Source organism: Fringilla coelebs (assembly GCF_963513975.1).
Source record: "Fringilla coelebs genome assembly, chromosome: 4".
Classification (NCBI taxonomy): domain Eukaryota; kingdom Metazoa; phylum Chordata; class Aves; order Passeriformes; family Fringillidae; genus Fringilla; species Fringilla coelebs.
This window is the reverse complement of record NC_140032.1, coordinates 32,471,744-32,615,922: the sequence shown is the minus strand read 5'-3', so window position 1 is coordinate 32,615,922 and position 144,179 is coordinate 32,471,744. Positions and strand designations below refer to the sequence as shown.

Genomic DNA, 144,179 nt, shown 5'->3' with positions numbered 1-144,179 from the left:
AGGCTCTTGGGCTGAGCACAAGGAATGAGCTAAAAAAGCCTTGGTGTTAGGGAGGACAGGTGGATACTGCTCCCGAGATCCAGGCTGGAATACCTTTTGGCATGAATCAAGCTTCCCCTAGGGGGAGAAACGTGGCCTCCCTCGCTGCACAGCCGTGTGCCAGCTGTGTTGGTACGTGGGCATGAGTCAGATGGAAGGGAGCCAGACTGATGGGCATTGTGAGGTCCTGAAGCTCTTGGGATGTCTTTGCAGCACGAATAGATTGCAACTGCCTTGCAATTGCCCCTAACCATGCTCCTGCCTGGGAGAAGCTGTCATGCCCCTCTGCACTGCCGAGCAGAGGGGATGTGAGCCTGGGTCTCAGCCAAGCTCCTGAGCCCTGTCTGAGGCAGGAACTGGGGGAGGGTGGTGAGGTGCAGCTGACAGACCCATCCTGCCAGCAGCTGGGGTCCACTCCATGGATCAGGCACACCTGTGATTCAAGATCTCCCTGCAAACTTAAAACAGTGTTTTCTTTTATTACAGCTTTTTTTAAATGTCAGAATTGTTTTCCTACTTAGATCACTGTAATTGCAATTTCAAGTGAAGAGCCTGTGAAAAGAGGTGTCAGGGTGTTCCTTCTCAGCATTGTTTCATTGTTGCCATGTGTAAAATTCACTCCCAATTCCAGTACATATTTTAATGTGACAACAAATTTTCAGTTATTCTAAATATTAAAAAGTGGTATTTTTTATTCTTGATAGTTCCATATATATTTTTCCATCAGTGCAAAAACAAAAAGGACAGAAAAATAAACTCTACAGTAAAAGCTTACAGACAAAGTGGTAGAAGTAAAAGCTTATGGAAAGATCTAGAAAATCCTTCTTTGTAACTTAGACATTGTTTATTTCTACACTTTTTGACTCCCAACCCTGAATGCGTTAGAAGCTCTTCACTGCGAGCTATTAGTCGTTAGGAGAACCCTAGTCTGGAGACCTTCCTGGCTGGAGGAGGGTACCTTGCTGTGCTTTTGTAGTCAATTTGCTCCAAAATCCTTGTGAGGGTGCTGAGTTTTTGAGGACTTTCTGGCTGGAGAGTCAGTGGTCAGCAATGCATTTGTTTGAGTGCAATCAAACAGAAGAGGATTCCAGAAGCTCTTTCAGAGCAGCGCCAGCTGAGATCAGACAAGGTTGTTCAAGGCTTGATCCAGTCAGGTGAGACTGGAAAGTCTCCTCCAGAGATGTGGATAGCACATCCCTGCTGGGCAGCCTGTTCCAGAGAACTCTTGATATTTTGATGTTTGTTACCACATGGCACTTAGAGTGGTCAGAGATAAATACGTGGCACTATTCTCTCTGTGGGTGATATTCCTGAGACTTTTTGTTTAGGAGGCAGTGTAAGTAATGACCCTACAAGTCTAGGACACTTCTACATGGTGCTCCCTGCCATGAAGGGGTGGGTGCAAGGGATGAGAACCTGCTTTGTCCTTTTTCGGGGGGAGGTATGGGGCAAGCAAAGCCAACCTGCCAATCCAGGCGGCGAAAAACAGTCCAACCCCTTCTATCCCTGGTTTTCCTCGACAGCCACATATAAGTGATGTAGTAAGAATGGGGATGCTCCTGGGCTGTCCTCCTTTCTCCCAGGAAGTGATACATCTGTCCTGGCTGAAATAGTCTGCCCTGGATTGGCAACCTGATAGCTGTCACTGCAGTTAATAGCAGGGCTGAACTTCGGTGTCCACTGCTGGCAGAAATATTTCTCTCTATTTATGTTCAGACACAGGGCTGGGACATGGGGCTATTGTAGCACCTCACTCAGGGCCTGAGATCCCCAGTGTAAGCCTTAAGAGAGATGGGCACCTCCTGCAGCTTCGGCTGGGGGTAGAAAACCAGGCCTCACTGGCAGGACGCAACCCAGGAGGTGCCTATAGGACTCACTGCGCTTTTGCATTTTCTATTCTGCTGCCTAAAACATTATCTTGCTTGCTCAGACAAGTCATCCACCACATCAGGAACGTGTGGGAAAATAACTCAGTCAGGGTAACCAGAGGAAAATAAATGGTTGGCCATTTGGAGCTGAGCTAGCTTGGGAATTTTTTCTTTCAGCAGCACCCTGAAAAAAAAGTAGCGCAAATGGGTGTGAAATATAAAGAGAGTTTGCTTCCTTCTTGCATAGGCGTATATCCAAAAAAAGACAACAGTAAATATAGAGACATCTACTGCTGAGTGCTTTGGTAGGGCTTTAAAGGATCTGAAGGCTCAGTGTGCTGGTAGGAGATCGGATCATCCCCACTGAAATGAGCTTTGAATACAAGGGAAAACTCTGACACAGCAGAGAGAAGCCACAGTGATCACCTGGGGTGTTTTAGTGTGCTGCTCAGTCACCCAGACTCTACTTCACCCCTTGATTCTCCATTTGTGCTTGAAGAGAGGATTCCAGACATGATGTAAGTACAGAGGGGGAACCATGTCCTATGTTACAGGCAGCAAAATCAGACTGCAGTGGGTCAGATCCCAAAAGGCACTGATGTTTGTTACTGGGGTGCAGGGAAAAAATATGTTCAGGCTATGGCACTTCTGAAAAATGCAGAATTACTTTGCTTCTGTGAGATGTAAAGTGGATTTCACAGCTGCTGTTTCTGTTGCTATTTAGGAGACATCAGTGAAAAAGAATAAGATAATGTCTTCTGCTACCGTAGAAATGCCAGTGTAAATTATTTATTTCCTAATTAGTAGACATTGCTCTAATGATAGAGATGTTTAACAACAAGTTATTTGTATCATATCAAACCTTGTATTCTAGAGATGGCTTTTTCCCTCTGTTGTTAAAGCAGTTGCATGGATTAATCACACTATAATGCAGCCAAACAGCTCATCCCTGCTTGACTCAGGGAGAAGAGGCTTTTTGGCTTGATACACACATGAGGAAAATCACATCCTAGTTCTACAAAGTATATTTTGAGAATAAAAGCTGAAGTTTAATTTAAAAAAAACTAAACAAAACACCTTGTGTTTCCCAGTAAATGAGGTCATGCAGCCTGATTGCCTGGCCCATCTGTTGCTGTTCATAAGTATGTTATGTTTTTAAAGGCCAATATTAAATGGTATTATGTAGTTATCTACTTCTTTTTTTTTAATTCCTCTTGGCTTGTCAAGCACTGTCATTATACCAACCGCTGTTCTTAAAACAGGATTTTGGTTAAAATAGCATATACCTGCCATCTGGTTGAAAAATGTAAGCTTCCTACACAACTAAGTGGAGTTGAACTACGGTATTAGGAATAGCTCATGTTCTCTTGAAAATAGCAGCTGATGGCAGATTGCAGAAATCAGCCAGTTATCAGTTGTCATTAAGCTATTTGATATCTGACACACATGGAAAGTATGCTATTTATAAGTATGCAATTATGTTATAGAAGTATTCTTTTCTTTTTCTTCCTTCTCTTTACTCATTTAAATATGTTGGTTTGGCTGGACTGGAAAGCAAAGAAGCAAAGTCTCTCTTAATATTCACAGAATAGATGTGCCGTAGACTGAAGGTGTGCCAGACTGTTTGTAACATTTCTGTCATCAAAAAGTGATCTGAGAGGGGTATAGAAATAAATTTGGTGTTCCTGTGCTATATAGCTGTAGGTGTCTAAAGAGAAATATCAGCTACAAAGAGCCCAAGAAACAGAAATATGTGGAACTAACTGGTAGAAGATTGCAAAACTAGAAATCGTAATTGAAAAGAAACATTTTACTTTAATATATACTTGCTTTTCTGCTAGCAGGAGAAAAGAACTCAAGTCTTAGCATCGACTAAAGCAGAAACACTAAAAGCATAATTATTTGCTAAACCTGGGCAAGGCCCCACAGACTCTCAGAAGCGTAGGTTAGTCACTAACATGAAAGCCTAACGCTAACCACTAAGCAAGGACTCGTACAACGCCAGGCAGAGAGCGCCGCTGGAGAGGGCAGCGGGGCACGGTGATGCTGTGACCTGTTCCCTTGTCATACCTTGGGAGGGTGATTGCAGAAGAGAACAAAGCAGAAGCAGCCTGCTCAAAAAGAGGGATTAGGAATTATTTTGTGAGTTGAAATGGGAACAAAAAAGCAGTCAAAATAGAATGGGGTGCTTTAAGACTAATTTATTTAGAGGGGGTGTGAGGAGGTGTTATTTTCATGTGGGCTGAGGGTTAGACCCTGATTAATCTGCAGCAATGACATTGAAATCTTGTGAGCACATCCTGCAAGATTTTGTAAAAAATAAATATATATCACCCATAAATAAAATAAAATACAAAGTACAATAAATTAAAATATAATAATATATAAATAATATCTGATTATTCTCACAAATTTTTGGTTATATTAGACCAGAAATGTTTTGAGTACAATGAGGAGTTTGTTGACCCCACTGAAAAACCCCCAATCTCTTCTCCTATATAAGTATAATCAGGAAAATTAAGGTCTGTGGTGTTTTGGCTTCAGCACAGTCTTGATCAGGTTCGAAACTGTTGGGTTTGAATCTGAATCCTCTTGCTTTTCAAATGACGTCTGAGATTCTGGTTGTGAAAGGTCTCTAGTCATTTTGCTTTTAAAAGTTACTTCACCCATAACCATCCAACCATATTAAAAATGTCTTCAGCTTCGTAATTATAAGTTTTAGGTTTTACAGTCAGCAGAGGTATGCTCTAACAGAAAATTAGGTAGCAAAGGTGTAGGTCAGAGATTGCGGTTTGCTTTTTATTCATTGACTTTTCCTCACCAGAGTATTTGAAAACTTTATTGTGGAGACTAATCACGTCTCCCTTGCTTCAGGCTTTTGCAGACCTTCTTAGGCCATCAAAGCAGCTTCAGCAATCTCAGCATTTTGGCAACATTGCAACTATCTTGACCATAAAAAGACTTGTAACTGGTGCAGAGAGCACCTCCCACAATGGAAGGTTTGCAGGAATGAGGGACGCCCAGGAGCGGTTGCGGCTCTCCAGCGCTGCTTCCCAGGTGTGTGTACCACATGCCAGTTCTCCGTGCTTTCCTGCACACCGAGCTGGTGTTCCAAATGAAAATCAAGGTCTGCAGCTGCTGGGGAGAAGCCTCCTGCTGGCACACAGGGAAGGCTGGCAGAGGAGGCAGGGGCAGACTCCCTACAGAGTGAAAAATGCAGATGTTTGTCAGTCCAGGGCAGTTTGACAGAAAGTGTCTCTTCCTCCCCACTTGCCAGACTGCATACAGTTATTTGCAATTCCAAGCTGCTTATTCTCTAATTTAGTAGCTAATGACTCATCTGCCCTGGTGTGCTCCTCCTTCCCTCCCGAGCCACCAGCTCTCCCTGCTTTTTCACTTGCTCACCAGCCGACTGGAGCAAACCTGCTGCCTGCTTTAGTTCCCTTTGGCTCGGCCTTCACAGGTCCTTTCAGCCTCCCCACCCTGGCAAAAGGTTAGTGAAAGCCCATTTATCTGCCTCTCTTTCTTCGATTTGTCATTTTTTCAAGTGTTCATCTGCACAGCAGATGGCTAATAAAAAAACCCCAATCAAATAATCTGTGTGTGTCTTGTGGGGGGTGGTTGGCGGAGAAAACTGGGAGGGAGAACAAGCACTCATGGATCAAAAGTAGCTGTGTAGGCAATTTTATTTAAAGACAGAACACAGTATTTTATTTTGCTTCTCACATTTGAAGAAAAAAAAAACGTTAAAAATGCTGACTATAGTTGAAGAAAACATTTTTTAAGTGTATCAAAACTTGTAAAGGTGATCAGGAGAGGTCCTTTGTAATTAGATTTCAGGGTGAGAAGCATCCTGGAAGACAAGGACGTTTCTCAAAGGAGCTTGATGGTTTTGAAACTGCATTAAAAAAATTTCCTTTATACTGTAGGCAGATGCCAAAAGTACTAGATATGGTGGCACGTTACACCTAGAATTTTTGTAAGGAGGTTGGGAAATGATGTAGCAAAGGTTGTTGTTTTTCCACATGGGTTCTAAGAGTATTGCATGTCCAGATGAATTCGTTGTGTCAGGTGTAAATGTGAGAACTTACTCTCAGCAGTCCTGAAGTACTAAACTTTTCCCAGCAGAAACTTGTCTTGGAAATGAGCTTTCTGGGACATTGTTCTGGTGTTGTTCTCAGGTTAATTGTTCCAGGTCAAGTTTTCTCGTGGAAGCTTAAGTAATTTTCTCAGCTTCTCAAATTCTGACCTCGTTATGTCAGCGGGGAATCTGGTAACACCCATATTTAGGCCACCAGATGCACTGCATTATGAGCATGTGGGGCTTTGCCTTTTTTTAGGGGAAGCAGGAGGTGAGAGAGAGGAACTCTAAAACTGGTTTTGTTTGCAGCAGCATATAACTTGCCTTTGGCTTAAGGGAGCATCTTTTCTTTGACTTGGGAAGTTCTGCTTTTACTAAGAGAGAGCTAGAAGATGAAAATTTTCTCACCGTGGCCTACATTCCTTGAGAAACTTTAGTGGTGTTGGAATATGTGCTCTGGCTGACCACACAGCCTTTAAAGTAGCCACAGCCAGAAAGGTTTTGGGATTGCCTAAGAAATTGCAAGACTAAGGAGAACTTCCCAGCAGGCAGTGTGTACTCAGGGGCTTTGCTGAAGGGCACCAGCTGATAAAGCCATCGGTTCCAGCTGGGAGCTGCCCAGGAGCACCCTCCACCCTTCCATGCTGGGGATGCAGCTCTCTCCTGCTCCTGCTTCCTCACAAAGTAACCACAGCCTTTCCCTATCGTATTATGTTGCTCAAGATGAGAACATGTGTGCTGAAGTTCAGGATCAAGTTCCATGGGCAACATCCAATATAATCTGATTTTTTTTTTAATTTAGTCTGTTTTATGTCATGTAGTGGTTGTTGGTGCCATAGGTATTTTGCATATATGTTACTGAGTATATTGCACAGAAAATTAGTGGTTTGGGTTAAGATCAGGAAAGAAGAAAGAAAGACTTTTAAAGCCTGTAAACTTGGCACAAAGCACTCTTGGGGGCAAAATGGTAGAAGCAGCATGAGGCCCATAAGGGCAGTATGTTCTGGGATAATGGCTTTCCACAATGTAAGAAAGCAGATGTTCAGGGTTGTATGCTTGTAGTGCAGGATGTGCATGTAATTTTGTTTTTCTTAAGACATCTTGGAAATTTATGTGCTGAAACCTGAAGTTAAAATCTCTGAGGGCAGCTGCTTTCAGCTTGAGAAATAGCAGGTATTTAATTTCTGGTACAACCTAAAGTTCTGGTGCTCCCCTACCTGCGGGTTATGATGGACAAAACCTCTTTTGGAGTATGTATATGGACTTTGCCATCTCTGTACCAGCATGTATGTGACATTTTTCTGTCTCTGTGATCACCAAAGTCCTTTAGGGAAGGATATGTTACGGTTGCCATTTTACAGCTGAGAGCATAACAAAATACATGACCACATACAATGTTTTTCTCCAGGGCTTCTGTTTCATACCAGCTACACAGGTGTATGAAGGAAAACACCTGGGGATTCAAGTGAGGGATGCTTGAATATGGGCTGTTGTACTGGGAAGGGTGTCCTTGTCCACAAGGCAATGCACTTGTGGCGTTATTGCATCACCTCAGGGGCTCATACATCTTCTCACCGACTGGATATTTTCATAAGAAGGTACAGGGAGAACTGGAAACTAACGTGCTTTACCTGAAATTATGCAAGGATCCTTATTAAATACTTTCTTTTTGCTGTAGGGGAGACTTGCTTCGTGACTGTGGTTATTATGTGCAAAAATAATGGTTGTGAAGCACTCATTAAACCCTGCTGAAGAGGATGGTTTTGGTGGGGGGGGGGGGTTCCCATGGGCTCAGGAGGCATTATGTCCATGTCTTTGTCTTTGTAATTCTGTACTGTTCAGTGTGAAAGAGAAGTACTTCTGCTCTAGATAATATAAAGAATTATCAAGAGGCTTTAGAAGAACAATGTCCTTTGGACTTTTTAAAAGTGAAAGCATAATAAAAATGTTTCCTTGACTACAGGAAAGATGCAGGCATTCGTGTGTACAAGTGGAGCATTACATTGCCTTCCTAGGTAGCAAGCAGAAGCCCACACAATGTTCTACTTGAGGACTGATTTGAGTTGCCCTTGGATCAAGGTCCTGTCTAGATTAAAGGCTCAAATTGAGTCATGTGAGGTGCTGCAACTGCATGCATACTCTTTACTCATGACAAATGTAAAGTTATTTGAATTATTTGGCATCTCAAGTAAAAACCCTGGGGTTAATAGTGTAGAGAATGTTCAGCTGATGCCTGGTAGCTTCATTATGAATTGACTACTGAGAAAAAAGGAGGAGGTTTGAATGTTGCTGGGTTGGTTTCATTGTGCTGACAGCTCCCAGGTAAAGCCTCACTTAGCAATGAAATGCAGGTTAGCTCGGTTTAAACCAGAACAGACTGAATTCAACCAGCCAACACAGATCTAAAGGAGACTTGCCAAATTCTTGAGGATTGTGTGCTGTTGCTCAGCCCTGATTTAAATACATGTTCGGCATCACCATTGCTCTGCTCCTGTCACCCAGCAGGGATGCCATGCATTCAGCAGGGCTGCAGGATGAGCTGGATGGAGTGACCATGGAGCAGAGCCCCAAGCCCCAAGCATCTTGTCTCACTTTGCATCATCAGGGGGACTTGTAGGAGGCAGGAGTGATGGCAATGATCTTTCCTTTTGTCCATGTAGTGCCTGCCATGCTCTTCTTGCTTCAGACAGACCCTACTGGAGCCCCTGGATTTCTAGGAAAAAATATACCAAAAGCTTAGGACTGGACTATCTGGCACAATGCTGGCTTAGCTCCTGGACAGGAATGAGAAGAATGGGAAAGACAGCTCCCTTGCTTTCCTCCAGGGGGAAGGAAGCTGGACAAAGGAAGTCAGCTGGCTGTACTTTCCTTTTCTTGTCAGTTTATTCAAAGCAAAAAATGAAGAAGAAGCCTGAAACTTGGTCAGTTGCATAGATTCCTTGGGCAGAACCAAGCACAGCAATGATATTAACTGTCTGCCTGTACTCAGTCCGTGTAAGATAGAAAAAGGACGGATGAATTAATTCTTCCTCCTTCTATGAAATCTCCTTTAACCAGGCTAGAACAAGGATTATCAGTTTGGAAAAAGGATTTTTAGAACAACTTTACTGCCATAACATCTTCAGACCAGTTTTGGTTCAAGTACAGTGTGGAGACCGTGAATGCTTCATGTCTCATGCAAAATTAGATACCTTATGTTTTCACATCTTACATTTTCATGCCTGTGCACATGTGTGACATACCTGTTTAATGCAATTTCAATGCATGCAAATGACATTTTTTAATGTCCTCACTTCCTTGAACAGGTTTTAATCATGTTCAACTGTTGATTTGGTTTTGAGTAGAATGCTAATAAACTATTTAAAATGCACAAACTTTGCTTCTGGAAAATATTCTTAGTTCATTAAATGGATCAGAAATAATAGAAATAATAGTCTGCTGCGAAAGAATTTCCATTAATCTTCTTAAAGGCGGGAGATAAGATTTCAGAATCAGATTAAATATTTGTGTTCCACATTAGGAGACCTCCTCGGTTCTGTCTGACTTTAATCCTCTTCAGGGCTGCAGTTGCTCTGGTCTGCATTTACCTCTTTCATGTTGTGCATGAAGGACCTTTTATAGACTCTTAATGCACATTTATTTGGAAGTTGAAAATTGCATTGGAGGCTTGACCTTCCCCTATGTTTGTTTGTCTTTGTTTTGTTTCTTTTAGCTGAGAGCAGGGAGAGAGGGGCACTTCCCACTCCCTTGAGTTCCGTGGGAGTGGCAGGGGAGGTGTGTGTGGCCCACGTCCCACTGAGCTGCTCAGCTGTCGTGAGTGTCTCATGATTAAATCTCACGCTGAGGGTGCCGTACACTCCCCCCGCCCAGCGCCTCGACTCGCTCAGCGAGAATTTCCCACTATGTAAAATGTGGGAGACGAGGTGACAGCTTGCTTGCAGGCAGAGCACAGGATGCTACATGGGAAGAGAGGATGTAACAAACACCTGCTTTAAGCTGGTACCGAAGATGTTTGCATAATTTATTAGTATTTTTAGAAAACAAGGGCAATTAAGGAAATAAATATTTGTCAGAGATGCAACATATCGTGTTAATACCAGATGATGTCATTGTTCAGTGATGCTTTGCAGATTACCTCTGTATGCAGCAGAGGGCACTAAGTGGTGCTTAGCTTTTAAAGTACAGGAAAATTCTGGGGGTTTTTTTGCTTCAGTACCCATAATTCCTCCTTAAGAGTACTTCTCACAGGTCTCAGTTATCGACTACTACTTTTTTGTGTCTTTGTCACATTCATTACATTTTGTCTTCATAAAATTTAGAGAGATGGCCCATCCAAGGGCAGTCTGTCACCAGGTTTACGTTTTGGAAAAAAAAAAAGTCTAATGTTATGTCAACTCATTTTCTGAGTTGATTTGCAGTCATCACTGTCATTATAATTCCTCATAAGTTTCCAGGCACAGCCATGGTGAAACTGGGGAAGACCTAGACAGATTTTTCATCCTACAATGATGATGTAGGTGAACTCCCAGAAAAGCAGGGCTAAAGTCTGAAGAATTTGCCAGCCACCACAAGACTGGAGACAGAAGTATTTTGATGATTTCAACAGCAATGATATTTTTCACAATGACATAACCACTTCTCTCAATGTCAAAATAATCTAAACTTTTCTGGAAGCTGCGTGATATAAAAAGTGTGTGTGATGGTTCATTACAAGTTTCATAGCCCTCACTAGAACGTAGTTTATATCACTACCATCTTTTGAGTATGTTCAATTTGCCTGGTTAAAAATAAATTGAAATAAAGCAATAGGTCATTGCGTTTACATACAACATGTCAGGGATGAAAACATTCTTGATGGTAAGAGATGAAGAGGTGAACTGCTTCTTCAGTTAAAATAATTTGAGGGGAAATAAAGCTAGAGGGAGATGGATGTAAAAGCAAAAGGAGGTGATTCTTCATGCCAGAGGTAGGACCTACAGGACTGCAGATGATGCTGTGAGTGCAAAAAGTTTTCACAGACTGATGGAAAGTCTGGGCAAGCCTTTGGCAGAGAAGCCTCTCAGAGACTGCTCAATAGAGGAACCAAAGCAGGCACAGCAAATCCTTCGAGCTGAAAATGGAGCAAGACAGAGACTCTTATGAGAAGGTGTAAGTGCCACCTTATTCTTCTCTGGCTGTGTACTGCTGGCCTCTTTAGTAGACTAAATATTGGACTAGATTGTGCTGGGGATCGCTGGGGAGTTTCTTCTATTTGAATGGAGTTATGATTAAAATCTAAAAAAAAATCAGGCTGTTGAAAGCAGTCCTTGTGCAAATGAATCACAAATGTAAAGCAATTTCAGGTGCGTGGCAGACTACATTCATTGCTTTGCTATCAGACTATAAATCATATTTATAAACCCCTGCCGCTGGAAGAGTTCTGCTGTATTTATTTCAGATGACTTTCAAGCCTCGCTTAAGAATGCGTTTCTCCAAATGTTTCCAAATGCTACCTTCTTGTACTTTTTTTGTTGAATAACTTTCTAGAATGGTTTGAACCAAATAATTGTGCTATTTTTGTTTCATCCCTGATCTCCTGTGTTCAGCTGGTTCACTAATACATCTCCAGTGTGCAGAATGATCGATTAGTGAGGTGAATAGCTGCTTTCTTTAATGTCTTATCCTGACAGTCATGCTATTTGAGCTGGTTACAAATGTCACCTGCTATTCAAATGACCAAAACATAGAATTCTGGACTAAATTAATGTGCATTCATTGCACAAGCCCTGTGGCCACAGAGGTAAATCCAGTCTTGCCTTCTAGCAGAAAGGCAGCCCGTCCTGGCAGGGAGGTGCAGCTGCACTTCCCGCACTCGCTGCATCTCAGTCCAGCAGAGCAGTGCTGGTGTCACAGACACAGCCCGACACCTTTGCAAGGAGCCTCTCCTCTGTCTGCCGTGACCTCCCCTGCCCTGCACAGGCTGTCACCGAGGGGGGGAGCCCATCTTACCGCAGGGACCCAGCCTGTTCCTGGGCTGTTCCCCTGCCCCAGCAGTGCTCATCTTCCCGCCTCTGCCGGCAGAAGTGCCCCTGCAGAGCGGGGTGTGGAGATGCCAGGGTACCATAATGCTGTGGATGCTTGGAGCAAGCAGGCACTAGGGGCTGATGGGTGCTGGCTGCCATACTTTTGCCAGCCTCTGGAGGAACATCTTTTTGCTTGGCTGGGCTTTTCCGTGGCTGGCTGGCCTGCCTGGGCTTGGAGGATGCTCAGAAGTACATGTTCCAGGTTTGATCTGCATTGCTTTAATCATCCCAAACAAGCCAGTCCTGTCCACATGCAAATACTCAAACTGTGTAATCCTTTTGCATTTCATGTAACAGTTTTGTATTTTTCTTTGTTTGGCAACTTCTGTGTCTTATGAGAATCAGAAACAATCCCTTTGCTTGGAGCTGGCCCCTTTGCTTATTTGCATATACAATTTCAGATCAGCATCAGTATCTCATATTCTGCTTTCTCCTTCTTTCCAGCCCTGAGCAGAAAGTGCCTGTGGTGGGCCTGCTGGGATGGTCTAGAGACATGCAGTGTGCCCCCTGGGAAGGGGGCTGAGGTGGGGCAGAACCAGTTTTCAGATTTAAGCTGATGGCACCTTGAGACTGGGGCTGGTCAGGCTTCCTCTGACGGGTGAAAGGTTTTTGTGTGGTGATGAGCTCAGTGAGCAGTCTTCATTCTTCTTCCTGCCTTAAGTCACTCCTGTGTTAAAAGTATGTTCCTTATTTTCTTATGTCCTTCTTCCCCTTGTCAAACAGAACAGTTTTATCATGAAGCTGAGCAAAAATTTAAATCCTATAAATTATTTTTTTTAAAAGGCATTGTACAGGTACTTTTGCATGAAAGGTAAATGAAAGATTGAGATAATTTTTATCTGTGTATGTCAAAAGCTACCTTGTCCTTCTGTCTGTGCTTGTTGGTTTAGGGAAAGCTGATATGTGGCCCACGGACAACAGATGCATGAGGAACATGTTTTTAATCTCTTGTTAAGAGATTGGCACTAGAAGATGTGAGGACTTTTTATAACTCTGCTCCCAGTGTGGTGCTGGTGAGTTCCCTGGAACGCTCAGGACAGCAAGCAGTGTGCTGGGGTGTGTCCCTTTAGGGGAAACAGTTGGACCCTGCTGGGAACTGATTTTCTCCTTGGCTTTTTCCCTGGGATTCTGAAGCCTAGTAAGAGCCGTGGTCACTTTTGCAGTTGTGGGACTTTGGGCTTTTGTGAAAAATAAATTTTAAGATATGATCCTTAAGGACACTGCAAATCACTGAACAGCTTTTAAAAAGAGTGTGTGCCATGTTGTGTGCCTCTGTCTAAGTTGCTGTTATATCTCCAAGAGCACTGGGGGGCTATTTCAGTTACTTGCATTCCAAGCTACAGAAATGATGTAAGTAATAGATATCTTTTCTATAATTAATAGATGATACAGTTGTGTGTCATTAATAAACCCCTGTGACATGACAACCCAAGTACTTGGAATTTTTTTTTCTTTTTATTTTGAAGTACAGATGTGAATAGGAAAATGATAGTTAGTGATTTCACATATTTGGGAAAAAGGGTTTTTTCCTGATCTGGATGGAAGTTTTTGTTGTGTTTGCATTAATGTATGAAATTTAGTGTTCTTTCTTTGTAGTAGAATAAATAAAGGTACCATGGGGAAAAAAAATTGTTTCCTCTGTAGACTTTACATTACTGTGCAGATGTAAGTATTGTATGTGTTTATGCCTATTAATTTTTATTGGAATTAGAGTTTCATGCTCCCCCAGAGTTTTATGGGGATTTTTTTTTCTTTTAAGAAACACTGCAAGCAAATCCAATTGGAAAACTAAAAGCAGTGTTACGGGAGATGAAAAGTATATCTCGATTTTTGTTTTTTGATTCACAACATATAGACATGTAAAATGTAGGACTGTATTAGTGTGCTTAGACCATCTCAGAATATTACATGCTGGAGGAAGGGAGTCAAATGCCACAGCTGAAGCAGATGGTGTTCATGAGTCTGTCTGTGCAGCACTTCCTACACCACGGAGTGGGTGGAACGATGGGAGGAGAATTCTCTGCACTGTCACACCGTCAGATGCTGCACCAGATACAGCACCAGGCTGTCTTGCACCAGATGTTGATGGGTCAGAAGGGAGCATCCTGCTTGGAGTTCAGCTTTCTTTCACTGTACCTGATTCCTTCTCTCAGGTTTCAGTCTCTGGATGGCTGCTGTAGGATCTGCTGTACCCATGGGCCCACTCAGGTCCTCAGGACTGCCGGGGTATTGTTGCAGGAGCTGTTTGGAGCTCGGTAGTTTATTCAAAGACACTCCCCTGTCTATCCCCATGGTAATATACCTATGAAGAGCATCTGAACCTTAACCAGCTGATCAATGCAGCCATCCTACGTCAATCTTACCAGCACACACTGCTCTGTGAGGGTGCCTATAAACACATTCCTCATCACATTTACATCCTGGCAATTTGAAGAATCTGCTGAAAAATATCTTGCTCTACTTTCAGGACTCTTCCAGTATATAAAATTACACTGACTACTTTGAATCCTTTACTTACTTTAGTTGCACCACAAGAACACAGTGAAACTTGTCTAGTGGGAAAATAATGCAGAAGCTCTTTGTCCATTGCTTGCTCTTTGCAGGCTAGGAGGTGGTTATCAGTTGCCTTTACAATTGTAAGGCTGATGGTTAACCATAGCTGAGGGCAGTAGCATTCTTGTAATTGCAGCTAGCAAATACTTCCTGGTGATTTTCAGGGGGGTTAAATGGTCACACACTGATCTTTCCTGATTTTCAGCAATTTGTTAGCTAAAATATTCTAACTCTTTTCCCAACACTGTGTTTTTACATAATTGGATTTAATGTCCTTAGAAAGGCTGCATTATTTTTCTATGCCCAGAAGATAATGAGAACAATTAAAGTGAAGATAATGAGATCAGTCCTAAAGGAGGGGGTGAGATGATCTAAGAAGAATCTGTATTGTCAAGGCTGGTTCATTTGACAAGACTCAATGACACACAAATGGTGCCTGTTGCTTCAGGGCCATATGACAGTATTTTTGTCATGCATCACACAAGGTTAGCATGGGGGTTGCATCAACAGGGAGCAGTGAACAGAGAGAGGTAGCAGTTCCTGAAGAGTGTAAAGGATCTAGCCAGTAATTACAGACTGGATGGTGTAAAGGGTATAGCCAGTAATTACAGACTTACTTCCCTGCCCGTGAGGACCTGAGCACTTCTGTCCTGTCTACAAGCCAGTGAGCAGGGCAGCTGTTACACTGATCTTCTTTTAACCCTTTCTTGAGCTGTGGTGTTAGACATCAGTCATTTAACTGCCTGGCCCTGGGAAGGGTCAGGTGTGACCTTGGTGGTTGTGGGAGAGCCCAGAGTTAGAGGGTAAGTACCTGATGCCCTTGTGTTATGTGTAGGTAGAAGTATGTACTGTGTATATAATATACACAATATACATATTATTGCTGCTGCTAACATAAGGAAAGTTACTTTTCTGCAAATATGTGAGTAAATAAACAAGTTGAGCCCACATAAGTCATCAGATCAGGAGTGATAACTCACTGGCCATCTGTTTCTCTCTGTGACTGTTTTTGTTGCTTGCTCTTTGGATACAAAAATGTATCCAAATGAAGGCGCTTCAGCTTGCCATCTTCACATAATTCTTCTGTTGCAGACATCCTTGGGAATGCTGAGTGTCTATGTTTTATTTCTGACTGTGAACATCATGATATCCAGAAAAAAAAAGACTTAAAAAATGCCAAGCAAAACATGAACATATATATGAATTGTAAACTTGATTTATCCAGTTTGTCTGAATAACTATTTTGTTGCTGGAGTTACTTAATTTTCATCCAGAATGAGTAACCCCCTGTTTAGTAAATGTGAAACCCTACCTTGTGCAGGAATATCTTGAAACTTGTGTAAACATAATAGGAGCATTAAGTATCTGATAACTTGCCTCCACTATTTGGGAGGTGTTGCTGCTTGTAGCTCTTGCAGTAACTTAGATTCACATTGCTCTATACCTCTCTATAACTGACTCTATGCCTTCACTTTGCAAAGGGATTGGGCACTTCTTGCCATAAAAAGGTGCCTAGTACCATATTTTTTCTTCAAGAAGGCAGAGATAGAATGTTTTCTGAATTTGTTTTTGGTTTTGACCACTGAATTTACTCACAGTTAGTATGCTTAAGTCTCTTGTACATTATTAAATGAGTTGTAGGGTTTCAGTTTCTTACCTGATTGTTCTGGGGTGGTGGAATACTGTAATCAGAAGTTGAATATGGTGAAATTTGTTTTTCTAGCTGTCTGCTTTTGGACTGAAATCTATTGGTTCTGAAATCGCCAAGCTTTGCACTGATTTTCAAGGTTGTAGAAGACAGGGAGAATGCAGTTTTCTGAAGTGGAAAGATAAACAGGAATATGTTCAGACATCCTCTGACCCAAGATCTTGCCACTTTTGAAATGGCCTGCTCAACACCACTGTTCACTAAAAGAAATGTGTTATTGTAGTCACATGCTCAGAGATCAGTGTTCTTGTTTGGTTTAAGGCTCTTTTTTCTTTAAATAGGAACAAAATAAAATGTGTTGGGAATTTCTTTGGTAACACAGAAACAAGAATACAATTTCATACAATTATGAAAAAATCTTACTTTTATAATGTTCGTGGTATAGGTCTCATTAAAATGGACAAGTCTTATCAGAAAGATGTGATTTTAAAAAACCCCAAATACTGTTGAGTCATCAACATTCTTTTGCAAGTAATGCATGGCTGGTTACTTTAGTTGAGCACATAGAGAACCAGGAGTTTCATTTCATACTGAAATATCATCTTTTCCTCTTGGATAAACCAGGCAGACTGATGGTAGCTGATACTACGTGCAATGTGAGGCAAGGCAAGACTGAGCTGTGTCTGTTGAATCGTTGCTTCTCATTCCTAGGAAGTTCTATGGACCTGATCCCCTTCAACAATAAATTGCCTTCCTGCTAGGGTTTCTTTAGGGATGCTTTTTTAGCTGTATGCTTTGTTGAAGCCTAGGTTCAGGTTACAACTGCCTGGAGTTCGTTCTTACTTTTTTTATAGGGGTAAAGAGTCCAACAGAAAGGCAGAGATCCCCATGTATCTTGAGTTGATTCCTGCCATGAAGAGTGAGGACTGAATGCAAGGAGCATTTTTGGCTGCCAGGGCTACAGCCAGCAGTGCCTGTTCTCCAGATACTTCAAAGGCTTTGTGCCACTTCACTGGTCTAAAGCAGGGAGTCAGGGCAGAGCCTCTGTTTCAGAAGACCCTCATCTTTCAAACTGTGGAGAGCCAATACTGCCTGTACGACTGAATTACCGAGGCATGTTTCTCTGTGCTAGTTTGGCATGTTATAAAAGATGTCTGTAATCATAGTTTCTGTGCTTGTTTAATCATTGAGGAACAATATTTCTGCTCACCCTCCCTTGCCTTTCATCCTCCTCTGTCTCACCTTGCCAAAAGCATGCGATATTCTTGAGCTTGCTGTAACCTTTCAGTCTTTTTTTTGTCACTGGAACATTGCTGTCAACAGGCTAACCCTCCTGTGAAGGTACCCCAATATTATACTGATGTCAAAAGCAGAGGACAGCAGCCTGTCAGACATGCATGTAAGTCACAGAAGTAGCAGTTTCTGTGAGCTGGGCTGTACTAATTAGCAAATAACCCAAAATTAAATTAAACAGCTTAAATAATTTCAAAGTGCAGTAGCCTGATTCTTCAGGATCACCAGTGATTTAAGCACACATTTGCTGCTGGCTGGAGTACTTGCTTCCATTAACCACTTCATCTAGTTGGAGCTTTTAAACTCCTGGTACCTTCCATGACACTGAAGTCCAAAGGCTCCTCAGACTGTGAACATCACTATGACAACCAGTTACTTTTCTCCTCAAGTACACAATTTGTAAATTTGGGCAGGGATGTTTTTATGGATGTCTGGTGGAACATCTTGTCAGAAGCTAGTATGAATAGGGCTCACAAGACCTGATGAGACAAGTAAGCTAAACACAGGTTCTCCAAAATTAATGTAAAATTGATTTTGTCACTTGGTTTATGATACCCAGATGAGAAAGTAGAGACACTGAGTGTTCAGGGTTAGACAGGGGACAGAAATAAGGCTCCTACCATCCTGTTTGCCTCCAGAAGAAAAGAAGCGGACAGGAAAATGTAACCACCTACCAACAGTTTTGAAGCACAAAGCTCATTGCTTACAGCTGGGCCCTATGTGAGTGGCAGGGCATCATTGCGTTTGCCTGCTCCCCCACACTGCAAGCAAGTCTCTCAGAGTTTGAGGTGACAGTACTTGGCGAAGCTGGTATGCTGAACTGACTGCTTTTTTTCCTTTTACCTACCTTGAAAATCCCATCCTGCATAATTACCTGGTTTTGTTGAGAAAAGCTGCAGTGGAAAAAAGGCTTGTTAGTTTATGGGATAAGAGGGGATAAAACAGGTTTCTCAATCCCTGTTCCTTTTGTGCATGCTAGAGGGCTCTTGGCAGAAAGATATCTGGATTTCCAGGGCAGCAGGGAACCACACTGGCTTCTATTGCAGTAATTGGGCAGATGCTACAGAAGATGATGCAATAAAACATATATGTTACTTCTACATAGCTAAGCTTTTAGTAATTGCAGTAGGACCATTTATTAGGTAAATAATTTGTTTTTCCAGAGAAGAATTAGGATACTATATATATATATGTAGGAGAGATTTATGAGAGCTAAAAGGTAACAAATTGATATATTGGCAGCTGTTTATAACACTAATTTGTGTGCTTTGTTTAATTCCTGAATTTTATTTCAAAAGCTTCAGACAATGCAGGATTGAGAAAATGGTGGCTGGAAGCAAAGCAACTGAGAAATGTATTTGAAAAGCTTGCATATAATATCCATTCCTTTTGTAAAGAATATTTCCTTTATGACCTCCTCCTGCTTTGTATTTAACATTTCAAAGAACTTTGGGGGACTCTCTGTAGGCTGTGTCTTCACGAAGCCAGTAGCCAAGGATTTAGAGTATTGTCAGTGCTGGCCCGGAGCTGAAAACTGCAGGCGGTTTTAATCTCAGGGTGGGGGGTGGGTGTTTAAACCCAGCCTTTTGTGTTCAGATTAGGGAATGCAGGAGGATAGACTTAAGGGGTGTTAGTGAGAATTTTTTCACTGGCGGTTCAGTAATAGCATCAGGCTTTGGAAATACTTTTTTCCAATTCTTTGTTATTTCAGTAATTACTATGCGGTGGGTAGAAATCCATAGGGGTTGTGGTTTTTTTAAGTACCTCAGCAATGACATGGGGATATGGGCAATTAAAAAAAGTACTTGTTTTTATAACTTTTTACTCTTTGGATGACTGTGGGCACTTAAATGCCTTTTCAGATAGTCTATCATTATTTCAGTCCTGATGTCTGTGTTTATTTTGTCTTGGTTCCACCAGCTGGGATAATAGTAAGATCCATCTTTAGAGACGAAGGAAGACAAAAACAATTTGACACTAGCATCATGCTCTGACAAATCTGAACCCTGCCAGTTGTGAAGGCAGATTGTCTGATCTACTTTACAGTGTCTGAGAGATGGAAAGGTTACTAAACATCTCCCCCATTAAGAAAAAGATCAAAGGCAAGTCGCTGCATTGGGAGTTTGGAGTTTCTTTTACTTCATACAACAATCAGTGAAACGTTTGTCCTGAGTATTTGCTGATTCCTGGAATAGCTGGGGGTACAAAGCATTTGAAATTTTTATGTATGGGAACATGGTGACTCCTTGCTAAAGTTTCTGAGATGATCGCCATAACTAATAAGATTTACTACAGTTGGGTAGTGTAGGTATTGAGTTCAGCTCAATAGTGATCAGTTTTAATGAAGAATAAAGAGTTTCTAGCTCTTCATTTTGTACATGATTCTTTCAAATAGAATTCTAATGCTAGAAATTTTACTTTCATGTAAATGGTCTCACTTAAGATGTTTGTTTCTTTTGAGAAAGATATTTTTAGGTTTCTGAAAATTTTAAATGTCAGTGGTTCTCTGTGCCTTACAAAAGTTCATCGTAATACATAAAGCATTTTGAAAGAAATTTTATCCTATGCTACTGCCATTCATGTGCTTTAAAGGATATAAGTATGGTTTTTTGGTAGATTGTGGCAGAAGTGAGGAGTACGCTTTTCAGAATTACAAAGGAAATTTCTTATTAAATTTTCTAATTTGATATTAATTTACTTCTTCTAATTTCACAATTTTCTTTTGATTTTCCTTTGTCATAAGGGAATTTTTTTCTTCATAACATCAACATGTTTCACTTGTTCTTATCCTTGATCTGGCCAGAAAGTGATAGGTGGAGAAATTCACACCAGAGATTGTTCTTGTACCCGGTGTGACACTGCAGTGTTGTGCTAGAAACATTTTGCTAAGGTGAAACTTTGGATGCTGCTCCCTTCCGCTTAGCTCCACAGAGGAGTCAAAGATCTTGCACTGACCTACAGACATCTGGGAAGTAACAGTGCTCTCCTAGATTTAAGCCTCTTTTTCTGTTTAAAATAATATTAATTAATAATAAACTAACTGAAAGCCCCACAGTAATACAGAAGGATTTATAGAAGAAGAAGGCAGCAGAGCTCCCTGGGGTTGATACTTTAGCTTTAGCAGATTGCTACTGTTGTATAGGGTGTCACTTAGTAAGTCAAAAATTATTTTGTTGCACTAGATGCCTGAGGAAGAATTTAACTTTCTTACAAGGTGGTGGGAGAAGTTTGAGACCCAGTGCTATAAAATGTCTTTTTCTTGTTCCTCTACTAGAATACAAAGATCTCTGCATTCAGGAGAAGTGCTAAGAACAGCTTCTACAGAGAGGCAAGTGCAAGTAGTGCCTGCGTAAACCTTCATCTGAACAGGGCAATGGGAAATGTCTCTGGTTGCACATGGGTGGGTAATATCAGAGCTGCAAAAGCCAAGTGAAGGATGGCAACAAGCTGTGGTAACCAGGACTAGTCAGGGTAGGTGTCCCAGGAGTGGAATTACCCGTCTAATGGGTGCTACTGCAGAATCAGAAGAGAAGAGACAAACTTCAGGGTCCCACTGAAAACCAATGACTAAAGAGTACCACCTTCACAGGAACAAACTGACTCTGCAGTGCAGCAGTCTGGTCCAGAGAACAAGCAGACTGATGATTTTGCATTGATTTTCCAGAAGCCTTTGATTCAGGCATGTGTAATGTAATTTTTGTGTGTTCTTATGATTCCTCTGTAGAGTTTTTTCATGCCCAAATGTATGTGCCAATGAGACAGCCTCTGAATCTGAGACTATAATAAATATCCAAGAAGTGATTGAACTACTTTTCTGTGAGGTGAGAAATTGGTGCTTTTTCATTTGTAAGTTTATCTCTTGCTTTCATTTTTTCCAAACTTATTGGTAAAATAAATACATTTTTAGTACTAAACCACTATTTTGAAAGCCTGTTTAATTTAGGCAGAGCTTTGTGCACATATGGAAGTAACTGAATGACAAGAGGTTGTTTACAAAGGGTGGAGTAGCCTCTTTTTCTAAGGTTTTAAAGATCTCTGCCTCTTGTACATGCTATATATATGCAACTATAAAATATACTCACTATATTGCGCAGCTGTATAAGCAAGAATTTTGAGAGGGCCCTTAGTACTGGGTTATTCAGCAAATGTTCTGCAGTGTTATAGCAGCTGCTGGGATTTAGTTCCCTTGGTATGCTGCTTTTAGGACTGCCCATCAAATACGTTCATTGTCCTCTTTGAAGGACAATGCAAGCCATGCAAGATGCAAAACACTGCCCACTTCTTACTGCCAAGGGGCTTTTTTTCTTAGTGCATTTTTTCTTTAAAAAGTACCTGCCTGACACGCAGAATCTCCTTGCTTGTATTGATGTAGCACCCAGAAATTTCAGAAGAGCCCAAGGCCTCCACATGAATGGTGCCATCTTTGCAACACAGGCTCTGTGGAGGAATGGGAATAGATAGACACAGAGATGTGGGAATAAATCTCTAGGAAGGTAATTTGTGATGGCTTTTACTGCTGGTGGGATCTACACTGGCTGTTGACTTCTTGCTCTCCATTGTTTCAACTCCCAAAGCAGAAGGTTAGGCTGTTATTCTAACTTACAGTACAGCTGGTCCCCATATATCAATGTGTTACTTAAATACCAGGGTACTAATGATATGTGACACCAGTGGAAAACAAGAAGACTGAGGCCAACATTTTTGGCATATCTTTTGCTACTATGTCCTTTGGAAGAACAGCCGGTGAATGAATTGACTTGTGATTTGAATTGCTGTAAGTCCACATCTCTCAAGTTTTAGAATTCAGTTCTATGTGAGAGGAAACTTGTGCAGGATTCATGGCTTGTCTCCCTCTCTCGTTAGTTTTGTACACTGAGGAATTACAAGCCCAGCTTCCACTCATTTTATCTAACTCGCATTGAGTCAGCGATAATAGGAGAAGAAAAGCACGCATCAAAACAATAGCTGTATCCTACAAGTGTTCCTGCTTGTACGCTGGCTTTTAGGTAGATTTGGGTATCCAGATTGAAAAACCTTCTGCATCAATTGTTTTCTGTGCAGAGGAAGCACAAATGCAATCAGAAGGTCTGGCGTGAAAAAAAAGAACGAAAACAGGGGAGCCTTTCTTCTCATTACACAGACAGGTTTTTCTTAAAAGTCATGCAAGTTAAAATAAATACCACAGCACATAAGGCAGCACACAGAAAAATGAATCGGTGAACTACAGCACGTGTGCAGCAGCAGCGCTGCATTCCTGTCATCACACATTCCCAAAGCATAACACTGAGAGAAATATGATCTGAAACTAGTTTAAGAGGTGCTGTAAGTAAGCCAGGATTACTACCATGGTATAACACAACCTGATAGCAAGACTGAAGCCTTGCTTGTGATAGGCTTTGAAACATTTTTCTGTTTTTCTCTTTGGAAATTTTTTCACTTATACCTTTGCCCTTGGGATTTTTTTTCTTTCCCTTTTTGGTGGAGTTTCTCAAATGCTCTCTTCAAGAAGAGAATTGTCTGGGCAAGCCTGACTTTTCCCTTGCCAATAAATCCATCAAGAAAGGCTGCCTCTTTTTGTGACCTGGACCACAAGCATGGATTACAATTACTTAGCTTCTCTTGCATATTTGAATAACAACAAGTACTAGTGAGAGGTTACAAGTGTTAGTGTCAAAAGTCTAAGGACTGATGTGAAAAGGTGTGAGTGAGTTTTCTGGTTTGTTCTTGCTAGTATATCTGATTGCAAATATCTGGATGAGAAAAGTAGCACTTCCTACAGACAAAGACAACTATGGTGTATTGCTAGACTTTCTTAACCCATAAAGGATTGCTTAAAAACATGTCTTTTAGAATCTGACTTCTTAACCTTTGTTAATAGAGAGATAAAAGGATCCACACATGAAAATGGTGAGTTTATGACATGGTAAACTTTCTTCTTCATGGATTTATAATGTTAGAGATGCTGGCAATATATTTTCTCAGGAACTCTATTATGCAGAGCTGTAAATCTAATAAATCTATAGATTACCAAGGCCTGTGAGGTTATACATGAGCTTGAGGTTTTTCACAAGTTCATAATTACATTTTTCCCACCTCTTCTCACACTCCATTTTTCCTCCTCCTCCTCTGCTTTACAACTGTTTGTACTACAGGCTTTTTTCCCCACTTTATTTTTTGTTTATTCCTTTCCGCTCTCCCTCTCTTACTTTAAAAAACCTGTAATTCCTTCCCGGAATCTCACAGCATCCTATTTCCCCCTTTTAAAATGTTATAGAATGTGATGGTTTTGTTTTCATAGGCCACAGAAGGACCCTCTGCTCCCTGTTTTACCTGGTTGCCTGTGACTGTGCCCTTCCTTAGTGCAAAGTGTCCCATGTATCCCAGTATTACCAATGTTATTTGTAGTGTTTGTTTCTGAAGCTGGGCAGGGGGAAAGGACCCCTATCATAGACCTGCACTTGGCATCTTGGGAGTGTTAGCTCCTCCAGTGGTGTTGGGTGCTTGTCAGGCTCCAGCTCAGCTGACAGTAATAAAATGAAGCCCTTCCAATTTCCTCTGTGAGGCAGCCAGATCAGGCTTTGTGCAACATTGGCAAGGTAGTGACTGGCTTGAATGTATAGTTTGATAGAAAATTATTTTAGAGGTGTAGCTTGTCTTAGTGAAGAGGGGGATTGCTTTCCTCCTTGCATGTCCTATTATTTTGCCTTTTTTATTTCAGTATTTGGCTTGTGTGCTTATTTAATTTGAAAAACCTCATGCAGTCAGTCCCCAAGCCAAGGAAGTAGCTAAGGCAGTAACACCACCCTCTTACTGAAGCCTGCTGCTGTCCCTATGGAAACTTGTCATAGGGAGGAAGAAAAAAGTAGTCCCAGCTGAAACTTGAAATACCACATTTCATGAGAGCAATTACCATATATGAACAAGCATGCATACACATACACATGCAGAGAAATATATATATATATATACAGCTCACCATATTGTACTCTGCTACACAATTATTTTTCAGATAAGGAAAAGTAAACCTTGAAATAGGAGCTGAGATCCCAAAGTTTTAACAGTGCATTTGCCACTGATTATCTACAATTTTCTGGGCAAGTTATGTCCTTTTCTATGTTTTCCATCTACAAAATGGGAACAGGCCTGCTCAGCAACTAGTAAGTGTCTATGAAGATCACATGCAATAGAAATTCTTAATATTTGTTTTCTCACTTTTTAAAAGACAAAACATATTTTCAGAAGCAAAGATTTTCTATTGTTTCTCCAAAAGACTTCAGGCTCCTTATGAACTTGGACTGAAGAAGGGTTGAAATTGAACATATAAGAATCCATATAAGAATAAAAAAAATCAAAACCCAAACCAAAACCCCCTCCAAACAATTATGGATGAATAAAAAAACCCCAAAACCACAAGCTTTGCCACATCTCAATTTTTCTCATCCCTACCAAGTGTTCAGATTCTCATTAGTGTAATTCATGCCTGGAAGAAGAACTTTTCCTTACTTCTAGCAAGCTCTATTGGACAATTTCCATAGCTGAGAAGTTTTTCCTTACTCTGCTCTAACATAGCCATATGAATCCAGAAATTTATTTTCCTTCATTTAAAAAAAAAAAGTAAACTTAAATGTCTCAGAATATAATGTTATGGATTTGTTTGTTCTTTTTTGTGTTTTGGTTGGTTTTTTTGGGTTTTTTTTTTTTAAGCTCTCAAATTTTAGCTTTCAGATCACATGAAGAAAATAGTTTTATTTCAGTTTGGCCACTGAAGCAAAAAAATCTATTACACTCACAGTTCTAGCTCTTATTCCAAAGAAAACAGCCAAAACTTAAACTTGGTCTTTAATTATATATTTGATTCAACCCAGTAACAACACTTGACTTCAAACAATTCAAGAGCAGGAGGAAACTTGCTCTGAATTCCTCTCTTCAAAGAGGAGTACTCTTTCAGATACCATGTCAGAAGACTTTAAGCTGAAACCAAACAAGATAACTGTGAGAAGACTTGATAAAAGGAACTTTAGGTGACCACAGGAACAACGTCTCAATACTGAGATGTTTTTAAATTGTTTTTAAACAGATCTCCCCACATGTGGGAGGGGAAAATTGATCTTGCCAGATGGTCAAACCACTGCAGTTGCTTATTTCTCTCATTCTCTTCTCCTTTCATGGTTGTAGTTGCAAATTATTATTCATTTAAAATTACCACACAATGAAAATGGGTCATTATCTGTACCCAAAACTATGAACCAGTCTAATTCCTACAACTGATAAGCAGACAATACCATGTGTTAATTATATGTACTGTATTACTCTTGTGACAATTCATGGAAGTGTACAAATTAAGTCAATTAAAGCCACTTGAAAGACTTCTGTGCACTGTCGCCAGTTCATTAGTGCACAGCAAAATGCTTAAAAAGAATTGGGATGTGTGCTTTATCTGACACTTGCAGAGCCATCCCATCTTTTTTTATTTGATACTTGTTAGAATATTTTAGTTGGGAATAATTATACAAAAAGCCAGGGTAGAGATCACTGTGGCCTTGTTTGTTGTCGTTTGAGTGTTTGCATGTGTGTCCTGCTTTGTTCTGTCTCTCTACTTCTTGACCTCATTTTTCCTCCTCATTGCTGATTCCTATTTGTCTCTTGTCTCATGTCGTCTTTTAATGGAACAGATTGATATCTAGGGCTGTGTCTAGACTAGGAGAAAAGTTGAGTTTAGTTCAGCAATAAGTAGAAGCTAGCTGGCCAACTATATCCAACCACTTCTTGGCTGCTGGAAAGGCAAAGCCATCATTCATTCAATGTTCAGTTAGTGCAATGTGAATTTATGCTCCTAGATAGAATTTAATTTGCTTCTACATCTGGTAAAATAGGTACATTTTTGACGTTTGACTTATCTAGGTAGTGCTAACCAATCTATCCCAATCACAGCCTTCAAGGAGAAAAATGGAGTGATTCTAAAAGTTCTTATGGTTTTTCTGGTCTGAGGGTGAAAACATGCTCTATTATAAGCTTTGCGTAGGTTGATGAGTAAATTGCTAGATGAGTAAGTTTCATGATGGAAAATCTTATGTTTTTACTAGAGGAGCTCTAGGCCATCTTTTTCTCATCTTAACTTTTTCCTGTTGCTACCAGTATACAAAGCATCAGTGGAAACATGTCTTTCCTGATAGTTTTTCACAGTTGGAAAAAGATGAGGCTGAATGAGGAAGAACCCCATAGCATTTAGCTTTCAACTTTCTTGCTGAGTTTCATTAACGTATGTTCTATTCATATGAATGGCACTGCTGCCTACAAGCCCCTGAATAGTTCTATGGTGTGTGTGCTGCCCGCAGTAGCACAGCCAGATGGGCTGAGGTGGCTGCTGAAGTGACTCACCCATAGCCATGCAGCAAGGCACCTAAGGGATAATATCTCATGGTCCACTAGCTTTGGTATTAAGTTCGTTCACTGATGGTCATCTTTTTACTGGTTCACCACTATTGAAAATTGCCAGTTACAAAATTACGGTCCTCTGTTTTTCCATGCTCTTAGAAATACGACACAAACCACTGTAAGAAGGATTAATTATAAAAATGTAAATATATAAGTAATTTAACTAAACTGCAAAAGCAACATTTTCACATCCCTGCATTGAAGTGGTCCCCATTGATAACGGTGGCAGCACCTGACACCGTGTTCAGAGCTGTCTTGCAGAGTAGGAACCGCGTCCCTTTGCACAGTTCTGGTTAACTGGAGTTCATAAAATGCCCGGGTGGCCAGGCGTAGGTGTGTGAGCCACTGTTGAGAGGGTGGGCAACTCCTTTCCCGCCAGTGAGGGGGGCAGCCCGGGTGTCCTGGATACCCTTGAGGAGCGTGGTGGGTTTTCAATGTGGCGGTGCGGCTGACTGGGCCCTCCTGGGGAGAGCCGGTTCTTCAGGCGCCCATGGGGAAAGGCGGCGGAGGATGCGTGGGTGAATCCCGCAGGCTCTGCTCAGGGGTGCCCCGGGGATGCACATCTGTCCCGGCGCCCTTCCCTCGCTTGTGTCCGTCCATTCGCCCCGCGGCTGGCCCGGGGCGGCAGCGTTGCCCGAAGGGGCCCATGGCCGGGCCCGGCCCGCAAGGCCGCCCTGCCCGCCGCTCTCCCTGCCCGCTGGCCGCAGCCCGGCGGTGCGCGGTGCCCGGCGTGCGCACCCGGCCCCGGCGCTCCGCCGTCACTGCCACCGCCAGGAAGGAAGAGAGGAAGGACGGACGGACGGAAAGGAGGCGGAGCGGGAGGGGGCCGGGTCCCTGCCGCGCACGGGGTTTTGTACGCGGGCGTCTGCGAGCCGGTGCCGCGCGGGGGAGCGCGGAGCCCGGCGGGACTAGCGCGGCTCCGGCGGGAGTGGCATGAGCCCGGGCGGCGGCGTGGCGCCCGGCGCTCCGGCAGCGGCTGCTCTTAGCGCGGCGAGGCGGAGGGCAGGCGGCGGGCGGGCCGGGCAGGCGGGCGGAGCGGCCGGCGGCCTCTCCCCGCGCGCCGGCCCTCCCTAGCGCGGAGCCGGCGGCGATCCGGCCCCGGGGACAGGCGGGCGGGAGTCGGCGCCGACCATGGCGAGGCGCGGCGCTGCCGGGGGCCGTGGGCCGCTGCCGGCCGCCCGGGCGCCGAGGGCCTGAGGAGGAAGGAGGCGGCGGTGGCGGCGGGTGGGGGGGTCGCGGCTGCATCCGCTCGTCCCGCGGCCGACAGAGGCGTCTGTGGACCCTCCCTCCTCCCCTCTCCCTCCTCCTTCTCCTCCCGCCGCTCCTCCCGCCGCGCCGGGAGCTGCCGCCTCCTCCCCAGCGCCGGGCGCGCCGCGGTCGGGGTCGCAGCCGGCGGCCGCGGGATTTTCCTCGTTTGTTTGGGCCTTTTGTGTCGGAGCTCACAGTTGGCTAAGCACGGCCGGGCTGAATTGGGCCATTGTTCGGGACCCCCGAGCTCCCACGCTGCACATCTCTCGTCCCCAGCCCCCCTCCAGCTCCCCCTCCCCCCCATTCCTTTTTTTGCTTGAGAAGCCACATAACGTGCCTTTCCTCCACGCAAATCTGGGAGCTATAAGCCGGACCGATTGCAAATGAAGTGTAATGCATTGTGGGACGTGTGTAAAATTGGATCATTCGAGGGAGAAAAAAAAAAAAAAGGAAGGGACCTGCGGCTGGCGCCCTAGAAGAGGGAGCGGCGAGATGCGCGCAGGTTGCGCCCCGGCGGTGCCCGCGCTAGGCTGATGCCAGGCAGCGCGCACCCCTGACCCATGCTGCGGCGGGAGGAGTAGGCTCGGGCATCCTCAGGATGAAGAAGACGCGGAGTACGACCTTGCGGCGGGCCTGGCCTAGCTCCGACTTCTCCGACCGGGCCTCAGATCGCATGAGGTCCCGCAGCGAGAAGGACTACCGACTGCACAAGCACTTCCCCCCAGCTTTTATTTCCCAGGCATCACGGGGCTACATGACATCAGGTTTGTAACATAATTTGTGTATGCGAGAGAGCTTTATTGCGAGGCTGCTTCGGGATGTGTGTCTGGCTGGGAAGGATGTGTTGGTGGGTACGGAGGGGAGCCTGCGATCGGGAGGCTGAGTTGTTAGGAATAATGAAAAAAAAAATAGCATACATCCACCATTTTGTACCTCTGCAAGATTCACAGCGGTGTCCTCGCAATATGGTGTTTAAAATCTATTAGTCTAGTGAAATAAAATGTATGAGAAAAACGGTTGCATCTCTGTTGCGGAAGAGCAGACAAAAATGACTGGATGTGCAGAGCATGGAGCCCTTTGCGCCTTTTGTGCGTAAAAGCATGTGCTGGATATTTACTGCTCTCCCACACATTCTTAAAATGCAGTTAACTCTAGTTAACTCATCAGGTTTTCGTGTTTTTCCATTTTGGAAAGGAAAAGGGTTACTTGTGGTTGCAAATGCAGTTGTCTTGTTACAGTCTCTCAGGCTTTCAGCTGCATGTTTCTGCAATGGCAAGGCATGTGTTGGTGAAAATGACTGTAAACACATTTGCATTTGTTTTTTGAGGTGTAGAAGGAGACCAGACCTCTGTATGTGGTGGAACACACACGTGCATGTATATTCATTTGTCAGTGGCTTTCAGGGAAGGCCGTAGGGAAATAATGGACACTGCACCAACATGTTTGTGCATGGGAAAGAGAAAGCACAAACAAAACAAAAAACAGCGCAGGGAAAGGCAGGCATCAGGGAGAGGCTTGGCCTCCGATGGAGTGCTGGTCAGATTTTGGAAAGCCTCAGTACTATTTGTAGAATCTGCTCCATCCAGAAATGCATCTTAATGGCCTTGGAATTAAGGCATTTCATAAACACCCAAAAGACGACTTGGGAAAATGCGATGGGGAGGGGGCCGGGGGCAGAAAATCCTGGAAACCTCCTTTGTTGTTCTGCTGCCTGTTTATTGTGATGATAGGACATAATGTTTCATTATTATGATGGCAAATTCCAATTTATCACAAAGGCACGTTTCTCCCTCTGAGGCACAATTTAGGTTGAGTAGGCAGATTCCTTGAAAGGAGAAAACTAAGGTATTTATAATGCATACTGAAAACGTCTCCAACCCTCTACTGCTGTCCCCTCCCGCCCCATTTCTGCTGCAAAGGTTGAGCCAAAGATTGTGGTTTTCAGTTATATGCTCACTTTCCTGTGTCTGGCCCTAATAAACATATCTCTTTAGTCAGGATTGGTTTTTCATGTTTTAAAGGTGCCTCGTGACTGTTTTTTTCTTTAATGCCCAAGTAAAAGAGAAATAATATGCATTTTATTGAAAAACCTGCCTGTGTAAGAGTATTGTGCCCATTTTGGCAATTGGTGCTCTGGTTCCTGGGAAGTCACATAGCGAGTGGAAACAACAAGGAAAATTTATGCTTGAGCAGCTGAAGAGGAGACTGGTTATGTTGGTGGGGTGGTTGACTTGTTCCATTGGTGCTGCAGGACTTGAAAGTGTCTGGAAAGCTGAATCTGACAATATTGCAAAGATTTTTCTTGTTCTGGGTGAATGTCCTGGTATTCCCAGTGTAAGATACCCTGTGTCAGATCTGTTGAAGTCAGTACTTTTTAGGCCCTTCTTTCAGTGTGAAAGCCCATATTTAAAAAGAAGGAGCTCACGTGAGCATTCTGTGCCAAGTGGTGTGGTTCTTGCTTGTTTTTAATTCTTCAGCAAAGTGCTCTGGCTCTGTGAAAGCTTTATGTTGGCAAGATTGGTACAAACCAACCAGACAGTCGAAAACCAGCAATCTGCAGAATCAGATATGTCACCCATGCATTTGTTGGCAGATACCTGGGTCCTTGAGAGGCAGGAGGGGGCACAGAATTTTAATGTGCTATAGATATTTTAAAGTAATCTCCAGACCAAGAATACTTGTTTATAAATATAGAAGGTTGTGATTTCAATTGCAACAACTGAAGATAAGATCGAATGTCATGTTAAGTTTTACTATTTGTTAAAGTTTTTCTAGGGAGAACATGTTGAAAATTGAAATCAGCAAATATTTGTTAGTTTTGTTGTTTTGAGTTTTTTTTGTTGTTGTTGGTTTTTTCAACCTTAACAACAGCTTGTTAGCTTTTATCTGGAAATGTAATTGTTCTCTTATAATGGATAGTTGCCACATTTCATTTTTTTTTAAAGGATCATTGTCCACCACCCTTCCAAATATTGGTTTTGGGACAAATAGCTACTGTGTCTAAACACTTCTCACTATTTGAAGGAAACTCTCTTCCTTGCAGGAAATTTGTAGGAAGTCCACTGGTGTAAAAATTGTGAGGATCAGGAATACAAATACTTTCTTTGTCACTCAGAGTGTTGTAGGGGAGAAAGTGTCCTGAAACACATGGGCTTTTCAGAGGGCTGCATTCTGTTTATCCAACCATTTAACCTCATCACCATTAACATTGTTGTGGTTATCTTTTAATTAAATGCCTCATTGTTTGGAATGGGGGTGGAGGGTGGGAAAGAAACCTTGGGGTTTTGCCTCAATTACTCTGCTTGGGGAAATATGGAAATGCATACAATCAAACAACCTTCAGTAAGATGCTAAAAAGCTTGAAATCTTAATATTCAAGTATGCCTGAATTGAATGGAGAAGCTACATATACTTCTTTCAGCACAGAGAAATACTGAGTAATGGTGCTGCAGTCAATGCCACGGTGTTTTGTATGAGGAAAATACAGCCCCTAAGCAGAACCATGTTTATAATGGAAGTGCAAACCTCATGCTACAGTGGTGAAGCACATCTGATTTTAAGCAGCCTTTTCAGTAAAACTGAGTAAGGAGCAGTTTGATATTTGCTTGATTTGAAGCAGCATTGGTGGCTGGCCAGTCACATTTTCAATACTCGGGGAACAAACTGCCCATAATTATAGAAAATTGATGCAGATGCAATTCATATGAAATCTAAAGATTGTTTGACAGATGAATGGAGATGGAAGTAAGGAGGGAGAAAAGCAGACAATTTAGAAAATCACACATTTTTGCTTCTGAATAATCTCTTGATACGTGCTATTAAATAGGCTGTACTCCAGGGTTTCTTTAGGCCTCCTAGCAACCACTAGGTTCAAAGGCCATGCAAGGAGTTCATTGTTCATGCAGAATATTAATTTCCCAGTGGAGGACTGTCTTGGAGAAAAAACACTGAAAAAGAAAATTACAACAATGTAGAGCTTCGACCTTGTGTGAGAAGAGAGGCTGAAAGTTTGAATCCAATACAATTCATATACATGTATACAGTACCGCTTACTGAAAAGGGGGAAATGTACTTGAAGTTTGTGATGTATTGCTGCTTAATTCAAGGGAAAATAAAGAAATCATATGCAACTGCCAAGCAGAATAAAATTTAATGCAACTTTGGTGGTCTCCAAACAGTTAAATGATATTATATATATAGCTTTTCAAATATATAGCTTCTTGCCTTTTTCTTTTTTTTCCTTTTTCCCTTCTAAATACGAAAGCAAGTCCTGGATTTTGTTTCAGCAGAGAGAGGAGCTGCACCCTGTGATCGACCCAGCCATTAAATATTACTGGAACTGAGTAATGCTCTTGAAAGAAAAAACTTTTCCTGCAGCCTTCTTCATTTACTTTAATTGACAACTTTGGTGTTGGAGGTAGCATTCAGTTTGAGATGGAGGTGGTCTAGGTTAACAGTCACAGCATGAAGGAATGTCTGAAGAGCTTTCTGCAATGGTAAAAACTAATTCCAGAGCATGGTTGTTGGGGGGCTACCTTTGAAAAGTGTGCAGTTACTTCACTGCTCTTTGCTTTACATTTTCCTTGCAGAGGTTTCAGTCCTTCAAAGTTGAAGAGTAAAATTCAGTCTCGTTGTCTGCTGTTACTGGAGTTTGATTACCAAGTTCAAGTAGAAGGGAAAGGAGAGAAGTATGTAACACTGCTATCCAACTGATGGTATCTGTATGCAAATTAAAATTTGTAGTAGGAAAAGGTAACCTCATTCTCTCTTTCAGGAATGTTTGATGAAAGGTCTAGGACAAACTCTTTACGCCCCTTGGACAGTAAGAAGGATCTTGGGAGTCATCTGGGCAAATTTGAGAGTCCCGAGTTTTTGTTTTGTTTTGTTTTGTTTTTTTTTAAGCTTGAACCTGTAAGTCTAAAGATTAATATTTGGAGATAATTACACATGAGTTGAATAACTCAGTTTAATGTAATTGAGAAGGGCCAGATACACACAAAGCTCATTCAGTTCTCCTGTCCTTTAATTCAGTTATCTAAAGGAATATGTTGTAGCTTGAAAGCAGCTGTATTGTAATTAATATTTAATGGAATAATCAGTATTGCATCACCTTCTTTTTTTAAATGTGGTACTAAGAAACAGCTTCCCATATATCTTCTTAACCATAATGGGATCTTTTTGCTTCCCTGAATTCTGAGTAATTTTGTGCTGCTTTAGGCCAGACCCGTTGCTGGGACAATAAAACCTGAGAGTGTATGGGTGTCAGTGGCTAGTAGGACCAGCTTTACCTCCTGGATCCTACTCTGTCTCTTTTGCTTCATTCTGTGGTGAACTGGTGAACCCTGAGAGGGTCACTCTGTTCAGTTAGTTCAGGGGCTGTGCCTGCTTTATTGCTTGGGAGGTTACTACTGGGCTCACTGTGTCTTTCCAGTCCCTTTTGGTCTCTCTGGCATCCACTCACCGTAACAGAGAATTAGGAACTTTCACTGCATCCTGATATGGGGGAAGGATCTAAGTGTGCTGTATCTTCAGACCACAAACTTGGTTCAAGTTCATGGACCAGTCATTTTTGCACAGTTTCTACTTCATTTTGTTTACTCCCCGGTTTCTTGCCTAAAAGAATACAAAAGACAGGCTCCTCTCTCCTGTAGAGCCCTGGTTTTTGTTCCTGTGGTTGTATGTGTGGTATTAACTCACACAGAGTGCTGTGCCCATGCCTGTGTGTTATGACACGTGTATGCCTGGTCCTTGCCCACCAGGTACCAAGACATTTGCTGCACACCCATGAGCTCACTTTTAGACCAAGCTGTGGGCAGTGTCCTGAGCACTGCTTGTTTTACCAAACTGCAGTCGAGTACCTGTTGCTCTTCCTGGTTTTTGTGACCTAGGAGTGTGGGGATCCAGTGTCTCTTTTCTTCATGGCATTAGAAGTAAAATCAATGAGGAATGAATATAACAAAGAGAGGGAAGACTCTGTGTGTGCCTATCTTACCTAGACCTGTTCATGTTTCTATCTCAAAGCACTCATCTCTGCAGGGCTAAGTTCCAGGTTATTTTTCCTTCCTAGCCCCTTGCTCTTGCTTGCATTCAAAGTCTCCATGTTCTCTCAACTGGTTTGCTTGGACCTTTGGCCAGGTTGAGGGGCACAGAGATACTCCAGGATCAAGTCACCAAAGCCTGTCATTGACATTTGTATGGCAGTGTCAGTCTGCATCTGAATACATTTCTAGTTGCGTTTTCTTGTAATCCTGTGACTGAAGTAATTTTTGTATATGCACACTGGGTATCATGATAGACTACTGAAGATACAGGAAGCTCCTCTTTCAAGAGTAGACAGGGGTTCAGACCAAACACAGAACTCATTCATCACGAATAGCTCCCAGTCTTTCACAGGTGTAGAGGTTACCCTATTGGCAACACTTGATGAACCTGAAGGGTGTTGAATATCTTGCCATTTTGGAATTGAATAGCAGCCACATCTTTGCAAAATGCATTATTTGTTGGAGGGATCTGAAATGTGAGGATTCTGCAGATCACCTTGGGTTAGCTTGATAACCTGCTCAGCTGTGAGCAACAATAGGCCTTCATTTGTATGCTGGAGAGTTTATCCCAGAGTAAACTACTGTCTTTGTAACATTCTTTGCACGGTTTAAGGATATATAAGTACCATCAGAAGACCAGAAAGATTCTGTTTTGCTAAGCATGTTGTAGCAATCCTCCAAAAACTGGGGGTTTCTTTTCAGTTTTTTGGAAGCATGACTCTGCTTTATATCCCATAGCAGGTTGTAAAATATCTCTGTGAACAGCATTAAAACAGAATCAAATCCAAATTCTGGGCCATGACTCAAGTAAAGCTGTGCTGAAAAAATTTGCAGGTACAGTTACTCTTGGATCCCCCTAAGCATGCTTTTATGTAGTTGGAAGTGGCCAGACAGTATCAGTCATGACCAAAAATTGTCAGCTAAGTTAGAGCTTATATAAGAATTGCTGAATAATGCAATGATATTTAGGTTTTTTCCTTGAAAAACTTTATACCCTCCATTGGTGTAAATGACAAAACTACCATTAAATTACCAAAACTGGATATCTGATGAGTTTGGTGGTGTAGACATAAATCTTTGCTTAGAAACGTAGATTGCCCCTTGTAAGAAGTAACTAATTAATGCTTCATGCAATTCTGTCCAACCATTTGGTTTAGTTTTTATCAGAAGAGAGAAAAAGGATAGTGACCATTAAAACTGAGACCTGAATGCCTGAACTTAAACTGAACACTTTCATTTATAGGTCTGTTTTCTAGATTAATTAGATAGGACAGGAAGCAGAAGAAGGGTTAAAAGCTTTTCTACGAGTCTGAGGAAATTGTCCTTCTGTACTTGTTCTTGCAGAATTTTTGGAATCAAGGCCAGTAGCAACCAGAGTAGTTCTAGGGAAAATGCTTGAATATTGAAGTTGCAAAAATTTCCCAAACCAGAATTGTTGCTCCCAAGTGATTGCCTGTAGCTATGAAAGGGTATGAAAGTTGTTTATAGCTACTGGCTTCCTTTTTTCAGCATATTTTATTGAGTTGGCTGCTCTACTGATGCTGTTTTGTATCTCACTCTCGGATGACATATAGGTGCTGGAATTATCTTGCTCAAATTGCCTGTGGAGGGGGGTGGGGAAAAAGGAAGACCTGGCTTTACAGCAAGTGTATTTGGGTGTGCAGCATGATGGAGTGGGTAGAGCAGTCTAGTTTAGACAGAATCCTGATCTGTATTGGCAGCTTTTAAACAGGCTGCAAAAGGTAACCGAAACAAGAAAACTAGATTTTCAACAGGCTTGAATTCATTATAAAGAGGATAGCAACTTTCCCTTTTCCTTCCCTCAAAGAGAGATTAAAATCACTGGGTTCAAAAGTTAGTAGGCAAGGGAGGTATTCCCAGTTGTATCAGTCACTGACTTTGTTTTCCTGGGTACTTTTAACTGTTTCTGCAGTTCTCTGTGCTTCTGTTTTAATTGGTTCAGTAGGAGATTCTTATCCTTTGTTTTATACTGTAATATTGCCCATCACAAAAAAAAGGATCCTTTCTCAACCTGGGCTTTGATTTGGTAATGGTGGGTAAGAACAGACATCCAGTAATAGGTGTGTTCAGCGTGAACATAGCAGTCCTCATTCTGCAAGTGAAATCCTGTGTTCAGATCAACACTGTGTTCTCAGAATTTTCCATCTCACTTCCTGCAAGCCAAAAGAGAGAGCCTGTTTATAATACCATCAGTAAATGATGTGAAGTGAGAGGTATTTGGTACTATTATCACTACTGCCGTGTCCAACTCCTTACAACCCAAAAATAGTTCTGTTTTTCATCAAATGGTAAATTATGGGATTCCTATAATTTTTAAGTATATGTGCATTTTCTTGTTGCTTCAGTGGGAAATACTATCTACAGAAGATAGCTACAAATGCACGATTCACTAGAAATTTCAAGTTGTGATATTGAAAAAACTCATCTTGATGTTTTTATTGAATTTCATAAGGTGTAAAAGCACCAGAGTAAGAATGAACTAGAACTGCTTTTGTTTTGTGGACCTTATGTGCGTATTTGGGTATTGTGAAAAAGGAAAAGTTGATCACATTTATACTAGGTCTTTTTATTTAACCAAAGGAGCAAGAAGAGAGACAGCCGAGGCATCTTGCCAGTCTTTCATTTTGTATCTGTCTTGCAAAGTTACTCCTAACTTTAGTTTCTGTGTGATACATTAAAGATGTAGGCAGTACAGTGCATTCAGCTTTCAGCTTTAAACAATTAAGCAGTAACTGCTTCTGTTTAGCAGTTTTTCTTTTCAAAAGTTGTCCAGATAACCTAGATGAACTGTAACTCTCTCTATTCCTATGCCTTACTGACCATGGGTTTTATTTTGAAAAGCACGTCTAATATGAGAGTAAGAAAGGCCCACAGATACTACTTGTCATCTTCTCAAATGTGATCAAGAGTGCAGGTGCAGTTGGTTGGGATGCTGGAACTGAAGGAATATGAGAATGTCTTCTTGTGTTTGGGTGGTGTCTATCCTCACTGTGGTATTTGTGTCAATGAAGGATGTTGTACACCCATTGTTGAGGTGCTAATAGTGATAAATCTGCATTTAGTGATCTCAAAACACCTTTTCTAGTTACCATTTCCTTTCCCTATTGTTTAAAGCTATATTGTTTAAAGAAAAAAACCAGAATGGCTCTTTATAGTGAATCTGACCTCCACATTTTGAGGCTTAGAGAGTATAATAGTTCAGAAATACTTAATGTGGCCTGGAAAAGGCAAAGTTCAGTATGAAAGCCGAGTTCATCTTAACACAGGAAGCTGTGCTGGGAGAACCTAGATTGTATAAATTAGTTTCTTTGCCCATTTGTGTTCTTTTAATTTCCTCCATAATTTCCTATGAATTTCCTGTTGATGACCTGTGACCTAGTTTGTAGATGAACTTCTGACCATATGCGATAATGTTGTAAATGCTATAAATTGGACTGTTTATCCTGTAAGCCAGTAAAGATGATGTATTAAATTTCATTGTGATACTTAACTTTGCTTCTAAATTTTCACAGCATTTTAGAGTGAAGTACCATTCTTCATTTTCATAGGACATTCTAAATTCTGCTCTTGTGAGAATTTGCATTCTTGGACCATGCTGTGGCCTGTTTCACAAAATGTGAGCCTTAAACTAAATTTTTTTTTGAACAGAGTGAAGTGGAAGTCGTTTTTTACAAGGTTTTCCTCAGATTTGTGTGCTTTTAGATGTAATTACTACATTGCTGCCTGAGTGAGTAGAGTGGTCAGAAACTCTAGAAACTTGCCTGCAGCATGAAGTTTGGAACAGCTGCAACTTCCACTTGTAAATTGGGCGTGTCTGCAGTACATCTCTTTTGAGAAATGGAGGACAAATACCAGTGGCCATGGAAAGTTCACCCAAGGCCCAAGCAATCCCTCCGCGTCAGGTTTCAGGGCAGTTCCATGGATGAGGAGATGGGATTACAGGTGGGAGCAGATTGGCTGGCTGTTTGTCTGTGCACTGACCTCCTCCCCTTGCAATAGTCCAGTCAAAAATTATGAATTTAAAGGAAGTGAATCTTCAGGGAATATTTAGGGGTTTGTAATATGTTACAAATAGATCTTTAGTCTCTGCTTTCATTATGCATGGATGTAGTTACTTTTCTTTCTCTTTAGATACAAATGTTCCATAAGCAATGAATTTCAAGAGTGAAATTTAGAAATCTTATTTGCATGGGATGTCTGCATAGGAATGGTTTGACTGAAATGTTTTCACAGAACAGAGAAGCAAGAAATGGTTTTCTGCTTTTTTTTCCTTCCAGATTTAGTGAAATCTCAATTTCTGAACAACTTCTTCCAGTTTTGTCGGAAAAATATAAAACCATCCCTAAATGAAACATTATGCATTTTTGCTTGTTGCTAGAATCATGAGGCCTTTTCCTTTGAATCAATCTTAGGTTCAGTCTGTGTAATTATTTTAATTGCAGAAATATTCTTCAGTAACCATAGGTGTAAAATTCAGGCATGTTTTAGAGACCCTGCTTTAAAAATCACATTCTTAACTACCTCTTTTCACAAGAGGCTGGAGTAGCTGTGTGAGGTATTGTTTATATTAGAGCCACATACAATAACTTTTCCCCAGATGTGGTCAGCCATATTGCCTGTTGTGCGGCACAGTAAAATATGATTGATGTAAGTTTATTTAATTGGATCCGTGGCGAGCCTGTGCTCTGTGTGCGTGTGCTGATGGCTCTACATGAGAACATACCGAAAGGCCCCAAGGGTCTCACTCTGTCCTTTAGTGGGAAAAGTGCACAAAGTTTTGGTTGGCAGCAGTGCTCCTTCCACGAACATTGCATGTACCCATCTCTCTTGCACATATTCTTTGCCTCCATAGGGGAACTGGAAAGGCTGACGAGGATGTAGCTGTAACTGCTGAGTAATTCTCCCTTTTAATTGGAGTCTGCCTTTGAATTAGGGCCACGGATTGGACAGCTAGGGAAACTGGGGCAGGTTTACCAGAAACAAGGGCGGGTATGATGGCAGAGCACAAAAAGAGGAGTCATGGGCAGAGTTGCTGTTCTGCCAGAGAAGACTGATGTTGTTGTGTTCTGGTCATGAGAAGTATGCTTCACTTTTACCAGCTCACCCTTAGATTTCAATTTAAGTCCTTAAACTGGCTGTATTTAAATCAGGACCATTGGTCTTTCATTTGCATGTCTCTGAGCTAATTTCAAAATTGATACAATATTGTTTTCTGCCTACCAGATGATAATCTCATTTGGTTTTCGTTACAGTGCTGATTGTTCCAAACAGACCAACAGGCTCTACAATACAGTACACTTGGTTTTTTGTGCTTATTCTTTTTTATCCTAACAGTGATCCCTTTTTCACACCCACAGTAGTGTACTTAAGTACAGTGAAGTGTTTCACTGTAGATTGCATTTAGAGTTCAATTATGAAAAGGTAAAGTAAAAGAGTTGAGGTAAAAAGCTCAACACGTGTGTGTCATCATAATTCATTCACTAATTAATGTTGCAGTTGAATAGGATGGTGTGGATCAAGTGGTGAGAAAGCAAAAGGGTGCTGATACTGAATTTTAGTAGTGTGTTGGTGTCAAACCAAGCTTTGTTAGTACTAGGCATGTCAAAATTGTCTGGCAGCGCAGCTACCCATGGGAAGTGTCATTTTATCTCTAATAGCAAATAAGCTTCAAACCTGCTTCTCACATTAGAGCATTTGACCTCTTATGTGCTCCTGAATGGATGGATGCATGTATGTGATTGCTGTGCATAACTTTGGGAGGGCTGTTTTGCTGTGGGGGACCAGCAAGGAGAAAAAAAAACCATCTAAAATCTGCTCTGGTACACGTTGCCATTCAATAGCAGTTTTGGATTATGTTTTTCCAGCAACAAGTAAGAACCTGAGAGTGGCTGTGCCACTCGGTGCCTTAAGACCCTGGTCTGTCTTGCCCACTGTGCTGTGTCCAACTATAACCACAAACAGATATCTAAGGAAATAGAAGGAGAAAGCAAGTGCATCTGGTGCTCCCCCCAAGAGGCTTCCCATCCTTTGCCAGTTGCTTCAGGCAGTACAGTTTAGCAGTCCTCGTGATGTTTTGCTTGCAGGTGCACTCTGTGATACCAGGCAGTGTTAGGGGAGTGACGACTGCTCGCCTTGCGTGAGGGGAGCTGCACTGCAGCAGCCCCTAGTTGTGTGCATTGTCAGTACTAAACTAGCATTGGGCTTCATCCTGTTCTCTTTTGCTGCTTTTCCTAAGAATGAGAAATATATGCATGTGAGAAGAAGGTTCTGAGGTTCTTGGTATTTTTGGTGGTAGAAAAACAGCAGATCAGCTGTTAGGTCAAGAGGCAACATTAATCCCCTGTCTCCAAACAACATAGACATTGCAGATTCCTGTAACTTGGATATTAATAGGATTCATGTCATCACACATTCTCTTCTGAAGTAATGAAAAAAGCATTTGTTAATTATTTCTGTAATTCCATTTATTCCTTTCACATAGTTTTCTTCTCTTAGTTCCTTCCTTTCCTTTCCCTCTGAATTCTGGGCCTCATGAGCCCTCTCATCTTGAAGGTGACGTGCCTAGATGAAAGGCTTGCATTAAGCAGGAATTTCTTGTTGTATCAACTCTTGACATTCCAAAAATGTCAACTCCTGAATCAAATTGCAAGGAGGATCTGGTGCCAAGGCATTAGTTGTTTCCAAGTCTCCTGCTTACTGGTAAAGCGGAGCTGCTGTTTCAAGACAGCCGTTGACCTGAGAAAAGGATGCAAAAGTGGGTCCTAATGTTTCATGTCTCCAAGGCATCCCTTTTCCTTATTTTGGAGGCATTGGCTGGCTCACAAGATTAGTCTTGGTTCAGCTAATAGCTAAAGGGCATAACTTTATAGCATGGCGTCCTGAGCTTATGACACATTGGGTGTCTCTGTAAAAGTGCTGGTTTTTTGAAGAAGGCAAGTTTCAACATCTCTAAAGGCTGATGGACTGCAGGGATTTCAAATTCACATACCTGGATTTTCATATGGGCCTGAACTAACTCTATCCATGTGCTCAGTGGGTTGCCTTTAAAAACACTGGTGGGGTGTAGAGCTGAATACAGTCACCATTCTCTCTGCAGAGCTGCCTAAGCATCCATCAAAATTATGTCCCAAGCCCTGTCAATTCATAGACCAGCATAACAGAAATATGCATTCTGAAATAAATTTCAGGTGTGTTGTGTAGAAGTAGATGGAGACAGCTATCTGTGGTGATTCTTCCTGAGATTGTCTGTGTATGCACTGCACATGGTCCAGCCCTTCCAAGAGATCCACTATGCACATTCAATGATGCTCACAGAAATCATCTTTTTGCTGTGTATGTACAAAATAACTTTGTACTGAGTGCCATAATGTATTCATACATGTTTATATAATTTTATTGTCTACATATATATTTATATGTATGTTCTTTTTAAGGCTGCTCTTTTTAATCTCCACCCTTCTTGTGAAGGTTTCTATATGGTACTTGTTAATGTAACATCAGAGTACATCCATTTAATATGTTTTACTTGAGGAGGCTGTGTTTTATACCAATATGAGTGTATTTTGTTTATGCTTTGTGTACAACTGCAGGTGTTTATTTAGATGTGCATGCTGTTAGTAATTGTAATTGATGTTGGAGATGTGTTTTCTAACAAGAGTAAAATATAAACATTGAAAAAAACCAATGCAAATGGTAGAAAGTATAGGATAGAAGACAGTAAATATGATAACAAGTGATGAAATTTTCATAATAGATTTCAGTTTAAGAAAAAATTGAAGAATTTCCTCTCAGCACGCTATGAATTTGTCGTTTGTTTTATTTGCAGAACTGTTCTTAAACACCATTGTAGCACTGAGATTCTCATAGGACATTGACTTTCGTCCACTCCAGTCCATGATCCAATCTGTCTAGTGGGTGCTTAATCAGAGTACCTCTAAAGTTCATGATTTTAGAGTCTGAAGCTACTATTCCACGTTAAAAAAATAGCATTTTAAACTCTAGTGCACAGTGAAAGCAAATCAAATGTCATTTGCAAGATTTGAAACCTTTTTTTGTAAATTTTTGAAAAAAGTATGTGCTTTTAATCTCTATTAGCTAATTTAGAAACAGCAGCAAAGGTCAAATGTTAAATGTTTAATTTGGTTTCTCTAATTGTAGGATCATTAAAAATCACCTAATTGACCATGGGGTCAGATTCTTCTTCGTATACCAGTACAATTCTATTGATTTTTACCTGAGTTATTGCTGGTTTGTGGTAGCATGAGAGCAAAAGCAAGGCCATTGAGTTCATTGCTGGCAACAGTAGAATGGTTTCTGTAGACAGAGCCAGGCAACAAAATTGGACTTCACTTGATGGTGCTCAGGGAAGACCAAGAATCATTTGCAGTATGAAAGCCATCAGGCTTTAGTCCTGCATTTATTAGTGGTGTTGGTTTTTCCTAATTGTCTGATTTAAAGGAAGATCATCACACTGCTATGGAGTAATACCCTCTCTGCCTTTGCAGTAGCTGTCATTGAAATGAGTGCTGTCACCACTGAGGGCAGTGGTGCCCTCAGTGTGGTCTGCCATGTGCATTGTAGGCTGGCAATCCCCTGCTTGCACAGTGGTGAAAGGGAGGATCTGCAGCTCTTGTTGCTCAGGTAGAGGGGAGGACCCTGAGGCACTTATGTCAAAAGCATGTAGGTGGACAGAGGGGAAGACCTGGAGCCAGAAGTGATTACTGCTGAGTATTACTTGTAGACTGTTCTAAAATTCAGGGCAGGATGACTGGTTTTGTGGTGAGATGTCATTCCTTGCTGAAATGTGGACTGGTGTGACATCATGAAATTTGCCGTTCCTGGCCTGTGATTCTGACCTGTGCCTTGCTGTTACTGCAATATGGCAGTCCCTCCACTTGATTTTACAGCAGAAGAGCCGGCAGAAAACTGAACTATTCTAAGGGAGATTTCTTTGAGTGGACGCTGCAGGACTTTTCCCTGGTGGTTACAACCAGCTATTAAAGGGAAAAAAAACCCAGGAAGTCTTTGTGAGCTGTGTTTTCCATCCCTTTCTCTCATCTCTCCCTTCTAGGTAGTTTGATGACTCCTTGTATGTCTAGGCTTTGGCTTCAGTCTTACCTCAGTACACCTTGTAGTGGGTCACCAAGACTTGTGGGAACAAGACCTTCGAGGTTGCTCCCCTCTCTGTCAAATTTGCTTGAGGCTGTCCAAGAGCTATGATGTGGAAGAACAGTGCTAAGAGAGACAGCAGTGTCACACACACATTATGAACCCAAACCATCCAACAAGTTTGCAAACGTCTCCTCTGTGGGGACCCTGATTTCAGATGTTATAATTTACTTAATAGTTAGGTTATAGAAAAATTAAACACAAAGCATCTTACTAAATGCAAAAGCTATCTTTAACCCCAGTTTCATGTTCTCTTCACAAATTACCACATTCTTTTCTGATTTTCCCCTTTCCTCTTTCAGCAGTGGGGAGGAATAAGCTAAGTAACTGCTAGATACCTGTAGGCTATGCCCTCTTTGTAAAGCATAAGTGCTCCTTTCTACTTTGAAGCTAGGATAGTATATTTAATGCAGCATCAGGGGGAACATTGAATGTGTAAATATTACAGGAGCAGACCATAAATAAAGTTGGAACATTCAGCAGCACTTCACAACACTGAAATGAAATATATAAGTGCAGTGTTAGCAAATGTTTATATAAAACATGCTACAGTATTACATTGAACAATTATGCCTCTCTTATCTCAGGCATTTATCTCTAGCTAAAGCCAAGTGGCTTGCAGGTTTAAGTTGCTCAGTATTTTTGAAGTGAGTGTGGTAATGACATATGCAAAGCAGCTGCATTTTATGTGTGAGCATTTTGGGTATTTTTCTTGGCCTGACTACTTTTATCTTTGAAGACACAAATGTAGTCAGAAGGAAAAGGCCAAAGTCTGATGAGTTTAATTGCAAGAACTGATGTTGGCACTTGCATTTAAATCTTCTTTTTAGTACTTGCATCTCAACTTTGCCATTTTTGGAAATCTTTTGTATAGAAATACTAATATGAGTGTAAATCCTCTGCCAGCCCTCTTGTCACCTCTTTCACAGCCAAAAAGGGTTTGGATGGTATAGTCATGGGTGAGATGGTGGGACTCTGAGACCCCTTGCACAAAGGAGCTGATGGCCTGCCACCAAGTCTGTCTGATCAAGCGCTTGTGAAAGGATGGGTGTAGTGCAAGCTAATTTGTTGGATATATCATGGCTACTGCTGTGTTGAAAAATTGTAAAAGCTGCCTGAAACCAGTTCAGAGCAGCAGTGAGAGTATATGAAGAGTATATCTATGGCTTGTTTAAAGTAATACAGAAATCATAGTTATGTTCAGCTATTTTTGGTATAGGTGAATTTGTTGTATTGGTTTTGTTCTTTGAAAAGGAAAAGACATAATCTGCTTTTGTAGATAAGAAATTCATGTTTGCTGCATAGTTTTGTCATTTAGTGTATGAATCAGAAAAGTTGGAATCTTACGTTGCTTGTCATGCATTCATGATTAGAGAAGATGACCTCATTGTGTTTGCAGCTATAATTTACATGGAAAAATAGCATTAAAGATCAAATTAATATTGAATTGATAGCTGTTCTTAGGATAGTTCATCAAACAAGACCAGCCAGCTCTTCTTGCGATATTAGTAAATCTCTGTGCCTTGCCCGTAGTGCAGAGCTTGGAAATACTATGGTCTGGCTTTGGAGGTCAAGGGTGGGATGTGCTTGCTGGTGATTCTCAGAGCATCAGCAGTATGGAACAAGTGAAGCCAAAAGTACTGATGTGTGAAGGGATTTATAAGCTGTTTTTGGCAGGATTTATAGCCATTTTTTCTCAAATGGTCACTGACAAATCTTTCTCAGACCAAGGAAACAAGTTGTGTTTCAAAGACTGTGTCACCAAGAGAAAGATGCCATTTTTATTTGTTTCCTTTACTGTTATCTTGTGGTGTCTGCTCAAACACCTTCATACATCTTAGGACTTTTGGTGATCTGACGGTGTCTCTATTCTGAATTATTTTCAAAATAAAATAAAAGTTTTACCTCTTCATATGCACTTTACCAGCAACTTTCAGATAGTTTCCTGTTGCATTTGTAGACATTTTGACCTGTAAAATATCAGCAAATATGAGCAGAATTTCAGAAAACTTCATCAAACCACTGATTTTGAGCTACTGTTACATCTGCTTTGCTTCTGGTTCTCAGAGATGAGAGTCCCTTTGTGCAACAGCAATTCATTTTTGCTCCTGGCCTTTACCTTGAAGCCTCCTGCTTTTATCACACCCTCCCCTCTTCTGGGTGCTTGGTCCCTGCTTTCAGAAAAGCTTCCTTCCCACAACTTTGCTTTCTGCTGGTACAACGTAGGCAGAGCTAGAAGTACAAAGCAAGACCAGGTTTACTTTTACAGGGTAATCAAAATAGAACTCTGACTAATCAACATAAGCAAGGTATCAAGATCTATTGGATTTGGGAGTACAATCAATTTCTCTTCCAGGTGAAGAGAATAATACTGTGAATAATAAAACAATGTATTTGGATAGAGAATATTTATGATTTTTTTATTACTAGGTGGTGTGCATTTATGTATTGTCTTTATATATATCCATTTACTTATGCCCAAAAGCAGTAGTGCTTTCCTCATACATAGCCAGGATCTTTTTTACTGGGCTGCAATGCAGTGCAAATCAGTGTCTTCTCAGTAGAGATCAACAAGAAGTCATAGCAAGTTCAATCTATTTTGAGGTCTTCTTGCTATCTTTTTATTAAAAACCAGCTTAATTTAAAAATCAAACCCAAATATTGTGCACTGATCATCAGCATGACTCATTCTGTGATATGTGGGTAAGTTGTTTTGTTGATTTTGCTGATTTGAAGCTTTATGGTTTGGGGGAGATTTAAGGTAGTTGCATTTATTGTTTGCACAAGCAGTGTGATATTTTATCTGGAGATGACAGTGGTATGTTCAATTGAGATTTTAAAACTACTTAAGTAACAGTTTAAAACTACAAAATACCTGTTTGTTAGGGAAAAGTCACTAGCCAAAAGCTATAGCAAAATGGTCTTGAATTTTTTAACCTAACTTTATGTAGCAGGTAACAAAGAAAATTAATCCCAGAAATACAAATTCAGGTGTAGCATCTGGGATGCTATTGTTCCCCCATTTTTAGGCCATTCATTAGAAAGAAAGAAAATAAAAAAGAAACCAGGAGTGAAAGCCAAAATACTATGACTTTCAATCTAGAATTCTTCTGTGCAAAAATATTTTTTTTAGATCACGTGTCTCACTTAGGTTTCACTTAAGTTCTAGTGGCAAGAGTACTTGTTCAGGATTTAGTGCATTCAGGATTTTAAAGTATTTGACCCAGACTTTTATATTTGATCTAAAATAAATAGGCATATGGCAAGTGGAAGAACATATAACCACTCTGCTGCCTCAAAATTCTTTTGAGGTCAAGAATTTGAATACAGGAACCTATAGTGCAGTTTGTGAATACAATAGGAACAGCTGGTGCTCAGCACTTGTGAAAATGAGGTCACTTTATTCTTGGTTGAAATGTGCAAAATGGGTCATCTGGGCATAGGCTTAAGACAAAGGCTGAGCACGTGGCCATTTATAACCAAGTTGTCCATGTTTCCAGAACTAGTTGGTTAAAAGGATTCAGTGAAAGAAGGAAACACTAGGATAGGTCTGCACTTTCCCAACTTTTGGAAGCATAGCTCCTTATGGTCTACTGGGACAATAAATCACTGCCATGTTTTCTCAAAGATCTGCTAATGCTGAGGATGACATCATCCATATTTTCCACAGTCACCCCTCCCTCTGATGCCTTTCTGCTCGTCCTTCACATAACCTACTTTAGGAAACACTGCTCTATTGTACAGTCCTTGGGAACGCTGCCTCTCCACCAGTCTCAGCCCTGGGACTTCCCTGGTCCTGCCAGCAAAACAAAGGAGAAAATCCCAAACATGCACAAACTCTGTAGCATCACTAGCAAAATCTAACAATGCATTAGGAAAGATAACAAGAACACTACTTAGATCTGACTTACGATTTTTCATTATAAATATTCTGTTAAAAATATGCATAGGTTAATGGCATTAAGGCCACATTTTACACTTTTGGCATTAAGGCCACATTTTATGCTTTTGTTACTTGAACAGCTGTTGGTAACGCATCCAAGATGATAGCATGAGTCATAGGATACAGGTATATCGAATTGGCAAATTTGAGAGTGATACTGGTTGTTGTTGAGTGTTGTATGACATGCATAAGAAGTTTGGCATGATAACTTTTATTGCATTCAATAAGAGCATGCAGGCTCTTCCAGACCCTGCTTTCAGTCGTCCCAATAGCCTGTACAGACTGGCATCTGACTGAACACCTTGAGTATCAAGATCATAGGAAAAATTCAGACTGGAATGGATCCCAGGTGATTTTAGTCCACCCTCTTTCATTTGAGGCCACACCATTCCTCTCAAGAGGAGTTGAACCTTTGTGATTAAACAATGTTTTTTAAATCAAAGTAAATTCTATTAATTTACTTGAGGAGTACTACATGCAAATCACACTGGTTTCAAATGAAAGCTTGAAGCCCATGCTAAAGTAAATTTCCCATGCTAAAGTAAAGTTAATTCAAGGATTTGTCATTAATGATCTTACCTAGAAGAGTATTTTATTAAACCTAGCTTTAGTTGCAAAAAAAGTAATGATTTTATTGATTGCATAACACTTCTGTGTCTTTGTTCGCATTTTTCATGCAGTTTCGGGACTTGCTGATGTTTCTTGACCCAAGAAAGTATGTAGTTATATTGGCAAGAATAAACACAGAAGAAGGGGAAAACACCACCCTGTTCTCAAATCCTGTGCATTTTGTCTCTGAAGGTGGACTTGGGCTGGAATTATTCAGGGCTGCATCTCATAGCTAGCACCACATTTCAGATGAGCCCATGGGAATGCTTCTCATTATTTCCTTATAACTGTAAGTTTAATTTACTGAGGCAGGCTTTAAGATTGCCTTTGTATGAGTGAGGTGCTTTGCCTGTCTAAACCAGGCTTACCTTTTGGCTAGTCTTTAACAAGAGCTGTCAAAAATGAGCATGGTGGAACACAACAAAGTGGTGATAGCAGCAGTACAGGGAGTTCTGGACTGGAAAAGCAGAATGCAATTAGACATTTCCATGGTTGGCAAAGTGCAGCAAGTACTAAGCTGGGATATCAGCACACATTGCTGCAGAACAGTGTTGCTTCTTTGATGGAAACACTTTTCAAATCCAAACCTATAACACACGTGGTACGACACGTGTGTTACAGGTTTGGATTTGAAAAGTGTTTCCCTTCCCTCAAAGAAACTTTCACTGAACATTGATGCAATAAATGACAGCTAAGTACTTAATATGAAGATGCATAACAGGTTAGGGTTTTTTCTCTGTATCACAAGGCAGTCAAAAATACAGAAATACTACCTTCTGATACCATGTGGCTTTATTACTTTCAGTTTTACCAGTGGAGGAAAGTGCTTAAAAAGCAAAGCAGAAGATTCCCACAGTGTCTTTCTGTTTCAAAGGTCTGACTTGTATGAATTGCTGTAGTGAAGTGTAATTAATCACTAGCTGCGAGATGGAACAAGGGTGGCTGGCATAGCAGATAGAAGAAAAATTGTCTGCAGGATGCACAGATGTATGGGCCATGTCTGGAGGAGCACTGGTGTTGTCTGTCTTGTTGTCATGACATGAATTGTGTCTCTCTTTTGACTTCATCCCAAGTGTGAGTAGTTTTCAGGTAATGAGGGATGCTGTTCCAGCTTTTGCAATCACTTAATTGATTCTGGCTTTCCTGAAGAGGTATTTAAAGAGTAATGGTAGTATTTAGTAGTCATTTGTATTTCATTTCATCCTCAGTTGAAAGTGTTGTTGAATTTACAAATATTACACTAAGTTACTTCTCATGGATTTCAGGTGTAGTCTTTTAAATCCTTGCAGAAGTTGCATGCTAAAGAAGTCACATTTAATGTGGATCCCGCTTAGAAAAGAGCAGTGTCTGGCATCCCTGCAGTACATTTTATGTGACCATATTTTCTTTATTAATCAGAGCTGAAAGGTTTGTGCATGTGTTATGTGGATAAAACTCCGTGTCCTACAAAAATAGAGCAGTGATTTAGGAACTTGGTATTTCCCTTGAGGTGGGACATTTTCTTTTAAACTTTCTGCACAGCCAAGACTTGAAAGCAGCTCTTCAGAAAAGTGTAAATATCAATACAGGTAGGTTGCAAGCCAATTCTAGTTCTGCTGTAAATATTGTCATTGAAAACCTTTGAACTGCTTGTGTCCGCTTAATGTGGAACAAGAGGAATAGCGCTGCCTCTCAAAGCCTGTGATCTGCTTGAAAATAAACTGTCCTCAGCGCAGAGACCATAAAGCAGTTTTAGGCATGCCTTTAGAGGACAGTGCACAAGCTCTGAGTTGGGTCACTATAAGAAAAAAAAGGTGTGTTCTGGGATAACACTTCTGCATGCATCTTCAGGGAGACAGTTGTGACCAAACCTTTCTGAGGCCACAGAGCTGGGCAAGGGGAAGGGCCCAGAGATGATCCAAAGTTGCCTCCACCAATCTTGACGTTGTCTGGTAAGCAGCAACAAAAGGAGACTAGAGCATAACCTAGAGTGCAGGTGTCTGTGCTCCAACAAGAAAGACTGTAAAATCCATTGCCTTGGATTGTAAACTTAGGCATTTTAAGCTTAAACAGCTCACTGCCTACCAACTGCTTAGGTCAAACGTAGGGCGCTTTGCTTCCTTAAGGTAATGACTGCGTAACAGCTCTGATGTCTTCCCCTGTGAAATGCAGTGTTGCTGCTTGCCATACTCAGTGTTGGGTGATTTGTCAAACCCCTTGATTCAAACAATATTCAGGGTGTAAATAGCATTGTCTGCAATGTTCTAATGTCATAAGAAATATTACTGAACATCTTACCTGTGCTAAAATATTATTCACATGCTTCAGACCCCGCCCCCCAACCCTTATGTTGACTGAAGAAGAAAAGTTTGCTTAACAAGTAACGTGTGTTTGCATGTATGTGTACGTATCACAAGTACACAGACATGTTCCGTGCTGCACTTTTTAACTTTTCTGTGCATTTTTTGTACATTCTCTACTATTTAGTTTGTTTCAATGCAACTTACTGGGATACTGAACATTGCATCTCCTTTGTTGGGTTTTTATAGTGTTTTCACATTTTTATTTGAAAGCTGCAGGGGCCTATGTAGATTCTTTGTCATGCATATGAGCACATTATGCAGGCTTACTTTATTCTATCTCCATGAGTCTTGTTTTAAGTGTTTTCTGCCTTCTACTTTTTGTGCTAAATCACATGCATGATGCTTTTGTTCTCATTTTGTGGACAGATGACTCCCAAACTCTTGAGACTCTTGGTGATTCGCCTTGTCATTATGAATACTTATATCAATATGTATTTTTAGAGGCATTTACTATGCCTTGTGTATCAGCACAAAATTTGCTTGAAATACTCTTGAAGAGCATGCACAATGTTTTGTTTATGTTGCTACAGTGAATTTTCATTCTTATTTCATTTAATTAATACAGTTTTGCCCAAAAATAATATTGAGTTCTTCAAATGTTTGGTGTCAGATGCTTTTGTCTTAGTCTTTTTCAAGAGTATTTTGTCCAACAAACTTAAGTCTTTGCTGTTTTAAATTGATTTTCAGAGTAATTCTTAGGTATGTAAAAATACTTGTAAAAATATTTGTTTGATTCTGAGGGGAAACAGTGTGAAGGACCGGAGGGACAATTTCTTAGGACCTATAATGACAGTGAAATTTTGGTTTAGCCTGACCTCTGCTGGGTAAGTCTTGGACTTGGCTCTTCCTCACTATCCCAACACAGCACTGCTCTCCTTTTATATTGTCAGTGACCTGTCCATGACCAACAATTCACATCTTGACTCTACAAGTACAGAGACTTCACCTAAATTCAGGTGCCTGATGTGTAGCTGAGGAGAAAAATGCTCTTCTATTCTTATTGTACTTATTTATTTTTTATTGCACTTGGGTACCTGTTGTGCTGGGCACATAAAATAAGGGATTGTAAATGCTGCAAAGCCTTAAACTCTATGTACTGAGAGAAAAATAAGATGCAAAAGAGATGGAGTGCAAAATATATGCAGCATAAAATATTCTCCTACATTTTATACTACCATTAAATTCTGTCAGTGAAATAGTAGTGCAGCAAAGAAGAATCCAGATTATTAACTATTGTGTGCAAGAGAAACCTCACTTTGAAATTTTGGTAGTGTGGAATAAATCATCCTTTGGGAGCCTGGGAGCTTTTATTCCCTCTTTTTCAGCATAGCCATTACCTTCCCAATCCCTGTGTGGAACAGCTGAGTTAAAAACAATTTCTGTAAATGATATATACATTGAATTGATTTTTGTTTTAAAACTATCAACAAGGCAAAAAGAGATAGGAGTAATTCTCAACCTTTGATCATTCAACCATTGTCTGATAACAAGAACCTGTGTGTGTGCATGTGTGTGTGTTAGGGAGCGTGTGTATATAAATGGAGAAAACTGTTGGTAAAATAGAGCCTGTCCACTCTGAAATGAATAGTCCTGTCAGCAGCGAGGATGTAGGATGTTGTTTAGCATTTAGGTCACCTCTTTCTAGTGATTTGATGTTAATCCCTGTTTTCCCAAGACATTGGGAGAGCAATAGGCATTGCCTATCTGCCTCCCAATCATTGTGGCTACCAGCATGGCCAGAATGGTCCTACCACAGTGGCAGGTGAAGTCCCCCATGGTCTGCAAAGCGAGACTCAGTAATGTTAGCCTGAGGGTTGTTCAAGACAAAGCTGGTTTACAGACCTGATACTTGTCATCACTAAGGATGGGAAAAGGGAAAAATTGGAAATGTGGGGTACCATATTCTTGCATATCAGTTTGACTTGACTGAATAGTGCTGTAAGGGAAATGGTGTGCCTTCGCTGTTGTGGCACATGTTCAGTATAGATCACTGTGCTGGCTGGTGGGGATGTAAGTGATACTTGTTTTATGAGGTATTATGGAACTTTGAGAACTTGTTAAAAGCTATAACTATAACTTGCTAATCTTTTTTTTCCTGAGAACTGACACCTAGAGATTGTGAAACTAGCTTGATTTGTTAACAAGTTAAAATACTGGAAGGGGAAAAAACACCAAAACCTTTTGAGGTTAATTCTAGCTGCTTGTACTCAGTTGTATTTTTATTTAAATATGTAAAGTAAGGGATGTCCTCATGCATGGGGAAATAAGGTTTCTCATTTCTAACTAAGCTTATATTCCTTGTTTGGAGGTACAAGCTCTCTACTATGAAGACAATGGGGTTCATGGAAGTAAAGCGTAATACTGGTTGTGTATTCTCAGGAGAGGGAGATTATACCTGTGTAACTAAATGTATAACAAGCAATAGGGATTGGTAACCCATGGAGCCAACCACTAGAGGAAAATTAGTTTACCTCTCAGGTAGATTACACGCCTAGACTGGAAGAGATTATGGGTAGAGGATGTTGAGCTGATTGCAGATGCAGAGCTGGTTCCCTTTCTTTCTTGACTTTAAACCTTAATTACACCCTGATAGTGGACAAAGAAAGAAAAAAATATATAAAAAAACCCTCAAAACAATCCTACAGCCCCCAAACCTAACCCACCCCCTTCAAACCAACAAACAAAATCCTGAAAATGACCAAACTTCGAACCCCCAAAAAAGTTTTTGAGAAGCAGCTTTGGGTAGTAGGTTGTGGAAATGAAGTGAAGGTGCTGCTGCCTGGGAGGAATTCTGACTTCTGCTGTAAACTGAGCAGAAAATCTCCCTCTCCACACCACCAGGTTATCTTGTGATTAGCAGTGCTGAGCAGCATTTGGAGACTGTGGTTTCCTCTCCTGCTTCCAGTCCTGCCATTATCCAGGCCAGAAGCAGAGGCCTGTATCCAAAGAGATGCTTGGAAAATGTGTTCAGGATGCCTGTTTAGCAGTGGTTCACATGTGCCATCTACAAAGTGCCATCTCTTCATTCCCATAGCCAGCTTAAGAGCTTGTTAGTTCTGTCTCTTTGGTCTGGGTAGCCAAGGGTGCTGATGCTTGTTTGCTTGTAGGTCTGCCCTAGTTGTAGATTTGGTTTGCTTTGAAGGAAAATAATTTTCCAGGCACCTTCCCCTTAAAAATCCAGGGCTTCATAATGCATGGTGAGCATCTACAGGAAACCTGCTCAGGATAGATCTCTCTCTCACCTTTTTCTTTCAATCTTTTATTTGCCTTTTAGCTTAAATATTAAAAATTACATCCATTTCTGTAAAGCTGTAGATGTTTTTTCTCTCATGAGTTTAAAAACTGACTCTATTTTCTCTTCACAACTGTTTAGATCCCTTCCTGCTCCCCCTCCACCCCTGCTTCCTTCATTTTCCATCTCATTCTGGAAGAGCATTTCCCTTCATTATATTGCATGTGCTCTTGTGTGCTCTTTTGCTGTCCCCCATCAGCCCTCCCCACTCCTTTCAGGCAGGAGAGCACACTTCTAGTTACTGTACTTTTTATCTTCTTTCTGAATCTTAAGCAGAGTTTAAGATCTCTCTGTGTGTTCTGGAGCAGAACCTGCCAGGATCAGGACAGGGTGAGGCTGAAAGTAAAATCACGGAAGCAATGATTGAGAGTCATCTTGAAAGTAAAAAGTCAACTTTGTGATTCATTATCTTCTTTACAAGAGCTGGAAGGTTCTTTCCATGTTTGTACATTTAAAGTGCTTGCATTTTGAATGAGCTCAGGAGATTATTTGAAGATGCAAGGTGATGGGATGAGAGTTTCAAATGCATTGTTCGAGCACATTTATGAGCTTTGGAATCAGGCATTTGTCACATCAAAACATTTAAATTGTTCTGGTTTTTTTGGTTTTGTTGGGTTTTGCTTTGGGTTTTTTTTTCCTCTTTTGAAAGAGGTGCAAAGGGGGTTTGTCAGAGAATAGGGATAATGGCTTTAACAAACAGAAATAGTTTGTGTGAATAATTCCAGAAGCACGTCCTTATTCAAGCATTATTAGAAACACATTTTAAATCACTTTCACCCACATATTGTGTGCATCCTTTGAGTTTATAATAGAAGGTGGCACAAAATCAACTCCCAATATAAGGAATTCTCTTTCTGAAGAGGTTGCATGGCAGCATCCAGAGTATTCCTGAAAGATAATTTTTTCCCCTCTATTTTTTCCTTTTCACAGAATTTACCTGGATTATTGTGGCAGCTTTCTACAAAAGTACAAAATCCTGTTAGATAAAGCAGAGGTTCAGGATGAAGTTGCTAGCTAAAATCCTTTCCTGCTTCTGAAAGTTTACCTGTGTCTCAGTTTACTGCACTTTCAGAAAGTTGGTGCTACTTTTTAATGGACATTTTATTTTTTTCAGCTAATAGCTGGTTAATGAATAGCCCTGACTGTTGCAAGGTTACAAGAATGATGCATCCAATACAAGAGAGGCATTTGGAACATGGGGACATTTCCAGTGGTATGTCTGCCTTGTTTTGTGAGACACTATTTATCATTAAATTGACATTTAAAACAGCTGGTATTAGGTGCTTCACTTTGTGAGAGGCAGGAATTATGTCACAGGACTTGTCTCTTTTACATCTTAGTAATAGATAATGAGTATTGAATGATGCTATTAAGGATCTGGGCTCCAATAAGAGGCAGTAGAAAGACTTCTGTTGACAGCAGTTCTCAGGCATAAGATCACAGAAATTACAGAAAAATGTTTGAATGTTGTGTCCAGGTTTCAAGAACCTGTCCACCAGTCGGATCCTCTTTTCACAATGCTTGTTTATAATTACCATTTGGTGTGTTCACAAGCAGTGAGAAAATGACAGCTTTTCATGGGCTTTTAGCATTGATGAGCTTTAAGACAAAACCACAGCAGATCTTTAAAACAGTTTAGGAACTTTTGCCATGCAGCAACCAAAACTTGTTTTTCCAGGGTATTTTTGCATACTTTAGAAATGGGTGATAGAGAATGCTTTGCTCAGTAGGATTTGTTCACTTCCAGAAAGGTTACCCTCTCAGATCCCTTGAGCATCAAAGTAGGGGCAGGTTGAGAGCTGGCAGTCCCTTCCTACCTAAATGCTTGGTTAGGTACTCTGAATCTTATTCCCAGGAGCTGCTCCCGAGACTCCCACCTCATTCACTGAAGTTGCTTAATCTGCAGCGTTGTACTAGGTCCAGCCTGACCTGAAAAACCCTGCTAGCTCCACGTTCTTCCAGCAGCAAGCCTGTGCTGCTAAGCTTGTCAGTGTCCTTCTGAGCTGATAAGCAACTTGAAAGGTGGGGAGGATGAAATCATGCTCTATACAACATTGCCATTCTGGTTCCTTTGCTTGTGGCATGATGTTATCACTTCAGAATCAAGATGGAAATTATAAAAAAGCATTTTCAAAGCAGTCCTGCTGCCCTGCAGGGTTTGTCTTAATGCTTGCTCCTTTGTAGCCTGTTTTCCAGGTATTCAGATGCTTTTCCAGCTAACATCCTTCCCACAGCTGCCTTCTGGTAGCGTCCTGATTCTGAAGATAGATGCACTTGGGGTCTTTTGAGTCCCACCTCTTGCAACTGCTGCAGGTGACCATTAAACCCTTCCATAAGTGATCGGCTTCTAAAGCAGATTTTGTCCCCACTGGTCCTCTTAAAAGACTCTGCCATCACTCACTGCTGTCGTGGCTAGCAGTCTTGGTCTCAGTTCCAGCCTGGATTTTGTGTTTGCTGAAACTGCTGTTTTCTGGGCGACGTATGGTGTCTCCTCCCGTGCTGGCTGACTTGGATCCTTACCATTTGTTCTGCATAAATGCATAGCTCAGCTTAAATGGTAGCAAACTTCTGTGGTGTAAAATTAGGTATTTTTTAAGGTTTACATTTTAACTTAGAAGAAGGATTGTTGAAATGGTCACATTAGATGCTGAGTAAGTTTTTGGAGAGAATCTGTTCTGTAGTATGTCAGCTGTTTCCTTTTGGTTTCTTTTCAGTTTGTTTTCTCTGTGAGTGTGATGAAGAAGATCTCTGTCTCAGACTTAAAATATTCCTGCTTTCTTCTTGTAACATTTCTTCAAGCTTTTTTTTTTTCTTGCATGCATGAAGTACTTAATGCCCTCCATCTGCAGGAAAATGTTTTGTATATAATTCTAAAAGCTCCCTTAGGACTGTAGACTTTTTTTAAATGAAGCAATTTAAACATTTTCCACACAAATGGGCACTTGGGGCAAATGTCATTATAAAAATCCTAAGAATATTTGTTAGATATTTTCACAGTTTATTGTTGGGGTTTTGTTTATTTTTTTTCTTTCAAGACCTGCCTCTCCAGTCACAGTGGAAATTGCAAGTCAGAGAGAGTCAGCATGATTTATGTTACTGGCAGAGCAGTAAGGCATTTGTAAGGCTGGGAAGGCAGACATTAATAAGGAGGAGAAACAATAGACAGTCTTCTCTGCTTCAGTCAACATGGTGCAGGTGTTGAGGCTGATGTAATGCTGTTGCTGCTTTCCTACTCTGAATTGTACATACATATTTATAAACACATGCAAGTCAATCAAGACTTGTGTTCACAAGATAAATTAATCTCACACAGATTGAGATACAGAACAAGGCAAAAACACTTCAGTCCGGCTCAGACTAAATGAAAGTTTTCATTTTAAAGTAATGTGTTAAGATTCTCAAGTTTCGCATGAGGAAATACATGATACTGGATATTCTTGTAAGGACATATGTTGAAACTTGTTTTGTAAAATTTGAAGCTTGCATACAGTTGACTAGTAGATAGAGGCTCTATTTTGTGGAGGTTTTGGGATTCTAAGGAAATTGTTTTCTGATTTGAAACAGAGCTCCAAAGTAGACAGATTTCATGTGTAAGAAAATCCAAAACCCAGTATTTTTAGATCACATAGAACACTTAATTCCAGCAGGATCAGACTGGTTTGTTTCAAATTTGACTGTTTAAATGTTTTAAATATTGCTCTACCTAATGCAGTCTTTTAGAACAAACTAATTGGAAGGGAGAGAAAGAAACACTTCTTGCAGGAATGCCATAACAGGAAGTTCTGACATTTGTCAAAATATTTCTTCCTCTTTCTAAAATTAATGTGTAAAAAAGTATGGTTTTCTAATACAATTTAATATCAGTGGAATTGTATTCTACACAGTAGGATGTCTGCCATTCTTTGTGACTATGTCATCTGTGTTTTGGGAAGATATTGCAGCAGAGGATAGAGAAATGCAGGATCCTTCCTGTCTTCTGCATGTTATTTTCCACTAGAATGGTCAATATCAGATGTCTAATAGACCATATTCCTTGGGAAGCTCAGTTATTGCAAGTGATGGTTTTTACCAGATCTTTGGAACTACTGATGAAAATGGGTACATGCTGTCTCTGTAATAACAGCACTATTTTTAAACATATTCTTGGAATGTGTGCTTGCTACTTATTTCCTTGTTTATTTCAGCTGCATGTCCTTATTTTGTTTAAGTCTTGATGGTCTGTTGGGTATGCAAAGCTTGCTTTTGCAAAACTTGCCCTTTGTAGTTGAAACCAATGCTGATAGACCTGAACCCAGATGCCATGAAAATGAATGGAATTTAGTAAGCCTTTTTAAAGCCCTTTGAAAATTCCAGCTGTCACATGGACCTGCTGTCAGGATGGTGACTGTGTCAGTCATTTTAGTGGTGAGGGGCCATATTTCCATGCAGTTTTGTGATAACTGAGCAATTCTTACCTATAACAGCAAGCTCCCAGAGCAGGAGGTCCTGCTTCTCCACTGCCTACTTTGCCCTGAGACAGGATCTCCTCTGTCTTAACAGGGCACCCAGGCAGAGTTTGGCTTACAATATTTATTATTTTTTTTTTCCTTTTTTTTTAGCAGGAGTAGCCTTCTGCTAGGTTAGCTCCCTAAACTGACTCAGAGCAGATCAAGCATAAATGTAGGCTGTCCTGGCCTGGATGAGGACAGCAATGGATAGATAGCCTTTGGGTAGCTTTGTTCTGTAGTTAGGCCATCTATGATGAATGCTTTGACAAATGACTTGTCTGTGCAAGGACTTTCATTTTCCTGTGAACAAAGGAGAAGTACCACAGAATACCACCAGCGTGGTGATGGATTCCTCAGGCCATCTGAAGTAGCAGTTATGATATCCAACAGTATTTTCCAGATTTTCTTGTCAGGTTTTAGCACAGATGAGTACATAATTTCCATTATACATCTGATGTGAGTGTTTCAAGGTATGAGTGTTTCGAGTGTATGTTTGATCTTTTTATTTCCTGTTTAACCCTATTACTTTCTTATAAATGAAAGATTTCTGGCATGGGAGATAACATTTTGCATGAACTATTCAATAAGGTTTTCTAGACACTTAAATTTTAAAATAAATGAAGTCTAAGGGGGCCAAACATATATGTAGGGTATGGGGTGTACTAGGAGCTGTATAGGCAGGCCAGAGCTCTCTCTGAACTGGTCAGCTCTGTTAATGTGAGCTGAGTAACTGCTGAACCACAGTGTTCAACACAGACCACAAAAACTGTGAATGGTCAGTGAGCTTTCCCACATGGGCAGCATGAATCTGGTGCAGATACATTTCTGTTAGTTCCACTGCAGCACTGAACGCAGCGCAGATGTCTTGAGCAGCTTTCCAACATCCTGACCATCCCTTGTTTTTGAATCAAACCTGTTTTCCTGGCGCTGTTTAGGAACTAAACTAGCCTGCAGGAGTTAGTAGTGTAGTGTGCTAGATCTGTCCTGGAGCTTTTCCTGGTGGTTGGAAGAATCCAGGTCTGCTGTTTGAGAAACTCCTGCAGTTCTTGCTGGTAAGTGTGAGGTCTCAAATTTGGCTCTTGCTGTAACTAATTTACTTGATGGTCATTGGTTCAGTTCAGGTTGACATTTTTAAACCAGCATCTGAGAGGGGTAAGAAGTTGGAACAAATTGAGTGCCTAGTCTAGTTAATCTTTGCCATAATCTTTCCTATTTAGCAGTGAAGGAGAAAACACCTGTAAGCTTACAGCTTCAGAATTTTAATATCTGGGCAAATCCTATATATGGAGGTAGTAATTAGATAATTCCAGGGTTTCAGTTAACAGAAACTATGTGGAGAAAGCTAAGGGACTCTTTGATTTCAGATACTGCAGAAATATGTGAGCGTCAGATTCTTTTCTTATTTTCTTGAAACGAAAACAAGATATGCCAATAAAAATTATGGCTATTGATTATAGGCTTATCATCCTCAAGCTAATATTCATGGCACATCTTCTGTGGATGGTACAATTTGGTTGAGCAGTTGCTAGTTCAGCTGTAAGCTGCTGTCAGTCAGCTTGTCCTCCCTAGTTGATTGCCAGATTTTTCCTCCTGTACTTGAGGGAAAAGGAAATCATAAATGTTTAATAACTGAAGATAGATGGCTGGTCCCAAAATTAAACACCAAAACTCATACAATAATTTTGAGCCATTTTTTTCTTTTTCCAAAGGAAATTTTTAAATAGCAGTAATTGATGAGTATGTTAAGCTGAAGCTTGCAAGGAGGAAGTGATCTTACTGCTTCCATGGCCTCACAGATAACCATTGTATCTGAAATATGTTGCCTTTGTCTGAACTCGGTTGAGAAGTCCTTCAGGCAGTGCCAGTCATCCAGACCTTGTAAAATGCCAGACAGAGCTGTTACCATCCACTACAGAACCATTTCCTTATATTTCACTTGTAGAGAAAGCAATGGATGTCAGTGGCATTAGGGAAGGAAATAAAATTGCCAGCATGTAAAGGTCTTGGAGATTATTGGCAAATAGAGAAGCCAAAGCAATACTATGTGAAATTGATGTATAGGCTAGAACATGTTTCAGCACAGTATGGTCATATGGCTTTCTAAAGCAACTTTGCACTGTCTTCTCTTGTAGCTTCTACAAGAGCTGAGTCTTGGCCTGGGATTTCCTGTATGCCAGAGGTTGCATGATCATAAGAATCACCTGCTCTTGCTTTTTTTATACTGCCTGGCATGGGAAAATTTGATTTATAGAGGAGTTGGTTGGTTGGTTGGTTGTTTTTTTCCACTCAGCTTTTCATTTATTATGAAAGGGCAGTGCCAGTGGTCCTGTGGATATTGTGTGTGCATTTCCAGTGTGTAGGGTGAGGGAGATCCTAGCACTTATGCTGCCATTCAGTAGTTCTCAGTGTTGCTTGGGGGGTTGGAAATTGCCTTTCAAAATTGATATTACTCTGCTGAGTTACCTTCTTGATCTTTTCTTATCCATTGTTCAATGGAAAGTTTCTATTTAGTTCACCTCATCTCCAGTAATGGTTTGTATGTCAGAGTTTGGAATTAAAGCATTAAAGCACAAATTGTGCATATTCCTTAAGTAATTGAAACAATGGATAAGCTTATAAAGAAAGGAATATTGAAATTCAAGCTGCATGAGTGGTTAATTGGCTGCTAGTCTGATCTCAGGTCCCTCTGTGTGCTGGAGACAGATGAGGTCATGGTGCTGATTCTTGACTACAGCAAGTTGCAGACACCTCCTGTGTCTTACCAGTGTTTGCCCAGCTGTGTCCTAAACACCGAATTACTGTGACTGTAGTACAACTTTAGCTTTCTTGTAAATATCCATCAGCTAGGTGTGGTTAGGCTGTGCATGTTGCTGATGCCTGAGGACCATGAGATACGCCAGCCCTAACAACCAAGATGTACATTTAGACTTGTGAAGAAAGCCCTCAGCCCAGGTTCAGAGCAAAGTTCAAATTCATCCTCAGGATCCACAGTTACCTATTGTTACCCTGTGATTTGCCTTCATAAACTTATTCTCCTGCTTGCTTTTGATGAAACCAAGGGAGATGGACAATGTGGTTTGATTTAGCTTTTGGTTTGCTCTATAACTGTGGTTTTCAGCATGTGTGCTGATCACTGTTTTGACAAACCATATTTTGGTCATAGAACCTTCTGCATCCATTAAAAATAGAGGCAGTGGGTCTTTCTACACTTCTTGTGCAAAAATGTTTCCAATAGGGTTGCCCTTTCAGACAATAACTTCCTTCTAAATATAGGTGGCTAATCAGCTGAAGTTTTGCACAAGTTCAGATTCAGATTCCACTCAATAGCAGCCAGAGAGGAGAATTTTGCTGTTGGTCCTTTGACCCCCTTAAACTCTAAAAACAAAACAGCAAAAACCTTGGATCAATCATGAAGCCATGTTGAATTGAAAAGTTGCATAAAATACTTGATGGGTATTTCGAAGTACTTTTGAAGTGGGAGGTGGGTTCAGTCGCAGCAGCTGTTCAGATTTATTTCTGGCATCAGCAGCACACATCCCATCACATCGCTGCACTCAGGGAGGCAGAGGGGTTTTCGTGCCTGTACTGCTTTTTTGGAGTACCAACCCCAGGGTTTCTTGTGAGGACAGTGTGTTTGTAGATGAATGGGATGGAAATCTGCTTTACCGTCATGTAAAATCAACAACCTCGAACAAAACCGCAAAGCCCCACGACCTCCAGGCCAAAGAAACCAATCAACAAACCCCCCCTTCTTTTATTTTTGTTTGAGTTCTCCCTGTCTGGGATTTGGCCGTTCCTGCAGCAGCAGCACACAGGGGGTTGCGTGTCCTGTGGGAGTTGCTCACGCATCCAAAATGGCTGGGGCGTGGGTGGCCTTTGCTAGAAGAGAACGCTGTGCTGGGTTTTGGTTGAAAATGTCGTGCAAGGGTGGGAGGAACGTCCCATCTTCCGACTAGGCGCATATTGCTTTTTCTCCCTGTTTCGGGGCCCTAAAGCGTTGGCAGCTTTCCGTGATGGGTTCGGGACGGGAGGTGTGGGGACCGGGCCCCGCGTTGTCGCGGCGGAGGGCGGGCTGTCGCGCCTCGCCGCTGCCGGAGGTGCCGCTCGGTAGGTACCGCGTCCCGGTAGCGGGGGGCCACCGCGCTGGGATGGGCGGTCCTTCCCCGTTCGGCTCGGTTGCCCGCCTTGCTGCGCGGTAAAAGCTTCGTCAGCAGCGCGGGGCGCTGGGAGGCTGCGCTGCGCTCCCGTCTCGCCGGCGGGCGGGTTGTACCGGCGGGGCAGCGCTTCCCCCGGGGGCCGCGGGTGGTGCCTTGCCCTGGTGCTCGGCGTTCGCTTGGGCTGGCTGCAGCGGGCCGCTAGCAGGTGGTGGTGCTGGTAGAGGCCCAGCGTCTCTGCAGCGTTCCGGGCGCACGGAGGCGGCCGCGGCGCCCCCGGCGCTGGCAGCGCACGGCGCGGCTGAGCGCGGTGCTTCGTGTCTCACGGCACGGCTCAGCCCGGCCGCTCCCGACGGCCCGAGGACGCTGCAGAGCTCAGTGGCAAAGCGAGTAAGTCTAGTCTATCTAAGCACTTCCTTTGAGGTTCTTTATTGCTAGTGCTGGAGGGCAAAAGAAACAACGTTTTTAAATAGGTTGCAAAATTTCAAAGCCTATTTAAAACACGCTGAAACATCTTGTCAGTCCGTGTTGTTTTTTCTCAACGTTTTTAATAGTTGTCCTGCTGCAAAATAGAAATATAAATTTTCCAGACTGGTGGGTGAGACTCCAGGTGAAGCCTTGATCAGCTACTGCAAATCTGTCCAATGTTTTCTTCCAGTTCTAGAACAGAAATAGATATTAGTGCCTACACTCATGCTGCTGGAAGTATCTCCTTCCAGCTCCTGTAGGGCCTCAGTAAAGTATCTTCCTGAAGTTGCAAGATACTCTCACACTATACTGCTTGCTTGTACTGGTTGCATCACAGGTCAGATGAGCCAGTCTGTTTTAGGACTTTTAGATCTTAATCTTAAAGTCTGGGGCAGTCCCTGAGGGATAAGTTATGCATACATAGTACACCTGATGTGTTGGACCTGCTGCACATGTGAGGTAAGAGTATATGCATATAGTAGCTAGTTTCCAGACATCAGGCAGCCTGAGTTGCCAGGCATCTAGGAAAGTGAGTAATTCAAAAATATGGGAAAAGTCTGCATCTGTAAGCATGCATGGACTGTAGGATTTCTGTGAATAATGTAGGTACGTCTGTTGTCACTTGGTATCACCTCTCCTTTTATCCCTCCTTCCCCCAGCAGATATTTCCAGACTTCCTTTTGTATTTTTTTTTCTAGTCACTTTCTGAAACTTATTACTAGCTTTGAACACTTGTGAATAAACTAACCCGCAGACCCTTGAGGAGAGCGATCTGACTGATGTCTGCGCTTGCAAAATCAAATGACTAAGGAATCCAAAGGTATGAAAGTTGTTTCAGAATTCATCTCCCATGTAATAGCTCAGGAGGTAGCCTGCAGTTCATTCCATTACTTAGGAGCTGTTAATGAAAGCAGTACCTTATTTTACAGTATTATCAGAAAAAAGAGTGCATGCCGGACAAAGACAATTTACAACCCATTTATTTTCAGCATTCTCTTAATGCCCATTATTTGGAGTAAAACCCATCTTCTGACAGACCAGCTTCTTAGTTCCCTTAATCCTGCAACAAAGTGGTAATCCTTTATTTGTAACCTCATAGGCTGTTGCTACAGAGAATGCTGTGATATCAGAAAGCCAATGCTGTGACTTCACTGTTGGTGGAAGCCATAGTTGAAGATGACCCACTCTGGAGGCCTGGGGGCAGTTTATATCCTTTTAGTATTCTGCAAGTGCTTCCTAAGGAGAAGTATTGGCAAACAGAATTGCATAATGTCTGTCTACCTAGGTGATGAATGAGACAATCAGAGACCACGTGTGAGGGGAAAATATGTGGTGATTATGTTTTCAAGGTAATTTTTGCCCTTGGAAGATGTTATCAGGAAGAAAACTGTCACTTGGAAGCTACACTCAGCTTTTGCATCCTCAGTCTCAAATGATATGAAGAATACCCAAACTGTACTCTCAAGAATTTCTTACTCTGTTTATCTTAAGAATATAATTTTGTAACCCCCAAACTGTTCTTGGAAACACTAATTACATCAAAACTTCCACCGAAAAATGTTTGTCAGGAGCAAGGCAAAAGACATGTAAATCGCATACAAACCTCTATGCTCTAAAGTAGACTTTTAGGCTCTTGTTTGTAAACTGAAGTGTGAAGGAGAAGTGTCCAAGACTTTCAGGTATTTCCAGATATCTTACATGCCTGGATTATTTTTGCATTTGAGTGTGAGCTTCTGTGCCATGTTCCAGAAGTGAGTGCCTAAAATTAGGCTTCTTAGCAAGTCTTGATTTTAAGAAGTTCTGAGAGTACAGTAGCGCTCAATGGAGATAAAGGGAGATGAAAACCCACATCAGGTTTGAAACTCAGCCTGTGACTATTAGAAACAACATATGGCAATAGAAGCCACATTTGGCTCCTTTATTATCTCTGCCTTTTCCCATAACAGGAAGATTTTACAGAAATAGTACTTGCAACTCTAAATGTCAATGGTTATGTACTCTTGAAGACTGAAGCTATCAGAACCCAGAAAAAAAAATACTAGTAGAAAGTTAATTCCTTTGTTTAAACATTTAGTTTTTGAATGCATCATGATCATATGATTGAACAACAGGAAGACATATGCTTGCCTGTAAAAAAATTAGTATTTTATTTTTACTATTGTTTATTCCACTTTTAACTTTCACCTTTTTTGCATGATACAGAAGGTCACGCAGATGAATCTAGCAGGATTGTGCATGTACTACCAACCCCATTGATAAAACTTCTGGAAGTTGTACAAACTGAATCAGGTTAAGCAAAACACTCTTACTGCCGAATAAATGGCTATTTATGTAGGTATAGTTACACCAAGATAGTTCTGACAGTAAATTAGTCTTTTAGACCAGAGTCCTGAGGTCAGTTTCCATCTTATCCCTGTTACACAGATGTTCTCCAAATTATGTTCCAAGCATGTATCAAACTGGATACTGTATAACAAATCCATGTTGGAATAACTCAGTTAAATGCAGTACCAGAAATGAAATACCACAGTTTAAAGCAAAACTTCTCATGCATTATGCATTGGCTTTGCAGACCATGCAGGACACCCTTTGAGTAGCCTCACATTTTCAAGTTCTTGTGGATTACACCATCTTTGTATGAAACTACACGTGCATGTGTGTTTTTAAGAGCTGCTCATAAAGCAGCAGAATACTTCTGAAGACAGTATTGGTGATGATATGCTGAACTGCTTTCACATGTTTCTGTTCAAACTGCCCAAACCACTAACATGCTCCCTTAGTCATGTTGTATGTGTGTCCTATTAGCATGCACACTACTAATTTACTCTCAACTTTCTTTACTGTCCTGTAAGCTCCCACCCTTCCCCTTGCTTTGATCTTTCATGATAAAAAGCTTAGAAGCAGCCTTTTGTTTATGAAGCTAAATGTTTCTTTTTAGCTATGCTGCCTGTCCCAGACACTGGGAAGGGAGGAGGGCTCTTTCCAAGGCGGTCCCCTTGGAGCCTGGGGCTCTGCTGGGGATGCTGCCTTTCCTGGGCCACTGGCACCTGAGCTCAGGCTTGGGTCTGCAGCACAAGATACATTTGTTCTTCGAGCTTTTAATTGAGACTTTGAGTGGAAGCTTTCTCTGAATCCTTTGTGTGGCAGGGGGTGAAGGTCAGCCCAGAAAACAAAACAAAGGCAAGCGCCAAGTGGATGCAAAGCACATGCAGATCAGCTGTCACAAAACAACTGTCCTTTGTTCACTTCTTTCTTCACTGAAAAACGCAGCCATTCCCACTTTGCTTATTCCAGCAGTCCTGTAGACCCTTATTTTTTCCCCAGCCTTCCTACAGCTGGAGGTACTAATTTTATTTCTTACCATTTGGTTATTATTTCTGCTTCCATTTAGCCCTGCTAAGCATTTAGATTCTTTTAACAAGTCTTCTTTTGGAAGTAACATCTCAGATGCTGCATTGCCTGCTTTAAGAATCAAACAAAAATCAGCTCTTTCCTCACATTTCCTTTTAACCTTTCATGTGTTCTTTCTTTCTTATATTATTTCCTGTTTTTCTGTCCTGTCTTCTTCTGCTGCTAATACAATCTTTATAGCCTAGGTTTTTCTTTAGGTAGCCTCTGTATCAACTCCTTAAAGCTTGTAGCTAGTCAGATAGGAAGAACAGCAGGGTTTCAAAAAGTGCATTCAGAATTACTTGCATCCCCTGTAGAAGTTTCTGAGGGCTGGTCTCTGCCGCAGTTCCAGCCTCACAAAGGGGGTGGCCAGCTGAGAAAGGGGCATGTACCATCCCCTTCACCATGTGCAGTGCTATGTTTACTGATAATTAGAAATGCTTTTGCAGCAGAGAGCCTTCTCAAGCTCTGGCTCTGACCAAGATATTTTTTACCTAAGTAGGAGGTGCCCTCAAGCCAGTAAGATCTGGGTGAGTTAAAGTACTACCTGTGGAGATTGCTTGGTGAAAGAATATGATGGTAACTATAAGGACTTTTTTCTTATGGCCAAGAGTAAGGAATTACAACATGGTGACAAGATACAAGGAATGACTTATTTTGTTGTTTTAATGTGTGTTAGAAAATAACTATCTTGCTATGGTGTAAAATGTAGTAATTCAGATTTGGGTTTTTATATCCTCTATGCTTTGATCTCAACATGTTTTGATACTTTTTTTTTCTCCCTGTGTCCTGTGGTTGCTTGTGAAATTTCTCAAAGAAATTATCTTGACTGTCCTTTTGCTAGCCTTTTGGTTTAGTTCAGTTGAAGGTGAGATCATCATCAGCTCCTGAGATCATCTCGGAAATCTAGCCTTGATATCCTAGTTTAGGTCTCTCTATACTGAATAAGAGGGCAAAGAGACAACTATTTTTATGTGCTCTCATCTTTCAGAAAACTGGGTCATAGTGACACTCAGGGAGCACAAGAACTCCACGCTCTAGTGCTTTATAAATGCTTGGTGAAAGTCCAAAAGAAAAGTCTTGTCAAGCTCAGCTTAATATAGAGAGGAGCAAAAAGAAGGATGGCCACTTCTGGGCCCTGTAAATGGTTAACGGTGCTTTGTGCAGTAGGGATCAATACCAAATGTTTGGGGTTTAATAGCTATACAAAAAATCACAAGGATGGAATGGATAATGAAGTGGTAACCCTGTCTGTCAGATCGCAGTTGTTCAGGTTCATTAAGACTGCTGAGGAGGATTTCAGAAGGGACTAGCGACAGCTGAGTAAAACAGCTGAGCAATTCTGCAGAGTAGTGACATCAGCACTGTAGTATAAAGCAGTGCAGTGGGCACTGACAAAATAGTGCTTAAATTGGTTAAGTTTTGTGCTTTTTTAGGAGCATGGTCTCTGCGTGTTGATGGAGTTAGTGAATGTGTTAGATGAGTCAGGAGTGGTAATTAAAACTATAAACTTATGTCTATAAATGAGGAGGTACGTAAGAAGTCATGCATGAGAGGTTGCTCTGTGAAATTGGTAATTTTATCTTTTTGGATACTGTGTTTAGTTTTATGGCTCATGTACAGGGCAATTTTCAGATTTCTGAGATTTCGTTAAAAAATGGTAGAGCAGCAGGTAGAGAGGTATTACTGTTTAAACAGTAGTAAAAGGAGTGTTGTAGGTTTTTGTTTACTGCTTCCTGCAAATAAGTGCTCAGTAAGATCCAAAAGTAAAAGATTTGTGAAATGGACAGCAGGAAATATTTCATCCAGTGAGTTGTTTAATTGTGGGAACCCCTGGTTCCAGGTACTGTCATTTATTTGGGAGATAGATTTTGGTTGCTGCATTTGCTGATAGTTATAGTCATTGGGATAAAAAGTCAAAATATGCCGGTCCCTGAGGATCTCAAAAGAATTGTTTCTGTCTGGAATAAGGGCATTTCCCTTTAAGGTGCAGTATACACTAGTGATGATGTGTGCAGTTGGATTTCTCATGCTTCCTCTATAAAATGATTGATGAGCATGAGGGAGGCAGCAGATTTGGTGAGTTTCTGAACTGTTGTGCCATGGCATTTCCTTTGTTCCCATCCTCACAGCTAATCCCCACACAGGTGAGACCAAAGGACAGAATTTGAAAGAATTTTGAACCACTATGGGAAGCAGGGGTCGTTGCATCTACCTCATGCAGGTAGAGCATAGGGGCAGAATATACTAATACAGCTTCTTCATGTATTGACGTGTAAAATACTTCAATTTCACTTTAAAGTACATCTTCTTAAAGGTACTCCAGCCATATTGAAAACTCTGCTCTTGACCACAGGGAAAAAAATGACCCAGTAAACTCTCAACTGCTAAGTCTTTGGAGCATCTAACCTTTTCTTTTTAAAAGCACTTTGGCACTAATTTAATTGATTCCATGCCTGGCCTTTTCATCAGTTCTCTCCTAGCCAGGAAAAGCTGGGCTGTTAAAGGCTGCTGCAGTACCATGGGACTTGTGTTCAGTGTTGCAGGTTCTTATTTTAACCTGATGTTATCTGCCAGTCATCACTATTGGTTTGAAAAGCTGTAACCACTGCAGTACTGTCTTTGGGCTGAAAATCTTTTAATGGCTACAGCAGTCAATATAAATGAGAGAGAATGCACTATGTCTTCGGGTTCTGTTGCTAATTATTGCTTCACCTTTCAAGAATTTTTTCTGCTGACTAGATTCTTGCTGAATGTTTGCTGCAGCATCTCCAGCCACGCTGCATGTATTCTGGCTAAACTGAAGAGGATAGTGAAGAACATCTTGTTAAGACCTTCAACAGCTGTGTTTTGTGCTTTCAGAAGTGTTTGGAAATGAGTATTTTTATCTGTGTTTTTAAAATTTCTATAAGAAAACATCTAGGTTTATCTTTGTTGGGTTTTCTTTCTTTTGTTTCTCATTTGCTTACTCTCTCTTGCCAAACCTCCTCTAGTGTCAGATTTTTAAAATGCTTCCATCTTTCCTTGCATTTGCTGTTTGCTGCCAGAGAACAGGCAGGCTTTGTTTTTGAGGGGGTGGGGTGTTGGTGTTGTTGATTACAATATAGCATTAACATGAGTCAAATTAATTTGATAGTAGCAGATTTCTATGAAAAAGCCCCAAACCCTCCTCCCTTCTCATTTTGTGGTCCTAGCGACAAAATATGTAACAGAATTCTTCTGTGTGGTTTAAAATATCACATACTTTCCAGTGAGCTATAATTTAAAGAAGACTCATTTAGTTGTTGAATTCTAAAAAGACACAATTTTTTTACTTAGTGGGCTTTTTGAGGGAGGGAGTTATGTTGGTTGCCTTGGTTCTCCTGACAAGATTTGATGTTTTCATTCAAATGCTGTTTCCTGGGTGGTTGTGTTAGCAAGTGTCACACAGGATTATGATTCTGTCCTGCATTAGGTAACACTTAAAGCATTGTTTGGTTTTGGTCTTAGGTTTTGAGATTCTTTTTTAGAATGTGGTAAGCAGAGATGCTTAGAAATGGAGAACAGCTGAGAAAAACTGGATTAACAAAGATCCTTAATCATATCCACAGAGTGAGCTGTTGAGGATTGTGGTCTTGAGAGTCAAACCTAGGAATATTTGCTTCAAACTCACTTGCAGTCAGCATAAAAAGGTTAACTGGAAGTGCTCGCTCAGTTGTAGGTTAGCAGTGAGCCCCCAATAAAATACAGCTGTGAGGAAAAAAGCAGGGTATAAGGTAGGGGTTTCTACTAAAAGTAAGGAAATTCCAATTTCTGATGCAGGTGGGAGGTTAGCTGGAACACTAGAATATGGTGCAGAATTCTGGTTGTTGCTTTTAAAGGAAAGTTATGTAAGTTATAGAGGAGTCCTCTAACAGGATTAAAGGGACAGGAAGGGCAGACATACAAAAGAACTCTAGAAGAGTGTGATTTTTAAAAGCCAGTGGACTGAGATCTGAAGGAGAGGAGGCAAGTTCTCTGCTAATAAACTGGGGTGTAAGCATCAGGAGTAAGAAATAAAAAAAAAGGAAGGATATTTAGCTCCTAGACAACATTAGCACAGAAACAGATGGGTTTTACTTGTTGAGATTTTAGTGAACTTAATACCCTGATCATGTTTCCTCTTGTGATTTCTTAAAGAACCAGGAGATTTGTTCAGGTAAGTCAAGTGGAACTTATTAGCATATTGCAAGTAAGTTGTTGTTAGCAGAGCCCTAATATGTCAAAATTTCTTGTTTTAAGAGATTTCCTAAAGAAATGGAAGTGTAAGTTGGTATCTTTCTGATGTTCCTTAATCTGGTTTCTTCTGAGACCACAGGGTTCCTGGGCTGTGTTCCTAGTGTAGTGTCTGGGTGGTTCCTGCTTTGTGAAATTCGTTCTTGTAGAGCTCATCATGATGACCAGCACTGAAATTAGCTCAGTTGGTTGGAACACGTTTCTAAAAACACCAAGGTTGCAGGTTTGGTCTGTTTATGAGCTGTTGACTAGTGTTGGACTTGATGATCCTTGTGGCTCCCTTCCAACTCAGAATAGTCTATGATCCTGTGGTAGATGACCATGGTCTCTGCAGCTACAATTTCTCAGCACTGATGGCTGATTTTAGCCTCTGAAATTTGGGTAACTGGTACAGGCAAGATGGACTTGCACTCTTGATAACCTTCTTGGCTTCTTTTGACCATGTTCTTTTTTTAAGCTTTTTTGTTTTCTCTCATGTGTTGTCATGTGTGTGGGTCTGTGTGTGTGTATCCCCATTTTAGCATATTCCTTTTCTTCTCTTGAGTTTCCCTCTAGTGATTGGGAAAGGGCTATGGCAAAGGAGGGGAACTCCAGGCCCCAACTTGGGAGGACTGAAGGATATATGCAAGTTAATGTAGACTTTGACAAAGGAGTGTGTGCAAATGAAGAAGTTGGGATTTTTACATCATTGGCTTCCTCAGTGTGTAATGAAGATTGATGTTGGGCTATACTGTATTTTGTACTGGTCTACTTGGATGCGCATGCATGCGTGGAGTTATACAGAGAGAAGTATGTGGTGTCTTTGTACTGTATGCTATCAATAAGGCAGCTTTTGTTTTGGTACCAACATCTGTCCTGCTGTGGGGGGAGATGTGGAATGGAGGAACAGAGCATCTGCCCTGCTTTGGGAGTGCATGTGGTAGTGCTTGTGGAGTGCATTGGCTAGTGCTTCCTCCTGTGAGGCCATGTCCTGTGACATCACTGATGATGGTGGCACTGGTTTGTCCATCAACTTCAGCTCTTCTAAACATTCTCATTTATATTTTCCCCACTTCTAGTCTCTCACTTTTGCTCTCTGCTATGCTTGAGGTATCAGGTAATACTGCTTAAAGGGCTGTGTAATGGTGCTGTAAACTGATGAATTTGAGTAAAGGTGTGCCTAGGTGCATGCACACAAAATGTCTGTGCATGCTTGGTGCATTCCAGGTATTCATAGGCATCACATATACAAGAGGAATTGTCTCACTGAAAGAGCTTGCAGTTGTATTAGTCTGTTCAGAATACTTTAGTTGGTCCTGAGCATACAATTGGATTCAAGTGCTAGGGAAATTTGGTAGAGAGAAAAGCTATTTAGGCTGCAGTATTACCTTTAGCTTTCTTCTGCCAGTGTTTTAGCTTCAATGTTAGTTGCAAGACTACTGCAGCAAGAACTTGTGCTTGTCTGTGAAAACAGTGCTGCATGCATGAGCCCATTTAGCTTTGCATGGCAGTTGTCTGGTGCAAAGGGGAAGAAGATTGGAACTGTTTTTTTTACTTTCAATAAGTGCTCGTTCTAATTCACTTTTAAATTTTTCTTCATGGAGTGGGTTTTATTGCTGTAAAGTGGGTGTGTGCTTAGTAGACAACCAGAGTTTCTGAAGGACAATCCTAGGGGACCCAAAACACTGTAAATGTCAAGTTGGATTCATTAGAGGTGGTGTGGCTGATGCTGCAGCTCCAGGGAAGGCAAAAATTCTGTAAAGCTGAAGGAAGATTTGCTGGAAGGAGGCCTTTCAGGGAACACAAAAATTGTTGCCTGTGTGTATAGCAAGCCCCCAGCTTTTAACGTTGAGATTATGGCTACTGTGTAACTACCACTGTGGTACACTTGTAAATCGATCTGTATGGCTTTGCTGCGTAACAACCAGCACAGCCTGTGACCAAAAGTGGTGTTTGTTTGTACAACAAACTGTAGCTGTACAACCCAGCTATTTACTTGTCCTCTTGAAACACACAGACCCGTTTAAGGCTTGGTTGGACTCTTTTGCTGCCAGGGTTGTTGTAGGGCTAGGGAGGTCGTGACTTTTGTATTTTGTTCAGTCCTTAGCACCTGGTGTGTTCATTTGGTGAAACACATAGGAGAGCTGCCTGTTCCAGCATAGCATGGGTGAGTCCTGAAGTGCTGTGTTTCAAAGTTTTATGGATTATGTGCCTTCTATGCTTCAAACCATTTCAGAATGCACGGAATGTAGGAACCTTTAAAGAAGTGCTTTGTAGCAAAACTTCCTTTTTCCTTTTGCACCTCCATTTTGGCATATTGGTCTGATTTTGATGATTCGGTCATGACTAGAAGTAGTTCTGTTACAGTAAAGGCAATTTTAAGTGTTTCCTTCTTTTAAAATAATATCTCAGAACAACTGAAAATGTTCCTCTGAAACAGCAGCATCTCCCATCTCATACACTATTCCTATTTCTTCTGTGTCTTTACCTTAGCATATCCTCACCAAGTAAAGGAGAACCTAGCACCAGGAGTGAGATCCTGACACAGTGACCTCGTTCTGAGCATTACTTCTTTGTCAGTGGTAGCAGAAGCTGAAGCAGCTCTGCTGGCCCTCAGCACTTGGAACAGTTTGACATTTTCTATCTGGCGTGGTTTCAGGGCTCACTTTGTTTTAAGCCCAAATGGTGAATGGGATAATGAAAAATAAGCTTACAAGAACTTGTCCACTGTTTATAATTTTTTGATTAACAGTTCACAGCAGCACAACTTTGATCTAGTGTACAGCAGAGCTGCTTGTTACATTTAGATCTGCAGCATTCTTCAGGACTGACAAAAGAGAGTAAATCTTTCTTTTTAATTAATAGACCTAAAACTGGTAAGTGTCATGAAAAATAGTTAAAGAAAATATTGCTCTGTGTAAGTATCTGTATGCCCATGTATGTCTGTGCATTTATGTTTCTGTGTATAGGGGGAGTTGTGCATTACATCAAGAAGATATGTTAGGGGTGATTTTTTTTTTATCTTGACTAGAGGGTTAAAGCTTTAACTTGTCTGTGCTAATGCATGTAAATAGCTTTCTTGTCCACTTAATGAGAGGGCTGGCTTGTTATCCTGTACAATGCAGCTGGGCACTGTTCCAGAAGCATAGGCACTTCATTTCAAAGACAAAGAAGCCAGCGCAGACACAGGGAGAAACCTGGAACATTGCGCTGTGGATTTTTTCAGAGCGATGACTCATTTCAGTTCACAAAGGATTCTGGGCAGGGTAGTGAGAAGTCAGGTTGGCTGATCCATTCCTATGACTTCACTTTGCAGAGAGCCAGGGAGAAGAGGAGTGACACTGCAGAATCCTGAGGCACTGCAGTGGAGAGGTGCTTTGCAAAGACTGTGAGTGCCTTCGGAACAGGGGGTGGTATCAGAACGTGATTTCAGCCATTCCATGGAAACAGGGCAAAGAGAGAGAGATGTTTTCAAAACACTGTGTGGGAGTTATATTTGTAGTCCTTTTAGATTCTTCTCCACCTCCTCTGTAATTTCTTAACCATTTATTTCTCATGCTTATGTGAGAATTGTGTGAAATAGTGTTCCTTTCAGTCGACCTGCATAGATAACTGCATTTTTTTCTTCAGTATGCCCCTATTTCCTGCTTTAAGAGGTGGGTGTTCAGCATATTAATGCCTTAAAGCATGCTTTGTTTTTCTTCTTTCAGGTCCTGTGGCACTGACCTATGCTGCCTTCAGCCAGCTTCCACAGTGATATAAAGCCCCAATATGCACATTGTTGTTACATCACAGCTTCTCTGGATACTGTACTGGAGCATGGAACCAGACCATAGGGGTTCAGGTAAGTCCCCCTTTTTTAACATATTGTGTGCCAGGAATACAGACATGGACATTTATTTAAAAATGCATTTGAAAAATATTGTTTGGGGAAACACATTCTAAAGCACACAATATATTAAAAAAACACAGTCCCCCCACACCTCCTTCCCAGGATAAGAAACGCTACAGAAATCTCCTCGACTGAATCCTCTGGGAAAGTTCCGTGCTCCAGCAGAAACTTTTTATGATCATAGTTGTAACACGTGCTGGGATATCACTTTGGATCAGGAGGCAGCTGGCCACAGGACATGAACAAAGAGAATTAAATCACAGGAAATACACAGGATGAATGCATGTAAGACCAGTCTGCTGATTGTGGGTAATTTAGCACCTGTTTCTGAAAGTTGGTGCCACTTGGTGAAGCTGGAGATCATGATTTTAGCTGGGTCTGAATGATTAAAAAGATCAATTTACACAGTTGAAGTTAATAACTAGTAAGGAACGAGAACTCTGTTTAGGTTTGTTATATTGGTTATGGTAAGTTTGATGTGTTTTCTTCAGGCTGTGTAGATTTGGAGTGGTCACATACTTGGAAGTGTTTATTATTTATTTTGATGGGTGTGCATTTCAAAGATGCAGAGGGAACTTTCTGTTTAGTGAATGAATGTATTACTGCATTTGTTGAGCCTTTGTTTAAGCTGCTCTTAAACAGGAATAAATGGAAAAATCTTTAATGTATTTTTTATTGTTGTTATCTGTCCCCTAATATGTGTATTTATCCAGTAAACACAACCTGCAGCATTTTTCATAAAATACTCCAGGAAATGTAGCTTAAAAGGAGGATTTAGGCTATGTCTGGAAACAGCACAAGCAACATTTCTTCTGATTTTCTTTGTTTCTGATTTTGTCAGTGAAATGTGATCGTTTCTGTCTTAGCATGCTAGTGCAGATTCAAGGTAGTCTGGTTAATACCAAAGAAATCTGCATATTCTTCCTTTTCCCTCCTTTTGTTCGGTCAGATGGGAAATGTCTAACTTTAAATGGCAATTCCTTGTTGTGAATTCACATCAGAATAGGTTTCCTGCCTCTACTGACAAAGTATTCTTTAATTAGCGCAATTCAGTCAAGTTGGGGTTTGGGGCAAAAAGGGGTAATTGTGCAACCCAGGCCAGACATGTAACTTCTTCAGCATCTGTCCCTTCATTAAGTAAATCTGAAAGTGTACTTTTCCTAGAAGAGACTTTTTACTCTCAGTATTATTGGGAAAAAATGGTAATATTCTAGGCCCTCCTTTGCCCATTACAAGTAGTTTTGTTAGAAAATGACCTTTCTGTAGTTCTTCCCAGGGTGAAATCATAGGCAAGTGTTGATGACAACAGGCTGTTTGCAAGAAAAATTTTGTAGGGGATTTCTGTTGCAACCACCACTATAATCATGAGATGCCATGAAGTTACTGTTCTCTAACTTGATGTTTTCTGATTAATGATGTAGTTCTGTAAGCAGCAAAAGAAGTGAAGTCAGATTTCCCTTGTCAAGTGTTTTTTGGCTGGATTCTGTCCTATGCATTGGGAGGTTGCTATGCCTGAAGCTCTGTATAGATGTAATGTGTAGCATGTATACAAAGTAGCATCCATATACAGTATACATCTGTACAAGTGCAGCAAGCACTTGTTTTAGAATCTCTTGTCTAGTGAGGCTCAATCTCCCTGACACATACAAACACACAGATTGTGATTGTGCAAGGCTCATTTTCTGTGTAAACCGGGCTAAAAATTATATTTAAAGGTTGTCTGAGCCATAAAAAACAAAAGATTAAAAAGGTGTTGAGAGTCTGAAGAAGTGAAACTGTGCTTTGTCTTCCTGTGCTTTACAGGATGCAGAGTGTAAATGAGGGTCTTCTCCCTATTTCAGAGAAATAGGGTGTATAAATCCTAATATGGTATTATTGCACTGTAATTTCTTTAATTCATTTACAATGGTTGTACTGAATTGGTTCCATTTTTTAAATCAAGAGGTGATTTTTCAAGTAATCTTTATGCAAAGTTCATGAGACAAAGAGTTTGACTTCCAGGTCACTTCTTTCCAGCAGTAGAATCACTGATAAAAAGTCTTTCATTGTTATGTAGTTGACAGTTAATTGCTGATACATGGTACAGAATGTAGTCTGCCTCATTTTCTCTCAAAATGATGTTACCCAGACTTGCAGAGAGCAGACACACTAGATAGACTGGCACAGGAAAAATTCTTGCTGGTATGGGTTCAGGATGAGGGAATTTTTATTCCCAGCTATGTTAGACCATCAATTTCTCATCTGTATGTTAAGAATAGTTATGGGTCCCAGTTTTTCAGAGTGTTTGAAAACCACTGAAGAAAAGTGCTATGTAAGAGCTAAGTGTTTATTTTATGTGCTACATTATCTTTTGTTCTAAGTAATAAAAATAATTTTTCCTCCCAGGCTAGCGATACAAATCCCCAAGGCATAAATGAGTACAATTCCCATTCACTGTTTCACATGTGCTTAGACATTCTTTAATATTGAATGTCACTTAAAACAAGAAGTCTAGAAAACTTTTTTAAAAATTATTTAGAGAGAGGTTTGGAAAGACATTGCAGAAACAGAGCTGAAGCTATACATACATGCATATATTTCATATTTAAACAAAACATGCAGTCAGCTGGTGAAAACTGCTCTCTGAGCTCCAGTTTTCATTTAATTGGGAACACAAACATATGAAAGTTGAGGCTAGTAATTTGATTTCAAAAGAAAGCTGCTTGAGACAAGCATCAGTCAGAGCTAACAGGAGCCATATGCTAGATGTTTTATGTAAGTGATGTAGTCTTCAAAAAAATTAGGAAAAGCGTATTTGCCTTTTTTTTTTTTTTTGAGCAGATCTTTCCTAAAGAAGTTGTAGTAAACCTTCTGTTCAACAGCCTAATAGTATTTATGTGTGTAATTGATATTAATGTATTATATTATCTCATAGATGCAAGATATTTGCTGTTACTGTGCATCAAAGAAGTTCATTGACTTAACTATAACCACAGAGTGTGTGTGATTTCCCAGAGCCATGGGACAATCAAGATAAAATCTGGCAAATTAGAGCTTCCCTGAGTAAGGCGAGTTTGGCTTTCTGTCACTAGATCTGCTCAAAATATGTGCTAGCCTTTTTAAAGAAGAGCTAGTAACTATCTCCAGCAGACAGTTATGAACAACAAGCGATGGAGATCATTCTGTCACAACAGAGCTGAAACAACAGTTTCCTTGTCATAATGAAGAAGGTTGAGGAGCACTCAGTGGAAAGGATTAAGGCTTAACTTACGATATTCCCTTGCAAATCAGAAAGGCTCTCACATAAACCAATATTTTTTAAACATCTCTATTTCATTTAAAGCCATTTAAGTTATTATTTAATGGGCAATTATAGTAATCTTTGTAGTTAATTAAATGGTTGTCAAGCTCCCAAATATTTGCAAGCAGAGTGTGTGTTACCCTGGTATACTAACTATAACATGCTGCGCTAGAAATTGTGTTAACATTGAGGAACCACTGCTGAAAGTTTCATATTGAGGAGTTATGTGAAGTACAGTTAGTATTTCAGTGGAAGTTCCTGGCTTGTTCCTGGTGACAAGAGCCCTACTGGCAGGGGGTCAAATTCAGCGCAGACTGAGTGCTTTCTGCTCACTAACCTAGAAAGCAATTCCTTGCTGAAGGCCTACTTTAAAAGGAAGAATTGTGTGAAGTTAGTAAAACTGGGCAAATTTAATTATTTCTTAGCTTGTACTTAGCCAGTTTTAAGTTACCAAGTCTCAATTGGAAGTGATCTCAGAGTTGGATTTCTGCAGGCTCTTGTTAGTCCGGGGAGAGGGATGGGCTACTCCTGGGCATGAGCAGAGCAACTGGTTTCTGAGTTTTTGTCCAAGCATCCCTCTGTGGGCAACTACAAGGCTGTAGAGCAAAGCATCAGGTATAAAACTCCCTGAGACCCTTTCCCACTTCAGGAAGCTGGTTATGGTATTTTGGCCCCTTCTCTACATCCTAAGTATCATTCTGGTTAGCTGTGAATGGATCACTCCCATGCAAGGGAAAGAAAGAGGTCTTTCTCCTGCTTTCTTGTCCTGGCACCTGTGTAGGTGGCAGTGAGAGTACATGGCTGGGAACAGGCACAGGGATGCTCTTGCCAGGCTGCTTATGTTTGAGAAATTGGCAGGTCTTTGATGATACAGATAGAACAATTAAGGAGTTGCTGCCCTTTACCTGGATTCCCTTAAAGCTACTCTATCCCAGGCAAAACCAGGACACCAGAGAGCCCATTTCAGTGCCCTGTGAACTTGATAAGATTAAACTTCAGCTGTGGCCACTATATGCCAATCTGACATTTCACTGAACTTAATTTATCACAAGGATACCCATGACACATAATCTTTGTGTTAAAGACAGTAGTTTCTTAAATGACTTAGCTAAATCTGCATAATTCTTACCTTAATTCTGATGCTGCTTAAACATGAAACTAATCATTAGATAAACTGATCCCCTATACAAACTGTGTGGTGACTGGTAATCAAAGTTGGTAAACTTATGTGTCTAGCTGATTACAAAGATTTGTCTATGAACGAGTTTAAACTGACAGCAGACATAATTATTAGTAAATAGCAATATAATAACTGTGACCTTCTGTATCCATACTCAAATGGTGAGGGAACAAATGGTCTTGCTCCCAAGTCATACAGAATCATATGTCTCATGTTTCCCTGTAAGCTGTGTGTCATCTTCTTTGCTGTTCTCTGTAATGCATGTGGCAGGAACTTTTTGGTGTCTTTGAGTAAAAAATGTCCAGAGGATGTTATATTTTAAGGTCATAATTCTGTGGCAAGATAAGAATGAGTAAGATCTTGGGCTTCACTGTGTTGAAGGGGGAGGAATGCTGCTGTGCTGGCAAGGAAATACAGCATTGATCAGGTCAGGCCTGATTAAGCAAAAGCAGTCAGGAGATACCATAGCACAAATGTGTTGTTTTAAATCATTCTTGTGTGTTGGATAACTCACTTCTGTAGAGCAGATTGTAGATCTTGTGATTGAAAAATATTGCTCATAGGTCTCACTGAGACAGCTATGCAGTTTACTACTCTCACCAATTTTTTCCACCAAAGTGCTGAGTATAATGCCAGAGTAAATGCATTTTGATAATCAATTTTAGAAGCTGCTGCTCTTGTTTAGTAGACATACTAGGAATATAGAAATAATGGGACAAATATTAGATGTTGTGAATTGAGAATGAAAATTTGAATTTGAATTAATTTCTAGAAATTTGATTCATTATTTGATCACAAGGTGTTGCTCTGTGACAGCAGAAATAGGATGATTTTTTTGTGACATTTCAAAGCCATTTAGGTAGAACTTAATCCCTGGCTATTGACTTACCTGTGACCAGAATAGATTCATTCTTAAGCACCCTTTGTTCTGTCTGTTACTCTATATTACTCCTTTTCCACTGGCAAGGAAAATATTTTAGCCTGTTGCTTTCCTCTCTTTGAGATCACTGGGGAGCTGTTACCACTTCAAGAAGAGTTTCAGAGCAGAATCAAAGATTTATGTACTTGGATAAAGGATGTTAAAATGGGCTTGTATATGTGTAGTCATGCTAGTATTATCAAATTGTAATTTCTCCCATAACTTTAAGATCTTTTAATGATTTTTTTAAAACTATAGATTAATGAATATTTTGTAAGGCAACATGAGAAAAGTTACAACAAACTTAATTTTCAGGCCATCCTGGAACCTAAAAACTTCTTTTTTAAAAATATATATAGTTTGTACAAAGACATTTGGCATGTAGATCCAGGACAGGTTTATTCAGGGTATCAGTCTTAAGGTGTTTTGATGCTTTTGGGCCTCTAAAGAGTTCTGTGCTTTATCAGTTGAGTTTAAATCTTATTCATTAACTTAGCAACATTTTTTATCTTTGTTATTATTAATAAAAAATACTAGATCAAATGGAAATGGTGGGTGATCTATACTTTGAAAGGGGAGTGAAATTTCCCCTTTTATGTCCAGAGAAATACATGAGACAGTTTTGTTTGTGCAGTTACCTAGTAGGATGTTAAGAGGAGGTTTTGCAACCACGAGTGCTAATTTATTTGCATTTTTCTGAGTCTGTCAGTTGTACCTTTTGAGAAACTGTGTTTGCATAGTGTACATCTCCCATTTTCCATACTTCTCTGTGTCTTAAGTTTTGAAATAAGGTGACAGATGGTTCTCCAGTGTAAGGGTTTTATCCCCAGCTCAATACAAAAACTAGAGATCTCTGAATTTTCACCAGCTGTATCTCTACCTCTTTGTCCTATGAGCAGATTTTTGAACAGAATGCTTCATTGCACATCTTTTGTCTTTTTACAGGTGATGTATCACCCATCAGCATGTCTCCCATCACTCAGTCACAGTTTATTCCACTTGGGGAAATCCTTTGCTTGGCCATCTCAGCAATGAACTCTGCCCGAAAACAAGTCACACAAGAAGCACTAATGGAGCACCTAACCACCTGCTTCCCAGGTAACTAGTCATTAATAAATCATAGGTGAGATGAGCACATGTCTGTAAAAAGGCAGTTGAAGAATCCTCAGTACCTTCTGGATGGGAATATTGACTAATCTGACATTCTAACCAAAAGTAAAAGGAGACATTAGGGTTCTAATCTTGGAACTTGTTCTTTATCCTTAAACATGTAGAGAATTGAGTTCTCTTTGATAGACCATTCAAGTTGAATGCATTTTGCAGAGCAAATTCTTGACTTGATATAAGTAATAAAAATTACTCGGTGTACTAAACAACAAAATATTGGCTTGTTTCTTTTTTCAGACAGTATCAGAATAAACTTGTTTGTGATTTTTCTGAGAAAATAACCTTTTTTATCATCATAGCCAAAGGGATGCAGGGCTTCCTTAGTAACTATGGAAAACAAAGTATGACTTGTCATAGCCAGGAGCAAACTCATTTTACCTTGTGGCTTTCAAGCTAGCTGTAGTAAGTCATAAGGGTTCTGTTGACATCATTCAACCAGTTCAAGTGTCATTGTCCAAACTCTGAAGAGGTAACCTCCTGGAGGTCTTTGTAGAGACCTCCCTTCTAAAGACCAGGTTTCCCACACAGCTGCATGTCTTCCTGCACCTAGAACAGGCTCTCAATGTGTGGCCTCATGCAAGTAGTAGAGTCCAGTACAGCCATGTGCGGGTTTCAGGGGAAGGTTCATTTAAAGCGAAAGGAGTGTGTCAGCTTGCTTTCCAGGAGTTCTCAGATCCTTCTTGGACACAGTTCTGGCTTTTGCTTCTGTACTGCCCTTGCTTGAAAAACTACAAAAAAAAGAGACATCTCTCTCCATGGCTAAACTAAAAGTCTTGGAGAGCTACAGATACTCTTGCTGTATTCACAAATGCTGGTGTACTGTTCAGAATGTATTCTTGTCAGCATTTGATGTTTATCAAATGGTAAATGAAAATTGTCTTGGATTAGAGATACTGTAAAACCACAGAAAGAGAATCCTATAACAAGAATCTACTCTTGAACATGCTGCTCCTCTACTACTGGCTGTCTGTATCTGGAGTGGGTGAATCATGCAAAATGCATCTTGTAGAGACGTTTTGCATTGAGGCGCTAAGGTGCTGGGCAGAGGTTTACTGCTCAAGAGAGCAGAACTTCTTAATTTGTGCTTTGTATGATCTTGGGCAAGATGTTTATCTGTTCTGTGTCTGAGTTTACAGTTCTCTAAAGTAGCTGAGAAACTTCTCCATTGTACCTATTTATAGCTGCAAGAAGTAGCTAATTAAAAATGCCTCAGTAGGAGAACTACTGATGCATCGGTCTCATCTAGGCAGCCTAATCACAGCCATGTTTTGATGTCTGGAATTTTTTGCTTATGTTTTAGAGCAAGAGTTACTTAAAGCCTTGAAATTTACATGTCTTTTGCTATAACTGACGCTGAGTTCTGAGAATTTAAAATATAATTCTCAATTGAGTGCTATGTTTGGAATAAACAATTGTCTGACATTTAATTATTGCACTTCAAAAAAATACTGCCAGCATATTTTGTAAATACTGGCTTTGTCTCCCTATTTGTAGTTTTGTTTATCAGGCTGATTTTGAAAATAGTGGTAAAAATTGTAAGGGTTAGAATGTGAAGAAGGCAAAGTTCACAATTATAATTATCTTAATTTATTTTGATGATTTTTTCCCCCAACTTATCTTTTCTATGTATGCTGTGTACTAGAAGAATTTCAAAGATTGCAAGTATTTTTTTCAATTATTCTATCAATATTTATATGTAAACATCGTTGCACAGTGGAAATGAGAATTTATTGGTGACATCCCTTGAATTTCCTGGGAGCATGATTATCAGTTCACTTGGTGTGTTGTGCTATTCTTGTTAGACAGAGCCAAACATGAAGAATAATTCAACTGGCTGGATTGTTTTGTAGACGTTGCTCAGACAAAGCCTGAGGCAAGTTAGCACATAGTCTCTTGCTGCCTTTTTTTTTTTCTGCTAGCCATTAACATGTGAATTTCTCAAGTCTGAGATTTAAATAAAAAAAAAAAAAAGAGCACCTCACTTCCCAAAATGTAGAGAAAGTTATTTGAAGAAAAAAATCCACCCTTTGTTGACCAAATTTTCTCCTTCACTAGAGAAATGCCTTTCTCTCCCAGCCTCAACATATTTAATATACAAAGCATATGTGTTCTCTCAGTGTGTGAGGATTATCCAAAAATTTTCTCCTTTCCCATAAAAAGAACTTCTGTGCTGACACCTTTCACTTTTCTGCCCAAACCCCTGTAATAAATCAGCTGTAGCTTTTTGAGCCTTTGTATTCTTTGTGGCTATTGTAAAACACCTGATGTCCTCTCATATTCTCATAGTTTATTTTTGCTAACTAGGTGCTGATGCTCTGAGGGAGAGAAGAGCATTCCCACTGTAGATGTGTCTGTTATCACATAACCTCTCTGTATCTCTTCCTGTAGCAGCACTTGTCTGCCTGTGTTGTTTGTGCTGTAATGAACAGATGCTTCACTGCGTTTCATGGTGAAGATGAATTTCCTAAGACCCCAGATGCTATTTTCAAAAGTGCCTAAGAATAATAAACCTTTTTCCTCAGTGCAGGGTCTTACAGTTGCTGTCTAGCCCTCTAGTTTGCTGAGCCATTGTGCAGGCATAAATCTGGGCCATGGCTCTATCTGAAATAAGGTATGCTAATTATTTATAACATCACATAGCAACCACTCCACATCTTTAACTAGTATTTCATGAGCCAATCAGAGTATTTCTTTTATCCCTTGTTAAGCCTTAGCATCAGCTCAGGAGAAAATCATTTTAGCAGATTTAACACCATTTAAGTACTACTTCAGATGTATTTTTCATGAATTTATTTTACTCAAAAAGTTTGTATTGATAATGCACATCTTATTTGTGGTTTTTGTTATTTGTTGTGTTTTTAAAAAAGCAAGAGGGCTGCTCCTGCACGTGCTTCCATTATTCTAACTTAGAATTAAACAACGAGATGTTTGTACAGCCCTGCTTTGTAATTTATTGACCATGGTTTAAATCCCATACATTAAATGTAAATCTTTGAAATCCAGTATAAGGAGCTAAGAATGTAACCCCTGTTCTGTGTTTGGCAACCAGACCCTCTTATCTGTATGAACCTGGACGAAGACAACATCAAACCTTAGTCTGTGCTGCCTTTAATAAGGGTATTTGTCTTTTTTTTTTTTCTCACCAGTTCTGTCCACATACATGTTTAAATAATTTTAAGACTTTCAACATTTCGGTGTAGAAAATACTTGTGTATTGGCCTAGGTTACTTTTGAAGCAAGCAGTTTTCTGAAAGCTGGCAAATTCCTCTGACAATCACCTTTATAACTTCACTCTTTAAATATATGAATTATATGTGTAGCACTTAAAAGAAGTGTCTTACATTAACTGAGTTCACTCTAGGTTAGTGTTCTTTGTGAGCAGCAAACAAGACATAATCTTCTGTCTGGAAGCTCAGTGGATGGCATAGTAGACTCTCTTGAGATACAGAAAATGTACATGTCTGATGATTCAGTGTCCAGACAGTTTCTGCTTTTGAATTATTAAACCACTACATAATCTTAAATAACACCACTGCTGTCATGCAATATTTTATGGGCTAGAATCTGTAAGTCACTGAGGTTTTTTTCCCTTGTTCCTATTTAATGGAGGAAGGGAGACCATAAGGAGACCTTTGAATGCAGGGGGGTAGGTTGTGTATAGACAGTATGTGGGCAGATTGCTTTAAAGAGGAAAGTCTTGAGAAAGCTAAGAAATCTGTATTCACTCTGGATCCCATTGTTCCTTTCTTAATGTCATTGCTCCTGTCTGCCATGCAGGAAAGCCTAAGCTGAGTTTGGGTCTGTTTCTACTTTTTTAAGTACCTAAAAGAGCTTGGAATAAAACCCATAGCTACCATTAGCTGACAGTGCTGAGCTTCCAAGATCTGCATCTGCTGTCATCCCTGCTGGCTTAGTGAACCACGGCATGGACTGTAGCTGGGAGTGATAAAAGTGATAGGCTTCAACTCCAGAGAGAAGGCTGACACAATTAACTTTACAGCATCATTGACTGCCAGGCATGCTGATTTTTTTTTCCTTGGTGTTTATCTGCACATTCTCCATTCACAGGAGTTACTCAATTAATGTAACTACTGTGCATCCAGTGTTTAGAGACTCACCCAACACATTGTAGCCCTTATGGGTTACTGGGTGGAAAATGCATATTATTATTTTTACCATGTATTTGCAGTGCATTTTTGCCTTAATTGCTGTAAAACATCAGTATACCCATTTCAATCTCTTTCCCTAACTTTTCTCTAAGCTCCCAGGAGAAGTTCTTTCATCCCTTTTTTTTGTGTTGTGATGTTTTTGAAACAGTATGTTAAGAAAAGTCTTTTTAGTAAAATAAGGATGATAAACCAGGTTCTCACAAAGGTAAGTACATCTTGAAGTCTTTACTTGTAAGCTTCTGAAGAGTGCAGTGGATGGGGCAGGTTGTTTGTGTAGGGGAAGGAAGAGAGGTTGGCTGCTGCAGGGCAGGTGCACCTGAGCTGGACCATGGCTGGATCCTGCAGTGCATATTCAGCACAGGATGGAGAAACAGATGAGCTTGAGTTTTGTGGTCATCCATGTCTTCTTGTGATGCACTTCATAATGTCAAAGGGATGGCATTGCCCAAGCAGACACAGCAGTTCCACTGCAGGAATGAAGAGTTAGGTGACCACTGTTTGTTGCAGGGATTGAAATCACTCTTCATGTTCCTGTGTGCTATAAAAAGCTCATGCAGAGGACAGCCTGCTTTGCCTCATAATTCACAGGAAGCCAGCATATTGTTTACTTAGTCCAGAGAGATTCAGAATTCTAGGCTAGGGACAAAAAGTCCTTTTTTCCCCCAGCTCTCTGGATTTTAGCTTTTCCCACCTGTTGCTGTTTCTGGCATGTTAACTCATCTAGAGATTCTGGGGATCTTTATTACTCTCACTCAGATTATTACAGAAATTGTGGACACCTGCATGAAAAGGGAAGAAAATGCAAGCTCCTGATTCTCCATATTTTTTTTTCTAATTTTCATTCTCATTTATGCTCTCAAATTATATCGTATCTTGCCCTCTCACTTCCTATGTCCACAGTGGCCCAAATATTTCAGCCCTATGGATGGTGGGTGAACTGTATTAACTCTACCCCAGTCAAAACTAGTACATGTCCCTGTGTACTTCTTCCTGGTGCCTTTGTGTTGTAACTGCTTTCACTCATGTCCATGTGGTTCCTAACCTTTTGCTGTTTCCATTTTAAGATTTTAGTTATGGATATAAGTAGTATGGTCATGTCTCTAAGTTCAAGCAACGCTCAGAGTCAGACATAAGAATATGTTGCCTCCAACCCAGTTGCGAGAAACAGGATAAGTTAAGGAATTAGTCCAAATTCTCTTTTTCTTGTTGCTTTTAATGAGTGTTGCTGTCACAAGGAGATAGTGAGCTTACAGGCTCCAGCCTTTGATGTGTTGGAGAAGAGTTAGTGACTAGACGCTGTGTGCTGCTGGAGATCCTGTGTTTGGGGCAGGTACCCTGGCTGAGATTTCTCCATGAAGTGTTTTTGTAAAAAGCATATGCTTCACTGAAATGTTTTTGTATACATTGAAATTCTGTTCTTCAAGACAGAGTTTGACTTGACAAGGTCCTGACCAACCTTATCTAAATTGGCAAGGATTTGAGTAGAGGTGCTAACCAGATTAATTCCAAACTAAGGTGCTCTCTGGTTTGTTTTTTTTTCCTAAATTACTTTTGTTTAAAACTAAGACCCGGAATAAATAATGTTAACTTTTTCTGTTTAAAATAGAGCATCCAAATGTTTAAAAAAAAAAGTCTTTAGTTCTAAAAATGTATACCAGACTAGTACTCAGAATTAAAATGCATTTTAGTTAAGCAAAATGTATTGATTGAAGATAGTTTTTTCCACTTATAACATGGAAGTATTTGAATTTTTTATTCAGCATAAACAAACTTCTTGAAACTGGTTTGTGAACTAAAGTTCTTTTTTCCTTAGCTCTAGATGGAACTTACTCCTATACACAACATGCAACTTAGTGTTTTATCTAATGAAGTATTGAAGACTTGGTCAAGCACCACTGAATCCAGCAGGTGCATTGGTAATGGGAAGGATCTGGCTCACAGTGCCAAGTGTGCCATATGCCATTGACGTGGGGTAGTCATACTTGTCCCTCTCTCAGTATGCAACACATGCCTTAGATAGTGGCCCACACATCTCACCTGAAAGACAAGAAACTCTGAGAAGCAAAGTTTTGGGAGCTAAATCCGTAACTTCCAGCCTAATGGAAAAGACTTTCTGGGTAACATGAACTGGATCATTCAGGATGTCTCTGTTTTGAAGCAGCTGATGTAGTTGAAACATACTTTAATGGGAGAGCAAATCAGTTAAATCAGGTTTGTGATAAAGGGACAGTTTGAGGAACTGCTTTTTTTTTCTTTTTTTCTGTGTAGTATTCTGTGAGAAAAGTACCTTAGGCATCCACAGTATCAAATACCTACTGCTTTATATGTGACAAGGCATTATAAGAATAGTTCTGCTGAATTTGGATATAAATGCTTTGTTGGAAGAAGAATAAAAGTAGAATGTTTCCCTTGACACTCTGATTTTCAGTGATTCCATCTTGTAGCTTAAGGTCACCTGTACATTGGAAGTGACTAGAAGTTCTCTTGGGGTATTTTTTAGCACTTTATTAATGGCCTACTATTTACTTAATAATTGATATGTCTGAAGTGTAGGAGATAAGTGGAGAAATAAACAGAGAAGGGAATGCCTAACAAAACGCTTTATGTTTGTTCAGCATATTCCAGCTTACACATCGGGAAAACTAGCTTTTTTGGGGGGAGGGGGAAACCAGAGAGTCCTACACAGTTTTATGCACTTCCTGATATGTGTTTATTGTTATTTCTAGGAGTTCCAACACCCAGTCCAGAAATCCTTCGACATACTTTGAACATGCTTGTACGGGAGAGGAAAATATACCCAACTCCAGATGGTTATTTCATTGTAACCCCACAGACTTACTTTATAACGCCATCTCTCATAAGAACTAACAGTAAATGGTACCATCTGGATGAGAGGATACCTGACAGGTCTCAATGTACCTCTCCACAACAAGGAACTATAACTCCCTCCACCTCGGGATGTGTCAGGGACCGAACACTACCCAAAAACCACTGCGACTCCTGCCATTGTTGCAGAGAAGACATGCACAGCATGCATGCATCTACCCTACAGAGGAAATCAGCAAAAGACTGTAAAGACTCATACTGTCCTCCTTCATTATGTCAGGTCCCACCTACTGAGAAAAGTAAAAGTACTGTCAATTTTTCATATAAATCAGAGACGCTCACAAAGCCTAAGGATGTAGAAAAGCAGTCTAAGAAATTTGGACTCAAATTATTCCGATTAAGTTTTAAGAAGGATAAGACCAAACAGTTGGCAAATTTCTCTGCCCAGTTTCCTCCAGAGGAGTGGCCGCTAAGGGACGAGGACACCCCTACCACTATACCTAGAGAGGTAGAAATGGAAATTATTAGGCGCATTAACCCAGACTTGACTGTGGAAAACGTCATGAGACACACTGCACTAATGAAGAAACTTGAAGAAGAAAAAGCTCAACGAAGCAAAGCAGGGTCTTCAGCTCACCACAGTGGACGAAGTAAAAAGAGCAGGAATCACAGAAAGTCTCATGGGAAATCGAGGTCGCACAGCAAGACCAGGGTGTCCAAAGGAGACCCATCAGATGGCTCTCATTTGGATATACCTGCTGAAAGGGAGTATGAGTTCTATGATCCCTTGACTCGATCCCCACGGGAAGGCTGTTTTATAATAGAACACAAGGGAGATAATTATATAATGCACAGCAATCCTAACATGATTGAATCTCACTTTCCCATGACACCAGAGTGGGATGTGTCTGGTGAACTGGCCAAAAGAAGAACTGAAATGCCTTTCCCTGAACCTTCCAGGGGAAGCTCCCACTCCAAGGTCCATCGGAGCCACAGCCATACACAGGATAGAAGATCAAGGAATGAGCGGTCCAGTAAGGCTAAAGAAAGGTCTAGATCCATGGATAACTCCAAGGGACCTCTGGGCTCAGCTACTTTAGGCACACCTGAAGATATAGGTGAAGGCTGTAGCCCAGATGACCAAACAACTAGCCAAACCTACATTGATGATAGTACCTTAAGGCCGTCGCAGTCACTCAGTCATCAAAGGGCTCTGATTTCATCTGCAAGCTACAAAGAGACTTGCATCCCTGAAATAGCCGGGGGCAGTGTAGAAACCCCCAGTTCTTGTAGCCTATTGGAACAAGGCAAGCCTACAGAGAATTTGCCATCATACAGTGAGCTCAACTCCTGCACAACAAAATCTGCAGTTGATGACTATTTTCAGTGCAACACATCCAGTGAGACTGTGCTTACCGCTCCATCACCACTGGGAAAGAATAAAGAGGATCATGACACGCTAACAGGGACAGATGGGCTGAAAAAAATGACTCCCACAGAAAGACAGTCTCAACATATTGCTAGGGAGCCTGGGGTGCACAAGGAGGAGTCCCCAAAGGGCCCAAGCAGTGGTTCAGTGGTTGCTGGCCAAACTCCAGAGGTGATTGCTAATGGGCGGCTGGTTCAACACCATAGCACAGAATCAAGCAGCCTTGACAAAAGGAAAGAGATATTTAGCAAGGATACACTCTTTAAGCCTCTGCACAACACTCTTTCTGTGAATAGTTATCACAAGTCTAACACCCCTCTGCTAAAGCCCCATCAAAAGACCCCCTCTGACACATTGCCTGTCAGATGTGAGAAACTTGAACAAGCGATGGTAACCTCAGTCACACAAGTCATGCCTGTTTCTCAGAGACAGCAGGAGACAACTGGGAACCAGGAGGCCTCCTTTGACTACTACAACGTATCTGATGATGATGACTCAGAGGAAGGAAACAACAAAAATGCTGAGGAAGAAAAGAACAGGGATGATGTTGGTACGATGCAATGGCTCTTAGAAAGAGAAAAGGAAAGGGATCTACAGCGAAAGTTTGAGAAGAATCTTACTCTTCTCACCCCCAAGGAAACAGAAAATAGCAACAACCAGAGAGCCACCCACTCAGCCCGCCTGGACAGCATGGATAGCAGCAGCATTACTGTGGACAGCGGGTTCAACTCTCCACGGTAGGACTGTCACATTCGTTGCAGCTTTACAGACTAGGAAGTTCCATTTATGGTTTTATGGGTGTGTGATATTGGTGACAGAATGTAGGGCTGTATTTAAAAATTTCACACATTTTCAGACAGTGTTTTTTCTACAGCTCTGGAATCCTCTCTTCAGATGTGTGGGTTTCCCACCATACAGTAAGAAAGACTAATGGAAAGGCTAGGCATGGCCAGGTGGCATAATCTTTGGCTCAGACGAAAAGAAAAACTAATAGTATTGTTTTGTGTTTGGGCTTCCTTGTTTGTTTTCTTCAAAAATTTTGGAAGTGTATCTAGTCAACCATTTCAAACTGGTGAGACTCCCCCTACAAATTTAAAGTGCTCTGGATACTTGAACTTGATATTTGAGATGTGACTTATGAAGTGCTGGTTAGTAATTACTGTTCCAGGGATTTCAGGCATCATGGAAGTCTCAGTGTGCTAGAAGTCTTAGAAATGTAGGGGGGGAGAGAGTTGATGGTGCATTCCCTGCCCTGGAGATTTCAGAAGTTCATTTCCAGGTTAAGAATCCTTTATGCTAGCAATCTTCCTTGTCTGTCTGACCTTTGGCAGTCCTTGATGGAATAGAGCATGACCTGTTTTGTTTGGCCTGCATAGCAGCTCATCAGAGTTCAGAACAATGACTCTAAGAACACAGAAATAATGTACAGTAGCAGTTCTCTTAGAGTGGCTTACTTAAGCTTAAATTATTTATTGTCTGTGTTTAAAAATAAAACCTCCAAGACTGATTTTATATTATGGGAAAAAATAGGGGTTTTTTTTGTTTGGTTGGGGTTTTTTTTGGTGGGGTTTTTTTTTTTGTTTGTTTGTTTGGTTTGGTTTCCTTTGGTTTTTTGGTCTTTTTTTTTTTTTCCCCCTGTAAATGGTGATCTTGTTCCTCAGAAGTATATATATTCTTTGCATCAATAGCAAAGGCTCTCAGGAATGTGAAGGATGTCCTGTTTCTACACAGGACTAAATTTCAATTTCAGTTGAAGTCCTGTCACTCTGGAAGAAATTCCTTTGGATTTGATGGTTACTCACACTTATGTTAATGACAAGAGAGAAATTAGAGAGCCTGATGCAGCTTGCAGTGATGTATCAAACTGGAGTGGGATTATAACGAATGAATATTTTTTCCTGAGCAAAAAATCGGAAAAATTATTTGAGTAAATCATACCATTAACACACTGAGTCCACTCTTAAAAAGAAGCTTGAGTCCACTCTAAAAAAGAAGCTTGAGAAGGCTTTGAATTTATGTTATTGATTGTTCTGCAGATGCCCGACATCTTTCTCACATAGAACTGTTGTATGAAACTGTTTGCGCTTTTCTTTTTCAAATGACATGTCTTCCAGTAGTTGAAGTGCTACACTTGCAGTCAGTTTTTATGGAGGAGTATGTTGTGGTGTTTGCTTCTTGCTCAGCCTGTCTCACTCCAGAATATGAGAGCCACCTCCAGGACAGGGTATCAGCTGGATTAAAAATCAGCTCTTGGACTACTGTTTTCTATGCTAGCTGTATATCAAACTTGTGGTTTTGATTAATGCAATGGTAGACATTTTCTTCCCTAATTATTTACACAAAAGCTAAAATTTCTGTTTATGTTAAACTTGGCTAGCAAGAGAACAGGATGTGGTGAGCATACTGGATTTAGTGCTGCTATACCACATTGTTTAAATCATAAGGGAAACAGATGAGCAACTTTCAATTACATTTGTGTTCCACACCTTTTTTTTTTTTAATTTTATTGTTTACTTATTAACAAATAGCATTTTTTGGCAACATCGCATAAAGTAAGCTTAAAAAAAAAAAAACGAGCCAAAACATTCTGTAGGGTATTTTGTTTTGGGAGACTGGCATATAGTTAGGGTAGGATATGATATTTCAAAGCTTTTTCATAAGCTTTGCATGAAAATAATTAAATTTGGGGATTTTGCTGAGTTTGGGTCACTTCTTCGGATAAATCTCCAAAAATAATTTGAACTGAGGATGAGTTCACCCCTTTGGCTAAAAGTACCATGTTGTTATTATTATCCTACCTTGTAATAAAAAATGTACTCCCATAGTCCTTTTCCAAGAAACACAAAGTAGCCATCCAGCATCCATCTGGTAAGATTCAGCTAGGTGTGACAGTGTCCTTCAGAAGATGCCATGGAAAGAATATAAGAACAGGTTGTGCATATAGTGATGTTCCTCAAGTATATTCTTCTAGCTTCCACTGGTTATGTAACTCTGCTTCCTGAGGTGGAGTGGTATTTTTTCACTCAAACTGAAGTATGCAGCATTGTTTGGGGGATCAAAATTTCCAATTTCATACTATAAAATAAAAAATATATTTTTAAAGTCTGATAAATTGAAAAAAGGACAGTAAAAAAAAAATCAGAAAGAAATGGCTGCAGTTAAAGAGATTTGCAATGGTCATTTGACTCCCAAAGTATTTGTGTGCAAAATGTGTGAAGATATTAATCATCATTGGAAAAAAAAACTCACCGTTTTTCATGCATTGCTTTTATGCAATTATATATAGGAAATGTTAGCTGTCACAATTAATTTTATTCCTTTATTTTTAGGGCTTATATAAAACTGTTGCTTCTCTGTCACCTAAAGAAAGCTAACTGTGACATTACTCTGCATGCATAATTTTCAATGCAGTTTTTGTGTATACGTGTTGTAATTGTCACTTTGTAATATCAGAGTTGAGCATGTCTAAAGATCTGGAATTGGTGATCCCAAAAAGAATGATACAATACTAAATCATCTCTGAAAACTAAGATTTGCATCAATTTTCATTAAAAGCAGAGGGAGAGGAATAAAAAAATGAGCAAGAGAAGTGCACCATACATCATTGCAGCTCACAGTAATCATTTACTCTGTGTGTCACCCACCATAGCTCTTTGGAACTGTGGACAATAAAACAATCACTGGCAGAAGAATATCAGTAGCGTCCATTTAGACCAGTTTAAAAGATCTACGAGAGTTCTTCTAAAAGCCTCATTGATTTTCCAGACCCAGTCAGTTTAAGATTATTTAAATCTGTCCTGATGACTAGGAACAGTGTTTTTTCCTTCCCTTATGCCATGCACTCCCTAAAGCTGTGCATTCCTACTCTTTCCTTGATGCTAGGACTAATTTTTTTTTTGTCTTAGGGCTAGTATTAACTGAGAGTGGTCCCTGATCTGTCTGGCTGCCTGCAAGGCTTAGTCAGGGAAGCAGCAGAAACATGTGGCAGGGTCAGGTCCACACAAGGCAGGCAAGAGATACCCCTTTCAGTAGCAGGTAAATTTAGGTTGACTTTAAACTGACTTGAAATTTCTGTCATTAGCATCCTCATTTCTAGTGCTTATTCAATAACTGCATTCAGTCCTCTAAATGTATTCTGTAAACATCTCCATAGCAAGTGGTGATGTCATTTTACAAAGAAGTAGGGGTGCAGGTGAAGGATACATGACCAGAGGGCCACGTGGATGTTTGAAAGCAAATCTGTTCCTGAACAGGCATATTTAGAGATCAAAAATTATTTAATAGTATAAAGACAACAGAAACAGTAGTACTGATAAAGCATGTCATGGCTGAGCTTTTTAAAAGCTGTAGACTAAAATACAAGCTTCTCTGCATTCATAATTAGATGTATCATTTAAAGGCCTAATCTTTGAAAGTGTTAAGTGTCCTGTCCCTCTTGTCATTAAATGATATGTTAGAACTAAAGGAACATTGTCTTTGTGAATGAAATAGCAGCAGTAGTTGTTGTCCAGGGCAAGATCACAGACCAGGCAGTTAAGACTTCTCATTGTCTTGGTATGTTGTGATCATCTCAGCTGCAAAGCAAAATTGAAGTGTTGTGTTTAGAAGCATCGTGCGTTTAATGTAAGGTAAAACTTTTATTTAATATTTTGTGTACAGAAACATAGGTAGAAGAGGAGACAACAGAGGATACTGTGTTATATGATTGCTGTCCTAACTCTGCCTAGTCACACAATTGATTTGATGAAGCTACTTTGTGCAAAACTGCATCAGCTAGGAAAGAAAACTAGCACATTCCAAGTGCAAGATGGAAACTATTTCCTTGAGTGAAAAATCCAGATGCTTGATACTGGTTCAGCTTACAGTTTGTGTGACAGTTTCAGTTGTGCTTAGTGTTATACCTGTGTTATGGTATGATGATTGCTGAGCACCTCTGGGACGCGTTTTGGGAGTAACATATGTGTACTGTCAAAATGAGATGTTTCATTGATGTGACATTACATACAAACACAGGAAACCCATTATAAAACACTCTGTTCTCCTTTCCTGTCTGGTCGATAGATATATAGGCATGTCCTATATGAGTCTGTATATATATTTCTTTTCCATTCCAGTACTCGTGAGAGCCTGGCATCCAACACTTCAAGTATAGTTGAAAGCAACCGACGTCAGAACCCTGCTCTGAGCCCTGCACACGGTGGCGCAGGCCCAACGTTCAACTTCCGAGCCACTGCAGACCCACCCACGAGTGAAGCTGAGAAACTGCAGAAACCTGGTAACTGCCTGCAAGCTTCTGTCACTAGTGTCTGATAGTCAGCCTGCCTCAGATCGTCTGTCTCATCCTATACAGCAAAGTTTACGACACTGGGACTGATGTTTACATCTTTGGGGAAAAATAAAACAAGCATCTCAACCACAGTTTTAGTGTTCACTTAAACTGTGCTGCTATGTAGACTAGGGGCAACAAAGAAGTCTTTATTTCAAGGTATTGCTTTTCACATTTGCGGCTCTGTAGCAACAGAATAGCAGTAGGGATAATATGTACACTTTTTGCTTCACTTAATTGTAACTGAGCACATATATGAAAGTCTAGACACTGTAAGTGTAATCTGCATTTTCAATGTCCATGCAGTTGCCAACTTCATTTTAAAAATGCCACAGATGTGTGATGCCCCTGGTCAGAGGCTAAACTCTACTGCAGAGTTCATCATTTTTTTCTTCAAAAACTGAGCCACTGCTGAAAGTAACCAGCCAGGATCACCATGAGGAAAAACAATGCCAAACATGACAAGTCATGACCTCAGCTCTATCTGTGAATTATTAATACTAATCAGTCATTTTCACTGTGCATTTTTGTGACACAATTTTAAAAATACCTAGTTAAGCAAGTAAAAGGAGGTTTGGGGGTTGCTTTGATTTGCTTTTTTTCTAGGTATGGAGGGTGGGAAGGGAGGCAGCTCCTCCTTTTGTTTCAAAAACACCAGAGATGTTTACTTAATGAGACCTGCTACTTGACCTTCCATAGTCACCCCTGAGGAGGTGGGCCTTTGCAGAGAGGGGGGAGTGGGGAGGGAAGGGAAAGATGTAACTGTCATGGAGCCACAATGTGGAGTGACACAAAATATATTAAATGTCTTCAGTATAATTCACTTATTTTAAAAAGATAATCTAATTCTTGTGTCACTTCTGGTATTGCAACTTGCCATTAATATAGAAATCAGGATAACTAATTTCTTGGAACAAAAATATCCTTTATGATATAAATGACAAGTATGGCCTGAAGAATTGATTTCTTTCTAGTGGAAGGACATAAATCTATTTTATGTAGCTTATTAAATAGAGTGCCTAAATTAGGCTATTAAAAATAGCATACAGTGTAATGATTATCAGAGAACAAAATTTAGAGAATTATAAACTTCTGGCCTTTTTATTCAGTGGATGTTATTTGCAATTTACCATTTTATGGACATGTCTGGTTTCTAGAAATTCAATGTGTCCACTTGGTTTGCAGTAGAAATCTGAGTCCTGCAGGCACGGTACATCCTAATTGCTTTCCCTAAACTGTTACTCCAATGTAATTAGTACTGTGCTAATTACTGCAGAGTAAATTCTACAGATAGTTAAACTCCAAGAGTAATTTTAGGTATAGGGTCACATTCTGCTCTGTTACTCACGCAACCTGGTAGTGCAACAAACTGACTTTTTTTATCAGAACAGACGAATTGGTGGAATAGTAACAAAGATACTAAAATGTGCAACAGCCCAAATTGTTTCATAGAAAAGGGACATTTACCCTGTCTAGCTCTTGTAGTACCCAGGTATGAAACCCAACTGTACATATTAAAACCCAGTATTTTCATCAGGTTCTGGTGACATTTATTACTCTGTATACAAAGTCATTTGAGCTTCACTTATGTTTTCTATTGTGATCGGAAGTCTTTACTGACAATTCAGCCTTATTTTTCACCATCAGATATAGATCATTTGCTTATGAAACAGCTTTCTAACTCTGGACACAATCAGTTCTGTCAAGAATACACAGCCAATGCACAGGTCTGTTTTTCATTGATTTCAGTGTATAATTTCCATTTCATAGGAGCAATAAGACCTTTTAGTGCACATAAAGGAAATTATTGTGCTTTTGGTTGGTTATCAAAGTCACTTGGCCTTTAGCCTTCTGCCTTATCATACCTTCCAAGATGTGCTCTAATTACCATATAATGCTTTGCATGATGCATCTTATTATTCAATATGTAACTCCAGCTGTACTTATTCCATGCGAACTGTAGAGTCAGAGTTCTTGTGGGGAATTGTCATATACTATGCAGTGGCTGACTGTGATTTTGTTTCTGAGATGAGCTCTGACATCAGTAATATGTATCAATTCAGTAAATAGAAATGTCAAAATGGTAAAAAAATTACAGTGATGATCTGAAGTACTAATGGCAGTATTAAAATGTGAAGAGCAGAAACAGGTTTCACCTTTGGAGAAATAATTGTTTGTCATAAGCTATTCAGAATTTGAGCAGGCAGCTGGTTGTACAGAAGACGTAATTCCAACAAAATGTGATAGTACATACCTATAAACTGTATAGTATGTTATTTCCTAAAGTTCCCAGAGACCAGCAGACAACATAAATGTCATATTAATGTTGACATGGCATTGTACCAATATTAATGTGACTCTTGGAATATGGAATGTAAACAGAAGTTTCAAATAGAAACGTTCTAATCTTGATTTTCTTTTTTCCTTTTAAAATCAACAATGGAAAATAAGAAAATTCCATCTTGAGGTTCTGGTAACAAAACCACGAGAGTGGAGCTTGAGTGCTTTATGTCACCCTAATCCTTTGATGAAATCATAGCCTTGTATTATGTGGTTGCTTATCATTCTAATGTATCAATTTAAAGGTTTACAGAGTTAGATTAGGTTGAATCTGTGTTGTGTTCAACTGTAAAGGGTCAACACAAATCTGTCGGCATTTTGCACACTTAATATGTATTATTATAATACAACATGTTACTTTTATGGTAATTTTTTTTACACATATAACTACCTCCATGAATTTGATGAAATGCAGCAACATGAAAAGTGTATTGTACAAAGCAAGATTAGAAACTTTGAAGCATTAGGTCATGGCGTTCTCTTGTGTGTCAAAGCTTGCATATGAAGTCATCATGTTTCCATTGCCACAATTTCCTTCTACAATGTTAAAAAGATGGCTTTCAGATGAGTCACTTAAAGACTTTGACAAGGCTGCATAATTGGGATAAAAGTGAAAGGGAGACTGAAACCTTCCATCCTCTCCCCAGTTACTGCTAAAATTTCTGCCTGGTAGAACTTGAAAATGTATTTGTAATTTAGCAAATTAGAAACATCTACAGTCTGTGAAATATGATTGACAGTTTGGGGTTTAACAGAAGACACTCTGGGTATTTTCTTGGCAGCCTTCAGATACTTGGGGCCCTATTCTGCCTCCATCTTTGTCAACATTAGTACGTCATGGTTTCTCTGAACTGGCAAGGGTGTTAAAACAGCTCTTCCTTTAATGATGCACACTCTGGTCTCTAGATTGTGTGCATCTAAAACAGTTGCTCCTATAGAAATTACCAACAGCCTTTCATTGACGTTGCTGGGAGCAGTATTAGGGTCCCTACTTGAGGTATATGCCTGTTGTTCAAAGAACATGGGCAAGTTTCCAAGAGAAATTAAGCTGGTTTTTGAAAAGTAGCCAGCTGCAACAAGCCACCTTTCAAGAGGGAAGAAAGAAAGATTTTTCCAAAAACCAAAGGAAGAAAGTGGCAGTTGAACCTAAGCAGATCTCATTATTTACCAATCCCGATTTATGAACACCTTTCAGCAAACCTAGTACCATTATCCTGATGCAGATTAATATACAATCATCAGTTGAGCTAATTTTGCCATTTTAAGTATTTCAGTTAAAATTTAGAAGAGAAGAAATCATTAGCCATTTGACTCCCAGCACCACTGTAAAATGACTGTTATATGCGAAACAACATTCATTCAACTTTAAAAATAAAAATGTATTGGAAAACAAATATTTTTATGAAAACCGTGGCCTAAGTGCTTGCCAGCAGTAGTCATTGTTAGGAAAGACAACAAGCAAACCAGTATTCAGAGGCCATCATGAAGACAGATAATACTTTGCACTTAAATCACACCTTTTTGCCTGAGGGTCTCGAAGCAGACTTGCCTATGAGGTAGGCAGAGTTCACTGACCCTACTTTTTGTCTGGGCCCATTGGAAAAAGCAAAGGCTAAGAGTCTGCAGACTATTTTATTAACTAGTTGCTTTTTTAAAGTTACTGAAGTAAGTTTAACAGTTAACCAAAGTGTTTAATGTTTATATTCTGAAATTATTCTTTTGACACATTCAGTTTGTTTAAGCAAGAAACTACTTTACAGCCCTGTAGACACTCTTGGATTAGCAGTTCCAAAAACAATTTTGCAGTCATATGAGTACTGGCAGCAGTGGTTTTAGAAACAGTCATGTTAACTAAAAATTTGTTTTTCAAATACATTTTGTAGTGCTTTTCCAACACAATTGTTCCAATTGTTGTGCTGAGAAAGCAAATAGCACTCCTAATCTGGTGTCATACCCACAGTTTACAATTCTCTTTGCTCTTCTGAAGAAAACTGTACAGTATTAGAGAGAAAAGTTCTATTTTTTACAAAATTCTTTAAAAAAAAAGGCTATATATCTAAAATGTTCCCCCCAGCATAAGTGAAGTGCATCATTACTGCATGAGACACATGCAGTGGACCCACCAAAAGCCAAGCTGGTGCTAGAAGAAAACGGGACTATCACACGTCTTTTATAGTGGCGCTCTAAACATTGGTTCCAGTTATGCGAGTGTGAATCTGGCATAACTCCCCTGATCTCTGAGGATCTGAGAGATGGGAATGGGTCGTTAACTCCATTGAAGCTCAGTTCTGAGCTGAGGGTTTCCGTGTTCCTCCCCCCGCCCCGAGACACTAAAGGCAGAGAAGGAGCAGAAGGCCACGCACCTGGCTTTGGAAGGGCAGCCTGGGCTGAATCCCTGCTGAAATGCACCTGGCTTTGGAAGGGCAGCCTGGGCTGAATCCCTGCTGAAATGCACAGCCACCCAGCCGGGATCCGTGCCAGCCGCCAGCGTGCCCCGCCTCTCAAAGGTGATTCTCCATGTGGTGCACTGCCCTCGGCTTGTATATCGATTAGAGCCACCCAAAGGATACCCACCCAGATGTATGAAAGGGCCCTTGGAGTAATTGGCACAGATGTTACTTTTATGTGTGGAGGAGATTTTAAGTTCAAAGGGATCATAATTCTGCAGGTAATTTTCTGTGAGTGACTGAATGTGGCTGTTGCATTAGGTTTAAATGAGTTAATAAATGCAAGTGGGACTTACTGTATGTTAGAAGGGAGTTTTGCAGCCAAGACTGCCTTGTATAAATGTGTTTGCACTGAAAAAAAAAATTTAAAAATTACTTGGTCTCTGGTTGCTGTAAAGGTCATCCAAGATGGATGTTCTGTTTATATTGTATAGTATTTCATATGAAATAATTGCAGTTCATGAAATGTCTTCCCTAACGTTACTGATTTATAACAGCACATTTGTAACATGGTTTTTATTGTGTCAGTGTACCATATTGTAAATGATGATTACTTGTCATGCTTAGTATAATAATTTAAAGGAAAAAAAAGGACAGGGATTTTTGTAAGTCTATATTTGAAAGTCCCTCCATATGGTAATATTGTGTTCATGTTGTTTATGTAGTGTTGTGTGAAATATCCATTTTGGATTGTGTTACTTTTTAAGATATTAAATAACATTTGGTTATATGTTCTAAGTGGATTCTTTGCACTCATCGGTGATTTTTAGAGAGTATACTTATATTTCCATTTAACATGCTGTTTCTCTCCCTCACTTAGGAAACCTTGCACAGCCAGCCAGAAATCTCAGATAAACAAACACTGAAACAACTCGCTATATTCCCCTACGTTTTATAAACACTCTTTGGGCCATTTAGAGTACAAGGGAGGAAATACACCTTTTTTTCTGGCTTGGACTGGATGTGAAGTGGACAGCTGCAGGGGGAGTGTGATGTTCACTGAATGTGAGTGTCCAGCTGAGATGCACCCAAGCTCCAAGAAATGAGTAATCCATTAGGACCTCCTGATGCCAAGGGCAACAGGTGTCAAGTCTCTCCCCTCCCCTCCCCTCCCCTCCCCTCCCCTCCCCTCCCCTCCCCTCCCCTCCCCTCCCCTCCCCTCCCCTCCCCTCCCCTCCCCTCCCCTCCATTAGTACTCACACCATTCTGCTGAGAGCACTGAGTAGATTTACATCCCTCAGTATCTATGGATTACTTTTTTAAAGATCTCTCCAGATATTTTCTCCATCAGCCTCTCAACTGTTTCTTTAGTTGGTTGTTTTCCTCATAACTTACTTTCTATAATATCCTTCTTCTATTGAATCCCCTCATCTTCTGCTTCTTTTTGACATTTACTTTCCTTCAGGTTGGGTTTTTTTTTCCCTACATGTTACTTGACATGAGAGTTCTTCTGGCCCATTTCTAATCCTACCCTCTCAAAACATCATTCTAATCTTAGAGTGTCTTCTGCTTTTCCATTACTTTCCCCTTTTCACTTTCCCTGCTCATCAGAAAGACGTTAGAGAAGAAAAGGTGGTCAGCTGCTTCAGGATAGGTGCAGCACTCCTGTCAACACTTCCCTTCAAGCCATGCTGTTGCAGTTTCTAATTTTAAAAACTGTTTAGGAACGTAAACATACCCCCATATTTTAGTCCTTTCTGCTCTCTTCCTCCTTTTGTCTGGTGCTCCTGTTTTTTTAAAAAGGACTATGTGCTATTCTGTCCAGCATCTCTATGATTTGAGGGTTGAAAGAGAAGACACAAAACCCCTAACTGTACTAGAACACCAGGTCACATCTGTCTTCCTCAGGGCATCAAGCAAGGCCTCAGGTAAATGCTTAAAAAAAAAGCAATTTATTCAGCTGTGCTTTGCAGAATGGATATGAAGAAAATGGCCTCTACTTACTAGCCTATCCTAACTTCAGGGAAGGAGCCCATGGCTCTGACACTCCTGTTCACTGTAGCTGGTACTTAAAGAGAGAAGGGGTTTGAGCAGTCAGTGTTGCTGGGCTTTGATAATTGCCTGTGGTTTTGTGTGGAGATGGCTGAGCTTGCATTTATAAGCAACTTCCTTCTATGCCCATAGGTCATCATGTTTAGCAAAGTATTTTTAGCCTAGCTGTCACAGAAGTGATGAATGAGGACAAGGAATGGGAAATCCCAAGTACTTTTATTTAACATCTTTTTTCTTCTCTCTCATCCGAATAAGCACATAAAACCTAACCCGTTCTGTCAGCTATGTGAAAGTAAGCAAAGACAGTAAATAAATTTACCAACAGGGCTGTGCATACACTGAAATAATGATATACTTTGCTTGCTTGCTTAGGGAAACCTGAAGCCTTTTGTTTTGAGTTCTCTCAATCTCTTTCTTCTTGTCCCTGTGCTTGTTGCTGGTAAAATTAGGCCAGTTGCCTTTTAAGTACAAGAAGGTCACTCTGGCAGGAAGCTGCAAAGTGGCGGCTTCCAGTGTGCTCAGGAGTGTACCAGTAGTGAGAGGACAAGCAAGAGCCAGGGGCCTCTCCTGTGGATATAGGCTTTCCTCATGCAGAAGTCAAAAGGCAAACCAGACTGGCACTTCAGATGCAGGCAGGGCTGTGCTCCAGCAAGGGCTGTCCTGGGTGTCCACACACTCTGGGCTGTGGTTCCAGTTGCAGTCTCAGCACAGATGGGCTGCACCACTTGCTGATGAAACTTCTGTACCAGAGGAAGCACATCAGGAGCAGAGCCACAGCACTACAGCCTTTTTGGGTCTTGTTAGCTGGGTTTTGGAAAATGAGGACTTAAGTAATTAACTTTACAGGGCAGCTTGTGCGCTGGAAGGGTTTGAATGCAAACCTCACCCGTGACCCATGTACCTGGGTCTCCACCATGCATACACTGAGCATGTATCACTGGGCAGTGACTGCCTGTGGCCATCAAGACTGCAGACTTAAGGACTCCAAAGTGCAAACCTTTGGGCTAGGTGTGCCTTAGGATTGTGGCCAGTGACAGGGACAAGGACAGCAGAGAGGGACACTTGACTTTCTGGTTATGGCAGATGGTAGGTGCCCCAGCCTCCACAGTGAAGTCTTCTCCTTCCCTCTGCACTGCTGTTCCTCGCTCAGTAGCCTTCAACCAAATCCCCAGTCTCAGCTTCCTCCCTGAAGAGCTGTGGGGCCCCAGCCCCTTGATGCCACTCGCCCCCATCATGGGGAGGCTGTGCTGAGGGAAAGGCTCTTCCCTGTCCAGTTTAGTGCAAGCCTCTGGCTTAGGCCCGAGGTGAAGCTTTCAGAGCAGTCCTATTGTGCATCCAGCTGCTGCAGTTTAATGTTCTTCTTTGTGACGCAAGCTGATGATGACTTTAAGATACTTGTAACTGGTCCAGCTGTAAAACTCACCTAAAAGCATGACCCTGGCACACCTCAATAAAACAGTAACCACCTATTTTTTTCCCCTCTTCTTTTTTGACCTGGACAAAGCAGTATGATTTTTTTCTTTTCTTCTAAAGGAGTGCTGAAAATTCCCAGGGCACTCTGCATTGAGGCAGAGGTCAGATGAAGTCTGTGGCACAAGCGCCAGGGCAGGCAGGAGGAGAGGGGCAGGAACTATTTTGTCCATCATGATGCAAGTGCACAAGGCCACTCTGGTGACCAGCCTGAGGAACAGAGGTGCCAAGTCCACAGAGGGACCCCAACTGGAGCCCTCTCCACTTGCCTTGCCCCATGGGGGAGGAGGACACCTCCAGCCCATGAAGTAGAAAAGGAAACCTAAAAAGCTCCTCAGCTCTGTTGTTCTGCTGTCCCATGGCTCCTGTGCCTGGCAGGCTGGCAGCTCCTGGCATCATGAGCTGTGTCCCAATTAGTGTAGATAGGACTGGTGTCCCATCTTCTCCTCCCCAATTACTTCTTACTTACAAAGAAAGTAATTCTATCTTGTAACCACAGTGCTTTATTACTAAGTAGGTGCCAGTGGACCCTGGAGATTTATTATTATTTCATGATGTCGAAACTCAGGAGTCCTCAGACCTAAGGCAGGCAATATATTTATGGCTCCTCCTTAAAGGTATACCCCTTTGCCCTTATGATTTTATTGTTATCTATAACCCAATATCAATAGACAATTACCTTTCATGCTTTGCTGTTAGGAGCAAACATGTTTCACCAAATCACAGGAAAAAAAAACAAAGTGAGAAACCTACTCATTTTTGCACACAGAAGTAAGGAAAAGAAATCCTAGAAAGTTAAAGCTCTACAGAATGACAAACAGCTTTGAAAAGCTCTTTCACTGCATTTAAAACTCTTGCTGGGAAATGGGTGGACCTTCTTTGATCCAGAAACTAATGAAAGACTATTGCCTTAAAATATTTAGACCATTGCAGTTTCAGAACTGTTTGTCTTTCTAAAAATTAGTTGCTTGGGATGTTGTGGAAAAGGAAGCTGCCTTTTTTGACACTAGATTAGTAGCAGGTTGTCAGGTCCAGTCAGTTGAGACTACCAGGTTCCCAGGACAGAGAAGAGCAAGGGAATTAGTCTCACCTGCCAGCCTTTTTTTTTTTTTCCTTTTTTTCCCCTTTTTTTCTCCCTCTTTTTTTTTTTCTGTCTTTCTTTCTTTCTTGGTAAAAATAAAAATAATAGTATAATCCTAGACTATATTGGCATGTACTATGTGAACTCTGTGTCTCCTGACTGCTGCCTTGTGGATAATGCAGTCAGGGGTGCAACTCTGGCATGGGTCTCCATGAACAGACAGGTCAGCAGGCAGAAGGAACCAGCTTCTGCCCAGATTTCTTCCAAACTGGGATCTCTGCAACTCAAGGGGAAGAGAGGGAGGGTGGATACTGTTCTCCATAAGGAAGATGAGGGAATTGGAATATCAGGGCTTAAAATCCTGAGAGAGTTCACCAAATAAAGAGGAAAACTTGAGGACAGAGGAATGTGAGGATGTACTTCAGTAGCAGAGGATTCACAGTTAGGACCAGCAGCTGGAGAAGGAATATCAGTTCAAGACAGAAGAAAAACTTCTTTGCATTATTGGGAGGCTGGAGGATCCTGAACTCCCAAAAGCCAGCTGAGGTGGGGAGCTACATGTGCCTGCCTTCATGGTTTATACAGACTTAAAATAAATAGCAACTGATACTGGAGTGTTCTGAGGTGTCTGTGGTTGTACTGTAAGCATTAGTGTCTCTGAGCGGTGCCCAGCCAGGGCCAGGAGATGGTGCAGCCACTGAGGGCAGCAGAGGTTGGCTTTCCTGGAGGTGCCCTGTTTGTAGGCAGAGTGGGGTCCTGGAAAAGCCCTGTGGGAAGGGATGGAGAGAGATCCTGGTAGGGGCCACGTGGCAGTCCTGCCATGCGGACTCCTCTGCTGCCCAAGTGCAGTGGCCCTCCTTACTCCTGGTTAATTCCTGGTCTGAAGAACAACTTGCCACCTTTCACACAGTAGGTAGGAACTAGGCACATCTTGCAAACCTGGTGAGGTATTCCCCTCTGCTCAGGCAGGCCCCTAAACCACAAGTCATAATTGCTTGTCTCAGCCTATCAGCCTTCTCCTCCTCATGTGTGCGGGAGGTTTCTGCTCCTGAAAGTTTTGGTCACCCTCAAGGTGCCCACATTTGCTTTAGAATAAAATCTTCGCCCTTTTTTCCCCCATTCTTATCATATATGCAATAGCTTGCTGTTTATTCCCTTGCAAGACCTGCAAAGTGTCTCCAAACTTATCTTGTGTTGAAAGAACCATCTCCTCTCTCCAGCAGAAGGTCTATGGTGCATCCCAGATGTTTGCACCTAACTGCAGTCACCAGCCACCACAGATTACAGGAGGAAGATGGATGAGCACCAAACAATTTCTTCTCCTCTTGTCTCTTCTTGGAGGCAGGGACGTTTTGCTGTTGGCTCTGTTTGCATTGCTGGTACCTGAAACCTTTTAAACATCCTTGAAAGCTTCTCCATTTCTAGCTTTGATTGTCAGGGGAACTGGAAGGGGGATGCAGAACAGGTTCAGATCATTCTGTAAGATTAATATTATATCTTATCTTGGTTTACATTTTGCCTGTTCCAAATCAGCCCATTACCATCCCTTCAAAGAGAGGAAAAGTGCTGGCAGAGATCATCTCCACCCTGTGGCTGCTGTTGGTGTGCTCAGTACAGCCTCAGGCTGTGTTCATGGCTCTCTCTGGTTGCATCCTTTCTCCTACCTTTGCAGGATTTTTGGCAAAAAATTTGTGCTTTTTGAGGCTGGGTTTGTTCCTGGCCAGCTGGGGCCCTTGTCCCTGCCTGAGACCCTGGATGCTGAGCTTGTTATAAAATAATTTATTCAGTCTTAGGGTATGTTAATCATATGAAAGCTGCTAGACCAGAGAGGGTCTCTGTGCTGCAATGACTACCTGTGCCCAGGTACTGAGGTACGGTGGATGGTACTTTCTTTCAGTGAAGCTGCTCACCTGCCTTATTATTTGGCATTCTGGCTAGGATTGCACTGTTAGGACTGTCATGACCCACTGGTGACAAGCAGCAAGTGTTGAAGGGGAACACAGAAAGAGAGCTCCTTTTACACAAAAGATTTCCTATGCTTCACCACTGTGCTGGAAATAGGGCCTACAAAACAAGTGGTTTTTTTTTTCAAGAGAGAAGAGAATACTCAGCTTCCCAGAGCCAAGCAAGTGGCCGAGCAGCTCTTCACTAGAGAGATCTTTTTATTTAGAGGTTGAAACTGGTAAGAACCTGCCCACTCTGCCCTTTTATCGGCAGTCCCAAATGAAATGCTGTTTGCTCAGCTTCCTGGAAGGATGCCAAAGCTTAACATAAACAGGAGTACACCTTTCCTACGGACAAGGAGCGAAAAAAACCAACCAAAATAGTAATGTATAATGATCTGTGCTGACAGCTTTTTCTGAGAAATAGTCTATGCAATTCACAACAGGAAAGAGTTTTTTATCAACAGACTACTTTAGAAGAACAGACGGATGGGAAAAGTCCCCCAGCCTGCACTTTGGTAGAAGGTAAATTCTGTCCCAGTGATGCCTCACACACACTGTATGTGTGGAGAAAGGCAGTGTAGGAGTAGACATGTGAGGAACAGCACTGAGAAATTGTGATGGAAATCATGGGGACATCATTTTCTAAATGGGATGAGGAGTTCTGGCTTGTACTGATACATAGTTTGTTTGCATGGCACTATTTATAATTTTGCTCACACTTCCTAAGTGGTACCCCTAGTGGAAAATTACGAATTCCTTATAATCTGTCATGTAGCTGAATTATTTGCTGTATTTTCCATGGGACAAACTACCATTTTCTTGACTGATTCAGATCAGTGAACACTGGAGACAATGAACTGACCAGGAACAATGAAGCACTGTATGTGAAACTTGGCTGGATATTACCTGTTGGATTGGAGCTCAGTGAAGCTGATTTGGGAAAATCCACCCTTGACCTCATCCCTTGCCTTTTCCATCACAGGTTACCACAGATGATTTCAGATGTGCCCAGGCCATCTGCTTCGGACATCCTTGAATGCAGCCGTCCCCTGGGCACCAGGGGAAACTGTGTGACACACAAAGCAGCATCTCCTCTGGTTTCTGGGGTCCTTCAGTGAGGGATTCATTTGAAGTCTGTCTCTGGCAGCTCTCCAGGGCAATGGGGATATGTGGCTGTCACCACTTTGTGCATCCCACATGAGGCATTTCACCTGCCGTGGAGCAATCCCCTGTGGAGACCAGGTCCTGTCTCTATTGCCTCAGCTCCTACACCATTTACTCCTCCATCCTCCTCCTTTGTATTAATTTCCTGAGCTGCCCTAGCTGTCACATCTGCACAGTTACCAGCTGGTTTCCCATTTTTAATTGCCCTCAGAGGGCTTCTTCAAGAGCCACACCTGCTTTTGTGGGGGCCTTAATTTGTCACTGTCCAAACTGGAGCAGCAAGCATTTAAAATTCAGCCTCTATGAGCGTGTTGTATTTCTTCAAGTGCGTGATTAATTGCTAGGCCTTTACAGGCTGCACTCAGCTATTTCTGCATAAAAGAGTTTCTTCTGCTGGAAAGCTCCCCACATTATGGATATTAAATATCTTCTCTGTAGGACCTGGGTTTGTTCATCCCATTTTTTCTTGATGGAAGAAGTTTTATGAAACTCAAAGAAAGCTTAGTGCCCTCACAATTTTATTCTGCTTAGAATGGGAAAAATAGTTCTTTTTCTTTGTTAGAAGTGTTCTTGTAAGGAACCACTTGAGATTAAGGCAGGGGGGGATGTTTCAGGATGCTTCACCCAGCCTCTGCAGCAGTGTAAGCAAGCAGTTTGTAGAATCCAGCTCATAAACTGCTTGAATTCTACCTTAAAAAACATTCAGCTTTTTTTTCTTTTGTCTTCTTTCACAGCTGCTATTTGAAGACTACTACAAAATCTTAATTTTTAAGCCCAAAATTATTTCCTTGTTATAGCTGTGCTTGGGCCAATCCCTTGCCCCAATGGGCAAGGGCTGTTTTCCCACTCTCTTACAGAATCTACTCAGTTGGGATGTGGTCAGCAGGGTTACCCCTCTCTACCCCTCGCATTCTCATGGACAATAAATGAGCTGTAAGATGAAAACCACATTACTGCCTACTCTGAAAAGCAAGGACACAAAATCTTGCGCCCCAAAGCTCCACCAGTATGGAGTACATGGAAGAAGTGTCGAGGGAGAGTGCAATTTACAGATGGATGGATGGATGGATGGATGGATGGATGGATGGATGGATGGATGGATGGGGAGGCAAATAAGCCCTTCTAAAAAATTAATCTTTAATTTGTCAGAGCCTCCTTCTGCTCAGAGATCATGTAAGGGCTGTGAGGCACCTCTCAGAAATCAGAAGCAGGCTCCTGCTGAGTCACTTGGTATGGTCATGTCCTTGCAGGGCTGAAACTAACCTGAATAAGGGGTACAATCAATGCACTGCTTGCTTCAGTGATGTAGGAGGAGCAGCACGTGGGCCTGCTGAAGAAAGGTTAAAACTGCCTCTAATGGACACATGGCCCAGTTATATACATTTATGTAGAGCCTTTGCATGGAGGCAGCCCAGTGAGAGCAGCAGGCTGAGCGAGTGTTCAGGGGGGATTGTGGACAATCCCTGCAAGTCTGACCTGCATTCCAAAGACTTTGAAACAGCTGATGCCACGTCAGCCTCTCTTCTTCTATCTGGCAAGGAAGCAATGACAGTCTCCAGCCAATTTTGAGGCTTAATTAATATTCACCAAACAATGTATCTAAGTGATGAGTAATGTTTTAGTGTATTATTAATTTCTTGGGAAAAACAGAAAGCTGCTCAAGAGCTGTCAATGCCCACTCTGGCAGCCACAGAAAATTGGTTGGTCGTGTTCCCAGCAGAGAATGCTGACATTTTGGGGCTGGCTGGCTCCCTGCAACCCCTTGGTGAGGGACAGAGAAACATCCTCTATGCATGCACTGCTGTCCCTTGCTCCTGAAGACAGATACAATCCTGATACTAAAATGCCTCATTTGCTGCAACCAAGGGGGGATCAAAATCAACACCCTGGAGCTCAGCTAAGCCCTGATCTGTGCTGGTGTGGAAAGTGGGCACTGAATTTCCCCTACCTCAGCCCACTCTTTATATCCCTCCTCACCATTTCTTTGCTACCTGTGCCTGTTCTAGTCGGAATTACCCTTGCTGACAAAAGCCCAGAGTTCCCAGTGTGGTGCTGCTGGCACATCAGACCCAAGGATACTGCATTCAACCTCGAGCCAAGCTGCAAGTGGACACGAGTAGCAGAGCAACAGGTGTGTCACTCCCCCTGCTCCCCTCCCCTCCCTGCTTTTATGCCTTTTGTTCCCCACCAGTGGGATCAGACTGTAATGACAACAAAGGCAGCTTGAGACGCAGCTCAAGTCCTGAGAGTTGGGATTACATCCAGCTGGTTCCTCTCTTGGATCATTTAGGGCCGCGTACGCACGCAGGTCTTGCTCTGCCCACTCATCTCCTGTGGAAGCAGGAGCAGGCAGGAAGCTTGCTCAGAGTGCTACGTGGAAACAGCAGGTTTGGGTGAGGAGGAATGGCCTTAGCGCAAAGGTACCGGGAGAGTTAAAGGGGAGAACGAGGAAAAGCTGCGATGAGAGCCGCAGAAGGAAGGAGAGCACCAATCCTTTCTCCCCTCACGAAGGCACACGTTCGTCCCAAGGCGCGGTTTGCGGCCGGGCCGGCAGGGGGCGCGGCCGGGCCGGGCCGGGCCGGGCCGGGCTCCTCCCGCCCGCCCTCAGGGCCGCGGCCTCGCCCCCGCCTGGCGGGCGGAAAATGGGCAGGCGAGGGGGACGGGCGGCGTGTGGGGAAATGCGTGTGCCGTTCTGGGCTCCTCGGTACATGAGAGACGTGGAGCTCCTGTGCCCAGCGGAGGGCAGCAGACCCGCGGCAGCCTTGGTCTGCACAAGGCGTTCCGCACCGCGGACAGACACCTGGCTGGGCTGGGACAGAGCAGGGCAGGCCGCCCGGCCGCTCACAGGGGTTTCCTGATGAAACTGGGCTGGCAGAGCTGAACTGGTGTAATTGATACGGATTTAGGACAACGTCATACTGGTTTTTAAGTTCATAGCAATTTCCATGTATTTGAAATATCAGAATAATCCATACAGTCCATATAATCCAAGCAGTCCATCTCTATGAAGCTGGAGAATTACTGTGTCAACTGTAAATCTGAAATGTTCTTATTTTTGAACCTTAACTGTTTTGATACTCACCAAAAAAAAAAAAAAGTTTTTCTGTGTATGTGACAGTTGTCCTTTAAAACAGCTATTAAAGACTTCTTATGCTAAAATGCAGGGTTTCAAACCTTCCTCCTCATTAGACCATGTTTTCTTTAAAAATTCCAGTCGGATTTGCTGTGACCTGCCCTCTCTGTACAGCCCTACAAGGAAAAGAAGGTGAGGAAATGTTACACGGAGCTTTTCCAACGCCTTTCACTTCCCGGTGCCCAGAGCTCATTTGGTCTGCACCTCCCCTGAGGTGTATGGGCTAACATCTGACAGATGCCCCAGCACCCAGCCACACTGGCAGAATTCAAGAAGCATTTGGACAATACTCTCTGGCCCATGGTGTGATTCTTGGGGATGGTCCTGTGAAGGGCCAGGAATTGGATTTGATGATCCTTGGCAGGTTCCTTCCAACTCAGAATACTCTGTGGCTTTGTGATGTCTTGGGATCTATTAGTTAGGAGACAAGGAAGATGACCAGCACTGCAAAACCCTCTCATTCACCCCTCATTTGCAAAGTTTCTGTACTTGTCAAGGGTGCAGACTGGTGTCTGGGCCAATGGAAAGTGTCTCCACGGGGCTGCAGTCTGCGCAGGCAATGCAGACTGCATCCAGAGGGATGCTGGAGGGCTCACCTGCTGAGCCTTAGCCAGCCATGCCACTTACATGGCCACCAAGGCCATTAGCAAAAAGGGCTCATCCTATTTAGCTGTGAAATTGCCATATTTGGCACTGTTTTGGGGAGCTGACTGAGACTTATTCCAGTGCAGGTTGTCCCTCAGCACCTCCCTTTCCTGAGGACCCATGTTCATGGAACATGAGGGGAGCATCTCTGGCAGACCTTGGCAGTGCTCCTGGTTCAAAGGGAGTCCTGCTGGGAATTAAAGGACTTGTTGGCATACCTGCACTGGTCCTCCTCCATCATCCACTCCCTGCTCTGTGGTCAGTTAATATAAGGAAAAGGAGATTAATTCTACGGAGTAGGCTTGGAGACTTGTTTCTATTAAATGAATCTCTTCCAGGGACATGGTTGGTTTGTGGAGCTTAGAGTGGAGTAGGACCCCCTTGGCTTGAGGCCTGTAGCATTGGTTTTTGAGGTCTTGGTGACATTTACACCATCTCCCACTGGGAAAGGGGGGCTCTGGACAGCCTGAGCCTAACGCACCCTCATACCAGAGACAATGTTCTTAATTTCTGTGCAAGCAGCTGATGTGATGGTGACACAGCAGGCTTAGAGAGGTGGGTCTGGAGAGAGCATCCAGGGCTCACCTCTCTTCTTAGAAGTGCAAAATGTTTTGCCATGTCCATTTGCCTAGTGGGAATGATGTGTTCCTGAATGGATGTTCAAAAGGTTAAATAATGAAGTACATCTGGAAAAAAGGACTGCATATATGAGCTACATCATCTCGTGTGATGCATTTAATGTCCTTAATTTACATGCTGACAACTTTGCCATTTCTAAACAATGTTATCATTCGTCTTTCTGATAATTAATCAGCACAAGCTTCAAACACTGTTTATCACACTTTGATGCAGCTATTAGACAAGAAAGGCAAAGTGTTGAAGGGAAGGTTTTGGGCTATTTTTTTCTTCAAAAATCTTACAGTATTTACAAAGAAGTGCTTTTTCTAACACCATTTTTAGAATTATTCACTCATTCACAATCAGTCATTGTATAAAAACACCATTCAGAAATAGGTTTTAGAATACACCCACCTCCATTGCATAGTATACAGAAAAATAGGAGAGAGTTAAGACACTTGATTTTTGAATGAGAACGTGAATTGATTCAGAGGTATGATATTTCTGAGGAAGAAAGATGCACTTTCCAAAAAATAATGAGCTGTAGTTCTCCTGAAGCTAGCGAGCTTCTTGAAGGTCTGCCATCAAATTTTGCTTTTACAGACCATGTATCTTTTACCATACACACAATGCTTGCATTAAGGTCAAACAAATAATATTGCAGTTGGATTTGCCCTTCAGTATTTGCATGTGGACACTGACAAAAATGAGTTACACAAAGTACTCACAAGGATCAGTGTTGGTTTCATGTGTCATGGCCCATCTGTGGAACAACTCAAGGGACCCAATTTGTTATTTTCCATTTCTCTTTGTATAACTGAGGAGCTGAATATACCTTTATACCTTTAGAAACATTTCTTCTGTAAGAAGACCTTGGCTTCTGCTCTCTGGTAAGACTTAAAATGGCACGTTGTGGAGGGGTTAGCAGGCACTGATGGCATCTTAACCTGATGATTTTCAGACAAAACTTGGTAATTTGGTTATCTTGTATGCTGAGGTTTTTTTCTTTTTCTTTTTTTTTTCCTTTAAAATGTGCTCCAGTGATTTCATTGAGCCTGGTCCATTAAAGAGCAGGGAACTCTGAACAATAGGTGCTTGTTTTACAGCTACTGCGAATGCTTCGAAAGCACTAAATTGCCTTTTATACTCAACAGTCTAATAACAAAGCCTGATTTTTTCCATTTTTCTCCCAACGGATTTGATGGTTCACTTGAGCTTTAATAACACATTACATAAATCTTTACAGCTATTACAGAAGTCTTTTGTCAAGTTTAATTTGGTGTTTGTTTTTTTTTTTCCCCCACCCAGTGTAATCATTCACCCTTAAATGCACTGTAGCACACATACCAGGATCATGCTTGTCTCTAGATCCAGAAGAGTAGTAAGTTCTAGAGGTTTGTTTTACATGGGGAGGGACCTCAGTCCTTCCAAAGGCAGTTGTTGCTGAAAGCTCCTGGTTCAGAGGTATATCAGATAGAGCGCTGTGCACTCCCAAAGGCACCTCTGGCGACAGCTCTATCCTCTCCTGCTGTTTAATTTAACTTTGCTGTTACAACTTTGCTTGTGCTTGATAGCCCATGGTGGAAAAAATCACCTGGATTAGCTGGGAGGGTGGGAGATCTATCAGTGTAGACCCCTCTCCCTGCTGCAGAAAAAAGGGAAATGTGCTGATCACCAGGCAGAGGTATAGAGAGCAAAAGCTGATAGAAGAGCAGTAAATGTTGAAAAAACTTCAGGAATGCAATTGGGTATAACACATCAAAACATGATCAGATGATATTATCTTCACCAGGAAAAGAAGAGAGGCTGTTAAATGCCAGGCTTCCTCATCCTATGTTCTCCTGACCCTTGTGTGTCCAGATGACTATTCATTTTCCCACTGGCTTTGAAGTGGAGGATTTCTGTCACTTTCTTCTTTCCCAGCCTTCCCCTCCGCTGTGGTCTGTGAGGAAAGCCTGGCCCTGGAAATGGGCAGAGCCATGACTCGTGTTGGTGAAAATAAAGAAGAAAAGGCTGAGAGAAGTAGGATGCTCTCACTGCTCTCGTGCTGACCCACCTCTCTCAGCATTCTGGTCCCTCAGCAAAGCTCTTGGCTCTTTAAAAACTGTGTCTGTATAGACAGGGCTCAGCTGGTGCTGTAAGGAGAAGATGGGGCTCTGCTGCTGCTGGAGCTGGAGATGAAGGGGTGAACCAGGATGAACCCAGCTAAATGCAGTGAGGTTGGTCTCCACTCCTGAACTTCTCAGTATGGCCAACGAGAGTGAGCTCTTCAGTGAAAGATGCTGGGGTGAGATGTGTTTGATGCTCAAAGATCCCCATGTGCACCCACCAGAAAACTGGGTATCCTGGATACACAGCTGGGATTCTGCCCTCACTGCCAGTGCCGTAAATCTAGGTGAGTGACACCATTGTCCCTAGCAGTGTTTGGAGCAGCACAAAACCTGGCCTCATGTTAAAACTATTGTAAATGCAGGATGGGTCAGATTCATGCCTGGTGGAGCACAATGGAGGAGTGGGGGACAGCCCTCTATTAATGAAGCTATTATTCAAATGAAGAACTTTAAAAAAAACAAACAGAGAAGGATGGAGTTGCTGGTGACACTGACTGACATTGTTCAGGGATCACAGTAAGGAGATCTGCCTGGCGAACGGGGAGAGCAGAGCTAGTGCCAGGACACAGCTGCTGCACGGGGGGAGTGGTGCCAAGGGGGCTGTGTTTCGGAGCATGCACTCCACCCTGGACCAGGAGCCATTGTTGGGCAGTGGCTGTACTCCTGCCAGGCTGCACATGATGTTGTAAACATCCACAGATCTGATGGGAGGCGCTCGGTAGTTGGATCGGAAATCTGCAGGCAAAAGAGAAGAGTTGGCATCATGCAACTTGAGGCTCAGCCCCTGCAATGTGGGGTGCTGTGGGGCAAGGACTCCTTTGTCTTTCTTGGGACTTAACCACCAGGCTGGAATGTGGCATGCTATACAATTTAGAGCATAGCTCAGCAAAACATTAATTTAAACAATTTTATTCATTATTTTTACTTCTAGGCCAATTTTATTATAAAAACTAGAAAAAGCCCTGAAGTTTTAAGTACAGGAGCTACTTTACTGCATGTGCTTGATAGATGTAATAGCCTGGCATAACTGTTTTGCACATTCTGCTTTCACTGGTGCAATACAATTAGCCTGGTGCTCTGCCCTGTTTAAAGAGCCTGATGAAGTAGAAACCAGGAGTTATGTGTCTGCCCATCAGACACGTGGGTGAGGTATGCTGCAACCTTCCCAAAGAAAGTGCCCTGCTGCTGTGAGTCTGAATTCCCCGACAAAAGCAGGATTCGTGTGTTTCAAATAGAATTGAGAATTTAGGCCAAAATTTAGGAAAACATGGCAAAGAGTTAGTAACTGCACTGGGACATAAGAGAGAGGCTGACCAAATCCCTTCACATCTCTCTGCACTGTTTCTTCATCTACAAAATAGATGCAGTGCAACAAACCCTCCATAGTGAGGAAATCCTGCCATCTCTTTGTAATTTTTGGGTGTCACAGAGTGCTACATCGGGGTCCTGATGTGCTAGGGGCTGCAGAGATGCAGGGGTGAGGACCATGGGGCTGCAGGGGAAGTGGAACACCAGGGATGGTGACGCTGTACCTGGGCCATATGCGAGGAAGAAGCCTCTCATGTCCATGAGCTCATTGTCGTAGCCATGCCAGCCATTCTGCCAGGCCTCCTTCCTCCCCGTCCCGTTCTCCCAGTAGGGTAGCTTGTCCCTGCTCTGGGTGATAACAGCAGAGCATGGTTAGTGCCTGCCTGCTGGGCTGTGCTGGGGCACTGTGGGGTGCCATGTTATGTCTCCATGTGCTGTACCGCTCCTTCAGGCCCCACACTGTGCTGTGACCTGCACAGGAGCTCATGCCCAGGAGGGGTGACCCCTCCTGACAGACTTTGCTGTCTCAGTGAGTAACCACCTCCCCCTCCACAGGGAGGGGAGGACAACTCATGTAGAATTCTGCCACAAGCACAAAGCACCACAGTTGTATGTGACTTGTGTAAGGAAGGTGCTGTCTCTCTCCCCATGCGTGCAGCACTGCTCTCCCACCCAGCACCATGCACTTCCATGGGTTTGCTTGGGTGTTGTTCTGCCCCACATGCCATTTACACCTTAAAAAAATAAGTAATTTTTTTGCACCATTTGACTATTCAGCCTAATAATACAAATATCCCCCTTACTAGATATTTTCTAATTATTATTTCTTCTCCCAACTTGTTTTTGTATTAAAGCAATGAGGTTTGTTCCAGGGAACACTGGTTCTGACCTGAGACAGTCCCACTCTCTATGGCCTATGCTCTGTTTTATTTCCTTGCTCAATGGGTCTATGCTTTATTAATTTGTCGTTATAAACCTTGTTCTTCCTAGTCCATACTGCACTTAAGATGTACTTTTAAATTCCTTCCTTACTTTCTCCTGCTTGGTATCAACAGCTCTTAGCTACAAGAGTGCCATCTCTGTCAAGAGCAGCAGTCCCTAGGCGCTGATCAAATGCTGCACCAACCTGTCCCTGAGTTTCTCCTGTCCCTTGCTCCTTAGAGATAGCAGCAGACAGATGTGGCACTCCAGGACCCCAAAACTTGGCAGGAATTTCACTTAAAACAAAGAACATCAACTGACAGTTCATCAGACCCATGACACTAATTTCTCTGATAATTACAGAGAAAGAGCTGCACAGTCCTCTAGAGTGTCCAGGTCTAGCCTTCACACTCAGGCACAGAAGGACAGAAGATGCCCAAAAGAGTTTCCCACATTCCCACTTCGGGCAAGTGCTGCAGCTCATGCACATGGTAAAACAGATTAAGTGAGGATCCCTTTCCTTTTATAATAATTTATTTGTCTGATTTTTGTCTTCTTCCTTATGAAAGAAAATTGAGTGTGCAATGCCCAGAAGATGGGGACCACTCACTCATGTGAAGGGAACAAGGTCACATGAGCAGATCAGCTTCGATACAGCACGAAATCCCTTCTCATCCTGCTTTAACCAAAACATAGATGGGCTTCGTTCCCATGCTTTGTGATGAGGAAAACAATTTTTCAGATACACCCCCTTTGTCTCTTTCAAAAACCACCACCATCAACAAAATCCTCTTTTTCAAACAACTTTTAGCTATCCACTAGCTAACAGAGAGTTAAAAAGCCCTGGGAGCATGACAGGGAAGAGCTGTACATCCTCTCTTCAGTGGTTTGGGCTGGAAGTATAATAGAAGGCTCAATAATTTCTTTAAAAATATGACAGGAAACTTTCATTTTCATATCCCATTCACAGACAATAAAAATGTACCAAAGAGAAGGAAAATCTGACAGCATTAATGAGAGGACATTCTTGAAAATCAGAAACAATGGGAAGGAATGGGCAGAGAGACAGAAGTAATTATCATAGCAGCAGTGTTTGCTGCACTGTTATTAAGGTTTGTCAGACTTTCAATGATTTTTTAAGTGCTTTTTTATTTTCTACAGAATATGTAAAAACGTTCTATTTTGAACTTTTGTACAAGAGAGTTTAGTTGTATTTTTTAAAAATAGTTTTGGAGAAAATGTTTCAGATTCCTACTTTACCTGTCTAAATCTTAACTTTGTCTTTTTATACTTATTTTTTTTAAATCAGAAATGTGGTACTCACCCAGCTGTATTCAAAAGCCATCAGGTTTTTTTAGAGGTGCATTTTTATTCAGCTGTAGAAACTATTATGCTAAATTCATGTTGGCTAGTGAGAAATGTTGTAGTGTGGACTGAGCAAAGCTTGGTGAGCAGTAGCTCTGAAGGCCATGAAAGATGCTCAGCTGAGTTACAATAACCTGCAAGGCAACAACGTGCACTGACTATGCTGGGACACAAAAGAAACCCAGGACTCCATGGTTCTCTTGCCAACTTACTGACTTCATGTATGGCCTTGGGCAAATCACTTAATACCACTGCTCAGTTTACCTCCTTAGAAAATACACAGTTATCTCACCCTCTGAGCTATGCTGAGCTGCAATTAGTATCTGTAATGTGGAGGTGCCCAGTAGTGACACAAGGACAAAGTAACAACAACAACTCATAGTAAAAAAATAAGTTAGTATGAAAAATCTCTTCATGTCTGGGTTCTCTGCTTAACAAGTTCCCAGGTTTTCCATTTGTGCACTGGGAATCTCTGAGGAGTAAATCTCCAGTCTAACCCTTTTGAGACTGGTGGGCTTGAGAGAAATGGGGCATTTTTAGGACAGTCTGATGGGAGGAAAGCCAGAAAGAAAAAATTGCCACAAGGTACTGCTGAATGAAGGATAAGGAGGAAGACAGTAAGGACTTGAAATGGAAAAACACTCTTTTTGTGTCTGAAATGAAGGTAGATGGCAAGGGGGGGAAAAAAGAGTAAGGCAATAAAACTGGAATGTGAAATACAACTACTGCTTTAAGACAACAGAGAAAAAAGAGGCATCTTGACTATTTAACTGTCTGCCTTTAGGATAGCTGCAATATCTTTAAGTTCTTTTAAGCACACAGCAGAATTTGACCTTAGTTTTGTAGTCAGCCCATTGACTTTAACTCAATGATCAGCAATATATTGCACCTTTTCACTCTCCTGTCTAAGTATTTTGCTTCTATACTTTACCTCTACTATGAACCATCCTTCTTCAGCCACGAGAGTTAGTGGAGACACAAATTTTCCTTTTTTGTAGTAAAACCTGTTTGGAATATCCTGTATGTTATAAACATCCATGTGTTCCACAGCTTTCAATTTTTGATATATCTGCAAAACAAATGAATGTTAGAACACCATATGTCTGTAAAGTTCATAAATACACTAAAGCGTACATGGAAACACCTGGATTTGCAGAATGGCTAATCCCCTGTAATGGCTAATCATCAGCACATTCACACCAGGACTTTGCCTGTCCAAAGAAGATCATAGCTGGACAAAACCTGCCTATGTGGTTTAGGAGATTCTAAAAACTCAGATCATAAGGAATGCATGAATTCATGTATTATGTGTATTTATAATACACATGCTCACAAATGTATACCTGTGAGTGTACCAGTCTACAGAAACAGACCAGGAGAAACCACACCTCCACAGGAGGCAGTGAGTGAAGTGGTGAGACACTTAAAGGCACCATGTGGACTGTGTACAGGTGTAGAAAAGTGATATAGTCTTTAGTGTCTGCTACTCATTCCCTCTTGGTGCTCCTGAGTGGAGAATTAATGTCTCCTCACCTGTGTTTCTTGCACTTAGCCAGTCAATCACTATCAAGGGGTTGATAGTGCTCAGTTATCTGCTTCGTTAGTTATCTGATGTGAGATTAATTAGCCAAAGCCTGCAGCTTTGAATCTGCACAATGCCATCAAGTGGTTTATTAATATTAATTATGCTGTCTGGAATATAATCACACAAATGTCATTACACCACAAATTATTCAGAAAATAGATTTTAAGTGCCTGGAAAAGATGTTCATATGCCAAAGAGAAGACAGCTATTGGAGCCTCCAGACTCTATATTGTTCTTTAACAAGTTAAATGTAAATAATCTTCAGGAATAAATAGCTCAATTCTTCAAAGAATGAAAGGTTCTTCACTAGCCTTTCAGCTAAGTTACCCTTGTGTGTATAGGTGTGCCAGGTGCAGTGACCATAAGGACAGCATCAGGGTGTGATGGCACAATTTCTCCCACCATGACTGGGGCTAGAGAGTGGTCACTGGTACTTCTGGTGCTTTGAAATGGGGTCATTCTTAGAGATGATAACCACTATGTTATAATACACTCAAACTCATAAACATAGCTCTTTAAAAGTCTTTGGAAATAGAGAATCTAGCTATTGGGAAACTGAAAATCAACTTTATTTTGCTTAAAAAGCAGGCCTCCAGTAAGAAATTCTAAAAAGAAATGAAGGAAGGAAACAAAACCATAGTATAAGGCATTGCACTTTATTCTCCTTAGGAATATTAGGCTGTTTAATGAGAGTGAAGCATGTGCTGAAGAGCTTTGTTGGATGAAACCCCACGGCTATGTGAAGTTACAACTTGCCCTTGTTTGAAGGTCTGGCCTACAAAAACAGGGAGCTCTGGGTTAAGCATATCAGTGCTGTGATTCCCTGTGATGCACTTGCGAGTGAATTACTCATGCATGCCTCTAAGACAACTTTCAGTTCTGGCACTAATTTGAAATGTTCACAGTATCACAGACACACAATTCCAGAAGAGACCATGTGGGTGCAAAGATCAGCAAATATTCTCTTTTTAAAAATTGCATAGGCTACAATATACTGTAACTGGATAAAATATACTGTAGAAACAAAAACTATTTGCCTGGGGAACAGCTTGCCCATTTTGTACATGCACTCATCTATATTCTAAGGACAGCAGTAATGACTTCTCATGCATTGGTTTTGGGATAAACTATAATGTACTTGTCTATTAGTCAGAGAAATTACGTTTTCATTCTTTTCAAGTGATTTTCACATCTTTTCTCTATTGTTTTAATTTATCTCTCAAAACCCTGAAGTTCTAGCATTGAGCTTCTATGGTTGACTCAATCCAACATGCTTCATCAAAAATTCCTCCAAGGACAATATTGTAAAAACATATTTTTTGCAATTCTGGTCTAATGATGTTGGTTCCTCAGTGGGATTTTACTGGAATATGAATGCCTGAACCTGCTTCAAATGATTTGAACATCCTAGCTAGAGTGTCAATAAATTGACTAATATATATAAAATCCTAAAAGTGCATTTTGAACTAAAATCTTTTAGCTATTTATCAGAAGCTAATAGGGGTGGGGTTTAAAAGCATGTGTCCTTGCCATGTAACAGTGAAAGTTCATGCTTTTTAATTTGCCTGGTGTTACTTTCCTTCAGAAACCAGCATCACAAGGATGTCACAGGATCAAAGTCTGACTCCTTATAAGAGCTGATTTTTGCACACATCTCTGAGAGCAGTATTTGGATGTTAAGAGAAAACAGAAGACACAATTGGCATAAAAACTGAGAAAACAAAAAGTTGAGGGGTACAACTAGACTGTACTCACCTCTGCATGCTTCTCTGGAGCTGGCCAGAGGCTCACAACAGGACCTCGGTCTTTCATTTGTATGGTATCACTCATATTGATATAGTTTTTCAGCTCAATCACTTTATCTGCCCAAGAGATGTCTGTCATCCCATGGTCAGAGAAGAGGAGGACGTTGATATCATTCTGAAGGCCTTTGCTCTGTGAAGAAAGTGCATGACAACTTTTAGGGCCATGTAAGAGCTTGGCACTGTCTGTGCCCGCTGGAAAATGTAAATCACCTTTTGACCTCCACTGTTTCTGTGGAAGTTAACCAGAAGGATCATGTCCATCAATGTCCTGCAATGTGCTTTGCCACCACTCATAACGGTGGACATCCACTTTTACTTGCTGCTCTGGAACAGTCTGAGAGGTTAGCACCAGAGTTTTTCCTAAACAATTTTGCCATGATACCACTTGTGGAAGGGGTGTTTCTCTCTTTCCCTCCCAAACATGAGCACTTAGCATTAGAGCTTTTAATATTTAGTGAAATTGAAGATGCATATTGCTCTCTTCCCTGAAAAACATAAAAACTCCAACATGCATTTATCATTGTCAGAAATATTCATAGAACTGCCATTTACCCAAAAGATTTTCTCACTGCAAAATCTTTTCAATAATGCTTTTTAAAAATCAAGTTTAAAGTACAGAGTTCTGAATGCTGTCATAAAAGCCACTATAAAAATTAATAGTCTGATTCCACAAAAGTTAATAGTCTGATTCCACAAACCTTAGGAAACACAGTTTTGATTCCTTCACCTACAATGAAGTTCAGCTGGCAACACAAGTCATAAACAGAGCAACATGTATATTGGTTTGTGGCTTCCTGGGGCTACTGGTATAAATCCACCAGGAGGGTTGTAATGTCATCAATGAAAATAATAATCAGGGTAATGGTGCCTTGACTTCCACATGAACTCAGTAGCCTGTTTTTCAGGAAAGAAAAATTTACAGCCACTGCATTCAGTTAATTAAAGGTGTTAAACAGGCTCTCGGCAGTGCCACAAAGACCAGTTTAAAAAGCCTTTTCCAAAGGCACCCAGGAGCTGGGTTTATGGGTGCCACTCACCTTGATGAGTGAGATCATGTTGCTCAAGGCTTTGTCCACTTCCTTCAGAGCGTTTTTGCGCTGCTGGGACGAAGGGCCGTAGTGGTGGCCTTCCACATCAATGCGCTCGTAGTACACTGCGGCCATCTCGGCACTGTTGTTGCTGGGTGTGGGAGACAGGGCAAGGAGTGAAAGGCTGACACACGTGGAGAGCTCCTGGCTGCTGGCATTGTTTTCTTCACAAGCATGTAGAGTCACAAAACCCTGTTTTCTGCTTCCAGCCTGTGCTGTCCTACCACCTATTGCACTGCTACGCTCATTATTCACACCCAGAATCTCCTGAGTTTGCCTGAGACTCCCATCAGACGCAGCAGGTGGAAACTGCCATGTGCAGGCTGGCCTAGCAGTCCTCTACTAACCTCTGAATTAGGAAGGCAGCTTTCCCTTTAATAACAAAGAAATTCTGATTTCTGTGCTGAATGCCCCCATTAAAAGGATTATGGGAATTACCAGTCAAATGTACTTTAATTAAACTTTGGCACTTCTGGCTTTCTCCTGTGTGAGGTCTTCCAAACCACAGAGGTCAACTCAGGATGTGCTCTGCCTTACAAACTACCAAGCAGTATGAACTGGGATGAGATTTTAGAAGGGGGTTTTATTCAGGAACACGAGCAAGGGAAACTAAGGTAATCTCAGAATTGCACAAGTTTAGCTGATCGCACTTTTCTGCATTGATTGCTCTCAGCCTCTTTAGTGGGGATAGCGCACACATCAGTGCTTAATTTCATTTTCATGACACTTTACTGTTCCCTGTGAATCTCCCTGAGAGAAGTTGTCTGGATAAAATCACAAGCCTATACTCCTGAACCCAAACCCAGTCTTTTTGTGCTGTACTTAATATATGGCAGAGCATGCCATCCATATTACATGCTCTCATCCATATTAAGATCTCTACAGAAAGACTTGCTAGCCCAGCATCTCTGTTTAAAGACATCTGGGTAGTCTGGTGTAAGGAGTGAGGCAGAAGAGGCAAAATCAGAGATGAGGGATTGAGTGAATGAATTAGGGTCTGTCATTTACATTTCTCAGTTTGTAGAAGGCCTCAGAGGAGCAGTCCTGTGAGAAGCTGAAGATGTCTGCTGGGGTGGGAATTTCTCCACTGCTGGCCCTGCAGAACAGTGTTGTTCCTCACTCTTCAAGATTTTAAAATAATTTAAATGAAGCGGCGCTTCCCTCTCCCCAGTTTCATTTTAAGCATTATTTCCCATCTGTATTAGGCATAAATTATTTTCTAAAATTTAACCCTGAAATTTCTCTATTGCATACACAGTCATTGAACCTATTGAAATAGTTCTCTTCTGCTGTAGTACCTGTATTATAAGCTACTTAAACTAATTTATGTCTTCTCACCCGTAAGTAAATTATCATTTTGACCAAGATAGAAGCTAAGAAAGAGATTTATTGCATAAAGCAAGTGATCTCATTTAGGCTGTGGTGAGATTTCTCTGTGAGGGCTCAGTGCTGTAAGGAAGAATATTTAATTACTTCAACAGGACATGCTCCAGTAATGCAGTATGCTTAGGAGTTTGCAGGATTTGGTGCAGCACGTCTGGGGCTTGGCTTTGTTTCCATTTTTGCCTATTTTTCTACAGAAAAAAAGGGTTTTCTAAGTTTTTCTAAGAAAACCCTTATCATGGCTTGCATGGGAGAAGTATTCTGTCTTTAGACAGAAGTATTCTGTTAGTCCTGTCTTCTTCCATCACCAGTAACTTTCCAAATAAATGACTTAGAAAAGAATGCTGAAGAAAGTTGGACAGCATTAATGGAAACACCAAAAAGTATTTTATATTCTACTAGCATACTTTGCAAGTACAATGCAGACCTCATGACACCTCTCCAGGAAGCAGGTAGGTTACAACAGCCCATAAGGTACAGTTGTTGAAAAGATTCAAGGGAGGTTTTAGTTTCACTTGCCAAAAACAAATGCTTGACCTCGTTTTGAACATTCTTGGTCCAAATAGTGGTCTTGAAGCACCTGTTTGAAAAGACTGGAGAATATTACGGAAGGATGATTTCCTTTGGTTGCAAGAGAAGCTCGGTAGCTCCCTGATGACTTTGGTACTTCTCTACCCCGGAGTCCCTGCGAGGTTTGCTAATGGTAGGAGCCCAAGAGCAGTTCTTTAACTACTAATACCTGCTATTAGGGCTGCTGAGCAAGGCACTGCTCCAGGCAACAGACTGCCCTCGCCACAGGCTGTTTTCTCACATATGGCTAAGGACAGTCTCAGCCTAATGGGCTTTTCCAATTACCTAGGGTGTGGAAAGGAAACACACTGCATTTGCCAGCCTTTGAACAGCTTCAAAACTCAAAGGCACTTGTGAAAGCTGTACTAGTGACAAGCTGAAGACTCTTCTACTTGGAGATGCTAAATACTGCTAAATGAATCTGACTACAATAAAAGCATTTCAGAGGCTTTACTTATGGGCTGGCACAGCAGCATGGAACTTCTTCTAAATCTTAAAGAAACAAACAAAGAGGATGAATGACAGAAAGAATAAGGAAAACCTACCAGATTTTTAATCTGTTCATTTTCTACCCTCCATCCTTACTTTAAGTCCCTGCAGTATTTACACCCAAACCTGATTATTAATCTTATGTAAGATCATTCATTTTTCCTCTTTCCCACCTTGTTGGATACACAGTGCTTAGTTTAAAGGAAAAGAACTCAGGAAGAAATTCACCAGGGATGGTGTGTAAACAGACACCAGTGACAGGACCTCCTGCTGCACCGGGATGATCTGTAGAATTCGGGCACTTCAGAAGACTGTAGCTGTTATTTATGATATCTTAGTGGCAGGGATTTACACTTTTCTTGAAATCATCAGCTGTCACCTCTTGCAAGTTGTTCCACCAACACTGTTGTGTCCCTTTCGTTTTCCACCACAGACAGCAACAGGCAGCCTTGAGGCTTGGACAGAATTAGCTGTTGAAACTCTCCAGCTACCCAAAACAACAGCTTGAAGGGCTGGTACTTTTAACAGTTTGTGCCTCATTTTTAACCATGTTCACAATTGCAGAGCTGAAAAACAGCACTGAGCACCCTTATACTCAGAAACCAGGCAAGAAGCTTCAAGTATATCTTGACCCATCCCAAAATGATACCACACCAAAAATCTTTCTACATTAATTCTGGGTTTCCACCAGAAGTCAGAGCCAATGTATGTATTACATCTTCCATTCCGTTTTTTATTCACTGAATTAAAAGCGTTGCGAAAGCTCTAGAAAGCCTCCTATGACACATATGGCTTCCTCATGTCACATGCAGGTAACTTTCTTTAAATCTAAGCTAAATAATTTCAGGATAAAACCTCTCACATGGTCTCAGAAACCTTTGTCTAAGCACTTGCTGCAAACAACACTTATTTGTGAGCATCAGTGCAGCAGGACTCAGTGTGCAACTGGGAGCAACTTCCCCAACAGTGTTCTCATAATCTTGGAGCCTGAATTTCAAGAACAATCAACATTCAGCACCTGAATACAAAACTTTTTGGATTCAGATTGCTATGGCAGTTGCAAGTATTGAAGTAGAAAGGTTTCCTAGGATTGGATTAATTATGGAACCAACAAAGCTTTAAAAGGATGAGCTTAGTTATAGCCAAAGTAAGGCATTGGTGCTGCATAGGATGGTGCAATCTCCCCTGATTTTACACCCTGTGTGGAATTGTCTCTTGTAAATGTTTGGATGAGAGATGGTGGAACTTGAAAGCTGGGTCTGGAGCATGCATTTTAGCTAGGAGTTGTCTGAGAGATATATTCCCATCAGTTGGACTATATGGCTGTTGTAGGTCCCTTCCAATAGAATCTATTCTATTCTATTCTATTCTATTCTATTCTATTCTATTCTATTCTATTCTATTCTATTTCTATTCCCATATTTGCATAAAATTATTGCCCTCTCCAAAAATATTTGGCTTAAGATGTTCTAAAATGAAGAAAAAGCCAAAGCATCAGTCTCATAAACAAGTGACTGGAGCTGAATTTCAGAATTTCCAAATTCCCTCTCTAAATATAAGCATTTCAAAGCCTTTTCTTGCAGGAATAGACATACACAGGCTCATCCTGAAGTTGTTTGAAACAGCAAATTACAAGCAGTTAAGTCAGGATGTCTCCTCCTTGTTGCAGACTACACAGAAACAGAGGAGCACATCTTTCCCTCCACTCTTAATGTAAGGGTCTATTTCTATTATGGTGCTGTTTCTATGATGATACTATAAAGCACTCTTGGCCCTCATCTTCCTACCTGGAAGCTCATCCTGAAAATCTCCCTGACAGTAATTCCACAGATTTGTCCCAGAGAGAGGAAACCCCACACTGCAAAAATCCAGTGACATACCACAGAGAATTGAGGGCATCGCTGATGGCGTCTGCGAAGTTTCTGTCTGTTGGGACACTGAAGTACTCGCGGCAGTAACTTGGTCTGACTCCAAGGATTTCCACCTCGCAGCCTACGAGGAAAAAATGTGGTAAGTTCTGCTATTTCACCTTGATCACAGACCTCACACCCTGGTGTCCAAGTTCAGGTCTGTAAATTCCCTGTGACATTACTTATGCCTTCCCGGCAGGAAACCATGTGGTTGGCAAGGGAAAAGGGGAGAGAGGTTGGTTTGACAAGTGCTTCTAGCAAACTGTACATTGGACCCTTTTATTTCCCTCTCTAAAAGGAAGGTCTCTGTGTGACCTGCCCACAATAAAACGCTTGATTCCCTCGTAGCAGACCAGTTCCACCTAAATCACCAGCTTGTTTATATTTTAACTTCTGTGGCTGTATAGCCTCATTTCCAGTCTTCCAACATAATAGATTTAGATATTGTTCTCTGAAACTTTAGCAAATACTTTCCAGTTAGACACACTGTATCTTATGTTGCAATATCCTCTATAAACTGTATTTTATGATGTGATACTGGCTCTCCACTATTATATCTGTTTCCCAGGAGGTCTTATTAAAACAGTGTAAACCAATTAACTCTCCTGGTAACTTGCAGCCTTTCTTGCAAAATAAAGTCTGTTTTGTGGCCTAAAAATTTATGGCAACAAATCCTACAGGAGAACATGGCCCTGAACATAGAAAAACATGTTTTTGTGAGGTTTCTTTGCCCTTTTGCTCTCCAGTTACTATGCTGCTGAATAATATTAATATTTAAAAGAAGTATGCTTCCAGAAACACTGGATTAATGCAAATTATCATTCCAGAACCCAAGAGTCCTCCCATCACAGTTAGGCATTTTCTGATGTATTCAGAAATGCATCAGAAAACAAGGGCCACAAGGAGGATTCAAAACCAAAAAAAACCCACCTTTTGCAAAATGGCCTCTGTATACAGCAACACGGTCTGGTCAAAAAGGCAACTCTAAGCTAAAGCCTGAATCTGTACATCTGGGTCCCCCTGTTGCTTGGACTGTGAGAAGGACGTGTAAGTACAGAGAGGGCCCTAGAGCAAGCAGAGCTACCAACAGAGGTGATTTACAGTGGTTTGCTTACTGGGACACTCAATAAAGAGAGTCTGTCAGTCTTGCATCTCAGCTCCCGTGATGTGAGCTCATGGGAGTCTCCTGATGTGATAGTTCAGGAGTACCATGAAAAATTAGAAACACTTAAGTGGTTTAGCTTAGGAAATTTTTAAAACCTTCAATGATTTGCAGAAAGCCAGATAAGTCAGATGGAAATTATCCTTTCCAAAAGTTGAAGGGCCATAGCACACATGACAGATTCAGTCTCTGCTTGTGGTAGCAGCTCCCCAGTCTCCACATGCTTTGTGTGTTTCAAGGGACCTCATTTGTTATCATTATTTAATTATTTGCAATAATAAACATCAAATGTAGTCAACTGATTTATTTTCCTGTAAAAACACATTTGCCTACTCTTGAAGCTATATCTAACTTTTATTTCTATTAAAATTGTGGGATGGTGCTTACTTTTAATTCTTCCCCTGTTGCCCCAAACACATGATTTAATCTTCCACTTTCTGCATGAAAATACCTCAGTGTTCATCTCTCCACTATGATCCACCATGACAGTTGTCTGCATCCTGAATAAACAGCCAGCAGATTATGTGACAGTAACTGACTGTCTAGGTCACCCCACAATAAAACTCCTATACATCTGCACACAGTGTCCCCAAGAAATTACACTGTGCAGCAGAGATGGGTCCAAGCTGATACTGAACCAAATAATCAGAAAAATGTATTCCATTAATGACCTGAAGTCATACCCAGGAGGTCCCCTTACCTGAGGGCACAGAGATCCAGTCTTTTGTAGGGTGTCCTAGGTGCTACCAGCAGCAAAACAAGGGCTTTCAGCTACCTCAGATGCTAGAGGTGATGCAATTGCCCTCTATGGGCTTTGCTAGTATTTCAGGACTTAATTGGAACTTTGGAGCCAATTTCTCATTTCCTACTTGAGTCTGGCTCAAGATTGTCTCCAAAACCAGGCAAGAAGTTAAGAATGCATTTGGAAAGTTGTTAGAAATACCTTGTGTTTAACTTCAGCTGGATACCTGCTCATAGCCAGTGACTAATACGATCATTTTGCCTCTTTTTTCTTCAGATACTGACATCAGATTGTAATTTTCTCAAATAACTTTTCTCAGAATTACTCATGAGATAATTTTAACTGGGAGCATTAACCTCTTGGGGATGCAGGATATTTTAGTTTCTGAGCTATCTTTGCTATTTCTAGTTTGTCAAGTGATGAGCATGACGTAAAAGACTACAGGGTAGCAACAATTAGAAATCATTCAATCCTTTTGGCCATGAAATAGTGGTCTTCAAGTGTGCTGACAGTACCATTGGAAATTCAAGATGTTTAGACACCAAGAGCTTCTTTTTCCTTTTTTTTCCTTGGTTTTTTTTTTTAAGCCTCTATGATAAATAGAACTTAAATTAGGGTTTTTAATTACAAATCCAAAATACTGGCTATGAAGACCCTTTAATATTTAAATTTCATTTTGGAAGAAGCCAGGACAGATGGTAAATTTTCTCTTTGAGATATTATGGAAAGAAAATTTAAACAGATTTGGAGGCAGCCAAAGGGAATGCTAACTTTTTCTTGGTTAAACTACAAATAGTTAAGCTGTATTTACTAGGGTGTAATGCTAGATACCTTTGCATAGTTTTGCATGATGCTAAACCTTTATTTAAAAACCTGAACTACTGGAGCAGTAATAAGGACTTCTTTTAGAGTGATAAACCTCTCTTTATCTATCTGACATGGAGACCTGAACCTCTGCCAGCTTTAAATTACATTTCTAAACATTTATTTAACAGTTGGACACTTCATGTCATAACAGAAGATTTTGAAAACTTTCCAGACTAGCTGTATGGTCTGGTAAATATTATGTTTAAATGGCAAAAGTTGAGTTTAGAGTCTTTTTTCTTCCCCGCTCTGTCTCTCATTTCAGTGTTTAGAGAAGTTGTCACTGCCCTTCAGCTGAAGTAGTTGCATGGGTTGCTGGAAAATGAAGGAACTTGAGCATCTGGGATGACGCCACTTACTGGGCTGAGGGTGAGGACCACTCCAAGGTTTTGACCAGGATACTCTTGCACTCCTCTGGGCATTCTCCACCTGCCGGAGCAGCAGTGCTTTGGACAGGCAACCTGGGGGTGAGGCTGTGCCTTTCACCCCACACACAGCATGAAAAAAGGAGAAAAACGTCCCTACAAGGCAAGGCCTTATGTTTTGGCAGAAGTGGTGTCTGGGACCCCCAGCATGGCAATAGTTTGGCTCCTCTGCTTCTAGAATCACAAGATCTCAGATGCATTCTGCCCATGAGTTGTCTTTGCTGGTCTTATGTCAGGCTCACAGCTAAAGCTGTGTGATTGTTCGCATCAGAGAGCTCTCCTGTTCTGGGCTCCTGTGTGCTGGGGTCTGGATTTTATTTCTTTAGGCAGTGACTACACATCCGAGAGAAACACAGGGAAGAAAATGAAGCCGCAGATTTTGGGTTCAGCCTTTGCAAAGCTTGGAACTGGCTCTGAGGAGGAAATGACACTGGTAAAAGTTAATCCTGGGAATCAGCACTCTGGCATTTCCAATACATTCTTGCTATGGTTCGTTGATCTTGTTTGTCTTCACTGATAGCTAAAGAGAAAATATCATCTTCCAGAACAAAGTGTGATGAATTTGGCTATATAGTGCAGTTCCTATTCAGAGTTTCCCAAACTTTTCCTTTTTGGATCTTTATCATAATTGCAAGATTCATTACTAAGCAGCAGTGTATCTTCAGGCTGGGAAGCTAATCACTAACAGCAGACCATACGCAGTGCAAATGCCTGTGGGACCTCTACTCACCTTAGTTATTTAATCTTGGGGGTTTATTTTCATTTTGTTTGGTATTGCTCCCCATTCAAATGGCTTGTTAAGAATTTAAGCTTTAAAATTATAGGTCTAAGATTTTTAGAAAGGATTTTGTCCTTGCTATGGAACAAGAAAATGGTTGGGAAAAAATCATATAGGGAAAATGTAACAAATGCTGTTGCATTTGGAGTGACTTCTGTTCACCCCAGTTGTACCTGGAGTCCTACTACAGCCCAACAGCCTTGTACTTCAGTTCAGTGGTTCCACATTTCACTCTGCTTCCTCTGTCTGACCCTGTATGGCCAATGTGTCCTTTGAGACCATGAGTACCCTTAAAATAAACATGTGCTTCATGCTTTTGCTGAACTGAAGCACTGATGGCTTTGCCAAAGGTCAGCCATCACAGATAAATAATTAAGGATAGACAGAGTTACATGTCACAGTCCACAGCTAAAATGCCAGATCCATGCAAAAATTCCCTCTCTGTGTCATAAGAGAGTTCAATGCATACACTTAGGAGTGTAAGCACTGGTGAAAGGGGGTCTCTTTTGTTTCTTGCAATTTTCAGCTAGAAATTGCAGGCAGAGTGAAAAGTAAACATTTATGTACAGGGATACATACATACGTACATATATATATACCTCATATGTTTTCTCCCTGGGAAACACTCTCAAAGGGCAACATTAAGAGGCTAGGTGAAGTCCAAAGGCACTTTATGGAAAGTAATACTGTTTTTTTTGGATTTCAGCAGCTCTCTGTAGGCTGTTCCATCTATTCAGTACATAATTATACCTATTGAGAGTAATTACAATAGTAGTTAAAAATGAATAGTCTACAGAAAGAGATATTTTTGTACATTTTTAGAAGAATTCCTACATTCTTGTATAATTTCTATATCCTACTATTTGCCTTGCTGTTAGATCACTCGAGACATCTTCAGTAGGAAGCAGCCTTTTTTCAGGGCTGATGTAAACTCTTTAATTGCCTCTGAGTCCATAAGGCAATATTGTCACCCTCAGATCTTTTTGCTTTTCAGTACTGTAGAAACACTCTGGATGGCTTTTCAATGTTTTTCTTCTTGGTTCACTCTTTCTTCCCATTCCTTAGAATCGTGGGCTTTCTGCCAGGACACCCTTAGCCACATTGCATGGAAAGACTGTGGCCAGGCACATGTGCACTGGGATGCAGAGATGAGCTGGCCAGGAGCCCACGGCATGAGTCAGCTGCCACTGCCCTGCTGCCACTGGCTGTGCTCAGTACAGCCCTCCTAACAGCTCTCTGGTCCTCCAGCCTGTGCTTACACATTGAGGATATCTGCAGACTGCTTACAGTAGGCAGCAGTTAGAAGGTAAAAATATTGAGAATCTGGGTGCTTTGCAAGGCATTTGGTCTAGTTGCTCAGCTGGGACATCTATTTCCATGTGAGTCCCTAAACATGTAGTCTAAGGGGATACAGTACTTCTGTTTGACAAAAAGGACTCATTATTACACATCCTTAGTCATTCCAGTGGTCCAATACTAACAAATGAGAAACAGAAAGGCCAAGTCCCTCCAAATGAATGGCCCAGACTCAGACCAACTGGGACCACAGATGAATTAACAATGAAGGAGGACCAGAGGACAAGCATGCTTTGCTTTCAGCTGGATTTTCTTGTCCTCACAGAGCAGATAATCTTCAGTTCTCAGCTACAAATTTCCAGATTAAAACCAAAGAAGTATTGGGGGAGGGTGGTTACTGTTTAACTTTGGTTGGACCATGAACCATTCATGGAGCAACCACTCAGCACAGCAGAAGTTACAGGTGGGCAAGAGGAAAAAGCAATTGATGGAGGAGGGGATGCTCTTCAAACCAGCACCCTCCTGAAGCTAGTATTTAGTGGAAAGCTGCCTCTAGTGACACTTCAGTCTTCTCCTTTCTCAGCATATGCAAATTATCATGGCCAAAGAAAAGCGAATTCATTTCTATGCCTGGTTAGTAAAGCACATAAAATTCCTACCTGTATTTCAGAACTGAATTAGAGAGCCATTCCTACAGCATATGGAGTGCTCAGATGTCAAGGTGCATTGTAGGAATTTTTCACATACTAACCTGGCCAGTAGTACATGGAAACATTCTTTTTAGCTTTCATCATTGTGACCCACAAAGGCTCTGATCCATTCCACCAGAGAGGCAGCAGGCTTTCTTTATTCACACCAATATCAAATGATACATTTGCCTTCTGGTCCCACATGTAGTTTCCAGTCATCTGATGGACCTCGCAGTGGCGACCTTCGAGAGTGGAGACAAAAGCAGCACAATCAGACTGGTGTTCTTCAGTAGAAGGATGCTGACAGCACCATCATTGCTACTACTGGATCATCCCAGCAAATCAGCTGAAAAGCCCTGTCTCAAATTCCTGGATTTCTTACCTTGCAACCATTCATCAAATCTCCGACTCTTACCTTTCACTGAGGTGCTACAGTTTGATTACTAAATGCCCCAGCTCAGACACCCAAAAGTTTGTTGCTGAAGTTTGTCAGCCCCCTGTGTTCCCATCAAAATAAACAGATAAGAGAAAGATCACAGCCTTTGCTCAGCTTCAGGCAGCTGAATTTTAGACAGCTGAGGCCAGAAGAAACAAACCTTGCACCCCATGTCCTGCTCAACATTTCAAATCCAGCCCCACACACAAACTAGGTCAGCAGCAGCCCACAGGTGCCACATGTTTGGCTGACACCTGGTTCCTTCTACACACCCAACACTTGCCAAGTCTGAGGCCATTTTAAGGAACCCATCAGCACTCACAACCTGCTATGGGAAGCAAGCTGTGAATAGAAGTTGATAAGAGCACAATCTAGAAACATAGAACAAAGACTGAGAAATTTGTATTTCTCCTTCCTCAATCCATATGGCACATTGTTTTTCTGCAAACAGGCAAAACCTAGGCAAACATGTTTATATGTTACTGTTATTTTCCATTATTATTCATTTTTCTTTTCTTTTCTTGTAATGATCATGCTTTGTTCTTGCTTGTGGGCATAGCAATAACTTCATCAGACATGGTCAGGCCTCTTACTGTACTGAGCGGCCCTTGGGCAACTTCATATTAGAAGAAACTAGTATATAATAACTGAGAGATATCTTCTACTTCTTGTAATTGTCAGAAGAGAAGATGCTATATTTTAATAATTATTCTGAAGATGAATTAACATAAATGGGAAAAGAAATGTTGAAGAATAAATTGTACTGGAAGTTCCTTATTTACATATCTTAAAAAGCAATGACTGAAGCATGTGATAGACACTGTCCTCATTAGCTGGTGAGTCATGTTATTGCAGGGATCCAGATAACAGGCTTTGATTATTTTGAGCCTGAGCATGGTGATCAGAACTGAAATAACCTTGATATTCTTGTTCTGAAAAGATGTCATTTCAAGCAGAGGACTCTGTATACTTTAGGAGCATGTGATCTAAAAAAGGATTTTGAACTCTCCTTCCCTACTAAAAAGTATTTCAATTATGCAGAACATTTCCTTCTTCCCAGAGGAAAAAAGTAGTCCGAGTTTGTGGCAGTCAATACTTATCATACTAACCCAAACAGGTTTAATATAGGAGAACTGGTGGATTGGATGGGCAGCAATCTGTTCTCTTCAGGCTGCCAAGTGCTCTTGTTTCTGTAAGTCTCAAAAGAGAGAGAAGGGAAGTCTCTGTAGTGCATCAAAAGCACAGCTGTACAATTTACAGGACAACCTCAGCTTCTCAAATTCCATGTATTCCTAAGCATCTACCAACCTGATAAACTGCAGCAGGCAATTTGTGCCAGCCTGGGTAACTTACAGGTCAGTGCTGAAGCTCTATCAGTGTGAAACCTCCATATTAGGGGTCTGTATGATGTATAGTGTAGTCTTCATATAGAATTATTGAGCTCTAGCTGCTACTGATCCTATAGGACTTAAGGTCTGCTGTTTGTCCATTTTTTTAGGGAAGAGATTGGAGATCGTTCTTTGTGGTATTGTTGGGAAATTTAATTAACTCTTTGAACTAATACAGAGGACAGTGTTCTGTTCTCCACATTAGTTTAGTTCAATTTTCTACGGACTCCAAATCCTTTTTTTACTGTTGAAAAAGAGGCCTAGAAGACTGTAAGGCATCAGTTTACATTGCAGACATCCCTGGTTCACAGGGTCAGAAAAGAAGATCAGGTGAGCAACACATCAAAGACACGACCATTTAATGCCATTCATGTCTGCTTACCTGAGGCCTCTGTCTCAGAAAGACCCTCGACCTCCTTGGAAGACATCAGTAATCAAGCAATTTACATCTTCCTTCAGTTGCTCCTCCCAATATTTGTCATCAGTTAACAATGTTCAAAAGTATGCCTGATGTCTAATTTTATTTTTGACCTTCCTTAATCTTCAGCCATGGCTATTCTGAGCCTTGCTTACTAGATTGAAAAGCCCTGGAATAACTTGAATTTCTGCCCCTGCCCCCTCCCCCCAGGATACTCGTACACAGAATTAAGGCCATTTCTCAAGTTTCTTTTGGGTCACCTGTCCAACCCTTTTTCTTTATATCCTGTTTTCACTTGTTTTCTCCAGCCTAAGAAAATTACTTTTGGTGTATTTCTTTTGAAGCATTATCAAAATAGCAACATGGTGTTAGAGAGTCACCATAACATTCAGAATTTATTACTTCTTCCATTACTGCAGCTTTCCTCAGTAATCAAATGTTATCTTCAGAGTTTCAAAAATAGAAACAGGGCAGAAAGCAATTTCAGCATACAGATGTCACTATTTAAACTCACTGTAATTGTAGTAAAAATTACTCCTTCCTCAAGCAACAGAGGAAAACAAAGAGAGTATAGTTCCCAAGAATATGATAACTGCTGTATCCTTCTGGAGGAGAGCCAACAAAAGCATTTGCAAGTCTGCATGCTACAGCTTACTTGGACACTACACTTCATACAGCATTTGTCTAAAGCACATTCCCATGTCTCCAGGCACTTTTGTCAGCATTCAAATGAATCTCTGCAAAACAAAGACGAAATTTAAAAAGCCAGCAGAACACACAGCCACTGGGCCACCCACAGCAGCAGCATCAGCAGCACAGTAATGCTGAGTGCTGTGCACCCTGCCCTGGCTGTGAGTGAGATCCAGAAACCAGCATGTGCACTCCTGGGGCATCTGCCATCTCTGCACTGAGCAAACCAGACTTATCAGAGAGCCCACAGTGTGTGTATTAGCCAATGCAGCAAAGGTACCACAATCTGATGGTGAACATCAGTACCTGCATTTAGCTAAATGCAATATTATAGATATGCCTTGCTGCTATGGTGAGGCCTTTCCTCTCATCTCCCACCACGATGTCCCCACTCTATGGAAAGTAACAAGAGTCAGGGGGGCAGATGCAAGCACTGCAAGGCTGCCACAGGGCTATACAGTCTGGGGAAGAGTTAAAGTCCTCCATGCAAACAGCTGGATGACTTGCCTTGGGAAATACTCTGCTCTGCTCATGCTGTCTCCTATAAGGATGAAGAAAGCAGGACTTAAAAGTCACCAGCACCATATTCCTGTTCTGGAGCAGATATAGCAGTTGCTGTCCACAGGAACTAATCTTTGATATATACACTGCTCTGCTGTTCCCCTGATGGGTCCCACTTGCTTTGCTTTGACAAGAAAGACCACAGGGTAAAAACAAAACCCTTGTGCTAAACCCTAAGTAGCCTGGAGAAGGCCTGAGCTTGTGAGAAGTCTCGGGGGAATGCTGGTCTGGGCAAAGTAGCCCTACCATCTGCAGACCCCCAAGTAAAAACAGTACTTGCATGATGTGCATGGACAATTCATGTTCCAAGGGAGTTTGCTGGCAAAGTCTTTCCAAATTTTTATGACATCTAAAATCAGACAAAGCCAAAGCATGAACACCTTAGCCTGTGTCAGGCAAGACTTTGCAATTCAAGGAGGATCACATCAAAAAGCACAGAAAAAAAATCTCTGCTATACACAGCATTATTTTTTTCCCTAAAGGGAATTCATTTAGTAAGAGCTTGAAACTCTTAATTCAATGCTTTCATCATGAGGCCACGGATGGGGTGCACAAAAATTGCTAATAAATCATCCAGCTGAGGCTTTGCAGATGCTTTCTTGTGTGGGAAGTCAGCGCTTGTGTCCTTGGAGAGCCAGGACTCCGAGCTGCTGATTGTTCTCCTGAATTGTGGTGGGCTCAGAGACCACTCTGGGACCCCTGAACCCCCAGAGCTGGGTGTGACTTGAGGGCACTGAAGCTCCAAGCACGGGGCAGAACAATGGACAAAGCTGCTGCCTGCATTATTAGTCAGAGTACGAGCCTCTGACAGGGACTTCAGCTCTGGGCTAAGAAATACCTTGATACGTGTATGTCTACTTAGCCAACAGCTGGCAGTAGGTATGCTAGTTGGGAGCTGTGAGATTGTAGCGAATAAGGAGGAAAAAACTCTGTATTTTAATTTGTAGCATTGTTGTTACTTGAACTTGGGTTAGAAAAAACTTTCTGTTCTACATTTTAGGAGTGTTTCCAATTTTTTAACTGGTAGAAGCAAACACAGATTTTTGCAATATTTTGTCTGAGAAAGAGAAAAATCTTGACACTTGGCATTGCAGCCTTTCTGCAGGTGGTGAGTAAACAAAGTGAGAGGAAGAATGTGAAAAAGAAAATCCTCCTGGTTCCCACTATCTTTTCCAGCCTGTTTTTCCTGGGATAGTACCCTTTCTATTTAGCAGTATTACCATAGCTCATGCTCTTTTGCTTCCCAATACAGAATTTTAGAAATGGAAAGGTAATGAATCCAAGAAAAGAAAGAGACTTGATTTCAGGGCTTTATGTCACAAAAAGAATAATTTACATCTCTGCTGCTGCTGGCATCTGTATCTGTTTGAGAGGACCAATAAGAAAAAGTCATTTTCCCTTGTCAGTCATCATACACTTTGTGTCCTGGATTTTTTTTTTCTAAGCTTGGGCAGTGAAGTAGTGATAGTTTTAGTTCATGTGTATGTAATAAAATTCCCTGCTGTACTCCTATCCTTCCATTTTTTTATTCCTCATAAAACATGCAGGTATCACTTACATAGTTAAGAACTTGCTTAACTGCTGAACAGAAATTGTCAGCATCCTTTTCTGGACCAGGCTGGAGTCAGGATGCCATTAACTGCAGCAGAAAAGAGGCATCCACTAGAACCATCACCAGGCTGGGCTTCCTTCAGGTACTGAGTGGAAGGAGCCTGGAGTTGCTGTGCTTTTAACTAGGAAACCTCTCACAGTAAACAGTAAATATATGAGTATGGGTGCACATCAAACAAACTGCAGGGGATTCCAGGGCTGGGAGCCCACAGGGAATTTTCTCCCAGAAAACATGGAATAGATGGGGTGCAGTGTATGTTGATTTGCTGTGCTTAGGGGAGAACAGATGTAGACTGTTTGTTAGACTGTGGCATCATCCACCAAAGCCCCTCAGCAGTTTATGCCAACATCAAGAGTGAGGAGTAGAGGGAAGATTGTTGAAACATGGAAGATGGGAGAAATCTTCAGTCGGGCAGAGTGGACCTTGATGTCACCTATCTGTGGGAGCTCTGCCATGTCACCCCATTCCCTACTGCTATGCAGAGGAAGAGGTCGTGGCATATGTAGGGGTGAGCTGCAGCAGCTGAGAAAACACTACACACCACCCCTGTATTTTAGACAATGCCCAAATGTATCATCAATCTGTGACAGTGAGTCTGGGCACTCCTGCAAAGGCCACTCTGGGTGCAGGAGACTGAAATGTCCTCTAGTCTACCTTTTCCTCCACCCCTCAAGCTTCAGGGAACCTCACAGCCCCTCTGCCACTTATTTAAGATCAGGTCCTGTCCAAAGAGGCACATGGAGGCTCCTTGCTGGCTCCTCTCCAAGCAGTTGCCCACCCATCTCTGCAATCAGGGGCTCCCTTTGCTTCCCATGGAGGCCAAGTGAAATGTGACTCTTGGATGTGGGGCTGCACAGCTGACCAGGCAGCTGGCACATCCACACAGAAGACCTGCCAGAAAGACTTCATTTCTAGTTACAATCTTGGAAAGGAAATCCTTTCTGGATTTCTATCTCAGATGTGATACTCTCTGTTCATGTTTATGCTGGCTGGAAATGTGAGATGCCCCTGAGTACTCTCAGCTGGGGAGACTTCAGGAGAGCTGGGCTGCAGGGAGTCCTTCATCACCCCTCCAACACCTACAGGCTGTCAGGTAAGGGAGACCCAACCAGAGCACAAGCAGCTTTTCTTGACAGACGTGGCACGAAATGCTCTGAAGCAGTAACTCCTGCTTGCAGTGCTTACAGGGGAGACCTCAGACTTTCCACTGAACTTGGCATGAGAGCTCCCTGCAGAGCCAGGCCACAGCAGGGAAAGGGAAAAATTAAAAACTCCTCACAGGATAACAACCCAAGATGGTTTGCAGTCTTAATTCCTTCCTTTCCAAAATAAACAGCACATGGTATGATTAAGGGAGCCTTTTAGAATAGACATATTTGGACTCCTTCTGCCTCCTCTGCCAAGCCCAAAGAGTCCTGCAAAAGCTCGGTCACAGCTGCAACATCTCCTTTTACCTAATTCTCCATGTCATGTTTTTCAGGTTAACAATTGCAATATTGTAACTGCACCATGGAGAGCCAGCACAACAGGTAGGATTCAGTCTAGCAGCTCAGAAAGCAAACCAACCACCTAAAAACCAGTCTTTTTGCACCGTAGAAGCCAATACTAAGAAACACAGCATACTGGAAATTGCCAGAGAGGACTGCTTTTCAAAGAGTTGGATTTTAAGCTAGCACATCTGTGAGCTACCTTGCACAGCACCAGGTTTTTGTAAGAAAACAGCTTCTCTGGTTGCTTGTCAGTGAGATCCCTTTGCAGCAGCCCTGATTTGGATTTTGTTTGATGCTTCTTCAAGCAAATAGCAGGTCCTGATGCCATGCCCTGCCTTGCAGGAAGACTGGAGCTTCATCCCAAAATCTGGATTACTTAGTGATTTTACATTTTTCTGTGCTCTGGTTTTCTTTCTCATAGTTGGGGTAGGAAAGGAAAAGACCTCTAAGCAGGCTCTGGACTTTGGGCTGAGGCTTTCTGTGTGTCTTGGGGAAGCTCCAGGAAGTATCTTCTCACAGGTTAATAGCAGCAGGAGGGGAACCCACGAAGCGCTCTGCCATAGCCCTGCAGCACTGCATGAGCACAAGCAAGTCACGTCCCTCCCATGTTTTCCTTTCAAAATTTCACCAGGCTGGACCCTGTTTGTCCTGTTGGGTCAGTGCTTCACCCAGCAACTCACCTCAGCAGAAAAGGGGTGGGGTTCTCGTTAGCATCTGTTAGTTAGTTGCTTTTAGATATGTGGCTTTTGGTCAACAGTTATGGTTTCATCTACTTGACATCTGCACTGAGAAGCGCTGGGGTGGATGCTGCTGATCTCCACAGCCTCTGCCTGCGGGTCTGGGCAGGAGGAGGAGGTGAGTTCATGTCTGAGGAGACTGACCACTCCCAACAGTGATGGTATCTGAGGGGCAAAGTCCACTGTCCTCCTCCAAAGCCACAAAAACAAGGGAGAACTTCTCCCATTTGGTAACAACTCTGCTCTAGAGTCCCGAAGGTTGCATGGATGTGGGGCGAAGGGAAAGGCCTTGCTCACAAGAATGAATAGAGGCAAGTCAGATACACACAAACTACAACACTTCTATGCACACCTTGTCCAAGACCGGGCAGCCATGAATGCTCCTGAATGGATGTGGAGCCATAAGGCCTTGGAATGAGCAGAGAAAAGAAGGGACGGGAGTATTTATCAAAACAAAAAACAAACAAAACCCAAAGTGGGATATCATGAACAAGCTAGGGGTGGGAACGTGCAATTTCTTAAACTGATTTAAAAGACTCCAATATACTATGAAGACAAATACAATGTTTTGGAAGTTAAAATGTGACTTTCTTAGTAGCTCCTGAAGCAGCAGTGTAGGACAAGACATGAAGAATATTTTGTTCCTGATTTCTCAGAAGAAATTATGGCAGCATTTAACTCTCATACATCCTGGTCACAAATCGAAATAAAAGCAGTTAGAGTTGTGTCTGCCTGCAGCAGAGGGGCTGCAAGGCTGGTGAGAAAGCTTCCCTATGCCCATACAGTACGCCAGGTAAACAGTAGCTTGCCACTCCCTAAGCAGGTGATTATGGCATGATGCTTGTGTCACCCTGCCATGCTGAATTTTCTCCAAAACCTGTCCCAGCTTTGCAAATTTAATGGATGCAGACTGAACACAGCTTAACACTGCATCTGCCATGTGCTCTAACCCCACCATCCCATAAAATCTCAGTGGAAATGGCACCATGGCCCCAAAGGGTAAGAACAGTGCAGCTATGGGATTTACCCTGCACTCGTGCCAAGACACAGTCATGGAGTTAACACCCCAAGGGTCAAAGGGCTGACCTGGATCTTCCTCTGGGCAATGTTCATCACCTAAACTTAGTCCTCAATTGGTTCCTGACCTACTTAATACTACCGTGACTCATGTGTTAGGGAGGTGAATTGCTGTTTCAAATTAAATTGCATTTGCATTGATATCCCTATCATAAAGTCTAGGAGACTTGCAAGAAGATTGAGTTTGGTCTCACAGACTATCTTATTGCTTTAAACTGAGGTGCAAGACTCTACTAAAAATATGAAAAGTCCAGTAGTGGTGTTTTATCTCTGAAAACAAAACTCCTTCTTTGTGAGTACAAAGTAGGATGTTTTCAAAACTCTTCAAAAGGCTGATAGACTTCACTTCATATATACACACTTAATAGGAATGATGACTAAATGTGGTTAGGAGTGAAATGTCACTTACTTTTCTTCTCTCTTTAACAACTCCATCCAAATTTTTTTTGTCCCTATGAAGTGTTAGGTTGGTTTGCCTATGTTCACCTAAAGAACATGGCCTGGAGTGGAACACTTCTGTTTTCTGTCACGACATTTATTCTGCATTCATATATTTGCACCAAATAATGAAAAAGAATCAAAACCAACCCTGTGATGCTTTTATACTCTTCTCTGATCAGAGATGAGCAAGAGAAAAGGGTTTCTCTTGAGAGAGAGGGAAGATGGGGTTAAGCAGTTTCAAAACAAGCTGGGCACAACTGATGTCAGATTTTGGTCTTACAATGGCATCTATTTGCTTTCCCAGCAAGCAGTATATGAATCACTGGGCACTGCATTGTTCCAAGAATAGCGGAAGATGCCACATATCTTAGGAGAGGATAGATCTTCTTACTCCTCCTCATTGGTTGGAAACTCCTGTTTATTCAATAACTCCAGAGAAAAATCCAAGTGCAAACTCCAGAAGAAAAAAAACAAACAAACAAACCTGTTTTGTTGGGTTTTGTTGTTTTTTTTATTTAACTTTTGCTTCCTTGGTTTCTGTTTCTGAAGGAATTGGCACAGCTCTACTCTCAGCACCTTCCTAGTGTCACTGTAATCATGTGTCCTCCACGTAAGATTAAAAGCAAGTCAACATCATGAAAACTGTGACTGTCCTCTCACTTTTCTGAAAGCCTTCCCTGGACATTCTGAAAAACTGCAGGGGAGAAAAAGCAAAAATCCTGACTGTTTTTCCATTTGGCTATTTTGAATTATTACGGATACGAGGACTTGTAGCAAAGTTAAGAAAACAGAAAATTTACTAAGTTTTAAAAGAAATTTAATGCTGAACTTGCCAAAACAGACCTGCTGACTGAAAATAAGTTCTTAGGGTAACCACACTCAGTTCACATGCATTTTTATTAAAGCCCCTGAGCAGTCTCTGTATTCATTTCCCATGTAGTCCCAGTTGTTTCTATCTTCTAAATATAAATGCAGTAGCCCCATTGGTGCTTTTACCAGGTGAGCTGGCTATGATTCTAAGGTGGCAGCAGGTTGGGACCCAGCTACACCTTGGATGAGCAAAAACTTAAAAAACTAGGTGCAGGCGGCATTTCCAAATTTGGAACATATTTCAGAGAAACAATTCTGGGCTGTAATGCTACAGTGCAAAAGCACGACTTGGATTATTTTTATATCTTCTTTGGAAGAAAAAGTCACAGGGAGCTGCCTTCCACCTTGGCACAGGGAGCTGGCAGCTCTGAGGAGCATCGCAGCACAGAAATACAGGTACTCACCCGTCATCAGTGTGTAGTAATTTGGGTAAGAGAGGCTGGGGAAGTCTGGGGTCATGTAATCCACCTTCACCCCCATGTTCACAATGTCCCGAAAGCCCGGCAGACCCTCCAGCTCGCTGTCATCAATGTAGTCGAAGCGAAAGCCGTCGAGCAGGAACACCAGTAGCTTGCGGTGGCCCGAGGAGGCGGCGGGAAGCGGCAGGAGGGCGGCGAGGGCAGCGGCCAGGAGGGCGGCGAGGAGGCTGCGGCTCTCCATGGCAGGCGGCGGAGAGGGATCTGCGGCGGCTCCGGGGCCGGACCTGGCGCTGCTGTCCCCCTCCCCTTCCAGCGCCCGCGTTAAAGCTACAGCGCTGCCCCGCGCCGGGCGTGGGAGGTCACAGGTTAATTGCAGGCAGATGATTTACCTCGAGCTGAGGGAAGAGCTTGGTCCTGCCCAGCTGCAGGAAAAAATGCTTCGCACCGATGGGGAACACCCAGCATAAAAGTAACCGGTGCCTCTCAGGACGCTCCGCAGACGCTGCCGAGGCAGTGCGGGCACGCTGCCCGCCGGCGAGGAGGGGCCGCGGCGCCCAGCCCGCTCCCACCGCCGCCGGCGCGGAGCGCAGCCCGCTCACCGCCCAGCCCCGCTCCGCGCCGGGCTGCGGCTCGCAGGGGTCTCTGCAGCCTTTGAAACACAGCCTCACATCTCCAGCAGCGCGAACGCCGGCTTTCTTCGCATCTCTCCGGCTGTGGCTTCTGATAGAACTCAGAGTGAGGTTAAGACAAAGCATCTCCCCAGCTGGGAAGTGCAGTATGTGTGAGTTGAGGTCCAGCGTTTCGATGGCACGGCGGTACCGCAGAGCTCAGCTGAGCAGGCTCTCTTCTGCCTGGATGCGAGTCCCTGAAAAGGTCCCTGTCCTCTCGGTTTCTTCTGTGCTGCCCTGGGACTATTCCAGTTCCTAATGCACCAGCAGAAAATTCTAGCTTCAGCTCGATAACAATTGATACGTTTATTTTCTGGCTGTTGATATTATTTAGATATTCAGTACTGGCTAGTGCCTAATTTCATATTAAAAACGAAAAAGTGTTCACATTTTAGTCACCACAAGGTTCTTCTTCACAGAAACGTAACTATACCTCTAGTGCAAAGCCAGCACCTGTTGTACACCATAACTGCACTTTACTTGCTTTACTTTCTTTCTTTTTCCCAAATAAAAGTATTTCATAGCATTCATAACATTGTCTAACTGTGGGAAATGCCCTTTGCAGATGTTTCCACCTGGGGAAGGTTCCACCTGGTAGCTGGCCACCACCCCAGTGCAGGCATCTGAACTTCTTGCTCCTTACAAAGCTCCCCATTGCACATTCAGCCCATTCAGTTACCTCTTACCAAATACTGGGCTGGTGCAAGCTCAGCAAGACAGCTTTCAGCCCCGTTTGCCCCAAACACTTATTCAGCCCCTTGCAAACCCTCCTCATGTCCTGGCCTGCCTTTTGCACAATGTTCTGCTGGGCGCTGGTGCCCATGTGCCAAAGCTGCTGCCTGCAGGTCACCGCTCGCAGGACGTGGCTGGAGACGTTCTGTCCATGCCCTCCTCCCACAGGGCTTCTGGCTCAAGAAAGAAGATGCCCTGTCAGGGAAGGGTTGCTGGGACTTTCTGTAGGAGGTAGTCATTCCAGGAAGGTGGAAGAGGATGGAGTAGGAGTGCAGCCAAGCAGAGCTGCACAGCCCCTTCAGCTACCTGTGCTTTTGTTCACCTTTTCAGTAAAATTCCTCATGCTTCTTCCCTATCAGCGGACTAAATGCACTCTTCATGGACATCTCCCTCTCTGTTATGTGCACAGCCACTTTTTTCCCCCTTTTTTTTTTCATGTGCTCCTTTTTCCATTCCCATCTTGGAGTCCAGCACTTGGGAGATACCCTCACATCAGTTAAACCTGAGGGCAAGAACTTGGAGCATTTCTAAGCTCCAGCTCAGGGATCTTTAAAGCAACATAGGGACCTAGCCATTCAGGGCTTTATCCCTCTTCACATAACACTCACTTTGAAAGCCTTGCATTGCTAGCTATTATCATCTTGACAACTTTAATTCTATCTTTTGACTTTTCTTATCTTGCTTGGCTGTAGTTAATTTGTTTTCTCACAGCGCAGCAGCAGTTTTCTCAGCAAAAACCAAGCCGGGGTC

The 144,179-nt window shown here is 41.5% G+C and overlaps 2 protein-coding genes across 3 annotated transcripts; one reads left to right on the top strand and one right to left on the bottom strand.

The window, feature by feature from the left end:
- The first annotated feature begins 28,566 nt into the window (after positions 1-28,566).
- Positions 28,567-95,185, top strand: STOX2 (storkhead box 2). 2 transcript variants are annotated; one of them, XM_084204215.1, is made up of 4 exons: positions 28,567-28,991; positions 80,592-80,744; positions 87,709-89,974; positions 94,352-95,185. In XM_084204215.1, the coding sequence occupies exons 1-4, from the start codon at positions 28,826-28,828 to the stop codon at positions 94,545-94,547; spliced, it is 2,781 nt and encodes a 926-aa protein (XP_084060341.1). In that variant the 5' UTR covers positions 28,567-28,825; the 3' UTR covers positions 94,548-95,185. The 2 variants fall into 2 exon arrangements, with proteins under 2 accessions (XP_084060341.1, XP_084060342.1); XM_084204216.1 differs by lacking the exon at positions 28,567-28,991 and adding an exon at positions 73,695-73,763.
- Positions 95,186-112,972: 17,787 nt separating this feature from the next.
- ENPP6 (ectonucleotide pyrophosphatase/phosphodiesterase 6) lies at positions 112,973-142,270 on the bottom strand (the record flags this gene model as incomplete). The annotated part of the gene is made up of 8 exons (XM_084204522.1): positions 112,973-114,245; positions 115,043-115,166; positions 118,036-118,173; positions 120,445-120,624; positions 121,532-121,673; positions 125,905-126,016; positions 131,953-132,132; positions 142,015-142,270. 8 exons carry the CDS (start codon positions 142,268-142,270, stop codon positions 114,022-114,024), a joined length of 1,356 nt encoding a protein of 451 aa, XP_084060648.1. The 3' UTR covers positions 112,973-114,021.
- Positions 142,271-144,179: the final 1,909 nt, after the last annotated feature.

What these genes read in the sequence shown, in the direction of transcription:
- STOX2 (XM_084204215.1), top strand. Translation starts at nt 28,826, where the DNA reads ATGAAGAAGACGCGGAGTACGACCTTGCGGCGGGCCTGGCCTAGCTCC. An exon ending in ACGGGGCTACATGACATCAG is followed by an intron (nt 28,992 to 80,591) that starts GTTTGTAACATA and finishes GTCTTTTTACAG; the next exon opens with GTGATGTATCACCCATCAGC. An exon ending in CCTAACCACCTGCTTCCCAG is followed by an intron (nt 80,745 to 87,708) that starts GTAACTAGTCAT and finishes TGTTATTTCTAG; the next exon opens with GAGTTCCAACACCCAGTCCA.